We start from the raw sequence: 127763 nt of genomic DNA, 5'->3' as shown, positions 1-127763 counted from the left end.
GTATATTGACTCAGTTCCTTGGGCCCAAATTCTCTCAGATCCTACAGCAATTGGTGTATATAGGTGCTTAGATTTATAAAATTACTGATACTAGGAAAGCTCCAGTTGCCCTGAGTGCAGCATTTACCCAACCACAGCACCAAGTAGCAAATTAGTGAATTAGCTTCTGAGCTAACATTAAGTAGTTTGGACAGTTGTAAGTAAATTGTTTTTGTTGAGCTGATCGTTTTAAAATTAAGCCTGCAAGCACTGGAAGCATCAGCAGCACCCAAGGAGACTCAGAGCCTATCTTCAAAGTTATGACAAGTAAGCCACTTGGCAGCTCTTGTAGTGACCTATATTTTAATATGGGCTATTGGATTATTTCTAAAGAGGCTTCTTAGACATAAAAGAATTATGCTCATTGGCTGGTCTGTGGCAAAAATACAATTGAATTAAGGGTTGAAATAATTTAGGATCCAGCTGGACAAGTTGTCCCTGCGGCTGAGCAGTAACAGATATATTAAGCTTTGGAAATTACACAGGAAAAGGTATAATTGATCCAAGGTAAACTCACTACTTTATATTGAATAAAGTAATGCTGATAAGCTGAAAGGTTGGAAAAAAGGAGCTCAATTGAAAAAAGAAAATGGCAAGTCTGGGTAAAACAAGTTTACTTTTAAATCCTAAATGCATTGGGTGCTGTACACTTTCACAGCCAAAAGCAACAAGAGGTGCTGGGTACCTTATTTTGTGGGTGCCCAACTTGATACTCCTCCAAAGGGGCCAGATTTTCAGAGAGTAGGTGGCTCTGCACGTTGTGAAAGTCAGTCCCCTTGAAGATGTGTCAAGTTGGGCACTTAGAATCATTAGTCACACTGGAACGTCTTGTCCACTCTGACAGTCCATTTCCTACATACCACTTTGTTAATTATTGTTATTATTAAAGCAAGTGAACCCAAATATGAATGTCTAAAACAATTGCTGGCAAATAGTACTCGACTATATTAAAATCCATCCTTCAGACACACACAAATAGAATAGGTAATGAATACTGATACATAGAACAGCATCAGAGTGGGAACCTAAAGAATTGCATCAAGGCAAAAAATATTTTTTTAATGATTTCTGTTCTTTTAAAAATAAAACAGGACCAAAACTTGACTGAGAAATACCAACTTCAGATAATGCATGCAGACATATTTGACCCCCCTTGAATTATACAGGTGTAGATGAGGGTGGTGTTTGGCCATTAGTTCTCACTTTAAACAGTAATTCTTGATTCACTTTTCCAAAGGCAGCTCAAATATTTTTGTGGGCTGTTTCCTTATTTCACAAGGAACCAAAAATGCATCAAGACGATGTTGGTGTTACTGCTATAGAGACAGCGATGGGTGTAGATCTATCAAGTTGAGGGTTATATGTGCTTCACTTCAGACTGAATCAAAGTCTAGGGGGAGTGGGAGAAGAAGGGGAACAACATAACAAATCCTTAGAGGCACAGTGTCCCTTTGTTCCAAATTCTCCTGACAAACAGTGCTCTAGCTATGTATCTAATGGGGAAGATGAAATGGGCTGCCAGGAAGTGTGGCATTTATCTAGATCGTGTGTATCAATTAAGTGTCTGGAGATGTAATAATTGCAGTACTTGAGCTGCAGTTTTCTGAATTGGCCTGCTTTTTCTGGCAGAAGCATTGTCTTCAATGCCTGGAAGCGGATACACAGTAAATGTAACACTTTCAGGTTGATGCAAAGATTTGCAAAACTCTTTTTGGGTTGCCCTAAAGCTCCACCTGCTGGTTACAGTTCAGTTCAGTTTGAGGGATGACGAGGGAAGTTGTAGTGTGAAGATAATAATATGCAGAAGAACTGATGCTACTGACTAAGGGCCCTGCTTGATGGTCGCAAAGGGGAACCTGCTACCTGTGTGTCTGTTCCTGTGTCCAGCCCTCTTATAAAATATTCTGGTCTGCAGTCATCTAAGAGGCTCACTGATTTTCTATGGAACTTGAAACCACCTGCTTTGAAGTACTGTAGGCACAAGCAGCCATAATAATACTAAAACAGTTAATTATTTAAACCATAGAGTTAAATAATTTAGAAGTGTGTTAAAAGAATGTTAAGGTTGCAAAGTTAAGCATTCAAAAGTTAGAAAATATCAGATGTAAGGCTGTCCATTCACCCTTAGTTCAGCCCCATTGGGTGTTGTTATAGTCTTGCCCAGCATCACATTAGAACTCTGTGGCAAAGCCAGGAATAGAATATAAGGGAACATCCTTTTTCTTATTGGAACCTTCTGCCTCATTCACAGTCTGACCTATCCACTGAATGTGACAGTGACCCTATAAAACAAATAGTATATGATCATGGAATTAAAGACCTCAAAATGCACCAGGGGTGTGACTAAAGATAGGGTTATGAGGGCTTCTCCAGTTGAAAAGAACTGTGAATCACACCGACCAATTGACACACATCAGTATAAGAGCTGAGACTAGAACTCTTCCCATTCAGAGCTCTAGTTCTGTGCATGCTCAGTACTGTTGGCCATCTCCCATTGTGTGCAAAGTACCAAATGATCATTCAGAATGAGTCACTTTCAGGAGATTTTCTGATCCCTTTATGCCGTTGATAGAGCATGCTCAATACCCTCAACACAGGGGCAGTTTTTGCCTGGCTCATGGCAATGGTTCTGCATCACTTCTCCTTATCTCTTACAATAGGGGTATCTCAAAGTCAGAGGGAAGGAGTGTGGCCATAGTGCACTGTGCTCTAACTGTTCTCTGATGCCAATGGCCTATGCAGAACCCAACCTGTGTTGCTGTTCTCCAGCTCACAGGACTTCTGTGGAGACTTATATGACCAAGTAGTATGAAAGAAGAACCCACTCCCTCACCCATTTGGCCTCCCTTTCCATTATGGTGGCACTACTAAAATGGAACCCAACCCATACCACTTTTAGTCTTATTTTTACAAAACCAAAAGATGACAAGGTTGACTTTGCAAATCCAGAACCCAAAATGGCCTCCGTGGTCCAACCCTAATTGGTGACATCTTTTAGGGCCATTCCTAATGTAAAGTAGATCCAAACCGTGGAAATACTTGTACTGTAATTTCACCCATTCAGTGCCCATTTCCTAGAAGTACTCTTAAGGAACCCATTTTTAGACAGAACTGACCTCTCAGCCTTCAAATGGAATAATTGGTTTATTGACTCCTGAGAAAAATAAAACACACAATTTTCTAAAACTAGCACCAAACTCTGTCTGACCCCTCTCTGCCATGAGCAAACACACAGCATGTGATCTCAAGGAAATGGGAGTGAAAACAAAAACAAAAAAAACCCCAGTAGGTTTTAAACACAATTTGGATTTAAGAAAAAATTGACTGTCTTTGTTCATTTCAAATGAATCAGTTAAGACTCAGCCAGTAGAGAAACAACCCCCGCCCCCTGACTGTTCACTTTTCATAGGTAATTCTATTCAGGGTGTAGTGATTGCATCCTGGTAAAATATAAACATGTAAACACTGCCAGTAAGCCATGAAAAATCACTCTCTTGTTTCTCAACTAGGGGAGAGAATTTTTGATTGCTGTGCCATTTAGAATGTAGTAACTGTAATAGCCTATAGGTTTTAAACAGCAAATTACTTAATAGAACAGGGAGACTGATGACACTGTATCATCAAAACATAAACTGATTCAGTTTTGATTATTTATTTATGGGATAATGATAGTGGCAGAGGGTTAGTCAAGGCAACAAATTCCTTTTGAAGGATTAAAGTCTGAAGTGAAGCCAGGGCACTGAATAACAGAAACCATACACTGTTTGGATAATTTATGAATGTATATGACAAAGCAGGGCAGGCTCAAGCATACCCAACATTAGAAATATTTTTTCTAGCTCCATGAAGGTTTGCAAGTTGCAAGATTGGCCCCTCGGAGTATCCATTGATCCCACTCGTTTGGCGATGCTTAGGTATATTGTGCTTCAAGGCAGGGGTCAAAAATGAACAGCTGTTGAGAATGTTCCATGAGGAAATAGACTGTGTCAATAAGGAAATAGACTGAGGTGATGCCATGTACCATTGCTAAGGATTTCAGGATCATCTGGGAGGCAATCTCATTGTTTGTATTACAGGAGCTCCTACGTTAAGCAGGGTTCCATTGGGCCAGGCACCATACACACATGGAGGGCCAGCCTTGAAGACTTTACAATTCAAGCGGATAGGTCAGACAAAAGTAGGAGGGGAAACAGGTGCAGTGACTTGCTTATGCTCATGCAGCAGCTTCGTGGCAGAGCCGGCACTAGGACCCTGGTCCTCTGAGTCCCAGGCCAGCACCCTATCCACCAGACTATACTGTCTCTCCAGGGTACCACTCTGTCTTATTTTCCTGAACTGTCATTAGCTAAACTCCTTGCCTTGGAACTGCTTAGAACTGATGGGATTGTTTTTGAATATTTGTGAGGAAGAGCAAACCCTCAGCAATCACAAAATGTTCAGAAAGAAATGCCATAAGGGGGCCCTTTCAGAGACACTTTCCTTCCTGTCGGTTTCACCATTGTGAGGGGGGTGGAAGTGAAGTAAGGGATGTGATCAAGAACTTGTTACAGAAGCTAAAAAAGCCCTCCTTGGTCATGCAGCCAAGGAAACTTACAACAAAAAACGGTCTCACACAGGATTGTATGGACACACCCCACCAAAAAAGCAGAGTGGGAGGAGAAAAATAAGTGGTGGTGGGGTTCAGGCCCAGGCAAGGTATTATGTGCCTTGTGCTATCATGGGAAATCACAGAATGTTAATGCAGGAAACGTAAGCGAATGCTGCTCTGAGTGACTTTTCTATTGGCAAGAACCTGCACCTCAGTGAGACATACTGTAAGTGTTTATATGGATATCTAAGCCTTAAGTAGACATCTGCAAATAGGGAAGGTAGGTGGATTACGTCTCCAACTGCAAGAAGCTGGGAATAATTGGCTGTATGTCTTCATATGCCCCTTCCTACAGAACCTGCCATATTCAGAGTAGCGCAGCACACACCATGTCTGTCCCATCAGTAATTCAGATTCTGAACTCTTCAACAATGACCACACCTACTGCAAGTTACTGGGAGCAAGTTTCTCTCCTAATGAGTTGACAGGATGTGCTGAGTTAGGCTCCGCACCTTAAGATGGGCTGGACTGCCCTTTCATGAGAGAGTCAGGAAGAGAGGGATTTTCTGATTAGAAGCCAGGACTAGGAGTGCTGGCAACCTAAGAACTGGCATGTTTCTTCTGTTTTGGGCTGATGCTATTTGTTTGTAGTTTACACTGGTAAGGTGCTTGCAGCAATGTGGCTAGAGACTCTATCCTTTTTGCTTTCACAAGACCCCTCTAATTAAACTTGAAATTATAGTGATTTTTTTTTGGAGGGGAAGCAGATATGTTTGCTTACTGTGGGCCTCCTGTGTGAGGACTTTCTGCAGCTCCTCATTCCCTGGCTCTGATACATTCATGCCAAAACTATTTCTGAATGGCAAATCACTCAAAAGGAATGTTGCATCCTGACCCACATCAAGATATGTGACCTTCATTTAACAAGTCTAGAAGATTAAAATATGAGGTGAGCCAGATCAGTGCAGTGTACAACTTTTAAAGGAGAGGGAGTGTACTGTTACATGAAAACTCTCTACATTTTGCTGTGAAAGTCTCAAGTCTAGGCAAAATTAATGCTTGGCCTGTAACTTCCAGCTGTAAAATTGCTGTGTTCTCATTCAGCCTCTGAACATGTAGATGGTAGGCCTTGCAGCATCTACTGCTACTAGTCAATGTCTTCATAGGCGCTGATAAAAATGATATTTTAAATTTTTGTAATATCAACTGATAATATCAATGTTTGTTTTTAAGCATTTGTATCTATTTATATTTTCATTTGTGCAAAATTATGAGTCTTAGGCTTTCTTTTTTCAATTTTTATCAGCTTCAAATTTCACAGTTGTGAGAAATTATGCAGGATGGGTCTGACAATTATTTAATGACCCTAGACACTGAGATTCACAAAGTTAGAGCTTTATAAACATAAAACACAAATTGTCAACATCATGTTAAAGTATACAAAGTAATCAGCCTTAAATCAACTCTAATAAATTCTCGCAAAGCATTCTTCTTTCTTTGTCTGCACATTTTGATTATTAGCAATGGAAACATTTTTTCATTGATTTATGTGTGAACGGTGAAATCGATGCTTACTGACATTTACAATAAAAATATCATTCTTCCAAACCTACATAAGAGGCACTTAATAATGTAACAACAAAGCACTATTCCTCTATCCTGTGAACTGATTAATACATATTGATACTTATCACTCTAATTCATTCCTCTTCCCCCTTCTTTGCGTCTTTCCCTCCTCTTTTCCTTTTCTTCCAAATCTTTTACTTTTTCAGATGTGTCTCAGTCAACAGCTAGTTGCTTCAGTTCCTTCTAATCAGTGCTGCAGACACAAACACACACACAAAGAAGTTTGGGTCAAGTGCCTACAGTAGATAGGGTCAGCGAAATAACTTATTGTAATGCATATGAGGGCAGGAGTAGCTGTGGTTGGTAGGGAAACCCAATTCTATGTTTCTCTGGTGTTATAAAAACTCAACCTTAACATCACATGAATGCAGATTTCTAACTATTAGGCACCATTTTCCCTCATGTTAAAACTTCCTCAGTTGATTTCCATACAATGTAATTATCATCTGTTTCCAACAAGTTCACCTTCTCTGGATCTTATTTCTCAGCAAATATACTTGATAACTTAATTTCAAGAGGCTGGGAATTAAAAGGTCAAATTTCTATCCAGGATATTTTTTATTTGTATTGCAGTGGAGACTAGAGGCCCAAATCAGGGGTTGGGACCCTATTGTGATAGGCATGTAAGAGAAAAAGAGGCTATGCCCCAAAGAGGTTATAACCTAAGTAACCAGAGATAATAAGTGATGAGTATTGAACCAAAATCCAAATCTTTAGAGGACTTTGAATCCAGATCTGAAATTGGCAGCTCTGGACTATTTTAAAAATGTCAAATAAAGGCCTGGAAGGAGAGGCTTATAGTGTCAGTGCTGATATTAACTTGCTGCAACTGATGGAGGATTTCTTCTCTCTTGTTTAATACTAGAGTCCTGTTGGAGGAAAGCTATCGGGGGTAAAACTCAGCAAAAGCCAACATTCAGATGCAAACAAATTAACTTCCTTCTTAAAACACTGCTGTACTGAATACATTCAAAGTTCCTCTGGAACTGGTTACTTAATCAGTTTAGTTTGCAGTCCCAGTTAATTAAACAACATTTATTCTGCTCTCCACTACAAGTTATGGGTCTGTTATATCTGTTAAGGCAGATATTCTTTCCTGGTTTCCAGTGAAGAACTGAGCTTGCCCACGTTTGTCATGTTGTTAAATTTGGAGCCCTGTCTTTTCAAATATTGGTTATTTGTTTTCAAAGCAAGGCCCATATTTGCTCACAATGCTCAGAAAACTGCTATTAACCTTGTACTAGTGATTCATCACTTTGTTAATCAAAGTATTGATGTTTGGCATATTTGGCATTTATATCCAACAATTCCGAAGTGTCATGCAATCAGAAGTCACTTTCTACTTTTGCTTAAATGTATATAGGTCTTCTGGAGACCATACGTGGTGATACTAGGCAACACAGACTGTGTTTAATATGTTTGGGAACTGAAGGTCAAAAAAAGAACTATATATTATTGTTTGTGTCAGAGTCTCAGTAAAGAATGTATTCATTGCAATTGATTCTGTTCTATTCTATATAGTTTCTTACCCCATCCCATCTCTGTAATTTCTGAGTGCCTTCCAGTAGTGCATTAAGTAACATGACTACCATCTTTGTCTTTCATATTCTCCCCAAGGGGAGAATTATGTGTGCAGTGTAGTGTTTTTGTTTTGGTACGTTTTTTTTTTTTTTTTTACACGTGCACCCTACTATGTGTGTGCTAAAGAGGAGGCAGGTCAAAGAACTATGCCTTGCAGTTGGTGCAGAAGGTAATGAGGTTAGTACCTGTGCAAATTTGTTCCGTAAATGTACTTGAGTCCTCTGTCCTATCTACCTTGGGCGGTAGTACACCCAGCATGTGGCATGCTAATGTCTGTCATTTAAAACATCTCCAGACATTGAAACCAACAAAAATGTCTCCTGTCTGAAACATTAGCATAAGCACATGTTCTGTATTACATAACTGGAAGAAAAGTTTTTTTTTTCTTTCTCTAACAAAGATTGGATCCAGTTGAGTGGTACTTACCTTTGGCAAAATGTTTTATAATTGATCATTCATTTTTATTAAGGAAAAGCTGAACAAAACAAACAGAGGTGCTGAGCAGATATCTTCAGACTAGGAAATGGCCTGAGGCACAAAAACTGGATTTCCAAAGCTGCGGTGCATTCAGCTTCAGCATTTTGGATCAGACACATCTTCAGTTCCCATATATTGCTAGTTGCTGCAATAACTCCAAACTCCATTCCATCCCAAATTAAACACAAAATAAAATGTCACCAAACAACAAACATACAAATCCTTAAAAGAACATACAGGTAGGATGAGACACGGCAGAATGAACCAACCATCTTCAAGTGGACACATACCACCCAATCTTGTACTGAACTCCACTCACATACACATACCTTCTCTTAATTCACTCTCCAGCGTACATAACAGATTACTACTGCTGAGTCAGGACCCAATCCCCAACTGGGACCTGATCCTGCATGCTTCTGGATTGACTTTGATGAGAATTTTGTGTACGCTAGTAATGAAAAAGCATGCTCCTAAAATAAGACTAAGCAATTATAAACAGTACTATATGTGTAAGCGTGGAGCTAATAAGGCTGAACCAACTTTCTTATGTTTTATTTTAGCAAGGTTTAGCCTATGACCAAATTTCTTATTCAAGCCCTACTCTCCATCTCTGTTTGTCACTGGGACCAGCTGTCTCCTGCAGCGCAAGACAGAGATGCAGGAGGAAAATAGAGATTAGAATAGAGGGATGCAACTTATCCTTAATCATTTGTTGATGGTACTCTCAGTACAGTATTTGCATAACCAGCAAAGAGCTGTGACAAATGATGCATGACATGCCCTTCAAACAGTGATGGAAGTACCCTACAAACATAATCACTGACAGATCATTGTGGCCATAGCAGCAGCAGCTGCTGAATTGTTCCCTGCCAACCAGCCGCAGGTGGGTTCCTCTGGAATGTATCTGCTCCACTACTTGTAATTTATCACAATAACACGCCAATACTGCCACAAACCAAATCTGTGTTTCCTCATCACACTGTCCTTGGGCTAGTTGTGATTGGGTTCCAAGCAGAGCTCTCATAGAGTCCTTGTAAACAAACATGCCTTGTTTTCCCAGGATGGCTTTCATTAGGGCTTGGGATTAGAGCTCTTGGAGAGGGGTACGATCCCCTTTTTCCTACTGTTAGGAGGATGAATGGTTCCCACATCTAAAGGCAATAGACCAGGGCAGGTTCCAATATAGGTGTGCTCTCTTATGTAAGAAGAAAAGGGGGTGGGGGGCGGAGTGTCTGGCTCATGGAGCTAGTAGAGTGGCTATTCAGAAAAGGGTTTGGAGTGGTAAGCCACTTAGCTACTCTATCAGTCAGAGTGGGGGCAAGGAAAGGCCTGCAAGAGGGTCTTATCCTACATCAAAATACTGAATGTGCTGGGGAAAAGGGAGGAGACTGGGGGTCTTATATACTCACCTCACTCCTGTGGAGAAAAGAGGGAAGAGAGCACAGACGAAGATGATGATTGGGTCACTGGTGTGTGGCATTTCGTGATGTTTTAATAATTTTGTTTTTAAAACCTCCAATTTCCTGGCTTTCCTATAATCCTGTGGTGGGCAAGGCCATTTGTCATCCCATTGCTATGGCAGTCAGGCACACCCTGACATGGCTCTATAACCCCAGAAACCAATCTGGAATGAGGCTGTAGTGTATTGGGTAGTGTCTCTTTTAAAAATGTGTGGCCTCCTTTTTTTCTAGTGTAGAGGCCACCAGAATAGCCATGTATATAGCCATCATGTTTGTATATAATTAGTAAACAGTTAGTTGGAATCCAACCCTGTCTGTATATTTCCTCATCATTGTAATGTTGTGTAAAGAGCAAAGACATGACAGAGAAGGTGGAAAGTGAACCCAAATGATCTAAAATATATTTCAATATGGGACCTATGGCAGGGAACCAAACTCTGATTGAGGAGTATTTTTGAGTTTAAAAGTACCAAGTTCAGTGAGCTATGATTTGTGGGGTGCTTGTATATCTTAGTGAAGAGAACTCAGAGATATCATACTTGTTTATGATGCCAAAAGTTTCACTAATTTTAGCAAACGTTATTTGTCTGGAGACTTGTCCCTAAAGTCTGGTGTTTGTAATTCACAACTTGATATTCGTTCTCCTGTTTTAAAAATAACTTCTTCCAATCTGGAAGTGGAAAAAACATCATGTGGTTTAGATAACCAAAAGGAATAGTGAATGGAGAAAAGGTGCAGTGGACAGTTTGTGAGTATCCTATAGGCTGAATGTGTTTAGTTCAAAGTAGTCAGGAAATATTCATGGATAATGAATATATTCAAAGAAAATCAGAACAGGCTCTAACTAAAATGGGGCCAAAATTGTAATTAATAGTTTGACTCGCTGTAGCAGGAGTACATAAGGAAGAAGCTGCCAGGGCAATATATGGCTTTATAGTAAAATAACATTAGCATTCTCCAACCCAAGGTTGAACAAAGAAGGAATTGAATAGAATCTGCATTATTTGAAAGAATGCCTACCTATACTTACATGCCTTGCTAGCATGCAAGCTACAGTGCTGATCGCTAAGTCAACATTACTGTGCTATAAACAAGCTGCATTTCCTCTTGCACAAGTGAGACATTCAGTGCAGGACATGCACACATCTTGTACTGGATGGCAAATCCGCCCCCCACCCCCGCCAGTAGTGATACTGACTGGACACCACTTGGCACTAAGTAAGTGCAAATATCCATAAGTTGGAGATGTCTGTGGCATGTGGGCTCAGCTGCGTGATTACTGGGACATCAGCTTTGCTCTCCACCAATGGTGTGAATGCTGCTTGACTGTCCTTCCTGCTCTGTTGGCTTGGCGAGTCTTGAGAGCAAATTGAAAAGAATGCTTTAGAGCAGTGCTAGGCCAAATCGTTTGTGTGTGATGGGGGGAGAACATATGGCTCTGTCCTCTCTCCTGTGGCACACAGCCTTTATTTGGCACACTTTAATTTTCAATTCCTGTGTCGCTTTTTCTGTGAGGCTCCAAAAATGGGGAGAGGGGGAATTGTGCATGTTTTTTTTCCTGGAGATCTATTCATAACTGATAGGCAAACCCCTCAGGTTTTCCAGAAGGCTTGCTGCTGCTACCAATGGCTGGGCTGGCATGAATTATGTCTCTCTTTCCTCCTGTGTTGCATTGTTTTTGTACAACTCTCCCCACCACGGTGATTACTCTTGAGGAGAATATGGTGGGAGGACCCTGGGTAAAACTGACTTTCAATGGGACCTAAGTGAAAATGGACTTGTATGCCCAAGTAACTTTAGAAAACTTCACCTCCTGTTTCTGTCTTGCCTGGAGCTAAGTTGGCTCTTTCATTTAGTGGCTGCATTACCTAAGCAGCATGCTGGCTTAGCAGCAGGTGGTTGCCCAGGAGAAAGTCCAGAGCAGTTTTTGCTTTGTTGGTGGCTCACCCCCACATGTAAATTGGTCCAGCAAAATTGGGGGACTGCAGGGCGACTGTGGCAGAGACTGTGAATAACTATATTTAAAGGGAAATAACCTGGACAAACATCTAACCTTATGATTTAGCTTTGAAGGTTAGCTTCACCATAAAAGAGCCTAGAAGCTTTTGTCAAATGAAATCTGGAGTCCCTCGGCCATATGTTCTGCAGGCCCAAAGTCTGGATCTGGAGGACTCGACCAACTTACATCATTAAACAACATGTATTATAACTCTATTGCCCTGCCTGTATTATATTTTGGGTAATTACATTCTGATTATCTAAACCAAAATCCCTTTTGTGGTTTCTTTCCTGCCTTTTTATTAAAATCAATCCAACAGCTTTACTTACCACATGCAGCCTGCTTTATACATAATGGAGTGGACCAAGGTCAGGTCAGTCATGCGTTCTTCCCAAATGAGTGGCCAATAAATAGCTCTCAGAGTAAATCAAATTCCTCAGTCTTTCCTCCTGTTTATATACAACTTTCTGGAGAAGAAGTCCTTGAAAATCTTGAGCTGTTGTTGGCCTACACCTAAATAGTTGTTTGATTTTTCTAATTCTGAAAGGTACTTAGCTACCATGGTAAGAATCCAAATAGAAGTAGAATAGCTTCTAATCCAGGAATTAAGTGGCAGTTGCAGTATCCTTAAAAAATGATGTGGGACTGGGCAGCTAAATAGCTCCCTTCAAAGGCTATCTTAGGTGGAGCAGCTAGAGACATAACTGGGCTGGTCCTGATGAATGTGATGTATGTCCACCCTTTAGTCCTGCAAGACCCTTGAGATTTGAAATGAATAAAGCCTTTGCTCCATTTGAGATGCCCTTCAGTGGATTTCTAATGAGCAACACATAATAAAGTAATAGTAGCCTCATTCAATAATTGGGGCCATTTTCCCTCCTGCATAGCAAAATTAAACATTTCCAGGGAAATGGCATATAAATAGTAAGTGGCAGCGTTTGGGCCAGGTGATTTTCAGACCCACAATGTATTATCACATCCAAAATCTCCTCATTTGTGAAAGGGTGGTCAATCTTAGTAGATTATTCCTTGGTCAAGTTATGTAAAAGCATTGACTGAAAAAAGATTTTTTTTCCCTGAATTATTTATAGTTCTTGACATATATAAGGAGATACAGAATTTTTCAAAAGCACAACTAATGATTTTAGACTCATGAGTAACTACTCCCTATTCTGTTTTTGTACCCTGAATGGCTCTGGATATCTACTAGGTCCTAGTCTTGGCTGATGGCTCAGAAACTCTTTGTACGTTCTCAAGTATTACATGATGTATGTATTTCTAAGGTGATCATCATTGTAACATGGTATCTGGCACCAAAAAAATCTGCTGCTAAGTCCTACAAGGAGCTGAGCCCTCTGGGGGCTAGTCAGAAAAGCACTTAAGCATGTGATTATCTTTAAGCACATGACTCAATTTAAGTCAATGGGTCTAGTCCTATGCTTACAATTAAACACATGCTTAAGTGTTTTACTGGATCTAGGCCATAGTATTCAGCACCTTGCAGGATCGAGCTGTTAGCATCTATTAAACTGGATTTGTTGTTAGGATCTTATGTTTGTCAGCAGTTTCTGTTTTATATATGGCTTGGCACATGCTATGTTGCTTTTCTAAACTGATGTCATTCGCTAGGTTTTAAATTTTCTAACCAATATCTTTGTCTGTAGTTAGTTCCATGGCAAATAGCATGCTTCTTCACAGTAAAGTTAAATGCTTCCCTTTTGATGTTGTGTGAAGTCTCCTCTATCACAGAACAATCATTGATTCTGGAGGATAAAAATGTTGGCAGTTTCTCTCATTCAGGAGGGGGAGGGTTGAGTACATCTCGATCATCCCATGGTCAGAAGTGCATTGGCAGGAAAATGCCTCAGCTAGTGAGGAGCAGCTTAAGGAAATAAGTTTCAGAGACATGGAGGAGAACACTGCCTGGAATGGAACCAGAACTGGTTCTGGAATGGGAGGTGTGTCTCAGACCTTTATGGAATGGAGATGAGGCAGTGATTTTTGAGTTTGGTAGTGTATCTTTTGCTTTTTAAAATGTACCAGTTTAACTTTCATTTGAGCCAGGCAGTGAGGAAAAGCTGATGTTCGGTATGGATAAGTTTTGTATGATTTTTAAAGTCCATGTTAAAGGTGTACTTAGAATTTGGGATTGGACCTCTTTTACTCATAAGTATAAAATAAGATAAAAGCTGCTATCCTACCTCTGCCTAGGCAAGAAGATCTGAGGCCTCTTCTGGGACTTACATGAAATGTCAACTTATAGGGCCCTTCAGAGAATGGATGGATGGATTTATTTTTCTCCCCTGAGTTGTCACTTTCTGTATCAGCTGCAGTTTCCAGGTAGATTTAAGTTGTAGGCCCATGCAGAGTACAATACAGTCTAGTTTAAGGAGACAAAGACATAGATTATAGTAGCAAAGTCTGCTTCTGAAAGGAATGGCTACACACTGCAGGGCAGGTGGAAGGGAGGGAGGGGGGCTTTCCTAGAAACTGTGAGGGGGAGGCTTTCATAGAAACTGCTGCCATAAGATCAATCAATCAGCAGCTGGGAATTCCAAACCATCCCTAGATAGTGAATGCTAGCAACAAATGGCAGGAGCACACGCTCAACAGAAAGGAAAGACGTTCTCCTCTGTGTATCTTCCATTTACTACTGTCAGCCAACAAGCATCACCTCAGACTCATCTGCATGGAGCTTCAGCCAGATACCTCAAGCCTCTATTCTTGTCCATAAAATCATAGATCATTAGGGTTGGAAGGGATCTCAAGAGATCATCTAGTCCAACTCCCTGCTCAAAGCAGGACCAATTCCCAAATCCCTAAATGGCCCCCTCAAGGATTGAGCTCACAACGTGGGTTCAGCAGGCCAGTGCTCAAACCACTGAGCTGTTCCTCCCCTCTGTGTCTTGTTCTCACCTGTCCTTTGGGTATGACATTCAATAGCACTGTCTGTATCCAATGAGGTACATGTCATCAGCATAGTAAAAGCATCTCAGCTATTGCTTCCTTATCTCAAACGTTGTTTCCTTGTGCTCCCTGTCTGGCTGTCTGAAGCCAACATCCACCTGTTGTCTTATCCTTGGGTTGTACTAGTCTTGTACTTGGATTGTAAACTGAGTGGGGCAGGGGCTATCTATCTGTTACGTGTTTGTTCAATGTCTGGCATAATGGCCACTTTTGGAGATAGAATACAAGAATAGATGGCCCACTTATCTCATAGGATACAGTAATGTTTGTGCTCACACCATGCCACTCTGAAAGGGTGTGTTTTGGCTGGCTTAATTTCTTAAATCTATTTTAACCATACTACACAAACTAATAGCGTTTCCCCAAGAGGCTGACACACTTTGTAAGAGAGAATGTGTTGTCCAGTTGACAGCAATAGCCCTTTCCCAGGTGCAGTGGTGCACACTTCCATAGGACGTGCTTGTCCCCATGCTGTGGGAGAGATGTGTGCGTAAGAAATGAACCCGCTAGGAATAAACAGTTCCCCCCCCCGCCACCAATATTTGATCTACTGTTTATTTATCCACCCAAACTGGGATGAATGCATGCCAAGTTCTGCTTCTTTGTTTTCCAGCCGAGATATTTCTCTTGGCAGGTTCTTCTGTGATATGGGCAGGAAAATATTAACAAACTTAGAAAACAATGACTTAGAGTCTGAGTCTTTGAAGAAAGGTAGATGGATTCTGTATGGGGAAAATAGCAAGGATACCTGAGGAGAAAAGGCAGAAGGGTTTGACTGACATGAAATATTTGAATTCATAAACCCCACCACAGGTTGAGAAATGAACTAACATGAGACTGATTTCAGTCCAACCCTCCCCATAGAAAGTCCAACACTGACTTCACTGAAAATCAGATTGGACTCTATGGGCATGTGATACATTCCTTAGACACTTGCCTGCCAGAGCACGGATCCTACATGAACTGTGCAGAGACTCTGGGGTGCAATATCTCAGATAGTACAGTCACAGTGGACAGGATCAGTCTCTGGTGAACTGGAAATGCCTCGAGGTGGCAAGCAAAGCAGAGACAGTTGCAGGTGAGAAGGGCAGGCATTTAAAAAGAGAAACACTGATGCTCAAAGTAGCATATAAGGCAAAACCATGCACCCTCTTGGCATAAACAATCTAATCTATTTGATCTGCTCTCTCCTTGCGCATTGTGGTTTTGATCTCATGCTGAACTTACCCCACGTTTAGAGGGGTCAGAGTTCGATTATTTCTTCGAGTTTCAGAGAGACAGCATGGTCTAGTGGGTAGAACCCTGAACCAGGAATCAAGAGATCTGGCTTTTAATCCCAGCTCTGCCAATAACCTGCAGTGTGACCTCAGGCAAATACTTAGCCACTCTGTGACTGTTTCTCTTCTCTCTCTTTGCCTTGTTTGTAAACTCTTCAGGGGAGGGAGAATCTTTCACTGTGTGTTGATACAATGCCAGTCCAGTGGCTTTTCAGTCTCAGGTAGCGTTTCTAGGTCCTGCTGTAATAAAATTAACAGCATTAATTAAAAGTGTATCATGTTAATAGTTCAGTTTCACTTCAGCTCTGTGCCCTGATCATTCCCTTCTCAGGTTTGTCATAAACAGATAGCTAAGGGTTAATGTCTCTTTCACCTGAAGCACCTGACCAGAGAACCAATCAGGAAACCGGATTTTTTCAACTTTGGGTGGAGGGAATTTTGTGTCTGAGGTCTTTTTCTGTCTGCCTGCTTTCTCTGAGCTTTGGAGAAGTAGTTCTGCTTTCTAATCTTCTGTTTCTAAGTGTAAGGACAAAGAGATCAGATAGTAAGTTATATGGTTTCTTTTCTTTGGTATTTGCATGAATATAAGTGCTGGAGTGCTTTGATTTGTATTCTTTTTGAATAAGGCTGTTTATTCAATATTCTTTTAAGCAATCGACCCTGTATTTTGTCACCTTAATACAGAGAGACCATTTGTATGTATTTTTTCTTTCTTTTTATATAAAGCTTTCTTTTTAAAACCTGTTGGAGTTTTCTTTACTGGGAAATTTCAGGGAAATTGAGTCTGTACTCACCAGGGAATTGGTGGGAGGAAGAAATCAGGGGGAGATCTGTGTGTGTTGGATTTGCTAGCCTGATCTTGCATTCCCTCTGGGTGAAGAGGAAAGTGCTTTTTGTTTCCAGGGCTGGGAACGGAGAGGGGGAGTCACTCTGTTTGGATTCACAGAGCTTGTGTCTGTGTATCTCTCCAGGAGCACCTGGAGGGGGGAAGGGAAAAAGGATTATTTCCCTTTGTTGTGAGACTCAAGGGATTTGGGTCTTGGGGGTCCCCAGGGAAGGTTTTTCAGGGGTCCAGAGTGCCCCAAAACACTCTAATTTTTTGGGTGGTGGCAGCAAGTACCAGGTCCAAGCTGGTAACTAAGCTTGGAGGTTTTCATGCTAACCCCCATATTTTGGACGCTAAGGTCCAAATCTGGGACTAAGGTTATGACAAGGTTCATGCCTGGAGAGTCCTTTCAGTTCCACAAGTTAATCTTTCTATTAAGAAATGGTCCACAGTGGAAAAGTTTAAGGATCCCTTTCCTACTTTTAAAGTGGAAAAGGCAAAGATGGGAAAAAACTAAGACTGACACTTACTTCAAAGGGGATTCTAGGATTGGGTTGAGTTTGAGTTGGAACGAGTTCAAACCTATGTTCCAGTTGTATGGAACTACATCATTGCTACATCATTGCTCTACCTGTTGCTATTTATATGTATTAAATATATTCATTTTCCTTTCTCAAATATTTTCTGTTACAAAGGCTTTAACTACCAAGTGGTCTAAGAAATGTAGTTCAAGAAAATCTTTCAAGACTGGCAGGTTTACATTCAAAGAGCAATGTGCATAGCCTCAACACTTATTATGGGGAGTGATTCATCCACTCATTGCCGTTTCTCCTTTGAATAGCTGCTCTATTTCATGGCTAGTTATCTCCAGTTTCAAAAAGGCGTCCTGCATTGAAGAAAACATCTGCCCTAAAAGCTGTCAGCAGTGCTGAGTGATTTCTTTTAGTCTCCTACACTTTTTCCTGTTCACTTTCTTTTTTACACTTTAAGCAAACATTTTGAATTTTCCTAAAATCTTTGATATAGGGAAGTATGAGCAGAAACACAGTCTTACGTGCATTTGGCCTTAACTTAGTCTGCAAGGCTGTTGTTTACCTTTGGAAAGAAAATTGTTCTTCTTGAACAATTATAGTCTCGAAACCCTTGCTTTAATAAGGTCTAATTTGCATCACTTTGCTTGTAGCATAATGTCCGATGCTTAGGAAACATTTGGAGCGGTAATGTCCAGAAACAGCAGGGAAAGTTGTGGGGATTTTTTTTTAAAGAAGGCACTTTAAAAAAAAAAAAAAAAAACAGAGCTGATCTAATGTTAAATATTTAGGACTCTTTTGTGCCACTAGAACACAGCTAATAGTAATAAGCTCTGTGGCTTAAACCAATATCTAATTAAGGGTATGTCTGCACTGCAGAGTTAACCTGGGCTTCTACCCGAGTTTTAGGCTTAACCTCGCTCCCGTCCACGCACAAAAACCTCTGGAGATGCTTTAAACCTAGGCTAGTTGATCCAAGCAGTGTAGGTTAAATCAGAGTCTGAGTGTTGGCTGAAACCTAGTGACTTTGCAGTGAGGATATAGGCCAAATGACCTGAGTGCTGATAGTCCTCCATTGCCTTCCCACAGTTCCCCACAAAGGACAGACACGTTCTGCAATTGATACAATGCTAGGGTTCAGCACAAAGATCCCTGGGATATGCCTCCAAACATACGCAGGTGCATCTAGAAACAGTGCGGACACACTAATAGTGCTATGGCTTTGTTCACATCCAGACTAGACTAGATGCCCAGGCCTGAGTGCGAATCACCTGATTAACTGTGCAATGTAGACCCAGCCTTAGGGTATGTCTCCACTGCACCAGGGAGGTGTGATTCCCAGCGCAAACAGACTCGAGCTAGCTTAGCTTGAGTTCCCATGCTAAAAATAGCAGCTCAGGAGACCCACCTGAGTCAAGCTCAAGCAGCCCTCTGCGTCTGAGCTCAGGTAGCTGGCCCAAGCCACTGCCCACATTGCAATGTCCACATTACTGTGTTTAGTGCACTAGCTAGAGTGGACCTAATGTGAGCCAGTCTATCCACAGGGGGAAATCACACCGCCCAGCTGCAGTGGAGACATGCTCTGAGCCCAGGCTGAGACCTATGTGAAGGGCAGATTATCCCACATCTGCCTGCTGCGAGAGTCTGACATCTTCCTCTGAAGCATCTGGTATCAGCCACTGTTAGAGACAGGACATTAGACTAGATGGACCTTGGATCTGATCCAGTCTGACAATTCCTGACAGTAACATGTTGTTGTGTCACACCAGGGCCAGACACACAAATCCTTCCCTGTTCACCGCCTGTCCCCCATCCCAGAACAGCTAGTAACATGTTGCTGGTCTATACCATGATTACCAACTGCTTTAATGCAAGTCTTCTGAATAGCTAATGTGTGCGTCTTGAAGCTCCAGCTCCTGTGTCCATGGGATTGTGAAAATCCCAGATCTCTTAAATAATTAGGTTTCTAACCTCTAGACTGCAGAGAAGCTAGAAACTGTGAGTGCTAAAGTCACCAAGAACAGTAAGACAAAGACCTCAAACTAACGTAGTTTCATTTTTAAGCCCATCTCATGATGTAGAGTGGTGACACACATGCTGTTTGAATCCTTGGGGTTTAAATACTCTTCTCCCAGGAGCATCCCCACACCAGCCCAGACTCTCCCCCATTCCTGCCAACCTGCCCTGGGAAGGGGAGTTTTACACCCACAAACCAGTTTACTTTTGCACATGGTGAATTGCACTTTGTGTTTAATTCACAGTGAAAGATTCATAGAGTATCAGGGTTGGAAGGGACCTCAGAAGATCATTTAGTCCAACCCCCTGCTCAGAGAAGGACCAATCCCGAACTAAATCCCTAAATGACCCTCAAGGATTGAACTCACAGCCCTGAGTTTAGCAGGCCAATGCTCAAAGCACTGAGCTATCCCATGGTGCACCAGCTGAACAACCCTCAGTAAGCTGTTTGTCTAGATGAACATTTAGTGCCTGGGAAGCTGGGATGATCAAAACCCCAATGAGACAAACCTACTGACCCCCACTTTATGCAAGCATCCTTATTCAGGAAGGTTGCTTAAGTATGTGTTTAAGAGTTTTCCTGAATCGGGGCCTTTAAGAGAACAGTTAACAGCAGATTTGGGATTTAAATAATTTCATTTTCATTTTAGTTCTGTAATTTTTGCATCCTTAAGGACAAATATCACCAACCTAGAAATGGATAATATGGTAATTATAGGAATGTGTTATATGAACATTAGCGTTCAGGATGCCTCTGAAATAACAATAGTAAAATTGCCACATAGTCTTTTCTTCTGAAGCTGAGAAATAGCCTGCCTTGTACTGTAAGGGTAGCAGGATTGGGTCTGATGATGATCAAGGCTAATGATGGCTCAAAACTTGTGTAAATACTAAAATGCCCAGTGCTTGTATATAAAATTCCAGGACTGGAATGAACAGAGCTGCCTTAATAGGATAACATACTCAAGCTCTGGTTACACAATAGGTTGACATGATGATCTACATGTTTGTTCAGCTTAGAACAAAATAGCTCAATAAAAAAGCCCTAAAACCTTTAAAAGATAAACCCTTCATTTTAACCTGATTTTACATTTCAAATAGGGGGCAGAGATAAACATTATACAGATAATCAAATGAATATTAGATTATTTGGCTATCTGAACATTTCACCCTTAATGGAACAATTAGTTGGGATTGTCAAGTTATTTGAATATAGACTTTATGAGCTGAAAGTAATAGTCTGAAAAAGTAAGATACTAGGTATTTGGGGGTTTAATCTACCTTGAACCTTTGGGGAAAAACATCCCTAATACCCATATGAAGTAATTTTTTAGGTGATACATGGGGTTTTTTTATACTTAAGTCTTATCAGGCAGGTTGCAGTGATTTTGAAAGATTTAAAGCTAAATGGATGACATTATAAATCAAGTATCAGAGGGGTAGTCCTGTTAGTCTGGATCTGTAAAAGCAGCAAAGAATCCTGTGGCACTGTATAGACTAACAGACGTTTTTGAAGCATGAGCTTTCGTGGGTGAATACCCACTTCGTCAGATGCATGATAAATCAAAATACCTGTGCTATTCACTCATTTGTATTGATTCTGTTTGTGATACTTTATGATTAGCACTATCAATAATCATCTGCCAGTGCAATTTTTTTCATGCTCTGCATTATTGTCATGGTCAACAAACCACATGGCTGATGGCAATGGGATCAAATACATGCTTAAGTGCTTTGCTGAATCAGGGCCCTAAATGAGCCTTCTACGCTCTCTGCATTGTGGCGCTGAACGTACCACATCTTGAACTTTATCTGCATACTGTATTTGTATCAGATTAATTTTTTTGTTAGCATTTTGGCTTTACAAAAATGTCAGAATCTGTCCTGTACTAATGACCTGGCCAAATTTCAACCAAGCTATGAACATAGCCACCAAGCCTGTAAGATGTTTACCTTCCGCCTCTCTATGTATAGTAATCGTGTCTCTGCTATCTTAAAAGCTACTGACAAACTTCATCTCATTGTTAATCAATCTAATAAATGTTATTTCACTGGAAAGGGTTTGCTTACTCCTGGGATTTAAAATTAATTAATTAAATGTCATTAAAACCAGATACATCCTCTGATTACATGTGACTTCATCTTGTATGCTTGCCTGCACAGTTATGAATGCCAATTCCTACCAAGCCCTAGGATTTTAATTTTGAATCTGGTATGAATTTTCATTTTTACAGTCAAAAGCTAAACTAGTGTGGGGCTTTGGAGGGGAGGGTTTGAATGTGTGCTGGAGGAGAAGGGTTAGTTGCTGCAAGTGCAAAAACTCCACAGTGAAAACAAAACAAAGCACAATCTCAGAAATAGCTGAAGCCAGAAGGCAATAGTGAATCAGGACTTGGTTTGGCATCTGTGGTTCATGCTAGGCAGATGGCTATAGAGAAAGTATTAGATCTAACAGTTGCTTTGTCTGCTAGCCATCAATGTGTTACTGACCTCACTGATCCTGTTCAGTTCTTTCAGGGTGGGGTTCCATCAGAGGTGTGTAATTTCTCATCAGGCTGGAAGCCCTTGTGTATGGACTCCTGTGCTGGTCAGCGTAATCACTATTGCTGTTGAATATCTCTGTGAAGCAGCCTGGTTAAGGCATGCTGGCATTCTTTTCTCTCTGTTTCCATCTAAGCTGGCTTGACATCATCATGTTGCTTGGCTAACGGAGCACAGTGGATGCCTGACAACTGGATGAATCACTCCCCATAAGAAGTGAATAGAGTTCAAAATAATGTCCATTTTACCACAAGATGAGTGTCTTATGTACCAGGGGTCCACTGCTGTTGAATTCTTACTTACTCTGCACTGAAATATAAATGTATTGTCCTTCAATGCTAGATTGAGGACTGTTTCTTTTATTTTAGCATGGCTTTTTATAACTTTCAGCGTCCCTCTGCCACTTAGTTAGATATAGTGCCTGGTTACTCCAAACTGCTTTTAGTTTGTCTTTTGAAAGCTCCCAGAAGCCCTGAGGATGCCTAGAAATTAATTTATTTGCTTCTTGCACAGCAACCAGCTGTGCATATATTGAGTTAGTGTCTCTTGTGCTCAATTAATTCTCTCCAGTGGATGGTGGAACCCCGGCTACATTCTGCAACCATTTGTGGGCCTTTTCTGTTTAATGTATAGGGCTATACCTTTTGAGCTGTGGTAGCTTCCCATTGTGTAACCCAATTGTTACAGTGCTCTACAGTGTGGTGTTTCACTTATTGCAACCCACTAGAAAAAGAAAAGCCAAAGAGGAGTTTGAGGAACAGCTAGCCAAAAACTCAAAAGATAACAACAAAATGTTCTTTAAGTACATCAGAAGCAGGAAGCCTGCTAAACAACCAGTGAGGCCCCTGGATGATCGAGATACAAAAGGAGCGCTTAAAGATGATAAAGTCATTGCGGAGAAACTAAATGGATTCTTTGCTTCAGTCTTCACGGCTGAGGATGTTAGGGAGATTCCCAAACCTGAGCCGGCTTTTGTAGGTGACAAATCTGAGGAACTGTCATAGATTGAAGTGTCCCTAGAGGAGGTTTTGGAATTAATTGATAAACTCAACATTAACAAGTCACTGGGACCAGATGGCATTCACCCAAGAGTTCTGAAAGAACTCAAATGTGAAGTTGCAGAACTATTAAATATGGTTTGTAACCTGCCCTTTAAATCAGCTTCTGTACCCAATGACTGGAAGATAGCTAATGTAACGCCAATGTTTAAAAAGGGGTCTAGAGGTGATCCTGGTAATTACAGACCAGTAAGTCTAATGTCAGTACCAGGCAAATTAGTTGGACCATAGTAAAGAATAAAATTGTCAGACACATAGAAGAACATAAATTGTTGGGCAAAAGTCAACATGATTTCTGTTAAGGGAAATCGTGTTTTACTAATCTGTTAGAGTTCTTTGAAGGGGTCAACAAACATGTGGACAATGGGGATCCAGTGGACACAGTGTACTTAGATTTCCAGAAAGCCTTTGACAAGGTCCCTCACCGAAGGCTCTTACGTAAATTAAGTTGTCATGGGATAAAAGGGAAGGTCCTTTCATGGATTGAGAACTGGCTAAAAGACAGGGAACAAAGGGTGGAAATAAATGATAAATTCTCAGAATGGAGAGGGGTAACTAGTGGTGTTCCCCATGGGTCAGTCCTAGGACCAATCCTATTCAACTTATTCATAAATGATCTGGAGAAAGGGGTAAAATGTGAGGTGGCAAAGTTTGCAGATGATACTAAACTGCTCAAGATAGTTAAGACCAAAGCAGACTGTGAAGAACTTCAAAAAGAGCTCACAAAACTAAGTGATTGGGCAACAAAATGGCAAATGAAATTTAATGTGGATAAATATAAAGTAATGCACATTGAAAAAATAACCCCAACTATACATACAATATGATGGGGGCTAATTTAGCTACAACGAATCAGGAAAAAGATCTTGGAGTCATCCTGGATAGTTCTTTGAAGATGCCCACGCAGTGTGTAGAGGGGATCAGAAAAGCAAACAGGATGTTAGAAATCATTAAAAAGGGGATAGAAAATAAGACGTATAATATATTATTGCCCTTATATAAATCCATGGTACGCCCACATCTTGAATACTGCGTACAGATATGGTCTCATCTCAAAAAAGATATACTGGCACTAGAAAAGGTTCAGAGAAGGGCAACTAAAATGATTAGGGGTTTGGAGAGGGTCCCATATGAGGAGAGATTAAAGAGGAGACTAAGGGGGGATATGATAGAGGTATATAAAATCATGAGTGATGTGGAGAGAGTAGATAAGGAAAAGTTATTTACTTATTCCCATAATACAAGAACTAGGGGCCACCAAATAAAAGGAAGTTCTTCTTCACAAAGCACACAGTCAACTTGTGGAACTCCTTGCTTGAGGAGGTTGTGAAGGCTGGGACTATAACAGCGTTTAAAAGAGAACTGGATAAATTCATGGAGGTTAAGTCCATTAACGGCTATTAGCCAGGATAGGTAAGGAATGGTATCCCTAGCCTGTTTGTCAGAGGATGGAGATGGATGGCAGGAGAGAGATCACTTGATCATTACCTGTTAGGTTCACTCCCTCTGGGGCACTTGCATTGGCCACTGTCAGTAGACAGGATACTGGGCTAGATGGACCTTTGGTCTGACCCAGTAGGGCCATTCTTATGTTCCTAAATTCAAGGAGTGTGCATAAACAACTCTTGCCACATAAAGGTTCTGGAGAAAAAACTGTTTTGTCTATCCACTAACGCCCCCTCTCTTACTTTAGTTACCTGGAACAAAAGCATCCTCATCCTATCCTGACACAAACCATGAACTACACTTACAGTCCCCTTTGATGTGTGTGTAAGGCAAAATCCTCTTTGCTAAGAAATTCATATTCATTTTGCCTCTAAGGGCTTGTTTAAATGAACACTTCCTGCATTGCAAGTGAGGGGGTGAAGCTACCCTCCACTAGCCTCCTGAGCAGTAAGTGTACATGTGGGGCCTGCTGATGCATGTTAAAAGTTTCCTATAGCACACTGATGTACTGATGTTTAAAAAAGCAATACTTCAAAGTGCACTAGGGAACTTTTAGAGTAATCAGCAGGGTCCACACGGACACCTAGAGTGCAGCATGCTAGTACAGGGTAGGTTCACACCCAGTGATTGTCCATTTAGACAAGCCCTCAGCGACTGGGGCACTGTATAGCCACGCCAGGCTGAGGCAAAGGGTGGCCCCAGCTGATAATCACACACACATCAGTAACTCATTTTTGAATACTGGTACTGTAGTTCCTAACTTTGTGGGGAAATCTGTTTGCTTAGCAAGAGGCAGCAAAAAAACAAACAAAAACAAAAAATCCCATAAATTGGCTGAAGAGGCAAGCCAAAAATCTACCACAGGCTGGGATCTGTCTGTACACCTTCATACATAGCTTCTGAAAGTGAGGGATCAACTGACTACATGTACGAAGGTGTCTCAGAACTCATGGTGGTTAGATCCTTCTTCTGGTATTTGCTGTTGTGGGGTCAGAGCGCACATTCCTAGAGTTCAACTTAAACTCAGACATAATTTCTATTTATGAATTATGGTTCGAATCACTGATTCCTTTTGCTTGCCTATGACGTGTCCTCATTTTCAGGCTGCGGACAGACAAGCATCTCAGAGGCTCCACAAAAGGGATAACTGCAAAATTCTTTTTTCCTTTGTGTGCGGTTCCTTTGTGCCAATGTTCCCTTTTACTAGAGGAGTCAGCAGGGAGAGTTCACAGCCATTGTATCTCCAGGAAAGCGGCAACCATATGATACTTCTCTAGCCTTGCAGTAAATGGCAGCACCATCGTTCTCAGGGCTAAGAATGGCAACTTCAACTTACATTGTACCTTATGCCATACAAAGACATTGCATGGAAAACCCCAGCAGCCCATGTAGCCAGTATGTCCTTCCTCCAATACTCACACATGTTCTTAAAAAAAAAATTTATTTATTAAAGCATCGGGAACTGAGAGAGCCACAATATTACAGAAGATCACACATGAAAGCTAGAACATGTAAATATACCTTGAGACAGTAAAATAATTGATCAAAGGTCAGAAGCCACCATTGCAACTGGACCTCAAATAGCAGAACCAGGTCTCCTGCTGATGCTACACAATACATTCCAGGCTTTTGAGGTAATATTCCTGAGCCTCTTGCCCATCTTTCAGCAGGTATTCTCTAATTGAAACTAACCTGCCACTTCTCCCTTTGATGAATAGGGTAATCTATGCGAGTAACTCCTAGGAATGTTGAAAGCTAAGAATATAAATCCCTTACAGGTTAATGAGTGAAAAGATGATGGACCAACATTTCAAAACTCTGGTCCGAAATTGCACAGTAGGGGACTAAGGCAAAAACTATTGCAGTCAACAGGAATCTTTCCACTGACCTCAACTGGCCTTTGGATCACGCTCTCGGGGTGTATTAAGTGCAGATATGGTTTCTGAAAGCCTATTTTACAGTAGATTCTATTAGAACTATGGCTTGACATTATCCAGAACAAGGTCATGATCACTTGATGACTGTTAGATCGAAATTTTCATATGGTATTAAATTAGTAAAAACTGTGTGTGTTTATATGCCTTTTTTTCCATTTAGTGTTCTAACCACTAAGGCCCTGTTTTCTGAGTTTTCCTATTCAAATAATCTGCTATCTTTGAACTCCAATTCATGTTTATTGTTAACAAATACAACCCATTCCATCTTTAGTGGGCCTTTGTCCAAAAGATGTTGCTATTATCAGTGAATCAACATGGCTTTGTCGAGAAATTTTGACTGTAGTTGACAACAGATTAAGGAAAGCCTCAAGACAGCCACGCACTAACTAAAATACCAACTTCCTAACACTTGTTCTCCTATGAATTCTAAATTTTCTATACTTTTGAAATTTCAGAAATGTTGAAGGGTGCCCAGAGACTAAAGAAAACAAAATCTTATATTTAAATGTCCCATAGTGAGGGAAAGCAGCAAATCTTCTCCTCAGTCCCTACTGGGAACATACTTTGCTTTGGTTGGCTACCTTTACAATGTCCGCTACCTTGTAAACACCTTGCTTGGAAGAGAGTAAACAATATTCACAGTCCTGTGAGACTGACACCAAAAAAAATTTGAGGCTATGGTATTCATTTAACTTAGATTCAGAGTGTATTGGGCAATCTGCCTAAGAGGGGACATTTTTACTTACAACGCCGAGTGGCAGAATGAAATAAATTATTTATCCCTCCTCCCCCACAATTTTGAGACACAGAGAAATACAAAAAAAGTCAAAAAAATTCTTAAAATCTTAACTGTTATCAATATTAACAAGCACATTTTGATATAAAATAACCTCAGTGAAATGTGCACAGTGTAAATGCAGAATTATCAGGCTGTTTATACTTAGTCATCCTTTTTGTCTGAAGTACTTGAGATGTCTTCTTCATTGCTTTCAGGACCGACTTTATTTCTTGTGATTGGAGTCTTTTCTGAAACTGATGTCTTACTCTGTGAGTATGTGTCTTCTGGTGTCTGATAATCTTCTTCATCTAATGTCTGTAGCTGGCACCTCTGTAGCTCTAGGTACGTAGTAAATAACTTGGCATATTCTGGATGCTTGAATGCAAAGTCCTTAAACTCATCTGGAATTAAAGACAGTAAAGACAGTGTGTTGAGCAACAATGATGCAAAATACTCTACTGCACAACAATAGTATTACAGCAAAGAAAATTATAGTGACTGAGACCAGTATCCCTTCATTGACAGTGACCAGGACAAGAAGCTTCAGAGGAAGGGGCAACAGACTCCAGTGTGGGCAGTTTGGGAATTACTATTTCTATTGTAGCTGTTCTATATTTAGTCCTATTAAAACATCCAGAAACTGAAATGCCAATTGAATGGTGACCTGAAAAGTTAAAATTTTACACTTGTCAAAACTCTTGCAAAAAGTGAGGCTATTGTGGATTATTTCATTACAAATAATGGCTCATAGCTGCTAAGAAGCTTAAGAAGTGACTGTCGGTCCCAGTGGTGGAATTCACTAGTGTGGGAGACACAGATTTCACAAATAAATCCCAGACTTTGGAATTGCCTAATACAGGATCTTAGAATGACCACAAGTCTCATTGCCTTAAATGGGATGTGCGAAGCTCACAGCTTCAGCACAGCTTTCTCTCTGCCATAATACTACCAGCAATGAAGGAAGAAGAAAGGGGGTGGGGCAGCTGGGAAGACAGAAGATCTACCAATTGTGGCGATTGTGTCAGGGGAAGTATGGAAGAAGTTAATCCATTGGCTGCTTGTGGGAATCTCTTGTAAGGCATACATGGTGATGGAGATGGCATATAAAAACCAACTGAAATGACGTTATAAGATCTCTTACGTTACACCTACACTTAGAGCTGGGGGGAGTGATTCTCAGCATGAGGAGAAATACTTGCACTTGCTCCCATTGAGCTCATGCGCTAAAAATAGAATGTAGCCATGGCAGCGAGAGTGGTGGGACTGGCTAGCAGCCCTGAAAATGTGCCTAGGGTCTCTGGCACGGTAGTGCAAGTATGTCTCTTCGAATGGGAATCATAGAATATCAGGGTTGAAGGGGAGCTCAGGAGATCATCTAGTCCAACCCCCTGCTCAAAGCAGGACCAATCCCCAACTAAATAACATCCCCAGCTCCAAGTGTAGGCATACAATTAAGGAGAAATTAATACATCATCTTGGTCCATGTTTCCCAACCACATATTTTTCTCAACATTAACAACATATGAGTGGTCTAGGCACCTGTTAGACCTTTTTTTGTGGGGAAAAGAGTTCTGAATCTGTAATAATCGGAGACTGAGATCTTAGAGTAGTAATATGAAAGCTCTTTCTTAGTATAAGTGTATTAGTTCTATGAAATATACTTACTATAGGCGATCTTCCCAGAATTATCTGTGTCTATTTCCTTAAAGAGTTGAGAAACATCAAGGTCAGGTACGCCAAGAGATGACCGGAGAATACAAGCAAACTCTTCTTCTGTTATGCTGCCGTCATCATCAACGTCAAAGAGCTGAAGTAGAAAGATTACAAAACTGTAATGTGAACACCCCTGGTATTAGTTTGCCTATGTGGTAGCACAGCAATTTCAATTCAAATTAACCTTTGAAAGCACCCAATAATGGTCTCTGCCATTCAAGATGTCTCAGCAGTTGTCACTGTGATTTGAAGACTCGAGTCCCAACAGCTAATTTTTATTACAAATTTAAAAAAAAAATGTTTTTCCAGAGAATGAGATGGGACATTTTTCAAGGAACTTTTCAAAAGAAAGAAAACACTGAGATCAAAGGATGCATGATGGACAAATACAATAATTGGATGTAAATATGCTGTACTGGAGAATATGCTCAGAAACTAGTCATGGAAAAATACCACTAAATTAGCTTTTTCAAAAACACGGCCCATAGTTTGTTATAAACCATTATATTTATTTAAAAAAAAGTGTCCCATGTATAAGTACTAAAAAGAATACCACCAGGCTTGTGTCTTTTTTTTCTGCAAGTTAACCTTTTATGACATGACTGAACTTGCTCCTTTTTGGCTAGGATGAAAATCCATATTGTAATAACATGCATGATTTGTCGCCCACTACATATTTCATGCCATCCTTTCTAGCATGGCAGTGGCAGTGAGCAGCTGCACTAACCGCTCACTAGTGTCAGAAATAAAGGGAACGATAGCTTCCATCCTGTAAAGAGCTCCCCGGGGTGAACCCCTGCAATCGAGCAGAACCCACTGCAAGTGAAACCATGTTTGATAGCAGATAATGGAAGAAAAGTCATAGCTCCATTTCAGAGTAGAACGCTTCCCATTGAGGAGAGTAATGATGTCCAAATTAATCGGCTTCAAAGTACACCTCTACCCCAATATAACGCAACCCAAAATAACATGAATTTGGATAGAACGCGGTAAAGCAGTGCTCCAGAGGGGCGGGGCTGCGTACTCCGGCGGATCAAAGCAAGTTCCATAGAACGCGGTTTCACGTATAACGCGGTAAGATTTTTTTGGCTCCCTAGGACAGCGTTATATTGGGGTAGAGGTGTAAATGCAACAGTTAATATACCATTGGCGGTTGCTATGGTTTGGAGGCCAGTCTTTCTGAGGATCTTCAGACACAAAACATCTCTGAGAAAGCAGAGCTACCTTTTGAGCAGTGGTTGAACAGGCTGGATTGCCGGAACTATTGCTATATAGAGCTGCAATAGGACACAATAATTTCACATAAAAATATAGGCGACTTCTTGAGTAAGCACTGGTCTCTCTTATGAGAGTCCTATTCAGAGTAACTTTCCCTCACATCTCAAGACACTGCACAAGGAATACACAAAAGCAGAGCAGTGGAGGGAACTCAGAGTCTTAAGTGTCCATGATTCAAAACAAGCTGGTAACTAATTTTTTATTTTACTAGCCTTGACATGTCCACTGATGATTTTTTTAAAAAGAACAACTAGACCAGGGGCCGGCAACCTTTCAGAAGTGATGTGCCGAGTCTTCATTTATTCACTCTAATTTAAGGTTTCATGTGCCGGTAATACATTTTAATGTTTTTAGAAGGTCTCTTTCTATAAGTCTATAATATATAACTAAACTATTGTTGTATGTAAAATAAATAAGGTTTTTAAAATGTTTAAGAAGCTTCATTTAAAATTAAATTAAAATGCAGAGCTCCCCGGACCGGTGGCCAGGACCCAGGCAGTGTGAGTGCCACTGAAAATCAGCTTGTGTGCTGTGTTCAGCACCTGTGTCATAGGTTGCCTACCCCTGAGCTAGACTGAACACTTCAACCCCACCAGACTATTCTGATCTACATATCACTCGCAAAACACCCCCACAAAAGTGTGTAATTATTGCTGAATCATTTTTGGAGTTATCTTGCAAAGTTACATATTCCTTAGTGCCTTCACATGGCTTTTGAAGAACTTATCTATGAAGCTGACATCTGCATTTTCTTCATTACAAATGTCAATTGGTTTAAGAGTATTACTCACATTCACATGACAGATTGAATCTATAAATTTATATGATGATTTGAAAGAGAACAGAATTACAGTCAGCCCAGGTTTGTCAGGTTTAGTGCTGTACTAAACTGAACTTACCTTAAATGCCATCTGAATAGTCTCTTCTGTGTTGGCAGGGTTACAAAGAACAGACAAACCAATCACGTATTCTCGGAAGTCTATGGTGCCATCTCCATTCTGTAACCACAAGGACAGAAGGCAAAAGTTAGAGTTAATAGCTTGGATCACTTGAAAGGCTCATCATATGAGAAATATAATCAAGCCATGCAATCTGTACTAATGCTTAATTTACCATTTTTTAAAAAAATTCTGGGGAAAAAAAAATCAGTACGTTTGTACCATTTAAAAATGACCAGAGAAAGCATTTCTACAGATGAACAATTGACGTCTGGTTGCAGTTTTGTAAGCACCATTTCACAAAAGGATTAAAATCTTTACCTGCATAAGAAGGGAGTTTTGGTTATTAGCTTTTGATCACCCCAAAAAGTACTTTTGGCTACAAGGTATAGAACACAGAGATATGATACAGCATATGCAGTCAAGAAGTTACCATGGGCTTTCTGTGGAGCAAGTACTATGTTCAGAATGCTGTAAAAATACCTGAGACACTTCATGAGTCAAACTACAAGATACTGCACTTTAATCATAATGGCCTGTATTGGAAGTAGGAAAACCAGATTGTATTAAGTAGAAAAATACTACAATAAATTCATTCAGACCTAAACTGCAGTTCCTTTGATGCGACTGGCTATCAGGTTGAGGTGAAATTATTGGCGAGTCCATTTGCAGTGAGGGGAAGTGGCAAATATGCACATGTATTTCAGCAGGTATTTGAGTTGACTGTATTTATGTGATGATCGTAAAAGTTCTTTGTGGACATAGGAGATATTCTGTCATGGGTAAAAAAAAATAACGTTTGAAAGTTAGGTGACCAGACACAGAGCATCTACCTTGAGGTTAAGGTGGCTGGTGATCTCTAGGCTGAAATATTCCCATGAGACATTCGTCAAAAAATTCTGAACAGCAAATAAATTTGTAAAAACTGAATGCTGATGGTGTAGAATTCATGATTTGGGGGGGGGGGGCAAAAAAAGGAGGGCTACATTTCTGAATTAAAGTATTCTTCCAGGAGGCAAAATAGTAGTGTCAAAATCCTCCCAAGTTGATCAATATGAAACATTTTACAGACAAATGAAGGAACAATAGTCTTGTGGGTAAACACACAGAGCAGACGGGAGATCTGCACAGCTTTCTGGCTCTGCTACCAGCTTGTGCTGTCCTCTTGAACACAACACACTTAGCATCTCCGTTCCTCAGTTCCCCCAGTTGTATAATGGAACAGTGCCAAGACTAAACTGTAGAGTGCCTTGAGATCCTTGGGATCTGCATACTGTGGATTTCCATTACTGAATGAGTGCTTCTGTACTTTGGATGGTCCTGGATTCAGATAGGTGGGTGAGAAAGTATTTTTACTCTTAAACAAACAAACAAATGACCAATATACTTGGCAAGTTTTCAAGCAATTGCTACCTAGATCCAAATTTACTCACCCTCTAAAGCCAATACACTGCCAGTTTACAGACACCCATGTTTTGTTTTCTATTGATAGGGTAAAGAATCTTTGTGGAAGCATTTAGAATGTTGAATATCACCTACTGTTTAGAGACTTGGGGGTTTGCCAACAAGTTTCCTTATAAAATTCTTCACTGCTAATAAAATTACTAGCATCTTGTTAGACAAGTAGCATGGTATAATTTGATACTTGTTGGCAATTTTCTAGTCAATCTCTACACTTTAACCTCTGTGATTAACAGTTAGCTGGTACCTCGGTACAATTTTTTTTTTGTCTAATGGTTTCTGATGCCAGACATTTTAACACTATGGATCTTGTGACATCCAAATGTTAGATATACAATGTATCATTGACTTTTTATTGTGTAGTTTTACAATCTGAATGCCCGGATTGTTAATTTATCATCAGAGGTCCAGCAAATGCTTGTATTGTATATAATTAGTTGAAGGTTTTTTGCTGATTCCACTAGAACTGTTTTCAGGAATTTACAATTCCTTCGTACATGTGGTGTGGCATGACGTACAGGTTTTAGCTTGGGTATGACTTAATATGATTTTTAAATGGTTTAAGATTGTCCCAGTGGTGCATAAAAATATGACTGCAAGAGTTGAGGGGGGGGGAAGTAAGCTATGTTAAGTGAATATGGCCTTGGTTTAAAACAAACACACAGAATTTGGAAAGCAGTTGGTTCATAATGGGGACTAATGCTTTCGTTATTAATAAACGGAGCATGACAAAGTTAGTATGGTCAAATTATTTCCATCTAGATGTCAAAACCAAGAATTAAATATAGTGCAATCAGAAGTACTTTCATTCCAGCATTTTGGATATCTGGATGTGATAACTGCATTTCAGGTTCATACTGTGACTTCATCATACTAACGCCTAGGATGCTGGCTACTTGCCAGATGGTTTGACACTCGATGAAAGGAGAGGTGGGAGGGGCAGGAGCAGAAACGGAGATGTTTGCATGGCTCCTGACATGAGAAAGGATAGGAGGGAAAGGATGGACACTGAATTAAAAATGCATCTAGAGAAATACTGACAGTAAGAAGCAATGTCACTGCAGGTAAATTTGGCCTAACATCCTCTCTGTTTTCACAGGAGATTGTGCGTTGCAGCACGATATGCAAGATTTAAACTCTGTAACCAAAGCTATTCAGAGAGGTGACTTGTGAACCAAAAGCCCAATTCCCCAACAGGGCCGGCTTTAGGCCGATTCGCCCAATTCCCAGGAATTGGGCCCAGAGCCTTAGACATTTTTTTTTTAAACTTACCCCGGGTCCCTGGCTGCAATCTGCTCATCTTCCGTGGTCCCACTCCCTTGAGTGAAGCGCAGGCGGGAGCGCGGCAAACCCCGCAGCCCTGGCTGGAGCGCGGCAAGCCCCGCGGTCCCGGCCGGAGCTCGGCAAGCCCCGAGGCACTGCTCTCCTGGCTGGAGCTCCGGGCCTTTAAATAGCCTCCAGAGCCCTGGGGTAGTGAGGGGCTCCGGGGGCTATTTAAAGGGTCAGGGCTCCAGCTGCCTGCCTCTGCCACCCTGCTCCTTTAAATAGCCGCCAGAGCCCCGCCACCACCATGCATTCCCCAGGGCTCCCGCGGCTATTTAAAAGGTCCAGGGCAGGGTAGAAGCTGGGGAGCCCCGGGCCCTTAAAATAGCCCCTAAAGCCCTGGGATAGCAGGGAGCTTGGGGGCTATTTAAAGGGCTGGGGCTCCAGCTGCCTCTGCTGCACCCTCTGCCTTGCCCACACCAGCCCCGCTCCCCCTGCCTGCAGCCAGCTCTGCACTCCGTGCCCACAGCCAGTCCCTGTCAAACCCCTTGCTGTGTCTCCAGTCAACCCCTGCCACACACCTGTAGCCCTGCCCAAAGCCAGCCAGTCCCACACACACTGCTGCTTGCACCAGCCCAGCACACCCTGCCCTGTCTCCAGCCAACCCCTGCAGCACCCCCCTGCCTGAAGCCAGCCAGTCTCTGCCTCTGTCTCCAGCCCTGCCAACCCCTGCTGCATCCCCCCCGCGGCCCTGCCTGAAGCCAGCCCGCCCCACACACCCCCTATCTCCAACCAGCCCCGCACGCCTTGCCCTGCCTCCAGCCAGCCCCATGTCCACTGCTGCCCTGCAGTTCCGGGACAGTAACCCTGCACACTTGCTTCAATGAGGTGGGCAGGGAGCAGCTGGGACCCACACGTGAAACAGCAGTCATTAATAACCAATCAACAGCATATATGATGCAATGTACATAATTTATACTTTTATTATTTATATAGTTATGGAAAGTAAATAATACATGAAAGATATGAGAGCCTTTTTTTTTCCACTTTTTTTTTTTTTAAGTCATCCCTGCCAGGGCCCCACCGAAAATGTTCGAATTGGGCCATGCACTTCCTAAAGCCGGCCCTGTTCCCCAAATAGCAAAAGATAAGGGGTGGAGCATTCCATGCACAGCTACTTTTTGAATTTAGGTCTTTCTGTCACATTAACTCATTGCAACTGTCTGGTGAAATGTCCCCTCTCGATTCTCTCACCACCGACATACACCATGTGGTGATGCAGAAACCACTGCCTCTGGTTATTATATAGCCCAAGTCATACACTAGGATAATAATGGCACTTACCAGGCTTCCATGGGCTATCTACCTGCTGTATGCCCAGCAGAGTTCAGGGTGGCTATGACAGAGCATGGGGTATACGGGCCTGGAAAGCACGAATGAAGCAGTGGCTGGCTAGTGTGACTTTGGGATCTTGCAGTGTGCTGAATGCCTGAATGCTGCTCCTCAGCTATACTTACTATTAATTGGGTATTTGGCATAGCAAATACATGTAGCTCATTTAAATATTTGTATGTTGCTAAAGAAAAGTAAAAGTTAAACATAACAATTTTACTGTGTATTCTGATTTTAAACCAGACTTCAGCATTGCACTGCTGTTTTCAGTACGGGGTACTATAGATTTAAGACGTATTTTCTGTTTATGAGTCAAAAGCATGTGCTCAGTGAAGTACATTTATGGTGGTCTCAGTAACAGTAAAGCTTGCATATTGTAAGAAAAACACCCCTCCCCCCCACCCACAATAAACAGTCTCTTCAGAGCTCCATAGGGAGAAAGATCGGGCATGGACACTGAATTACCTTTTTTCCAACTAGCAAAACCCCTTCCAAGGCCAAATGGATGCGCAGGAATGATGTGGAAAAAGCCTGAGGTGTCATTGCCCAAGGGGCCCAACTTGCATTGTGCCTATAAAAGGTGTCATAACAGGGATAGTTTTCATATAGTTTCTAGTTTGATTTAGAAACCATATTTCCTAGGAGAACTGTTCCTGTATGTCAAAGAAAATCATCATCACAATCACTTCTAGGTCTGCAACAGGGAGAGAGGAATTCCTATTGGACACAGCAGTAGGGATGTGCTTTTACATGTCTCATTTTCATAATAGGGAACATCATGCAGGAGGTTGTTATTTTAATCCTTCCCTGCCAAACAATTACCTGTACCCACAGGTGAGATCTCACTAGCCTGAAAGACAGAGATTCTAAAGCAAACATTAATATAGAAACAATCACAAAGGGTCATTCTCTCTCCTTCACTCAATCTTCTACTGGGATTACCACCAACCTAGCCAAAATGCTTCTGTGATTTATTAATTTGTGGACGATGTGGATGTGGTTCAGAAGTTAGCCTATTTCGTCACAATTTGACTATTCTTTTATTTTTACTAAGTTTCTGTCATTCAGTCTGGTATCGTGCACCATAAGTGATTTAAACAACAGTTCATACATTGTGGAAAGCTGATCAGATTTCAACGACAATGTGCACACAGACTTGGTGAAAGTAGAAATGGAAATGGAAGCCATAATGATTTCAAAATACATCATCCTGTTAATAATCAAATGCTATCGCCCTACTGTTTAGTTAGTTAGCTGCTGATGACACTTTCTTATCAAGGTGGTGTAGGAAGGGCATAGGCGGCTGGATATTTGTAACTAGAGATGACTGCTTGACTCATCTTTTCAAATTCCATTCAGCACGCTCACGCTCTCTCTCTCAAACATACGTGTGTTAATATCAACTAGGCCCATGTAAAATAATTTTGCTTTAAAGCAGCCAAGGACATTCTGAACTGCAGGCACACACCTTCTCCAGTTCCTGCTGCTTCTTGCCTTTTAATGCCACTGCAAGCATCTCTGCCCTGACATGAATGGAACTATTGTAGTTAGAGATTGTGGGTCAAATTCACCCCTGAGGAAACTCCACTTCAATGGAGATAAGCCGAGGCTAAATTTGTCCATCTGTCTGTCTAATAGGTGACCACAGCAGTTCAACGGCCCTCTTGATAGGCAATTCTGTATTTTAGCACTACTCACATTATTGTACTTTACAGTAAAAATATTTGTTAGAAGGCTGCAGGAATAAAAAGAGTATATACCAAGCACCAGGTCCCCAGGAAATATTTCAGCTGAAAACAATGAGACAGCAGAAGTAGGAAAGAGGAGAGATGTAGTTTGTCTCTCAAAATCCACTGATTATTATAATAATTAATACTCCAATTTATTTTCCCCATTACAAATAATTCCTTACAAATTAGAAATCAATACACCTCTATTTACTAGCAATTTCCCTACAGGCAAGCACAGCATCTGCCTCCAGCAAAATAAGCACTGATAGATAAACACATAAAAATCAAAACAGTCATCAAAAACAACCCCAGTCTTAAGAAAAAATCAGAAATGTATTCTGTATTATAGGTATACGTCCACTAGCCGCCAACACACTATATGAGACGAAAGCCTTAACAACTACTCTTCCCATCACCATTCTCTCCTTTTTGAACCCAAATCTAGTTTTCTATTATAGGTACTCATATGCATGTGTGCGCAGACCCAGAGTCTTGCACAGCTCAAGAAATGCTCCATTTGGTAGCCCCTCAGCAATCCAAACAACTGTAAAACGTATGAAGTAGAAAAAAACCAAACATTTCACAATAAACTAAGGGTTTTTTAAGCATTGTGTGTGCTCTTTCATAGCAACAAAGCTTGCTTGACTTGACAAACAGTTGCTCTTGAAGAAGGAGAAAGGCTCCAGTTAGTTAACACCAGCATAAACAAGAGCATACAGTTGGAGTGTATTCCATTCCAGTGTGTTCCCTCAGGAGTACATGGTCAGCTGCAGCCACTCTTGAATGTTCATGTTCACCAGGCCGTCTCCATCTTGGTCCAGGGATTTGAAGGCACGGAACATGCCATCCAGTCGCACCAAACAGCTGATGAAGTTATTGAAATCCATGCTCCCGTTTTCATCGGAGTATCTGCGAATGATCATCTGGTACAGCTGTTCGTTCAGCTGGAACCCTGCAGCCTTGAATGCGTCTGGCAGCTGAGCACTCCCAAGAGTTCCTGACTGGTCGGAGTAGTGTTCTTTGTACACACACTGCCACTTCTTGATGTTGTTCCACAGGTACTTAAACTCCTCAAAGCCCAGCTTGCCGGTTGTGTCACTGTCCATGACTGACACCATGCTCCGGCATGTGTCTAGGCTGAAGCCCTCTGTCTTCAGGTTTTTATGTCTGGCCATCACCTTGTTTAGAATGTCCATCAACTCGGTGGCGCATACTTCCAGGTCATCTCCAGCCAGCTGGACAAACAGTCGGCGGAACTGACTGATCTCCTCACTCTCGCCGGCTTCCACGTTCATGAAGTGGCTGCGAGGAGTTGGGGGTGGCTCTGGGTTGTACTGAGCTGCTACCTCACTGATAATGTTGACGAGTCCTCCAACAAGTCCTCCAAGATTCCCTCCTCCTTGTCCACCTCCTGCTAAAAGACCTCCCAGACCTCTTGCAAGGCCCCCTCCGCTGCTGCTCCCTCCACCAAGCAAGGCTTGAGCAAGGAACATGGTGAATGTTTTACAGAGAATTAACCAGATGAGAGCTGAAAATCCTGCAGCCTCTGAGAGCAGTAATGGAGCCTGAGCTGGGTGTGAGCAAAATACAGATTATCTGTCTGAAGTATTAGTATTCCCCATGCCCAGGCATGTCTGATGCAGCCTTTCGTTGCCTGAATTCCATTAGCTCCCTGCAGCCACCCTCTGCTTTTGACAAGTATTTCTCTCTCCGAACACTTGCTTTTTATTTTACAGATCAGATTTGTATTCTCTGATGTGAAACCCTTGTAAGGTAAAACTGAGGGGTTGAAAACCATACAGCAAAATTTTCAAAATGTCCTTGGTGATCCTTTGAGCAACGTAATGTTAGAAAGGACCACAGCCAAGTTTAGATAACTTCTAACTTAACTTCCCAAGGAGATATGCTCAGTTTATCATGGGTGTATCTGTCCCTGCATTCTTGTCTCCAATGTCTTTACTTTGTTGGAGTTCAGAAATTAAAGTAACTTGTTTGTCCAAATAGGTGTAGCGTGGCTAGCAGCAATACAAGATTGCCTAACTAGCCATGCCAACGGGTCTCAACCTTCCACTTACTGTGATGGCCACAGCCTAATGGTCAGGATAGTTTAGTTTCACTTTTTGTCTGTGGCCTGTCTGCTAAGACTGAACAAGAATCAGGTCTGATGGGGGTTTCTATATCACAGACCCCTGTCCATTCATTTTACTATCTGGGATTTTGATGGCCTTTTGGTGGCTACAAATTTGGGTGAGGCTCAAGTCAGTGACCTGGAGCTGAGAGTTCCCATAACTCATTTCCATTCCTTCCCCAAAGAGCTGTGTTCTTGCATGCAAGTTGAGTATTTTGAAATTAAGTTAAAAAAAAAAAAGCAGGCAGGAAGAACAAGGTGTTGATGAGTCGCTCGAGCCAGACTTACATAACCATCAGCAGTAAGCTTGCTATCCTGAGACAAAGAGCTGGGATTTTAAGCGTCGTTGATTTCGTTTGGGACAAGTGGATAGAATTTTCAGTGAAAATAAAAATCTCAACTACTCTATAGGACCCTGTTACATGGAGCCATACTGCAATCTGGTAATCGGCACCACACTGTAAGCATGGAGAGTGATCCTCAAATGACTACAGTATACTCAGCATACGAGAAGGTCCCAGCTTGGGGAAAAGTAGGGCCTTAGCCAATAGTTTCCTAGAGAGAGAGAGAGAGAGAGACACACTATGGTCATACTGAACAGCTGGGATTAAATATGGTCTGTGGTGATGAAATGTTCACATATGCCTGTAGTTCAGGCACTTTCAATACAGTCAGCGTTTTAAAAAGAAGAAGAAGAAATTGGACCCTTCATTTTATCCTGATGAATTTGTTCAGACCTGGAGAATCTCATTACAAGTTTTGTCAGTGCTATATGGCACAATTCCTTTATAGGGAAGCTTACTAAAAGCAGGACCAGGAAAAACATGCAGAGTTTGTGAAACTCCGAAAATAAAACGTGAACAAAAGATCCTTGAGTGCTTGCAGCCAGGGCCAGCTTTAGGACGTGCAGGGCCCGATTTGAAAGATCCACCGCTGAAATGCTGTTGAAGACAGCAGCAGCAACTGAGCTGCCGCCAAAGACAGCGGCAACAATTCGGCGGTAGCTCAATCGGTTGCCGCTGTTTCCGGCGGCACTTTGGCAGAGAGTCCTTCCTCGGCAGTTGTCTTCCAGGGCCTTACCTTGCGAGGCCCGTCTTTCGGATGCTGTGGGGCCCTCTTAGGTGCAGGGCCCGATTCATGGGAATTGGATGAATCGGCTGAAAGCCAGTCCTGCTTGCAGCATACCATGCTGACTGTACATAGCACACAGTGCATAAACGGCAACCTTTCAAAGTACAGCATGTTTTCACAAGCATGAATGTGCACACGTACTGGGCTCCCTCAGTTACCCGCAGCCTTACAATCGTGTCAATAGGATTTTGGTTGGCAATTTACTCCTTTTATGAGCTGGACTTATGCTTGCAAATATCTTTAGGGAAAATGATTCCTAAGAGAATGTTAATAAGAGACCTTATTTCAGTCAGTGCCATAAATCCTTACCCTATCGAAGAGTAGGAACAGCTCTTTGAGAACATCTGAGACAGGCAGCTTCAAGTACTCGGCAAACTCCTCCATTCCAATTCTTCCCCCTTTGGAGGTATTTGCAATAGCAGCAAATGTATCCAGTTGATCTCGGATAGGATCCCATTTTAGACTATAAAAATCAGAGGAAGACGTAATTAACTTCTGTGCAGCAGGGCTCAAGAGAGATGGAGTTTTAGAAGCAAGAGAGTGATTGCAGTTTCCAGAACAGAAAACTGGATAGTGTGGAGTATGTAGTGCACTGAAAAAGTTGTTCTTTCAATGTGCGATATTTCATACTGAATCAGCATTTAAAACCCCCTGGAAATTATTATTATTATTATTATTATTATTTTTTTACTAAAGCTAATTCTGTGCTTAGGTATCTCAACACTCACTGCACAGAAGATGAGAGTTTTCAGAAGCATAGGCAACATCCGGCAACAGAACTAAAGACAACATTGCACTGTCACAGCATTAGCTCCCACATGGGAGAGGGCACCTTATACCTCTGCAACTAAGCCGCTGGCTGAGTAATGATACTGATGTACCCCAGAACGCATCTCATTGTCAGGAGAAGTGACAGCGCCCTATCCCCAACACAGAGGAAGCGTGGTCCTGTGATTTGGGTTGAAGGCAGCACTTAGGAGATGCAGGTTCAATTTCCTGCGCTGGAACAAATTTCCTGTGTGATTCTGGGGCAGTCACTTGGGCTCTCTGTGCCTCAGCATTCCACCTGTGAAATGGGGATAATAGTACTTCCCTATCTCACAGGGCTGCTGTGACGATAAATACATTAAAGATTGTGAGGTGCTCAGATACTACTGTAGCCGAGGGCTATAGAACTACAATAGGCAGATTCTTACTTCCTCACACAGGCGCATAGTCCAAGCCATAATTTAATCCCTGTGGGCCTTTTCCATCTCTAATTTCTAGAGAGACTATATTACTTTTCAAATCCTAAAATACATTACGCAAGATCAAATAATCAACCAGGCAATTTGTCCTTGTTCATAGAATCATAGGACGGGAAGGGACCTAGAGAGGTCATCTAGTCCAGTCCTCTGCACTCATGGCAGGACTATTATCTAGACCATTCCTGACATGTGTTTGTCTAACCTGCTCTTAAAACTTTCCAATGATGGAGATTCCACAACCTCCCTGGGCAATTTATTCCAGTGCTTAACCACCCTGACAGTTAGGAAGCTTTTCCTAATATCCAAATTTAACTTCCTTTGCTGCAATTTAAGTCCATTGTTTCTTGTTCTATCCTCAGAGGTTAAGAACAATTTTTCTCCTTCCTCCTTGTAACAACCTTTTATGTACTTGAAAACTGTTATCATGTCCCCTCTCAGTCTTCTCCTCTCCAAACTAAACAAACCCAATTTTTTCAATCTTCCCTCATAGGTCATGTTTTCTAGACCTTTAATCATTTTTGTTGCAATTCTCTGGACTTTCTTCAATTTGTCCACATCCTTCCTGAAACGTGGTGCCCAGAACTGGACACAATACTCCAGCTGAGGCTGGATCAGAGCGGAGTAGAGCAGAAGAATTGCTTCTTGTGTCTTGCTTACAACACTCCTGCTTATACATCCCAGAATGATGTTTGCTTTTTTGGCAACAGTGTTACATTTTAGCTTATATTAGCTTATTTAGCTTGGGTCCACCATGACCCCCAGATCCCTTTCCGCAGTACTCCTTCCTAGGCAGTCATTTCTCAATTTGTATGTGTGCAACTGATTGGTCCTTCCTGAGTGGAGTACTTTGCATTTGTCCCTATTGAATTCCATCCTATTTACTTCAGACCAATGTTACTGTTTCTGGAGAACACGACAATGTCTTGTGCAGCTCTAAAGTCATTAAAAAACTTGGAATAGCAAAACCTCTCTCACTTCAGTTTCTTGCTGATTTTGGTAAACTCCACCAGTCCTGCTTCCATGGGCAAGGTCAGCTGTCCTGCTGAAATCATAAGTCTGCAGTCTTCAAAAGTATGGTCTGTAACTGGCACATTCAAAGCCCTGAAATGTAGTAGAAAGACAAACATCTTAACAAAGATTTTTGAATCTGATTTTCCTCCTCCTCCTCCCCCCACTCCCCTCAACCTTCCTCGGTGCTGGTCTCAAAGGTGATATGTAAACAGCCTAGATGAGAATTTATCCTTGCACCACTTAAGTGGTTAGTATAGCTGCTGTTCATAGTTCTATTCATAGTTATGCCAGTACAAATCCATAGTCATTACACTGGAGTCAAGCCAATTGTTTGAGATTTACACTGTTGGAACAGAGCAGAATTAGGCCCATTAACCACAGCAGAGAAAACAATGTGGTGCACTTATGTCTTGTCATGCAAATGATTACTCCAGCTTTACACCAATTAAATGCATTATAGTGGAGCGCAGAACAATTAACTTATTACAAGTCAGTAATAGTTAGCCAATTAGAAACTGTCTAGTTACAGAAGCTTTTACACCTTATACAATTAATTTAGAGATTCAAATATGAATCCTAGGACTTAGGTGAATCATGGCTTTGTCAATCAGTCCCTGAAATATTTCAGATCCCTAAAGCAGTTCAAAATATATTTGAACCAGTGCCCAGGATATATAAGAACAGTTCTTGGTAAGTGCTTGAGAATTTTTTTTATCTGGATACATACATTGCCATGGTACTACGGACTCTGTTGGCAAAAAGAGTAGGATCCTTTTTCTCTTCCTCTGTAGGAACATGGACAGGTAGAAACTGAAAAATATAATTTATTCAGTAAATCTGCCCAGCCATTAATCTACTACTGATAGGGTTTTGCATCATAAGGGGGAAAAAAACATCAGTCAAGCAATTAAGTAATCAGCCACTAGAGGTCTCCATAGCTTTAGAAACAGCTCAGGTTTTGGTTTTGTTTTTTTTTTAAATTTACCCAAACAAAAACACTACACAGCCGATTATTTGTATATTTGTTCCATGGCTGCTACATATTGGTTTGGTCAGATCTGTTGTAGCTGCTTTAATATGAAATCCAAAACTAAAGGGACAAATAGCCTAAATACACCATTCTTCATAAAATTAGGGTTGAGCTCCAGTATTTAGGCCTCATGGACTGTACACAAACTTTTGAAACTCTATGCCCTGAATACCTAGGTACCTAGTACTATATTACAACTTAAATTCAGTCTATACTAATGCAAATCTGTTGAAAAGATATTGTTGCAGCAAAATTGTAGAATTTTGAGGACTGGTATTCTATATCTTGTTGTTGGAAAAGGGCGGATACACAGATAAGATAAGAGGCTGACCAAACACAAATGAATCTTGCAAAGATCTTTTTTTTAAATATTTGTATGAAGAGTTCATATTTGTCAATAATGATAAAATAAAAAGTTAAATTTGTTGGAACATCATTATATAACTATCCATTCTTCTGCTCTTTTTCTGTAAAAACGAGCTCAACAAGAGTTAGATCAAAATTGTATTCTTTCTTAGGGTCAAGTTTTGTCTTCTGATCCACTGCACTCAGAAATAGGTAGTAAAATAATGAGACTGAGACGTAAGTTATTAGACATATTTGGGTGATAAGTTTCCAAAAGATGGTTTCTGGACCCCAGAATAGGCATTAATAGCAAAAAACCTGAAGTCAATTGTATGCTGCTATTTGAAACAGTTGAGTCTTTATCCACTTTGGGGGCATACATCCATTAAATTATATATATGTATTTAACCAATTTGAAGCTGACTGTTTAAAGACTTACAACTAATTCAAAGATCCAAATGCACAATCTGTGTCTTAGGGAAAACAGGTGGTGTGCAGATATGCCTGAAATAGCTTGTGTCCCCAAAATATTGAGTAGATTTATGATGAAATTATAGGAAGGGTTATTACATTCAAGTAATTTACTAGAAAAGAAGCATTTTCAATTAGATTCAACTTTCTCAATCACTGGGGCATCACCAAAAGGTCAGGACTTTGTAACTTAGTTTACAAAAGTACATTTTGAATTATTAGCACATCATAATAAATGTGCATAATTCTACTACCACAATAAAAGTCAGTCTTTATTCTGAGACATCAAATAAAGAGAATGAATTTGCATCAGAGTGAAAATGTCTTTTCTTGTTATTAAAAAAAAAACTGTTTACTGTTAAAGATGTCAATAAATTCAGCGTTAGCATCTGTGATTCTTTGTAACATGTCGACAAAGGAGCACAATGAAAATGGGCTTGGCTTGTGTAAATATAGTTGATTTCTGTATAAAACAAACAGGCAGAAGTTCATTTTCAAAGCAATGTGGTGGGAAAGAGATGCATAACTCCTGTTTAATTCAGTCTGATGTTTGCACACAACCCTGTATATTAATTTAGTAATCTGCCATATAACAGTTTCTGTATCTGTTACTCAGTTGTAATATACTGTATGTACTTTCTGTATAAACACAGCCCTACCAGTCACAGTTTTCTTTTGCAGTTTGGCAAGCCGTCTCCTTCCCGATGCCTGTGTGCAGTAATGCACTGGCTTACTGCCTGTGAGCATGTCTTTTCAAGTGGCTATAACAACCAACCACTTACTCCCAACTAAAAAAGTGCTCTCAAACGGCAGGTGTTCAAGTGGCAGAGGTCTGCGTTTCTGGCACTAAAGGTCCTAGAGCTGATCCCTGAGGATCACTACGCACTCACTTTGTTCTGAGTCCAACACCCCATCCTGCCCATTATTAAGTTAGCTCCTCCTCCTTCACGTGTCCTGAGTGAAACAGTGGTTAACTCTCTTGGGCTAACGAAGCGAAGCAAAGCACTGACATCCTCTGCAGTCACAGTTATCCACTTTATGCATAATCCCTGGCTGCAGGCACTTGGGTAGGATGAAGTCAAAACACATTTGAACAATCCAAAAATGTGAACGATAGACATGATTAATCTACCTAAGCCTGCCCGTTTGTGTCTCAGGTCCTGGTATGAAAGAGCAAGCTAACTCTTCACTAGCTGAGACTACACCTCTACCTCCTCCAAAGGCAATGGTGATGATGTTTGAGACTCATTGCATATGACTTGCCCATAACCACACACACTCTGGAGAAGGATTTGATTTCATTTTTCCCATCCTATGACGGGCTAGCACAACTACTTTCCCGCTGATGATGAATAAGTACTCTCTTCTAGTCAGAAATTCCTGAGCATTGCAGAGGGAAATTCCAGCCCTGCAAGATAAAATCCTTTTAAACTCACTCAAGTAACAAAAATACCTCCCTGACCTATTTTTGGCCTGCTCCCTCCCTCCTATGCTATTTACCATGTATATATTTTGCAATAAGTCTGCCTATCAGATTCTCAGCTTAACTGTTTCACGTCCAATCTATACAATTCATTGGGATATGTTCATGATATGTTCTTAAAATACAAATGGTACATTGCTGTGCATCTCTGTACAGAAATATATAGAAGCTCATGAATTAAAATAAATTGGACATCACCATTTATTAATTCAATTTATTTCTCTTTGCTGAGAGGAGATGCATATTGGTGAAATACTTCATGTCTAATTTTTATAGTTTTAGAATCTGAGGGCAGATTTGTTTTATTACAAGTGTACTAGCATTAAATTCTGAAACAGCAAGAGTCCTTTTTAAAAAAAAATACAGATCAGAGCATTACTAGACATGTAGAGAAATAGTTAAAGACATTTACTCAAATGAGTTACTCTTGTGTAAAACCGCAGTGATTGAGAGGAGAATCAGGCCCACAGTATTTGCATACAAAGATACAACAGGTATGCTGTATTTGCTTTTGCATTACACAGCAATTCATGCATATTAATACCAACAAGGAAACTCACTAACAGACATCAATTACTAGGAGACCCATAGCTAAGTCTTAAATTTTGAACATAAACAGAGAAGTTACTTTGTAATTCAACCTGTTCAGGCTTTACAAGAACAGTGAGTCCAAACATTTGTGAACTATGGTATTTAATAGTGATTTTATAACAAATACCCTTTCGACCACTTCCACATATGGGCTCTTGTCAAGTTAAAAGACATGCCAACACGGGCAGCAGATTAAAAGCTGTATCCACCATGCTTCCCTGTAAGGTGAACTTATCTATTAAGACACGAACTGCACTTATTGACAAAAGACATTTGTTTTCTGTTAGATATTGATAAAAGACACAGGTACAGTATGTTCATCAAAAAAATCCAAGTTTCTCCAATTCTTACCTCAACTTCTACCCTCGTTAACAGCTGGCAAAAAGTCATCACACAAAGTTCTTTGCTAGGGAGGAGGAAAAAGATTTTGTTTTTTAAGTAACAATCTACTTTCAGCTGACTTTCAAATACCATTTGTCAACATTTTTTCAGCCTCTGTTATTTCTGGCAATAATCTCTATACGCCCTGATCTGAACCTTCTTGAGATGCTGCCTTAGGTTGTCTTCATAGGGCTGGTTCCTGCTCCTATGAAAGTTAAAGGCATTTTAGCGGTATTTATGCTGCAAGCTCTTTAGAGCAAAGAACGTGTTACACTTTCTAGTGCCATATGCATTTACAGCACTATATATGTAATTATCACACACACATTCATCGTGCTTTATACAAAGTCAAGAGAGTTCACATCTTGCTAGCAATTGTTATTTTTTAAACAAGGCTGAAGATGCATTGGGGGACACGGTGAATGATGACTGGATGCCTTTCTGGAAGATACTCAAACCCAAGCTGTTTGGCTCATTGCAGGAGTAACTGGTCTGTGTCATGCAGGAAGTTAGATTAGATGCGCTAACAGTTCCTCCTGCACGTAATCTATGAATTTATAAAAGAGGTGAAGTTTAGTGGTTTGGCAAACAGGAAATCCTGAGTTTTAGCTTTGCCTCTGGCTCTTACAACCTGTATGAACTTAATCTCTGTGTGTTTGTTCTCTCATATGAAAAGTGAGGCTAATACCTATTGACCTCCCTCCCAGGAGCAAAGGGAAGATTGGTTAAGCTTTTACAGGTATGTGGATTTTGCACATTCCCAGTACCATCTAAATGCTAACTATTATTATAACAAGAAACCACCAGTGCACTTTGGGTCTTGGATGCTTTAAAAGGCAGTATGAAGTTTTAACATGGGGGAAGTTGGGAAATGAGGTACGGTTAACCACTTCCACATTTGACTGTTAGCACTTTCAAGCTGAGAGAGAGAGGCATTTACTTGTAGCCTTAAATAAAGGCAAATCTTACAGACAACTTTATTCTGTTTGGGAAGAGTTTTCTGAGAAGGCTGGGGATAGAGAAGAGGTGGTAGAGTGGGAGGGCCAGCTGGACTTCTCTTATGAATTTTAAGTTGACTTAAAATTATAAAACAGTTTTAGGCACCTGCCTCACAGGTTAAAAGAGTGACACAAAGGAGTGGGTGAAAACAGAATGGGGGCAGACAGGTTTCAGGGATGGGCCGAGAAGTGTTCTACCAAATGCATGCCAGCACTGCAAGATGCAATCGATTAGCTCTTCTATTAGACCTTCCTGCACTATTTCCAGATTGTAAAACAAGGGAGACATTATTCAGGATACTATGAAATTTCATTCAAGGGCCTACAGAGTCTAAATCACCCCTTCACCTCCGCTCTCATTTCCTGCTACTCTTCCCCGTTCACCCCCACCCCTGCTTTTCCCCAGTCTTCTTCCATTCATCCTTGCCTCTCAAAGTCTGCTTCAGCCCTTCAGCTACGTATCCCCCAAGCTTGATTCACCAGTGCTCATATCTACTCTGGCACATCTTAAGTTCTTAGGTCACATCCTGGTAATCATAAGAGTTTGTGCCAGCAAGAGAAGTGAGAGCAACTAATAGAGGAACCCAGTAGGGGAAGCAGAAGAAAGAGTCTAGCTTACATATAGCTAGACATTCTCCCATACTGTCTGGTTTACTAATTGGCCCGCATGGAGGGAGGGTTTTTTTATGCTATTATCAGTCTAAAGACATTTCCTTTCTAGTTTAAAAACTGATGTCATATTTGAGTAAAGGGTGCAGCTTTAAAACATAAGAACATAAGAATGGCCGTACCGGGTCAGACCAAAGGTCCATCTAGCCCAGTATCTATCTACTGACAGTGGCCAATGCCAGGTGCCCCAGAGGGAGTGAAGCTAACAGGCAATGATCAAGTGATCTCTCTTCTGCCATCCATCTCCATCCTCTGATGAACAGAGGCTAGGGACACCATTCCTTACCCATCCTGGCTAATAGCCATTTATGGACTTAGCCACCATGAATTTATCCAGTTCCCTTTTAAACATTGTTATAGTCCCAGCCTTCACAACCTCCTCAGGTAAGGAGTTCCACAAGTTGACTGTGCGCTGTGTGAAGAACTTCCTTTTGTTTTAAACCTGCTACCTATTAATTTCATTTGGTGACCCCTAGTTCTTGTATTATGGGAATAAGTAAATAACTTTTCATTATCCACTTTCTCCACATCACTCATGATTTTATATACCTCTATCATATCCCCCCTTAGTCTCCTCTTTTCCAAGCTGAAGAGGCCTAGCCTCTTTAATCTTTCCTCGTACGGGACCCTCTCCAAACCCCTAATCATTTTAGTTCCCCTTTTCTGAACCTTTTCTAGTGCTAGTATATCTTTTTTGAAGTGAGGAGACCACATCTGTACACAGTATTCAAGATGTGGGCGTACCATGGATTTATATAAGAGCAATAATATATTCTCAGTCTTATTCTCTATCCCCTTTTTAATGATTCTAACATCCTGTTTGCTTTTTTGACTGCCTCTGCACACTGCGTGGACATCTTCAGAGAACTATCCACAATGACGCCAAGATCTTTTTCCTGACTCGTTGTAGCTAAATTAGCCCCCCATCATATTGTATGTATAGTTGGGGTTATTTTTTCCAATGTGCATTACTTTACATTTATCCACATTAAGGTTTGATTATAGTTTCAGTTATTCAGGTATTAAATCTAGGTTTTCAGTTTTACCTCTGTGCTTACACCCACCTATGCCATTTCACATTGTCCTTTTACACAAGGAAGTGTAATATCCTATTAAAACAGTGAGGAGTTCGGTGGCACCTTAAAGACTAACAGATTTCTTTGGGCATAAGCTTTCGTGGGTAAAAAACCCACTTCTTCAGATGCATGGAGTGAAAATTACAGACACAGGCATAAATATACTGACACATGAAGAGAAGGGAGTTACCCTACAAGTTGAAAACCAGTGTTAACAAGGCCAATTCAGTCAGGGTGGATGTGGTCCATTCCCAATAACTGATGAGGAGGTAACTCCCTTCTCTTCATGTGTCAGTATATAATGCCTGCATCTGTAATTTTCACTCCATGCATCTGAAGAAGTGGGTTTTTTTACCCACGAAAACTTATGCCCAAAGAAATCTGTTAGTCTTTAACGTGCCACTGTACTCCTCGTTGTTTTTGTGGATACAGACTAACACGGGCTACTCCCTGATACTTAATATCCTATTCATTTATAATCATGTTCCTTTTAAAACTCCCTCTCTCTAATATATTTTTACTAACATTTATGCATAATTCATTGTTATTGTTAACTTATTGTTAAATAAGTTCTGAGATCTTCCATGTGTATTGTGTAATTGTGTGCCCAGATATGCAATTCTGGCAGATCCCATTAGCACCCATTTGTTTCTAGCATTTTCTTTTAAATGTATTTAGAAAATTCTTTTCTAGCATCATCCCTTCCTAGGACACATGAAATAATTGGCTTAAGAAATGGCTTGATGGATATGGTCTAATTACAAGGGTCTCGTATAATTTTGTGTAGAACAAATGCTCTGGAACAAAGGAAAAGCACACGATTTATGTCTACATTAGTCAAACTGAATTGAGAATAAGACTTTAAGGATTAAGTTCCTGAAGTCCCTTTGCAGACTGCCTGTTTACAAATATCCCAATCTTCTCACCTATTTCTCTGATTAAAAGTATAGGTCAAATTTATTCATCTTAATATTTCTAGTGTGCCCATGACTGTGATATCCAAGGTGTCAATTTTCAAATGCAACTTCTTTCTTAAGGCAAGAAAAATAGGGCTCAGCCCTAAATCAGGAGCCAGGAAGAGGAAAAGATGTGATTTTTCAGTAGTGACAGTCCAAAAGAAAAAGGAAACAAAAATGTTAAGAATTTCACTGCCATATCTGCTTCATTGTAACATGTGAAAAAAGCAAAAGTCAGGAGACGACTAACCAAATCAACTTTTGACAATATGCACAGTTATTTAACTGCAATATTTGCCTCTTCTATAACAGTTGTTATTCTGGTTTTTCTAGCAACCAGAAAATTCAGAACTGAACTTTTTTACTATCTGTGGGAACCATCCTGATCTAGCTACAAGGAAAAAGTCCGCAAGCAGTCAAGCCTTAGAATATTCCTTGGACACTTTACTGCAGGGGCAGAAGCTTTGCTTTTATAAAATTTAATGCTAGAATAACTGGAAAGAACTATTTGGGAATGTTACGAATGCAATGCACCTGCAGCTCCACATACAATAGGGCTCGGTTTTCTTCCACTTTCACCCTTTGCACACCAGCTTAAAACTCTTGACTTCACTGGAGTTACTCCGGATTGATACCAATATAAGCAAGGGGATCCTCAGGGTGATATAACTGGGAAATGACAGCTCCTTATAGGACAGAAAAATAGAACAAGTACAAAATTTGCTGCCATAATAATACCTAGCTCTTATATAGTGCTTTTTATCAGTGGATCTCAAAGCTCTTTACAAAGGAAGTTAGTATCATTATTCCCTTTTTAATAGATGGGGAGACTGAGGCACAGACATGACGTTATTTGCCCAAGGCCATCCAGCAAACCAGTGTCAGGGTCAGGTGTCTTGAATACCAGTTTAGTGCTCTATCTACTAAGAGATTAAACACTGGAGCATGTCACATAATGTCAGTCTGACCCCCAAATACATTCCATCAGAAGACCAAACCAAGAAATGTGTTCCTATGGACTTAACAGGGCTGGTTTGGTCATTGGCAGTATATTTATTAATGGGAGAAGTTCCTATATATTGTTTTTAATAGGGTTAGAAAACTTACAATGAATAGCCTTGCCATGTCCAGGTCACAGTATCCTAAAGAAAAACAGAAATGTCAGACAAGTCAAACCAGAGGGGAGAACAGATAGACAACAGAAAATTATAAGCATACAATTGAGTGAAACAGAGGATGTTTTACTGTCCTATAAAAAAATGTTAATGTGACTGGAATCCATAGCCTTATAAATATTTTCACCAGTAGCTGCATTGCCATAGTATGAAAAATGAAACAGAGAAAAGATCAAACCCATAGATTAGTTTGCCCATGCAGTTTTGTACTGACTGATGTTTTACATCACCTAGATTCTTACTGAGCGTCCATTAAAATACTTCACTGGGAGTTGACACTAGCCCTATAAAAAGGCACTAATTATAATCTACTCCTTGTCTTCTAGGAAGAACAGCTTTATACAGTGGTCTGGTAGTTATGCTTGAGATCGCAGCACTAGCTGTGCCACAACATTGTTCTACGGTATACATGGCCTTACCTATTTCCTTCTTTAAAAAGTGATGCCTTCTATTTATGCAAAACCAATCTTTTTTTACTGCTTCACTCCAGTGTTTTAAAGTTAACCTACAAAGGATACCAAAAGGGGTGAGGGACGGAGTTGAGGGGCTTGTGCTACTTTAGGGCCTGAAAGGAAAAGTTGGTTGGTTTGGTTTAATTAAGAAACAAATTCTGCTTGTTTTTCCATCATAGAAATGCTAGGAATGTGAAGTCTGATCTTCTGTGGTTTTGTTGGAAGACCTGTAGGAGGCACTAAGCTCTTATCTCCCTGAAGGAAGGGACACGAATGTGGAATCTTCAACAAATGTTTCATTTATTCAGAAATATTAGTCACTGAGGTCAAACAGTTATTTTAACAGTCTGACGAAGATTATCTCCCTCTCTCACTTAACAGTGCTACTTTCACTCCTTTAGCACGTGTGATCTCATCATTTACACGAGGCTCTCCAGTCATCAAAGAGTCTTCCAGCCTAGACTGGAAGTTGAAGCTAAACAAATTCAGACTGAACATAAAGGTATAAATTTTTGACAGAGCGGGTAATTAACCATCAGAACAATTTACCAAGGGCTGTGGTGGACTTTCCATCACTGACATTTTTTAAATCAAGATTGGATGTTTTCTAAAAGATCTACTCTAGGAATTATTTTGGGGAAGTTCTATGGCCTGTGTTATACAGGAGATCACACTAGATAATCAGTATGGTCCCTTCTGGCCTTGGAATCTATGAATCTAGATAGCATCTGAATTTCTAGTGCAGAAAAATTAAAACACAACCGCCCCCTACCCTCCCTCCCCAAAGTATCAGGCCTTCTTTACACAGCATAAAGAAGCTAAAGGAAGGCAAAAGCCCATATTTTTAACTTTTCCCAATCATCTTGTATAGAATCACACGGGGTAATCACAGCTTAGTTGAAATGATTTGTTTAAATAGTTGTTGCAGGCTGTTCCTATCTTCCTACCATCACATCTGTATTGAGCATGATTAGAAAGAAAAGGAGCCCTAAACAGAAACAAAATGTGGTGCACATTTACCCTAGTTCTTATAAACAGAGGATAACTATACTGTAGATTAAAATTTACCAAAACCATGCCCTGAAGTGTCCCTAGCCTCTGTTTGCCAGAAGCTGGGAATGGGCGACAGGGGATGGATCACTTGATGATTACCTGTTCTGTTCATTCTGTTCATTCCCTCTGGGACACCTAGTATTGGCCACTGTTGGAAGACAGGATACTGGGCTATATGGACCATTGGTCTGACCCAGTATGACCATTCTTCTGTACCTCTGTAAACCCAAAAAAGGCCAATGTACCTATAGTATTTCACTTTTTAACTCTGTAAAGCTGCTTAATACATTGTCAAACTTCCCATATAAAAGGACACAGTCCCATATAAAAGGACACATCCTATTAATATTCTATGGACAAGATTGCCAATTTATACCTTATTCTCAACACCCTGAATTTACTGACTGCCTCATTAAACTGCTTTTTATACTTTTAGCTTCCTCCTCCAACTTCCGTACAATGACTGTTGTCTTCAAGGTCATTTCCTCTTTACAAATGAGCTGGTGGTTTTTTTAAGGGAGAGATAGCTCAGTGGTTTGAGCACTGGCTTGCTAAACCCAGGGTTGTGAGTTCAATCCTTGAGGGGGCCGTTTAGGGATCTGGGGCAAAATAAATTTAAAAAAAACCCACTCTGTCAGGGACACAGTACTTGGTCCTGCTACTAAAGGCAGGGGACTAGACTCAATGAGCTTTCAAGGTCCCTTCCAGTTCTATAAGATAGGTATATCTCCATACATATTATATTATTAAATTTTAAAACTCTGTCTAGTATTAATCTTTTGATTAGGTACTTCCATCCATAGATGTCAAAGTGCTTTACAAAAGAGTGTAAACATCATTATCCCCATGTTACAGGTAGGCAGGCTAAGGCAAGGCAAGATGTAGTTACATTCAGCATACCAGTGGCAAAGGCAGGAATAGAATCCAGGTCTCTGACTTGATGGCCGTACCCCAACCACTCCCAGCCCATGCTGCCTCCTTTTATTGACATTAGAACTGTTCTAGCTCCAGCTGTCCATACTGCTGTCTCAAATTATTTAGGAGAAATATCAGTTAATACAATTCTAGTCTGACACTAGTCACCCATCAAGAACCAAGGCAGGTCTCTTTTACCTGGCAGAGGCTTGAAAAGGTTTGCTACAGAAAAGAGGGAAGCTGCAGCAACTCCCTCCCCCCATACCCTCCTCACTGCCTGCCTCCCCCTGCCTATTGCCCTTAGAATAATCAAGCTCAGCCCGAGATGTGAAAAGTCAGGCTGGGTTCTTTTTGCCTCTTCCACCATCATCAATAAATAAAGATTCTACAACTGGAATGCAGCTGAGTTCCACCAGTGCTGCATGAAGATGACTAGACCTGCTCGGTCTCTTACAGCTGTATTGGCTCCACAGAAATAGAAAGGTGTTTGTTGCCGAAACTCACTGTCTCTATATTGTACTAATATTAAGCAAGGGACTAACAAAACTATCACACAAGTAAACAGTCAAAGGGAGCATTTATATCATAGATGGAGGCAACATTTTTACATCACTTGATCAAAGCCACTTATGTATTTTAAAGCATTCTCCAGTAAAATATCTACAACCATCACCTTATGGTATCACAGAGTTTCATGTATTTGAAATAAGACTGTGTCTAGCTCTGTATGCCAGAGAAGTTATTATAGAAAATACGCTTGTAAGAAGGTACATACTGATTCAAAATAACAAGGTCTGACTATATGTTCAATTGGGTTATGGCCTTTTTGCCTGTTTTTTCCCCTTTTGAAACTGTTTGCCGAACCTTGTGATAAAATACTGGAATCTTAACAGAAGAGGGGAACACCAGCAGAATATTTGATGTACTTTGGGGAAATCTGAGATTCAAGAGATAGACGCCCTGGCTTGGCAAGAAACTTCCAACTTCTGCTATAATCAAACTACTTTTGCTTACTGTTTTACTTCAGCTACCTCTAAAACTAAATAGCCCCACTAGCAGGGTTTTTACAGCCAGAGTAGCAGCAGTCCAATTTTGATGCTAAAAAGACCTGGCTTCTTATGTAGCATTTGAGAGCTAATGTAAGTGATTCCCATTCCTGGGTCTCTGAAGGAGGATTCTGCTTTGAAACACTGTGGGAATGAATTGAGTACCTGATCAATTGCGTATGGAATAATACAAGAGGAATCAAGGAACACAAGCATATTTGGACAGCCTTGTGAACAGATATGGCAATTTCCTGCAGTATCCTGGAGAAACATGATAGGATGAAGTTACACCTTACCGAATCAAGTTTAAGAATGAGTATTTCATTGTATTATAAATGCAACACTGATGTAGTATTGTGGGATTGTATGCAACGTCTCTGGGGGGAAGACAGGATTCGTATAAAGCATGGGAAATGTTAGGACTTTAAAGGACTATTTGAAACAATTTGAACTTTTAAAGTTAAGTGAGTTTCCAGGAAATCTCTAGGGGAAAATATACATGCAAATGTGCTCCCTTCAGTTATGCAAGAACTCAGACTTTTGAAGCTTTGCCCTGAGGAGTACACCTGTGGTCTACAAATTACCTATTCCCAGATCAAAAGACCCAAATTGCACACAGCAATGACTTACAGATTCACGGGATGCTTGTTTTGAGCTAACACCAGCTATGAACTTATGACCACAGCGAACCATTTAGTGGGGTCTGAAAGACTGTTTACCTGCCAGAGCCCTTGCTGGAGCTGAGGTGATCGCTGGTAAGCATATTAGCATGGGTGTAGGTTCTTTTATTGTTTTCAAGATACTTTCTCTGTAATACTTTCACCTTAAAGGTGCTTGCTCTGGAAGAGCTGGGTGGTAACTTAACTGTGGGCAATTATGCTTCTTATAGCCTCTGAGGATGGAAGGCAGTGCAGGCCTGCTGAGGCAATCTGCCTTGCTGGGGAATTCACAGTGTAGGCAGGGATCTGTGCAGCCTGGAAATACCCAGGACAGGAATGAGAGAGATGCGTGTCTCTGCCCAAGAGATGATGGTTGTGGAGCTGGAACCCTGAGAATGGGTGCTCTTGCTGGACCATGAAGAAGGAATACAGATGCAGAACTGTGACAAGCCTCACTAAATAGGTAAAGAAAATATAACTTAATATGTCCCAGCTATCAACCCACTCAATGTTGGTCCAACACACTGAGCTGTATTTATAGATGTTTCACACAAAAGCTACTGCAAAGAAAGTTTGGATATTCTGCATGCTACCACAACTGATCAAGATTCTGATGCCTACTGCAATCTATACAGCCTTAAATTCAGAACTAAAACCATGTATTGCACATGCTGCATTATCAAAACTACTGCAAGAATAAGCAGATTTTCAAGATTACTTCTGCTTATCATGAAAACTGATAAAAATGTGTGACAAGACAAAAAAATTCATATGAATAATCAACCATAGTTTTTCTTCATTACTATACCTTTCAACACCTATTTTATCAACCTGTTTTCCAGAGACAGATTCTGGACAAACAAACAAAAGATGTACTCTACAGGTTTTAAACTGTTTAATTATTATGATGATTTGTACTGTGGGCCCCGATCGTAGCCGAGCAGCCAGCTGTGCAAGGCGCTATACAAACACAATGGGAAAAAAAGATAGAGCCTACCCCGAGTTGCTTACAAGCTAGGTAATAACTTACTGCTAACTTGTGAAAGCAAAAACTTGCCAACTGCTTTATACTGTTATTTCACTCTTTACATTCATCTAAGCATCCCCTCTATTAAGTGCAGGAACTTATAGAAGACACTGCTAATAATGAGTTGACATTATCCAAGAAAAAGTTACCAGGTTTTTAAGAAAGACTTTTGTGTGATGTCTTATAAGCATTCAATTGACTTTTTTTTTTTTTTAAGTTTTTAAATTCCACAACAGAAATGTTGGCATGCTACTTTCTCTAGCGGGGAAAACAATTTCTGTAATCTTCCCTGTGCGCTGTAACTTCTGTTTCCCACCTGGAATTTCTGCCCCTTCCGGCTGCAACATTTAATTGTGCACCCTTCCTTTCCTCCAAACAAAGCTACCAAAATGATTTTCCAATCTTATTATTCTTAATAATAAAATATTGTGAACTGAGCCTTTTCCCCAGAACTTAATTTGAACCTATACACTGTGTTGCAATGGGCATGTAATGAAATGTTTGCAACTTCCCTGTGGAAGTCAGCTGATGGCCACCGTTCTAAATCCTGTTGCAGTAGTAAAATTACATTCATGTCTAGCATTGTAATCATATGCTTCACTATTTAATTGCATGGGAAGAAGGATTAGAAAAAGAAAGTGCGAGGAAGACAGTTCACCTCTCTCCCAATGCACGTGTGGTTCCCATTGTGGTAAATGGGAGAAACAGCATCAGAGGAGAGTACTAACATCTAAGGACAAGTCTACGCTGTAGTGCTAAACTGGCACAGCTACACTGCTGTAGCGTGTCTGGTGAAGATGTGCTATGCTGACAGAAGAGCGCTCTCCCTTCAGCATAATTACTCCACCTCGTCAGGAGAACGTCTCCCACCGACAAAGTGCCAGCATATATAGCGCAAAACTTGTCACTTTGGGGATGGGCTTTTTCACGCCCCTGAGCGACGCAAGTTAGATCGACTTAAGCGGTAGTGTAGACCTGCCCTAAAAGACACAGTACACAAGTGCTCCCACTCCCCGGCCCCCACCTCAAAATGTTTGATGCTTGTGGTGGTGAGGGTGGTGGTGGGGACGGGGAAGGGGAGACGCACAGGCAGCAGGAAAACAACAATAAAGTACTAGCCTACACCACTGAAAGTTAGGTCTATTGCAGCAGTCAAAGTAAGCCTCAGGGAAGAAGAGTGCATCACCCACACCATAAATACAAGCACATTGATTGCAGTTTAATTAATTATAATAAAGAGCGTTAAATATCTGCCTTGGGGTCTTTTGAGTTTACTCAAGGAGAAGAATTGCTCTAACAGCTACAAAAACTTGGAAAGATCGAGTGGCGGAGAGTAGAAATAAAACTGAATCAGAAGTCCCCAAATTCCCAAATGCTAAATGCTTGCAGCTGCTTGCTTGTAAGCAATGAAAGTTCCCTTAATTTTCAAATAATTGTGAGAGGTGATAAGAAAAATATATTTCATTATATGTTTATTTAATACTGGGGTGATACCCTGGCCCCACTAAAGTCCATGGCAAAACTTTCATTGATTTTCATAGGGCCAGGATTTTACCTAAGTCCAGTATAGGCCCATTGAAGTCAACGGGAACCTTTCCAGTGATTTCACTAAGCTTTGGATCAGGATCTAATTGTATGCAGGAGGCCAAGACTTCAGTCATCTGACTTCCAATCTGATGTAAAACATTTAGCTTTGTAAATATTAAAGGACGTTGTTCTTCCTTCAGTACTCACTCCTGTTGACTTTTGCCACCTTGCCATTGGGGTCTGATGAACTGCATTGGTGGCATTCTTTTCTATGGGACAATTCAGAGGGGCAGGGATGGGAAATGAAGGAGTGGGGGTTTTTTTTGGTTTTTTTTTTTAATTAAAACACAGACATAGGAGTGAAGAGATCAGAATTCTATTCCCAGCTCTGCTACTCACCTCCTCTGGGACCTTGGACAAATTGTCACAGTTTCTCCATCTGTAAACTAGGGGTAACATTTACCCTACCTTACTCACACGTGTTGTGAAGGGAAATTCATTAATATATGTACGTACTTGAGTTTCTTGGATGCAGTGCAAACTATTATTCTTATGTACACATGAAAGCAATGGCAGTGAGTTTTGCAGAGGAAGTAGTTGTTAATGGGAATTACATGCATGCATCAGGGGTTAAAAGTATTCCTCAAGTTTATCTGCCATGTAAGTATTTCAGCAGGATGGAATCAGATGTGCAATCAAGGACAACTCTTAAAATTCCATGCACTCCTAATAAAAAGTGTTGCTGAGAGGCAGTGCACTATCTTTATCTAGTAATTAAACTATTTCAAAGGTTGTTTCTCTTAATAGATCACATTTGTTTTCTTAAGCGCCCCACAACGTTACTGTGAAAGATACATAACCAGAAGTTGGCATGCAGCTTTACAGAACACCAATAAAACATGGTTTCTGTCTCAAAGCTAATCAAGTTATGACATATTACTATTAATTTAACTAGTGTGAAACAACAAAAAGGAAAGCAGAGTTTATTATTCTAAATAATTTAATTATGCTGGAGGCATAACATAACTATACTGGAAGACACACAAATTTACCATAAGAAATGCTTATTTGATTTCCAATTGCATATACACTAGAATATGGAAAGTGTATTAAAGACAACTGGGTTGTTGTTTTCAATTTTTTTTAAAAGACATTGCAAAACCAAATTCTAATACTGAAGCACTAAACAGGACATTTCCAAAGCATATGCTACACGGGTTGCTTCAAGATTAGGGAGAATGCAGTAAACTCATTTGGATTAGGAAAATGTATGTAGACGTATGGCAAGCCAAGACAAAGCACTCCCCAAACAACAAGAGCAGACTTAGTTTGAGGGAATTGCTTCCATGTTGCTTGCAGTCAAAGGGAACCTGTTGTACATTACTGTTACAAATTTGCTTTCCACCTAGTAAACAAAATATAGCAAGAGTGCTCTTAAAGTAGCATTTAATTTCTTAAGCACTTTCTACTGTATTAAAAGACGGTTACTCACCTTTGTAACTGTTGTTCTTCGAGATGTGTTGCTCACATCCATTCCAGTTAGGTGTGCGCGCCGCGCGTGCACGTTCGTCGGAAACTTTTTACCCTAGCAACTCCAGTGGGCCGGCAGGTCGCCCCCTGGAGTGGCGCCGCCATGGCGCCCAATATATATCCCTGCCGGCCCACCCGCTCCTCAGTTCCTTCTTGCCGGCGACTCCGACAGTGGGGAAGGAGGGCGGGTGTGGAATGGATGTGAGCAACACATCTCGAAGAACAACAGTTACAAAGGTGAGTAACCGTCTTTTCTTCTTCGAGTGATTGCTCACATCCATTCCAGTTAGGTGAATCCCAAGCCATACCTAGGCGGTGGGGTCGGAGCGAGAAGTCGCGGCATGGAGCACTGCAGATCCGAAGGCCGCATCCTCTCTAGACTGCTGGACCAGGGCGTAGTGGGAAGCAAAGGTGTGGACCGATGACCAGGTCGCTGCCCGACAGATTTCCTGGATGGGCACACGGGCGAGGAAAGCCAGCGACGACGCCTGCGCCCTGGTAGAATGCGCAGTCACACGGCCCGTAGGGACGTGGGCCAAGTCATAGCAGGTCCTGATGCAGGACGTTACCCAAGAGGATAACCTCTGGGAGGAGATAGGAAGCCCTTTCATGCGGTCCGCTACTGCCACGAAAAGCTGGGGGGATTTGCGGAAGGGCTTGGTCCTCTCCACGTAGAACGCGAGAGCCCTACGGACATCAAGCGAGTGGAGCTGCTGCTCCCTGCCTGAGGAGTGAGGTTTCGGGAAAAAAACCGGGAGGAATATCTCTTGGTTGACGTGGAAGGCTGAGACCACCTTGGGGAGAAAAGCAGGGTGTGGTCTCAGCTGCACCTTGTCCTTGTGGAAGACCGTGTATGGGGGGTCTACCACAAGAGCCCGGAGTTCCGACACCCGTCTAGCTGAGGTGATAGCTACTAGAAAGGCCGTCTTCCAAGAGAGGTAAAGCAGGGAGCAAGTAGCTAACGGCTCAAAGGGGGGCCCCATGAGTCGGGACAACACCAGGTTAAGATCCCAGGTTGGAGCAGGGGGACGGACGTTAGGGTATAAACGTTCCAGCCCCTTAAGGAATCTAGACACCGTCGGGTGGGAAAAAACAGAGTTACCATCCGCACCCGGGTGAAAGGTGGAGATAGCCGCTAGGTGGACTCGTAACGACGATATGGCCAGACCTTGCCCTTTGAGGGACCAAATGTAGTCTAAGATGTTGGCTACTGAAACTTCCATAGGGCGGAGATTTCTCTCCACGCACCAATAGGAGAATCGCTTCCATTTGGCCAAATATGTCGCTCTTGTGGACGGCTTTCTGCTGCCCAAGAGCACTTCCCTCACCGGCGTGGAACAGCGCAGCTCAGAGCCAGTCAGCCACGCAGGAGCCACGCCGCTAGGTGCAGCGACTGCAGGTCCGGGTGACAGAGGGTCCCGTGCTCCTGGGTAATCAGGTCCGGATGAAGGGGCAGGGGAACTGGGTCGGCTATGGCCAGGTCCAGCAGCATGGGGTACCAGTGCTGTCTGGGCCACGCCGGGGCTACCATGATCACATGAGCCCTGTCCCTGCGCACCTTCAGAAGGACCCTGTGGACCAACGGGAATGGGGGAAATGCATAGTACAGGTGGGTCGACCACTGGATGAGGAAGGCATCCGCTATCGACCCGGGTTCCCTGCCCTGAAAGGAGCAGAACGCTTGGCACTTCCTGTTCCCCTTGGCCGCGAAGAGGTCCACCCGGGGATAACCCCACCTCCGGAAGATGGAGAGGGCGACGTCCGGGCGAAGGGACCACTCGTGTGACAGGAAGGATCTGCTCAATCGATCCGCCAGCGTGTTCCGTACTCCGGGGAGGAAGGAAGCCATGAGGTGAATGGAGTGGGCTACACAAAAGTCCCAGAGTCGTATCGCCTCGTGGCACAGGGAGGAGGATCTGGTGCCGCCCTGCTTGTTGATATAATACATGGTCGTCGTGTTGTCGGTGAACACCGCGACACAACGACCCTGGAGCTGATGACAGAACGTTTGACAAGCAAGACGGACCGCTCTCAACTCCCGCATGTTGATGTGTAGCCGCACCTCCTCCTGGGACCACAGGCCCTGCGTCCTCAGGGTCCCTGCGTGGGCCCCCCAGCCGAGATCTGAGGCATCTGTTGTTAGGGACACCGAGGGCTGAGATGGGTGGAAGGGGAGACCCGCACACAACACTGACTGGTCCAGCCACCAGCCGAGAGAATCTAAGACCCTCTGGGGGATCGTGATTAACATATCTAGTGGCTGTCTTGTCGGCCTGTAATGACTGATGAGCCACAGCTGGAGTGGCCTCATGCGGAGCCGAGCGTAATTGGTCACGAAAGTACAGGCCGCCATGTGGCCTAACAGGGTTAGACACGTCCTCACTGACGTCAGGGGGGCTGTCTGTAGTCGTTGCACGATTGCCGACAAGGCCTGGAACCGCTGCAATGGCAGCAAGGCCCTGCCCACAGTGGCGTCCAGGACGGCCCCGATGAATTCCACCCTTTGTGTGGGGGCCAGGGTGGACTTGTCTGTGTTCACCAAGAGGCCCAGAGTGGCGAACATGTCGGTGATCACACGGACATGGCTGCAGACTTGTTGTTCCGACGTGCCCCGAATCAACCAATCGTCCAGATACGGGAACACGTGGATACGACTGCGCCGAAGCTGCGCCACAACAACTGCCATGCATTTCGTAAACACTCTCGGGGCCGTGGACAAGCCAAATGGGAGGACTGCAAATTGGTAATGCAGAGACCCCACAACGAAGCGAAGGAAACGTCTGTGGGGTGGCCAGATAGCAATGTGGAAATACGCGTCCTGCATGTCGAGGGCGGCGTACCAGTCTCCCGGATCCAGGGATGGGATAATGGTCCCCAAGGAAACCATGCGGAACTTCAACTTCACCAGGTACTTGTTGAGCTCTCGCAGGTCGAGGATGGGCCTGAGGCCTCCCTTGGCCTTGGGGATCAGAAAGTAGCGGGAATAAAACCCCTTGCCTTTCTCGTTCTCCGGCACCGCCTCTATAGCTCCTTTGCGGAGGAGCGTCTGCACCTCCTGCCGAAGGAATTGCTCGTGAGAGGGGTCCCTGAAGAGGGACGAGGAAGGGGGGCGGGGAGGAGGAAATGAAACAAACTGCAGGCGGTATCCCGACTGCACCGTGCGTAAGACCCAGCGGTCTGATGTTATTAGGGACCACGCCGGGAGGAAAAAAGAAAGGCGGTTGGAAAACGGGGGGAAAGGATCCAATGGGGAAACTGTTACTGCGCCCTCGGGCGCACCTTCAAAATGAAGGCTTGGGACCAGGCGGGGGCTTAGAGGAGCCTTGGTTTTGGCCCCCTTGGTTCCCCGAGTGCCTGCGCCTTCCGTTCCTGCCGCCGCGCCTGTTAAGGTCCTGCCGCTGGCGGAACTGGAGATACGGCCTGCGCTGTTGTTGCTGTTGCTGCGGCCGGAAGGGTCTGCGCTGCGTCACTGGAGTGTGCATCCCCAGTGACCTCATGATGACGCGGTTGTCTTTTAGATTCTTTAGTCTAGGGTCTGTCTTATCCGAAAACAGCCCTTGGCCTTCAAAAGGAAGGTCCTGTATTGTGTGCTGGAGCTCCGGCGGAAGGCCGGAAACCTGCAGCCAGGAGAGGCGACGCATTGTTACACCCGACGCGAGGGTACGGGCAGCCGAATCCGCAGCGTCCAGAGAGGCTTGCAAGGACGTGCGTGCGACCTTCTTGCCTTCCTCTAAGATGGCCGCAAACTCCTGACGAGCGTCTTGTGGCAACAGCTCCTTGAATTTGTCTGCTGCCACCCAGGAGTTAAAGGCGTATCTACTTAACAGGGCCTGTTGGTTGGAGACCCTGAGTTGCAGCGCCCCCGCCGAGTACACCTTACGGCCGAGGAGGTCCATCCGCCTAGCCTCCCTGGATTTGGGGGCTGGAGCCTCCTGACCATGACGCTCCTTATCATTGACGGATTGGACCACCAGGGAACACGGAGTCGGGTGTACGTGGAGGTACTCGTAGCCCTTAGAAGGAGCCATGTACTTCCTCTCGACGCCCTTCGCAGTGGGAGGAATGGAGGCCGGGGACTGCCAGATGGTGGTGGCGTTGGCCTGGATGGTCCGTATGAACGGCAGGGCGACCCTGGTGGGAGCGTCTGCGGAGAGGATGGTGACAATAGGGTCCTCTACCTCCGAGACCTCCTCGGCTTGTAGACTCAGGTTTTGGGCTACTCGCCGGAGGAGGTCCTGGTGCGCCCTGAGGTCCAGCGGGGGGGGGCTGTTGGAGGAGGTCCCAGCCACCGCTTCATCAGGGGAAGAAGATGAGGAGACCCCCGGCAAGAAGGTGTCTAAAGGGGGGTCTCCCTCGGCCCTCGCCTCTGCCTCAGGAGCCAAAGTGGAGTCCTGTTGCTTGGATCCTTCCTCCCCATCCGGGGAGGGAGGGGGGCGAGACAACGAGGCCTCAGGTGCCCTGCGCTCTGCAGTCGCCGGCCTAGCAGGGAGCTGTTGGGGGCCCTGGGCCTGATGATACGCCCAGGGTGTCCAGAAACCCCATTGCTGTGGGGCTGCGTCCTGCTGTGGAGGCTCGCTGAACAGCGCCGCCTGCCGGTCGGTGCCCAGCGCGTACCCACTGTCCGCCAGCGAAGACACGGACGGCTGCCTCGAGGGCCATGGCGGAGCGGACCCTGGATGGTAATGGTCCGCGCGGGCCGGCACGGGCGATCTTCTCGGTGCCGGGGACCGGTGCCGGGAGTCGTAACGGTGCCGGGAGCGGGACCGAGTTCTGCCACGGTGCCGGGATCTGGATCGGTACCGGGCGCCGCTTCGGTGCCGGGATCGGGACCTGCCACCGGTTCGGTACCGGGAGGTCGACCGGGACCGGGACCTGCCACCAGCTCGGCGCCGGGAGGTCGACCGGTGCGGCGAACGTCTGGATCGGCTCCTGGACTCGCGGTGCCGGTAACGACGGCTGGACTCTGACCGCGACCGTCTCGGTGTCGACCGGCGCCGCGAGTACGACCGGTACCGCTGAGGGGAGCGGTGCCGGGACTGCGAGCGGCGGCGGGATCTGGAGCGACCTTGACGTCGGGACCTGGAGCGAGAACGAGAGTCCCGGGACGGTGCCGACATCATAGGCTTGCCTCTGGACACAACCCGCACCGGAGGTACCGGGGGTGGTAGCTGAGTGGGCTCGGTCATGGCTATGAGGTCCCGTGCCGAGGCGAAGGTCTCTGGTGTAGATGGCACCACTATCTCGACCCCAGATGTCATGGGGGAGCTTGGCGGCACCGGACTCGACGGACCCGCCGGGCCCGGAGTCGACGGTGCCGGCGGCGCCGCGGCCGATGCTGAGGCCGGGCGCTCCACTCGGGTGTGCCTGGCCGGAGTAGTGGACTTCGACGGCCTAGGCTCTGTCCCCGGTGCCGGAGAAGGTCGGTGCCGGGGAGTCTTCTCGGTGCCGGTGCGATCCGGTGCCGGCGCCGACATCACGGCCTGCGAAGCCGCCGGGTCAAGTGCCGCCTCCAGGAGGAGAGTCCGGAGCCTTTGATCCCTCTCCTTCTTAGTCCTTGGCTTAAAAGCCTTGCAGATGCGGCACTTGTCGGATCTATGCGATTCCCCCAGGCACTTCAGGCACGCGTCGTGGGGGTCGCTCGTGGGCATAGGCTTCTTGCAGGCCGCACACTGCTTGAAGCCCGGCGAACCAGGCATGAGCCCGGTGCCGGGTGCCGGGAAGGGCTAAGCCCCCGGCGAAAAACTATTTACAACTACTTAACACTTAACTACTACTATCTAACTAACAGTCTAATTAACAACTACAATAGAGATAACGATAGAAAAACAAGGAGAGCTAGGGACGTGGAGGACAGCTATGCCGCGCTCCACAGTTCCAACGACCGACACGGCGGTAAGAAGGAACTGAGGAGCGGGTGGGCCGGCAGGGATATATATTGGGCGCCATGGCGGCGCCACTCCAGGGGGCGACCTGCCGGCCCACTGGAGTTGCTAGGGTAAAAAGTTTCCGACGAACGTGCACGCGCGGCGCGCACACCTAACTGGAATGGATGTGAGCAATCACTCGAAGAAGAACCCTTCTTCCCCTGCAATGCTAGGATAGCCCCTCCCAGTCTGGCCACAACAAGAAGCAAGAGGAAAGATGTAGTGGAGCCAGCTACGCTAGCTTTGCATCACTGGAAGATTCCCCTGTGTTAGGGGAATGCTCAGCCAACCCTTTAAGGCAAAGCAGCTGGGGCCTCTAGGAATGCATTTAAACTTGACAATGGACTGCCTAGTACCTGGGTGTCTTTTAAGACGAATGTTTCGATTTCTAGCTTTCTAAGTTGCAAAAAGGAGAACGTTCTACTTACCAGTTTGTTTGGATATCGGAGCAGCACCGGTTGCACGGGAACTCCTGGAATAAAGGCTCCTGCAACCACAAATCACTTTTTAATATACAAACATACCACTTAAGAATTTTAAAGTGATTAAGACAAAGAAGGACTGGAGGACAAATAAAACGTAAAGGAGGAATTAAAAAAAAAATGTTATCCCTTGACAGTTTGTTTTAGAAGCATGACTAGTGATTCCAGATAAAGGAGACCCTCCCTTCTACCTGGCTGAACTCCAGAGCAGAGTTTTAGGTCAGAGAGAAGTGATTCCCTTGGTTTTGTGGATTATTTTAAACTAATTTTCTCCTATCTGAATGAATGTCAGTTCTCAAGGAACGTAGTCAGTGTTGTTGCAGTCATGCTGGTCCCAGAACATGAGAGAGACAAGGTGGGGGAGGTAGTGAAAGATATTACCCCACCCACCCTGTCTCTCCAGTCACCAAGGAAATAATATTGGCTACATGCTCACATGACCATTGGGGAGAATGACAACTAAGATAGTCAGGTAATGCTTATGGTCCTTATTTCGTCACATAGGTGCCTATATGAGCATTTTGTGACTTTGGAATAGGGGGCTGCTTTTTCAACAACATAACGTGGGAAACCATCATAGCTTTGGTGAGCAAGCACTAGCAGAAACCACTTTCTGCTAGACAGTGCCATTATAGAACAGCTATTCTGTGCAGCCAATAATCTGCTCTGCTAATCTTGCTAAATACCAACCAGAGTAGATTTCATAAATCAGCTGCATGACAAAGAATGTTTCTATTTTTTTCATTAGTACCCGAATATACATGGAAGCACAGAGATTACTCCAGTTAGTTGCTCAGCTCTAAATTTTAAAAATTACAAAACTACCAAAATAAATGCAATTATTAATAATCCTGCAGGAACCAATAAAATTCAGAGTTGTTTATGCATCTGTAGCATTAATAAGAATATTAAATATTAGAGGTTAACTAAATAAAAACAAATGCATCTCAAATTACAGGAACATTGTCAGGTCCAATCTCTCAAAAGTAGGTTTTGTGAAAATGGGTTTCCACTGTTTATTTTTAATTTCAATGAAGATGCTTTATATAAAACTAATAGACACTCCTGTAAAGGATTTGAAACACAACTATTGAACCATTGCTATAAAGCATGAAAAGACATAGTAAAATTGTCTAGAAACTGCCCAGAAACTACATGCAACTAACTAATCTATTATCATTTTACAAGCTGCCACAAATTGAAAAAGTAAACTCACAGCAAATGGTATAAAGTAGTAGAGGTTTTAAAAACTACTGCAGTTTTAATAATCTAAAGTGTTACTAGTAGCAAAGGTGAAGAAAAGTGGTTTTTTAGAAGTGCTTGACTTGACAGTACCCTTACAGACTGTAAATAAACAAAAGAAACCCACTGGACCAAATTAATATTTTTACAAACTGACTAAAGTGACTTTGCAAATAATGCCAGTCCATGATTTTCTAACAAAATACATGCAACACAATATCTCTCACCTTGTTTAAAGGTGATCAGACAAGATCGATTTGTACAGGTGCCTTCTGGGAAAATCAGGACCTTGGATTAAAAAAAAAGTATATTTATTTATATACATATACTTTAAACTTTTGCCTTAACAACTTATACATGCCTGAAGGTGTGACTTCTTATTCAAGTTCTCTGAACTGTCCATGAGCCCTGATACTGAATCACAAGTTTATCACTTTATCAGCAAGGAAATGAAAGCACTAGGGAAGGATGCCTGTGATTGACAGCGATTTTATTCATCTGGATTTGAAAATAAAGGCTTTGTAAGAGAGGGAAGTTCGGGGAAGGACTCTGTCAAGTCTGAAGTAGAGCACAAAAGGCCTCCGATGTTTCCGTTGCAGTATCTAGTGCTGGAAATAATGAGCGATTGTTTCTGTCTCTGCCAGGAGCTTCTTACAGACCTGTAAGCTGTATGAACGCTGAGTCTGGGTTGACATCAAGTGCACAGGAGGCACACAAGCACTTACCGCCACAGATGCTATCAACACGAGCTTAGATGCCAACTGTGAGGATATGATCATGGATCAAGGGGCATCAGCAAAACACAGACGTAGAGGTGGGGGCATTTGTGATGTGATGACTTCTGAAAGCATGACGTACTACTGAATGGCTTTGGTGTCTGGAAGAATCAGACACACTGGATACCCAGGAGGTCTTAATCATCTTCTGAAGCAACTGGATTAGAAGGAGATACAGTATGACACAGTGCAGCCAACCCTTCAAGGAACATAGAGCACACCAGCAGCTTTGTCTTTTCGGGGCACTGTAGCAACACCTATTGGAATTCTGAATTCTCTGGGCAAGAACATGAGACTCCTAAACAGTGTCACTGTAGCAAAAATTATAAAGAGATGCTCCTACTTCACTCCCTCCTAGTTCACAGGGCATGGCTGGGCAAAAAGAAGGCATGCCCAAGGAACTGTGCTCCAGTGATCCTCCGCTTAGGGCCATAGGCAGGTAGGTGTAAGTTAGAGCAACCCTGAGGCTGCTCTAATTTATAACAGAGGGGTAGCTCCAAGGATAGAGGAAGCACAGAGGTGGTACACACATGACCATTCCTGTACCAACCATAGTACAACCAGAAAATTGCTACCTAGGTACCTGGGCACGAAAACTGATACTTAAAGGACATGGGGCTGGTGCCCAGAGAGAGGAATTTTCATATTCCTACCTCCAGAATCAAGTAGACAAATGCAGCCAGTTCTCTCTAGACCGAACCACTCTTTGAGAACCTAAAAGAAACATGTGATGGGAGCAGCAGCATGTGCTCTTGGCTAGCACATGCCACCTACCTCAGCAGACATGCTGAGAACTGACAAAGCACCCTAACCAGACCATGCCTCCTTTGTGCTGAGGAGTAAATAAGAAGCAATTGTTGCTAACAGGAGTGTTCCTCTGTTGATGTGCACTGCTGTAAGGGAAGGGGCCCCTGGATCCCTCTGCTTTCTCCTCTACTGCACCCGTGTTACAGGAGCAGCGTTTGGCCCTAGATATTTTAGAATATGTTGTGAAAATATGTTTACGGTCAGGTTCCTCCAAAAAAGAGGAAGGATAACACACAGGACTGGGAGTCAGAAATCACGGGCTACATTCCCAGCTTGGCCGCTGACTCACTCCACAACCTCGGATTGGTCACTTATCTATGCCTCAGCTTCCTCATTGGTAAACTGGGACTCCACAAGTCTACACTACTTTATGCCACAAGCCTAAACAACCCAACACCTCTGGGGATTGGGATAGCGCAAAACTATCGTAAATCCACCTTTGTGTCTGTCCTGTCTTCAGCAAAGCTCTGGTGCACCTGGTCTATATTCCATCCAACCATGCATTTCCACCAGGAAAATGAACTGCACTGGATCAATCACACCTCCGTTTCTAAGCACAGCATTACTCAAAAGCTTTCCTAGATATGACCTAGGTGTCTGATTAAAATACTTGCATGGCAGAGTTCCAGACCTGCGACAAATGGAAAAAACAACAAAGGCGGCTGTAAGAATGCATAGGGCAAATTTGAACATGCACTTGTGAGTCAAATTAAAGAAGCCTAAATCCTAACTAAAGAATTTGGAGCAAGCTGCTTGTGGAATGAAAATGATGCATGGTACATTTAAGTAATCCCATCCCAGGGAGAAAATGACATGTGTTTTGGTTTTTGTTTCCTGGAAATGGGGCTCTATGGCTGCTGTTTGTCCTGACCACCCCCTTATCATTAGGGCTGTGCATTCCGGTTCAACAGAAACACAAATATCTTGCTATTGCCATCTCTGACTTTTCACATGCTTTTTATTTTTGCTTCAGGAAGCCAGTTATGGAACAAAAATAAGCCAGTTTCCTCATGATGTTTCAATCATCCACGAAGGGACCTGCTCTGAGAAAAATCGATCTCATGATATTTCAGCCACTGAACTCGTTCTCTCAGTCACTGAAAACAAAAACAAACACATGCACGAGACCAGGTGCAGATTTCTACCTTGGTTGCTCCTCTGCCTTTCACACACAGTAAAAGAGGTGCCATTCCAATGCATGGGATAGGATAGGTGCAGGATTTGGTCAGACTGTCATGGGGAGTTCAGTTGTGTGGGGCTCTGTGGGCACTGTCAGTCAGGGGGTTTTATGACAGGGCAGCAGTGGGCTGAGGTCAGAACTAGAGGATCAGCTTCTACAGGGATCCTTTAGGCTTTGCTCTTCCAAGAAGAACGGGGTGTGCGAAGGTTCCAGGGCCCATCCCAGCCTTTGGCCTGGCACAGTAACTGTAGAGCTGCTCCCCACAACACTACTCTCTCCACAGAGGTCCCCAGCATCCAGCGACTCCAGCTGGGAAGATGATGTAGTCCTAGAAGCAGAGAAACAGCATGGTGCTGAAAAGTTATCCCAAATGAGTAGGCATGCAGAGCTGATATCCATTACTCTCATGCTGAACTCGAATGCAGATGGTAAAGTGGCTTCCAAAACACAGGTGACGCTAAATGCCTACTACGTTTCAAGTGACCTGGTCAACAGGCTCGAGGCCCCAATCTTCAGGGCAGGGGGAAGCATCCCTGTAAGTGTTCTTGACCCTTTTTTTTTTTTTTTTTTTTTTTTTTTTTACACAAGTTGTTAGTACATTTGGGTTCTGAATTGATTCCTCAGTCACTGAAGAGTAATTATGCTGGAATCTCCTTTCCTTTTTTAAAAAGCCTTTTATAAGTTACAGCTACAGGCCAGTGTCCAACTGAATGGGTTTTTTGAGCCTTAAGTTTCACAATTTAAAAGGAAAGCTGACACTTTACAGCCTATTTTACCTGTGGCCACTGGCCTCCTGATGTTGCTCGTTTAGTTATCTCATTGATTGTATTCCTTCGAGAATCTGGATCTAGACGTGATACCAGTACTGGCTGGAGGGATCTGAGAATTGCTGTGAAAGACAGATTCAAGTTATTATGATTCATGGCACACTAGTATCTAGAAGATCCAACTGAAATCAAGTGCCACTGTCCTAGGTATTGAATAAGCTCATAGTAAGAAACAGACCCTGCCTTGATCAGCTTCCAGTCTAACTAGAAAAGACAGGCCAAGAATGGGAAAAACAAGATATTACTGCCCCTCATACAGAGAAATTACGTGATTTGCACCCAAGTTCATACAATCTGTGGCAGAGTCAGAAACTGAATGCAGATCTCCTAAGTCCCAGTCCTGCCTGGACCACGAGACCATCTTCCCTGCCCTGTGCTCCCAAAAATACATAGCAAATATCAGTAAGTCTTTCATGCTAGTCTAGTGTTTTTAGGTTACTTATCCTAGTTGCCTACTAAGAGTTTGGCTTTGAGTTACAAAATAAAGGGCGTGAGATTAGTAAAAGGGCTACAGCATGTATACGGCCTCAGTAAGAATAAAAGTGTGGGTCTTCTTTTTTCTTGGGTTGATTAGGGGAAGGAGATCAGACAATGGGAAAATCAAGCATATTCTATTCTAATCTTCGGAATGGTTTCCTTTTTGCATAACTACTTCTTCACAGATCAGTGATACACACAAAGGACAAATGCTCAGAGAGCTCAAACACAGAAAGCAGTGTCATGAATATGCCATTTTCTGAATTTCCTTGATATGGGTCTGTTCTGCATTTTCTTTACATAACTCCCCACCCCCAAGACCCCGAGTAATTTGTATGTTCATTTGCAAAGTCAGCACTTTGAGGGTTTGATAAATCCATTCCATCCATCCATGTCAAGTAGAGAAGCCTTTGCACAACTTTCCCATTCCTGGAAATGACTGGCAGATCTGCACAGGGATTGTCAATTCCACTGCTTCCTTCAAGTCTCCTCTGAGCGGAGACATGCAGAGAGCTGCTGTGGAGCTAGTCACTGTCACAGGCCAGAGGGGTATCTAAGCCTTCAGTGTGGGCTCACTAAATCCAGTTCTGCGGCAAGGTCTCCCTGTGGCAAAAGTCACCCCAAAGTCACGTGAACCATGTTCCTTTTGTTTGTGTTACTCCTGAAGCCCCTTTGTCTTCCTGCCTCCTTCCCCCTCAAGAGTCTGAAATTTCTGGGAAGTTCCCAACCTTTCCCCATTTCATCCAGGTTGCCCAAAGCCAAACACTGTCAAACAAGAGAATCTTCTGGCTAATGATTTACAGGATGATTGTCAAGGGTCACTTGAGTCATGTACACAAAGGAAGACAATGGAGATTGAAATTATGGCAGGACAGTGTTAGGGAGGGCAAGACAGTGGAAATATAAGATATTTAGGCACCTAAAAGATTCAGATGGGTGCATGGTGGGATTTTCAGAAGTGCCTAAGCAAGTAAGGAGCCTCTTCCTCACTGAGATCTGAAAATCCCACTAGGTGCCTAGCTGCATTTGTAAGTGCCTAAATATCTTTGAAAATCTGGCCCTCGGTCACTTTTAAAAATAGGACTTTGGTTCCTAAGTCATAATGGTGCTTTCGAAAATTTTACCCCTTATCTGTAACTATCAATACTTACTGCCAAATACTGGGGCCGACAGGTTCTCTAACCTGGATACGAACGATGGCAATCCAGCTATGATACAAACAATTCCATCAAAGAAGCTTGAGTGAGGAGCTGCAACAAGGATTGGGGCTTCCAAGGGACCTGCTACTTTCCCCTTCACTTCAACTTGGAAGCCCATCAAGAAGAACATAACACGACCTAAGCACTGGAGGGCACACTGGGTCACTCTCCTTTAAAAAAGAAAACAAAACAAATAATATGTGTAAGTGAATCAACTCCATTAAATGCCCCAGCCAGCATTTCTTTCCCACTTTAGAATAAAGAGCATGCAAGTTAGGTTTCCATGTCATGCATTGTAATTACTAGACTCATGCACCAGCTATGTGAGAAATCAGACCCTACTGCCCCTTTTTTATGTTAAAAAACAGGGATTTCACTTTGAATCAAAATTAGCCAGTCAAATAACATCAATTCTATTTTTTCAAATGATCAGTTTTAATAAAGAAACCCTGATTAAGACGGAAAGTGATCATGTTCCTTTACAGGGGAACTTTAACTCTCAGCTACTCCTCAGTTTTGCTATAACCCACTTCCTGGTAACTTCGCGCCTGGTATCATATGGCTACAGAGAGGGAAGAATCTGGAATGCACCCAAGATACTGAAAGGCCCAAAGCTGAGTGATCAAAACCCAGAATCCCTGCTTATAACAGATATAACTGTGAAACAGCCCCTTGATGACATCACACCCAGGAGAAGAGACTTGTGAGCTGTCACAGGTGTTTTTGTTGTCATGCATAATAATATTAAGCAATCTGGGCACAAAAGGTGGCCAAATACAAAGTTTGCCCATTATGTAACATCAGCAATATACAGGGGTATATTTTCTTGTTCCCATCATCCTCGGGCAGAATTCCAAAGGTATTTTGCTTCCTTTGTTAATGAGTACCCCACTCCAAGGAATATTCCTTTCCAGAACCACTTCTAAGGAAAGGCCTGGCTTGCAAAGTGTCTGCCTTAATATCTAAACTAGCTCCCAAAGTCTCTGCTGCAATGAGCTCAGCAAACTACATAGCCCACCACATAGAAGATGATTTCCTGATATTTGCATAGGTAGCAGAAATCTTATTTCTGTTTTACAATCACTCAGAGAAAATGCACCAAATGTTGTTGATCCTAAAGCAGACACATTCTCCACAGCATGTATTTGCAATATTTCTTTGATCATGTAAATAATAAGGAAACAATTTATTAAAGTTTGCAGCTTTTAAAATATATCACTAAAATTTACTCGAAGTTTGACAATTGCTTTTTACCTCTTCCATCCCATGAGCGGCACAGACCCTCTTCCAGGATGGCAGAAAGTCACAATTGCTGCAAATAGCCATGCTAGCAGCAAAATTAATGCAATACATATGGCACGAAATGGAAGCAGGATAAGCCCCAACAGGACAGTCTGGGAGAGGAAAAAAAGGAAGAAAATGCATCAACAGAAATCACTGACAACCAATTTGCTCTGGTTACATAATGTGGACTTGAAGGTACTTATGTCACTGCTACATGATTAAATACGAAATGTATTACGTAATTCTAACACAACAGATGTTTATATAAAAAGGAGGGGGAAGTTATTTTTTCTTTCACAAGTGGTGCTTGGGAAAATTCTATAGTTGGAACTGGAATTTCTGAATCTTTAAGTAAAGGATCTTACAAGACTGACTGGCACAGGGGGATTGGAAATTTAGCAGGGGCATAGTCGTCTAGCCAAGGGATGGCATCTTCAGTGGCGTGATGCAGTTCTTTTAGACCACCGCTGAACCTAGTCAGCAGGCATTCCTCAACAATGTGCGTCATCATCTGTGTCACACCGCCACTGCACAAAGGGCTGCCACAAAGGCCCCAGCGATATTGGTTGGCTGCACAGAGACCTTAACCGGTCCAGAACCTGTTCAATAGGGACCGCGGGCAACGGAGGAGGTCAAAACCAGGCAGATATTTGTATAGGTAGCAGAAATTTTATTTCTGTTTTATGATCACTTAGAGCAAATGCACCAAAATGGAGCACCAGTGGCTGGCAGCGCTACAGTTGTACTGCCCAGAGCACCGGATCAGGCCAGGCTCTGCAGCTGCGCTGCCGGGCAAGAGCTCGCAGCCCCGCCGCCCAGAGCGTTGCACCAGCAACGGAGCGAGCAAGTGAGCTAGCTGAGGCTGCGGGGCAAGGGGAACAGCAGGGAAGGGCCTCCCACACTAGGAGCTCAGGGGCTGGGCAGGAGGGGCCCATGGGTCGAATGTGGCCTGCGGGCTGTAATCTTTCCACCTCTGTCATAGACACATCTCAGGAAAATGCAGACTGGCTAATCCAGTTTTTCAGTAAAGGCTATAAAACCACAAATCATGCTAATATGAATGCAAATATTTGACAGAGTATTAAACTTTATCATGATGTAACCATATCTTGCTTTATTCTACAATACTGCTGCTGTATATAACAGGATTCATGCACAAACCATACTCATCCGAAGGCATGACTGGATGTCATGAAGCCTCTCAACATAACTAATCACAATGAAAGAGCTTAATGTGTTGTATTTAATTTGAAATCATGAAATAATTTTGCAATGTTTTTCAAGCTGTTTTGGGAAACCCTGTTTTGAAAGTTATATCTGAAGGATCATTACATCCACAGCCATTTAACAATGGATTTCCAAAACCAGACAGGTACATTGCAGCAAGAAGCATATCGTACAAAAAACAAGCAAGTGGTGTTAAGTATTTTATTGCCATATCAGATGATTGGCTCTTATTAGAAACCATGCAAGTGTTGCCAGTTTTTTTAAACCTGCAACTAAATAGCAGCATTCTTCCCTCAAAGACAGCACTTCTAATCTGATTTTTACAAGTGACTACTTCTTCTTCGGATATTAGGAAAAACTTTTTCACCAGGAGGGTGGTGAAGCACTGGAATGGGTTACCTAGGGAAGTGGTGGAATCTCCTTCCTTAGAGGTTTTCAAGGTCAGGCTTGACAAAGCCCTGGCTGGGATGATTTAGTTGGAAACTGATCCTGCTTTGAGCAGGGGGTTGGACTGGATGACCTCCTGAGGTTGCTTCCAACCCTGATATTCTATGATAAAATATATTCACTGTCTTGATTCTTACATCTCCCCTTTAAATTAACTAATATCTGTAATTCACATTAGAGATTAGAAGCATTTCTAAGTATTATTCATCCTATTCTTCAATATACTCCATTGGCTCCAATGCTCCTTTTGTCTGTTTCTCTCTCATCTCTTTCAGCATTCCTTCAATCTTGTCATGACATCCTACAGTTTCAAAAATAATTGGATCATCTTCATACAAAAGTAAATTTGTCCTTATTTGTCTTCTAAGTATTAATATTACAAACAGTGAATTTTATCTGCCACTTTGTTGCCCCATCACCCCCTTTAGTGAGAGCCCTTTGTAACTCTTCACAATTAGCTTTGAACTTAACTATCTTGAATAATTTTGTAACATCTGCAAATTTTGCCAACTCATAGATCACCCCTTTTTCCAGATTATTTCTGAAGATGCAGAACAGCATTGGTCCCAGTAGCGATTCTGGGAGGATCCAGGGGTACCCTGCTATTTACTGCTCTCCACTGTGAAAACTGACCATTTGTTCTTAGCCTTTGTTTCCTATCTTTTAATCTGTTATTGATCCATGAGAGGACCTTCCCTCTTATCCCATGACTGCCTACTTTGTTTAAGAGACTTTGGTGAGGGACCCTGTCAAAGGCTTTCTGAAAATCTAAGTACAGTATATTCACTGGATCCCTCTTGGGCACATGTTTGTTGGCACCCTTAAAGAATTCTAATAGATTGGTGAGGCATGTTTTCCCTTTACAAAAGCCACATTGACTCTTCCCCAACATGTCACGTTTATCTATGTGTCTGATAGTTTTGTTCTTTACTGTAGTTTCAACCAGTCTGCCTGGTACTAAAGTTAGGCTTACGGGCCTGTAATTGCCAGGATCACCTCTGGGGCCTTTTTAAAAAATAGGCACACATACAACTGGAACTCTTCTATATTTACAAACAGTTTTATTAATACATTTAGCACAGTCACAAACACCCCAACTCAGTAAGGTAGATAGCAATACTACAGAATGTACACCTGCGCATCCACATACTCACATCATCCCTTGTAGAATAACCTGAAATATTAGCTATTATCTTCCTCATTACCATCACCTTGTCCCTCATCATAGTGCCCATTATTTTGGCACATCCCAAGGACTACATCTCCTCCCTACTGCTCCTAGGCTATGATACAACATTTATAATATGTTATGCCATCACCACTGTGTTTGATACATATTTAGTAAGGGGTGATTTCTCTGCTCACAGGGCTTCAAGTACCAGCTTTAAAACAATGACTTACAATTCTCACTTTCCATACCTGCCGGGTCTCCATCCATGCAATCTCATACTTTGGCCTGCCTTTCTGCCACCTCCTGGATGTTGCAATACCAGCTTACCCTTAACAAGATCAAAACTGAACTCTTTAGACTTCCTCCCAAACCGAGCGCTCCACCCCAGCATCTGACACTGTGAACAACGCCCAATCCTCCTTGACACTCTTTCAATCTTGGGATCACCTTTGGCTCCTCCCTCTCCTACATCTAACACATCTAAGCTTTATACCAATGATACCCTTTCCTCTTTTATAAAATTTCCAAAATCCAGCTTTTTTTCTCTCCACACAGATAGGCTCACATCTTCTCTTATCTCCCTCTTCCTCCTCTCTGGCTTCTTTGCCCTCGTCCAGACTAACCCGCGGCATCGGCGGGTTAAAATCGATTGCTCGGGGATCAATATATCGCGTCTAGTCTGGACGCGGTGTATCGATCCCCGAGCGCGCTTACATCGATTCCGGAACTCCATCAATCCGAACGGAGTTCCGGAATCGACACGGAGAGCCGCGGACATCGATGCCGCGCCGTCCAGACTGGTGAGTACCTCGATTTTAGAAATTCGACTTCAGCTACGTTATTCACGTAGCTGAAGTTGCGTATCTAAAATCGATTTTAATTCCTAGTCTGGACGTGGCCTTTGACAAGCACATTGCCCCCATCTCCACTAATCCATTAAGAAATACAGTTGCTAAGATCATGTTCCTTACCCTGTGCTCTGATTATGTCATCCCCTTCTCTGAATCCCTCCACTGGCTCCACTTTTTCAGTGCATCAAATTCAAGCTTCCTGTCCTCATCTTCTAGGCTATTCACAATTCTGTCCCTCTCTAACATATCCACTCTAGTCTCTTATTTTTCCTTCATACCTCTTTTGCTTTGCCAATTATGGCAAACCTCCATTTGTTTATTTCTCCCATGACTGTTTCTGCTTTCTTCCATGATGCCCTTTATGCATATGTAACCCACTAGTCACTATGTCCTCTTCTGTGCCCAGTCCACACAAGATGAGTCTGTTACAGCTCCCAGCTAGAGAGTCTGTTTCTTGAACTCAAGATGCAGACACTCAAGCTTTTAGCCCTAGAGATCTCCAGTTCAATCCCTTGTGTTGGCCAAGATGGTGGCCGTTACACATAAAACATGCATTCTGAATTAATCTATACGGTTACTATCCTCTCCTCGAGACATACTTTTGGTGTTAGGCCCATGAAAATCAGCCAGCCTGTGAATGATAGATAATGCAGCAGTCAGGGATAGCAGATTTATTTATTTTAAAAGACAACCATCCTGATGAACTAACTCCAGACTGGAAATAGCAGGCCACCATCAAGCTTGGGAAATCCATGTAAATTCATGTGATCTTATTTCTAAATACTCTACTCCTTCCTTCACTTTGTTTAATCACACTTGCTTGTTACATCTGTTTCAAACTTGATTGCAAGTTCTCTGAGGCAAAGGCTGCATCTTCCTGTGCAGTTTGTACAGCTCCTAGCACAATCTTTTTAAAATCGTAATTGCAGCCTTTGGTGACAACCACTACATGAATGATAACATGTTTTCTGCTTGCCTTGATGGGCTATTCTGATACAACACCCCTCTATTGTTACTGGCAGTAGAATACACACACATTTTAAATGGAGAGCTATTGAGCTATAAACTCCTAATTAACACAACAAAGATACTGCCATCTTTTTTTCTGATCACCTATAGCACACACATTTAATATTAGATGGACATGTCAAATTGACGTACAGAGATGAATTTAGGTCTGCTAAATCCCACCTTCTTACAGCTCCTGAGCAGGTAAACCTGCCCCTAGCAGGTATAACTGGCTATATTCTGGGATGCAAGGTAAACATCCACTGTTTGCTTCAAAAGATTTGTATTACTTTTTTCAGATGGTTCCAAACCCAAGTAATCCTATGTGATGAGGAAACCATTTCCTCATCTTCTAAAGAGAACCTCTTTCTTCTAAACAGCTGCACTGTGAGGTTAAAAAAACATTTTTGTTTAAAAGTAAGTTGCTATATTGCCGTATATAATGCCAGAGGTCTTTTAAAGTTGACTACACTTTTCACCATGTCTGACATTATTTACCTTTTGCATTGCACTCAGCTTCAACAATGAAAACAGACTAATCAGTTTCACTTTCCTGTTTCCATGTATCAGCACAGCCTTTGGGTTTACAGCAGAATGCAGCTATCCAGACAACGCGTCATGAAAATGTTTATTTTTATATTAAGTTTTGTTAAAGAGTAAAAAAATATTCTAAGCCACATAGGACCCCCCTAGATTTGGAAACTGAACTATTTGACTAAGCCTCTAATGTAGGATGGGGTGATACCACATCTCACTGAAGACTAGAAAGGAATTAAAGAAAAAGCATTTGTTTTTATACAGAAGTTAGAACATGAACATTCGCTGCTGTCCAATGTCCACAAGAAACATTTTGCTAGCAGAATCTGAGTGAAAAGCAGGATCTTCAGTTCCCACTGGCCTCCTGTCTCTCTGTCAAGCCTTGACCTACAAGGTGCACCTCACAGGCAAAACCCAGCACTCAGGGAGAACCCCAATGGCCTTGGGGGGGCTGTGAATGGGTGCCAGGCTCACCACACAGTGCACCTTGCAGCAATGGGGCCTGAAACCGTACCACTGTATAATCTCCCTCCCCTCCTCCTGTAGCTTTACAGGAACATACTTCAACTGCTGAACAAGTGGAGATTATTGTAGAGATCTGGAGTAATGAACCATGGTTTCAAATTGCAGGCTTCTGAAAACAAGTTTCTGTATTCTATAACTGGATCTGCTAGTATGGAAACCTACACCTTTGGGGAATTGCAGTTGCACTAAAGTCAATGGCACAACTGAGAAGTGTGCAGTCCATGCTTGCAGATCCTGGGATGTTTGTATTTAAGAAGCATTTCAGTCCACCATTAAAGCAGAACAGAGTAAATACTGATGGTAAATTGTTATGCAAGCGTCTTACCTTTCCCCCACCTCACCTACCTTCAATGCGAGTTATTTAAAATGTATAGATATATAGAACTATTTAGAATTCCCTTACACACTAATCCCTGATATTTAATGATGTATCAGCAGAAAGTGGAAGATGATTAGGCCACACTGTGTTGTGTTGATTGTCCTTACTGAGACAATGTCGGGTCAAATTTGGCTCAAAGTTTAGATTTTAATAATATAAGATTTTTAAAACCATAAATCATAATTGTGTCTACATATTTTTTAATTGCAAAAGGTTAAAGAGAAAAAAGAAAAGTCTGTAACCCAATCCCCCTCAGCATTTGCATCCACTACCATAGAATCTAGTTCAATTGAGCCTGCAAGTAAAATCTGTTATCTATAATGTGAAACTGAATACCTCTTTGCATTGTCCAAGCTAACAGATAGTCAACATTTAAAAAAAAAGTATGTTTTAAATTATTTAATTTTAAAAGAACAGAAAAGAATTTTTGAAGTGCTTAACATGAGTCCTTTTAAAGTCAATATTATAATAATTCAGCTTTTTATACTTCCATTTAAAAGCGAGGCAAGTATTAGCCACATTGTACAGATTAATAACCCAATGAATGGAGTTTAAAAGTTCCCTTATGAAAAAAATAATGTTTTAAGCTATTTTCTTTCCTACTTTATAAACAACCACCATAGCCGTCAGACTGCAAATATTTATGCAAGGGTGTAACTTTACTCACACGAGTTGTAATTTTGATGTCAGTGGGACTACTCATTTATATACAGATATTTCACCTGCTTGTTTGTAGGACTGGGTCATTAAATTATTAAAATAAGATCTTAAACACTGACTTACTCTTTATGCTGATTTCTTTTACATTTCCCCTAAGCTTTGATAATAAAAAAAGATGTCATTTTCTTTCTATTCAGTTTCACTTTCAAGGTGACATGAACCAGAAGAATGAGGAAGTGATTGGGAAGGAAATGTTTCCACTGGAAAAAATTTCTACTGCTGTTAAATGTTATAAAATGCTCCCCCACCCCAGCCAAATCTAAAATCCCAGTGCTGCATCTGGATCTAATTGTAGTATTAGAGCCAACTCATGGACCAATTTTAACCTGATGCTGCCAGAGTGCTAACATCAAAAGTAATTGCACCTCAGAAGTTCTATTCCTTTAATTCAGTGGTTCACAAACTTTTGTACTTTAACATAGCAAACCTCTGAGTGCAGCGTCCTCCCCTCCCCTTACAAATTAAAACCACTTTTTAACACCATTATAAATGTTGGAGGCAAAGTGGGATTTGGGGTAGAGGCTGACAGCTCACGACCCCCTGAGGGGTCTCGCTCCCCAGTTTGAGAACCCCTGCTCTAATTGGTCAATTGGACCAAACAGCCACAGTAAAGTGAAAGGTTAACTCTTCAAAAAAAGTGTAACATCTCCAGTGCAATGGGAGCTACTTTTAAGGAGGGAAATCAATATTTACCAAGAAACACTATTGGTGATAGTCCCTCTGTTCAAAATGGGAAAGAGCCATGTAGATTCTGACAAGCTAGGGGGGAGGGCGATGGGATTTGTTTGTTGGTATAAACGGCCCCTACTTTAACCACACAGTCGGAGCACCCTGTTCTCTTTCAGCTGCAGTATGTCCACGCACAGAAAGGGAAGTGTGGGGTCCATGCAACTTAGCTGGGTCGTTGCAACCCCCCACGCTGACAGAAGGAAAAAGACAAACACCGTCTAGCTGGTGCACACCCGCAGGGGCCGTCGGGCTGCTTCCCCCGAGATCCCCGAGGGAGGGTGGCTGGAGGGAGACCGGCTGCTCCTGGCGCGGCGGCTGCAGGCTAATCGCCGCCCTGGATTTACGGCAGCTTTGGCGGAAGGGCTGCACGGGAATAAACAGCCTCTTTCCCTTGGCTTTGAGCCAGCCGCAGCCTGGGTGGGAAGCCGAGGCCGGACCCGGACCCGGACCCTTCCCCGCTCCCCGGCACCGTCATGCCCACGCACGTGCCCCGTTTGCACCGGCGAGGATGCAGCTGCCCCGTTAATCCCGCCGGCCTTACCCGCGCTTTGTCGCGGGCGCTCAGGCGCCCTTTGTGCACGAAGGGGTTGCGGACGCTGGGCGGGTAGAGGGACTGCTGCCTGGGCAGGGGGAAGAGCCGCTGCGCCATGGCCCCGCGCCGCTCCTCCGGCCGCCGCTCTGCAGAGTCACCGCCGCGGGGCTCGGCGCCGGGCTGCTCCACCTCCCGCCGCCACCTGCGCATGAGCCGGCCGGGGCCCCCGGGATGAGCGCGCCCGAGGGATTCCCCCGCCGGCAGGGGACGCCCACGGGTCTCTGCTCCCGGCCTGTCAGCCTGTGGGCACGTGTCCCTAGAGGGGACCTGCCGCGCAGCCCCTGCCTGGCTCCAGCCGGAGCCCCCAGCAGGGCTCGGGACGGGAGGGGGATTTAATGGCAGCCTGGGCTGGCCCCTGGGGTGAACAGGGAACAGCCCCCAGAGCGCAGCCAGCCCCAGGCCCTTGTGGCCCTCAGCTTTGGGGGCTGGAAAAGGAACAGTCCCCGGAACAGAAGAGCCCCTGTTCCTCATGCAGGAGCTGTGGCCAAAGCCAAAGCAGGAGGCTGGACCCCTGCACTTCCCCTCTCCTTGGACTCAGGCTAGTGCAGCGATTCTCAAACTTTTGTGCTGGTGATCTCTTTCACACAGCAAACCTCTGAGTGCGACCTCCCCTCTTGTAAATTAAAAACATGTTTCTATTGAACACTATTTTAAATGCTGGAGGCAAAGTGGGGTTTGACCCCCCCCAAGTAATAACCTCATGACCCCCTGAGGGGTCCCAACCCTCAGTTTGAGAACCCCTGGGCTAGTGGGTTTTTGCCAGCACCCCAAACCTTGAACAGCCAGCAGCTTGCAGCCGTCTCAGAGGCAGCACACAGAAAGCCTCACTAACCTTACATCTATTTGTGGTGCCTATCTGGCCTCCATCACTGTAGTATCTACATGCCTCACAATCTTTACTATATCTCTCCTCACAAGGACCCTGGGAGGCAGGAAACTACTATTGTCCCCATTTCACAAATGGTGAACTGAGGCATAGAGAAACTAAGCGACTTGCCCAAGGCATCTGCTTGGAGGTTGCATCCCTTGTTATGATGATGATCATTTGCTTTGTGATAGGGCCTGCTGGGGCCCCCAGTCATGGCCCAGGGTTCCATTGTGCTGGGAGCTCTACAAACACCGACCAAAAGACTGTCTCTGCTCCAAGGAGATTTTCTTTTCCCCTTTTCTTTGTGGTGGTACAAAAACCAAAAATCTCTCAAATGCACAGCCCAATCAATCACAGAGGAGCAAGCCAGGTCTGGGTCAGTTGGCTCTGTCTCTCTCTCTTTAATATGTGTAAAGTTTACTTCAATAATGTCAGTTTCATCCTTTTAATCATGTTGCCACCATTTCTGGTTACTATTTGGCAGGGATTAACAAAGAGACAGCCCCAGGTTTGTATGTAGAAGCAGGGGTAAATGTGGACCTAAAATAGATGGCATATCCTGTAAAGAGATCCTCATCCTAATGCCCTGAAACCTTTATGCTGCAGCGATCTAGCACTAGGCAGAGACAGGACAACTTATTGCCAGAAAGTTAAAGTCAGGGGGGTCAGGTAGCATAATTAGTGAAAAGGAGTTAATTTATGTAGGGAGCCCTATAAGGTTATTCATTCTCCATCTCCCTTTCAGAGGGCTGCTGGAACTTCCTGCGTCTTCAAACCTGAATGAAGCTGGGTCCCTTTCTGAAACTAAGCAAAGTTTCAGCCTAACTTTCTTTGGGGTACTTTGTTTTAGTTCCTCACAGCACACTCATAACAGAGTTGATACGAGTTTATTGTGGCAAAGTACCTGCTTCTCCGCAGCTGGCTCAGTACTTTTTTGCCTTCGAGACACAGGCTTGGGCAAAGCAAAGTCCTTCCCAGTCGCGCAGGGTCTGGCTGATCCTTTTCTCAGTCAGTCCCTTGCTCTGTTTCTCTCCCCTTCTGGGGACAGAGTGCAGTCTTTCTTGCTGCACCTACTCGACCACAGCCCCTTCCCCACTTCCTGGTGGGGTGTGTGTGTGTGTGTGTGTGTGTAAAAAGGTCTCCAGCAATTGGGGCCAGCTGAACCTAATTAGTTCCCTGGTAACCCCTGTTCCAGCTGTCTCAACCTTTCTAATCCAGTTCCTCTGTATGGGGAGAACAGTACTTACCTACTTCACAGCGATGTCATGAGGATTAATACATTAACAGCAGTCAGATGATTTTTAATACTATTTGTGCTTTCAAAGTGCAAAACACCATGTAACAGCTAATTAATAATACAAAGATTCTGTCAAATTCTGGCTTCAGGTATGCACACATCACACTATCTGTCTGCAACTGAACCTCGTCCGGGCTAGGATTTTCCTCATGGCTAGGGTTTCTCACTGTCACCTATCACACACCCTGTCTGGAACAGTTACAACACAATCAAAGAAGTTGCTAACGTGGAATGTTGGGGAACCTTTTGACTTCCATGCTTGAACTATCTGGGCTCTAGAGAGACCGTACAGGTGGAGGGAGAGAGAATCTGAAGGCTGAGAGGGAGGAGAGTCCAGGCTTCCTGAAAGGACCGACCAAAAATCCAAAGGGCTCTCTGAGTGGTGAAGGTATTGGAGGGAGGTGCTGGTTTTGTTTTTGCATTGTTCTCTAACTTGCTGTAGTTTATGAATAACAGTTTGTTCAAAAACCTGACGGCTTGGATAGGCGAGCAGGAACCAATTCCTCTTTCATCGGCAGCCAGTCTTACATAGAGAATACAAACACCCCAACTGGGCTTAAATGAGCTTTGTGTAGCGATCAAGGCTCTGCCTAATTCTCCCTCTGTGACCCCCACCCCACTTATAATGAAGGACACTTAGGTACTAAATCTCTCATTCATGTTCCTCCCATTTGGGATGATGTCAAGACTCGAGCTTCTAGGCCTAGAGCCACAGTGCCGTGAATTCAAAAGTGACCTTCTCTGCCAATCCTCGATCTCCTTTTAAAGCCCTGACTCCATGGGCCATGGCTAGAACTAGTTGGAAACTGGAATTTCCCATAGAATAGTAATGTCAACAAATGTGGTTCAGAAGCATTGAAAGGTTTTGTTTCAGTAATGGATAGCAGGACAAGAGTGAATGTTCATCCTGGATATTCCATTTTATAATTAAATAAACTGAGATGAGGAGAAGAAATCTGAGGTTATAGTTTTAGCAGTAGAGCTAACATAAATTAGGAGCTCCAAGCTTAATGCAGGAGACACAGAATTGCCATCCAGTTTACGGTTAGACCTTGCTTCACACAGCCAACTATTCTGAGCCTCAACTTCTCTACCCTGTGAAGTGTGATCTTCATGGAGGAAGCAGCAAGGTGGAAGCTGAGTAAACATGTTCCTGTTTGCAAAACTCAGGTGTGATCTCTGTTGTTTATTCTCTCTAACCTTTCACCTCTTGACCACAACCAGGTTTTTTAGGTAGTGCTTTGGTGATATGGACATTTTAAATCATTGAGAGTTGCAGCTACTCAGCATCTCCAAAAATCAGGCCCTCTTTTTCCATATCAAATTCATTTTCAATTGCTATTTGAGTTCAGATTTAGGTATATGTAAAGCATGTTGTGGTGGTACTTGTGATAAATGGCACTTATCAAGCATCTTTGACCATCTCATCTGCACTCTGCCCACTAATCCTCACCCACTGAGACTACTTCTAACTCCACAGAGCTTCAGTGGCTTACATGAGCTGGAGATCTGGCCAGGAGCTTTATCCCACTGGATAGAAGAGAATCCTAGCTTTCTAATTCATTCAGTTCTTGTGCTGCTTCAAAGATCCCAAGTTATTGAGTCTTACAGTCATGATGTTCTTATGTATAGAAAATCTATTTTAGGCAATTTCACACAATTCTAAAAGTATTGATTATATTTTTCTCCTTTCCACAATTGGTACAGTTGTATTTATGCCATTGAGGGAGCCTAGCTTTGCAGTGAGAGAGAAGCACATAATACAAATAAAATGTTTTAACATTCTGGAAGAGAGTCTTTCTGTAAAATATGTAGCATACCAGAATACATGATGAAGTGAAAAGATTTTCCCAGCATTCATTTGTAATCCAGCCATTGTTCCGGAATTCATGGCAGTGAGGTATATGGTAACCTTTTTGGGGTAGGGACCATCTGTTTGTTCTGTGTTTGTACAACCCCTAGCACAATAGTCCTGGTCTATGACTGGAGCGCCTATGTGCTACCACAATACAAATGACTACTACTGATAGACATAAAATTCATTGTGGTGATATTATCTACTGAGTTTTTATTGTACATCACCAAAATCCACAGATAAACATACAGCGTTATATATGTACAATTTAAGGGTAGTTTATTCTGATTGATCTAGCACATAAGAGTATTCTAAGCACTTTGCAGGGATGTAGAAAGATAGATTGTAAGCTCTTCTGGGCAAGAATCTAAGTGTAATGTTGCCTTCCTGGCTTCTCCACAAAACTCAGCTGGAGACCTCTTCTGTGCAAATATCAATGCCCTTTTATTTGCAGTGTTTGTTCCTACCACCATCCATATACAGTTCAGTCAATACAGCCAGTTCCCTGGAGGACTGCTAGTCTCTTCAGCTAGCAGGGAACTACAGCCATAGGCTCCTCCCTTTCCAGTTTCCCCCTTCCCTTCTTCTTCCTTCCTGCCAGCTCTATATAGTCTCCCGGCTGATTAGGCCCAGCAGGTGTTTCTCCTTAACCCCTTAGGTGAGCCACGCCCAGCCAGCTCCAATTAATACTCCTTACTTGGAGCTGGGCTAACAGGGGCCTGGCACAGGTCTCCTGGCTAGCCCCAGTTACACACTTCGCCCACTAAGACTGGCAAGGGCCGGCCTACTTTAGCCCTTTTGCCCCTTGGCCCTTTCTATCCAGGAGGGCCCTTTCAGGGAAGGCTCCCCACTCCTGGTTGGACACTTCCCAGCCACCTCTGTTGGTGGATCCTCCATCCCTCCCCCACAGAATGTACACTGCTCCGGGAGGGGTGGCCCCCCTAATTCGCCTCTGCCTGCAGGTCGTCACAGCGTTGCGGGCACCCCATCCCCAGTACCTCCTGTAGCTCGGGTTGGGTTTCTAAATTCATCCCACTCTCGGGTGGGGCCCCCCACACCTCAGTTTCCCCCATACCTCTATTCTGCGGGTCTGGGGCCTCGTCCGCAGGGAGCAGAGATATGGGGTGCTCCCCTTGGTCCGTCCCTTCCTCTGAAGGGCTCAGGCTGGCCAGCTCCCCCATATACCCTTCCCATGGGTCCACCCTCTCTGGGCTCTGTTGTCTAGGAGTTTCTTCGCTACTGACAGGACTAGGCCCATCCTTTCGTCTGGGGACCCTCTGGCTCAGTATTTCTGCCTCTCCTCTCGGGGTACCCCACTGCTTCCTTCTAAGCAGTGGGCCCCAGTCCTTCCCTAACACTACTGTGTATGATAGCCAGTCCAGCATCCCCACCTGCTTCCATCTGAAGCAACCCCTCACTTCCAGGGGTACCTGAGCCACCAGGCAGGACTTCTTGTCCCCATGGATGCACCCAAGGGCCATCCTTGCCCCCGGGAGCTGCCAGTGTGGCTTTACCAACACCCTTTGTACTAGTGTACAGCCTGACACCATGTCTACCAGGCCCGTTTGGGGTTTTCTCCTACCTTCATGGGAATGGTGGACAGGCTCAGCCCCCATTTTTGCCCCACAACTTGAGTCTATCCATAAAATTCTGCCCACCCGCACTCCATATCCGGTCTCCCACACAGCCACACGTCAGACAAGCAGGCTTTTTGGGTGCTCCTCGGGGATCCCCCTTTTTCTCCTGTCCTTTCCCAGGAAACCGCTCTGTCTGCATTCTCCCCTGTCCTTTTGGGGTTGGTCCTCCTTCCGGGGTCCCTCGGCCTCTATGTACTCTTCCATCAATCGGATGGCTGCCTCGATGGTGCTGGGCTGGTGGTGTCTCACTCATACATGTATGGTCTCCAGGAGGCTCTGCAGTAGTTGCTCGAGGACCAGGGTATCCATGATTTCCTCTATGGTCCGCGCCTCATGTCTCAGCCAGCGCGCAGCCCAGTCCCTCAGCCTCTGGGTGTATGCCCGGGACCACACTGTCAACATCCACCGGGACGGCCAGAACTTCTGTCAGTACCGCTTGGCCAACAAGCCTACCCAGTCCAGAATGGCTGCTCTTACCGCCTCATAATTGTGAGCTTGTTCCTTGCTCAGGGCCATGTATGCGGCTTGGGCCTCACCAGTTAAGTAGGGAGCGAGTTGGAGGGCCCAGGTTGTCCTCTCCCACCCGGTGCTACCCGCTCAAAAGTCCCAAGGAAGGCATCCAGATCATCGGCCATGCTCATCTTACACAGTCCCCAACTCAGCAGCCAGATGCCCTCCCCTGTCATAGGACTCACCATGCACTGCAGGAGTTGCCACTGCATGCTGGTCTGCTCCTGGATAAAGTCCTGTAGGCTCTGCTGTTGTTCCGCCTGCCAGACCAGAAAGGCCTGTCTCTCAGCCTGGTGGGACTGCTGGAAGTTTTGCAGGGTCTGCTGTGTCCGTTCCTGCTGCTTTACCAGCCATTGCAGGGTCTCCTCCATGTCCGGGTCACCAACCATGTTCACTGGCTTCAAATCCTGGACAAACCCCTACATGTAACGGTGCACTTCACCGCTCCTCTCAAAAATCAGGCTGGAGACCAGTGCCCTTTTATTTGCAGTGTTTGTTCCCATGATCATTATCTATATACAGTTCAGTCAATACAGCCAGCTCCCTAGAGGACTGCTAGTCTCTTCAGCTAGCAGAGAACTCTAGCCACAGGCTTCTCCCTTTCCAGTCATTCTCCCCCACAACTTACTTCCTGCCAGCTCTGTATAGTGTCCTGGCTGATTAGGCCAGCAGGTGTTTCTCCTTAACCCCTTAGGTGAGCCACACCCAGCCAGCGCCAATTAATACTCCTTACGTGGAGCTGGACTAAGTGGGGCCTGGCACAGGTCTCCTGGCCAGTCTCTGTTACACTAAGATCCTGATCCTGAGATTAAATCTGCTGATGTTAAACCCCTGCATCCAGTACAGCTACAGTCTGTACATACAACCCATGCGAAACATGCTGGCAGACTGTGCCATGTTTTGCAGAATATATCCTGTAGAGGGCAGATTATAATAATGCCATTTTTGCAGACTATATCCTGTAGAGGGCAGATTTTCCTTTGGTGTAAATTGTCAGAACTTCATTGACATCGGTGGTGCTATGACAAATTATATCACATTAACATCTTCCCCTCAGTACTCATTTTGGGAAAAAATAACTCTCCTTGCTTTGCATTAGCTAGAATTTGTTCCTATATATCTTCATACCATAATGATGGGAAATAAAACATCAGAAACTCATTTTAATATTTATTTCCAAAAAGTGTGGAATGGAAGAAAACACATATTCCAAAGTGCGAGACTAAATACATGCACTCGCACATTTTTTAAATCTGCTGTCAGTCATTTCTCCTCTGTACCACAAGCTAACAGATGTTGCTCCTTATAGGTTTTCACTGATTAATTATCCTGATTAGCCCTAGTATGTTATCTTTATAGAACACACTCAGAAGGCACTTGAATAAATTGAAATATAAATTGAAAACCCACTTTATATTTGAAGCAGATTCCCACTTGCTTTTGAAAAACAAGCCCCATCTGGTGGTCACAATGCTCTACCACAACAAAACTCAGCACTTTGTTCAGTAACTGATCCCCACAGCCCTTTCTCAAGGCAGGCTACAATAACCCTGCCCAAATAATGCCAAAGAGATTACTAAATTCGATGGGCCTGACTCTCCTCTTGCTTGCACTAGTGTAAGTTAGAAGCAGTTCAGTTGAAGCCAATACTGTTATACTGATATAAAACTGGTGTGAAAAAAGAATCACACTCTATGTGTAGAAATTACCACTTGTTAGGTAGTCAAAATGCAGACTGAGAAAGGAAAATCAGTAGCACACGCTATGGTCCATAATAATAAAGGATCATTTTGAATGGCAAATCTAGAAAGAGAAAGAGGTCACATTATAGAAGGAAAATAAAACATACTAGGAGTGATCAGTTTCTAGAGGTATCTATTTAACTATGAAACAATCATAAAACACATTTTATATGTAATGTTCAAAGGGCCAGATACTCCGGTGTAACTCAGCATAGCTCAAGTGACTGACTTTAATAGGCTGAAGATGAGGATCTGGTACAAAGTGTATGTATGTGTGTGTATGTACGTATGTATGTATAAAAAAAAATAAAGTACAACATAAGAGTGGCAATACTGGGTCAGACCAAAGGTCCATCTAGCCCAGTATCCTGTCTTCCGACAGTGGCCAATGCCAGGTGTCCCAGAGGGAATGAACAGAACAGGTAATCATCAAGGGATCCATCCCCTTCACCCATTCCCAGCTTCTGGCAAACAGAGGCTAGGGACACCATCCCTGCCCATCCTGGCTAATAGCCATTGATGAAGCTATCCTCCATGAACTTATCTAGTTCTTTTTTGAACCCTATTATAGTCTTGGCCTTCACAAAATCCTCTGGCAAGGAGTTCCACAGTTTGATTGTGTGTTGTGTGAAAAAATAATTACTTTTATTTGTTTTAAGCCTGCTGCCTATTAATTTCATTTGGCGACCTCATGTTCCTGTGTCATGAGAAGGAGTAAGTAACACTTCCTTATATACTTTCTCCACATCAGTCATGATTTTATAGACCTCAATCATATCCCTCCTTAATCATCTCTTTTTCAAGCTAAAAAGTCCCAGTCCTATTAATCTCTCCTTATATGACAGCTGTTCCATACCTCTAATCATTTTTGTTGCCCCTTTCTGAATCTTTTCCAATTCCAATATATCTTTTTTTGAGATGGGGCAACCACATCTGCATGCAGTATTCAAGATGTGGGCATACCATGGATTTATATAGAGGCAATATGATAATTTCTGTCTTATCCTCTATCCCTTTCTTAATGATTCCCAACATTCTGATCACTTTTCTGACTGCCGCTGCACTTTGAGTGGATGTTTTCAAAGAACTATCCACAATGACTCCAAGATCTCTTTCTTGTGTGGTAACAGCTAATTTAGACCCCCATCATTTTATATGTACAGTTGGGATTATGTTTTCCAATGTGCATTACTTTTCATTTATCAACAGTGGATTTCATCTGCCATTTTGTTGCCCAGTCACTCAGTTTTGAGAGATCCTTTTGTGGCTCTTTGCAGTCTGCCTGGGACTTAACTATCTTGAGTAGTTTTGTATCATCCACAAATTTTGCCACCTCACTGTTTACCCCTTTTTCCAGATCATTTATGAATATGTTGAATAGGACTGGTCCCAGTACAGACCCCTTGGGGACACCACTATTTACCTCTCTCCATTCTGAAAACTGACCATTTATTCCTACCCTTTGTTTCCTATCTTTTAACCAGTTACCAATCAATGAGAGCACCTTCCGTCTTATCCCATGACAGCTTACTTTGCTTAAGAGCCTTTGGTGAGGGACTTTGTCAAAGACTTTCTGAAAATCTAAGTACACTATATCCATTGGATCCCGCTTGTCCACATGCTTGTTGACCCCCTCAAAGAATTCTAGTAGATTGGTGAGGCATGTTTTCCATTACAAAAACCATGTTGACTCTTCCTCAACAAATTATGTTCATCTATGTGTCTGACAATTTTGTTCTTTACTATAGTTTCAACTGGTTTGCCTGGTACTGAAGTCAGAGTAGATTTTTGTTTCATCTTTTAAACAAAATCCTCCTGCAGTAAGACCCCCCCCCCCACACACACACATTTTGGCTCTTGTCCAAACTTATCTAATGCCTGGAGATTTCCTTTCTTGTTAAACAACAACACAACAAATCTAAATCTAAGCCTTCTCCAGAGCTTGGTTATTTCTAGAATATTTTCAGATAAATTCCCATTCCTGTCTCCATCCCTTGTTCTTCTGCCTTACTGAGCCTTTCAAAGCTCTTACATCCTGGGTGGAAGTCAACAGGCATCACATTTGCTGGCTGCCAGGATGAGTTAGCAAAATAACTTGAAACTTGTGAACAAAGCTCTAGCAATTGATAAAGGGGTATAAGTAACTTTAAACAACCTCCTGGATTCTGGGCCCACCAGGATCCAGTCCAGTCCATAGCGTAAGCTAGAGTAGCTTAACAGTTGGATTGTCCATTGCTTTAATGGGTCATTCAGGCATCCAAGAATAGCTGGAGTATAATGCCAGTAAAGTGATACCCTGTTCCCATGGGCATGCACCCTATAACAGACTCCCTCTATGCTGAGAGAATTCCCAGGTAGCCATTTAATCTGACTTCCCCTACACTTTGCACCACTTGAGTGGAATAAAGCAGGAAACAACAAGCACCCAGAATCAGGTCCCTTAGGTTTACAAGTCGTGTATCAGAAGTGTAGCACAGGGTCTCCACAAAACACTTAAACATGTGCTTAGCTTGCATGTGATTAGTCCCATGAAGTCAATGGGATTTAAAGAGAAGCATTTGCTTAAATCCTTCACTGGATCAGGGCCTATATGGTTACCTAGATACACTGAACAGTTAGCTAAGTGATGTGGCTTGCTGATTCTACCTGAAGGTAAAGTCAGTATTGATTTAGGGCCTGATTCAGCAGGTGCTGCCCATGTCACACATACTCTCATTTACATCAAGGACCGCCCTGCTAGAGAACTGGACACTTTGATGGGAATTTCTTATATGTGTGTTTCCTTGGTCAGAGGAAGTCCAAACTGGTGATGGAGGATTACGTATCCAACTTCTAGGACTCTTGTACTGTTATCTTCCAAGATCACTAAGTTCACTTTAAAACAAAAGAAAAAAAGTAGATTTACAAGAAAAAGAGAGAATCAGTGAATTGCATGTGTATGAAATATAAAATCTTGCTGTTTTTTTCCCTTTGAACTAAACCCAGGAGGAACAGTAAAGTTTACCCTATTTAAAACATTAATTAGAGAGCTGACAGTACATAGAGATAAAAAAGAAGTCTTAGAGAAGTCTCCAGGGACTCAAAAACCCCAGTTTTGTCCACATGAGGCAAAATAATTTAATTAGAAAAAACTGAATTGAAGTGAACTGATACGAGCAACAAAAAGAGAATTTATCCCACAATGTATTCATGGAGCATAATTGAATGTTCATTAGCTAACAGTTATTTACTGACTGTTAAGGAGCAGAAATGAATATGCATTATTTCTTATTAAACTGGAAATGTATAGAACTAATTGTATTGAAATATAGTAGCTATAAAACTGTGTTTATTAAATTTCACAACTAAGCACAGTAAAGGCATGTAGGTGAATTTGTATTCTTTACTGTAATATAATTTTAAATATTTACTAAGCTAAATGGTAATAATACACTGCTTGTGATAATGAGTGGGTATTACATTATGCTAGCAGGACTTAGCAAAACCTTCATTTGGATAGGATTTATGCTTTGTTTATTCTGAATCAGGGGAGGCAACATAACCCAATGCAGCACAGTAGAAGCGACAGGATTACTGCAGAAAGCTGTTACTTTTTTTTGTTCCTCACAATATAAGTCCTCTGTTATTTATGATCAAGTAATATTTAGGCTCGTATTGCTACCATGACTTTGTGGAAATGTCACAAAGGAGTGTTTAGGTGAGATTTCATTGTAGAACTATTGAAGCATTATGGCGGGCAGGATTATTAATATTATTAATAGTAGAAATAGTAGTACTGATTTGTATTGACATAGGCCGAGATCTTGGAAGGTATCTAGACATTGTTGTGCTCAGAACTGCAAGACCTAAGTCTCATTTTCAAAGGTGGGCCCTTAGGAATAGTAAATGTCTTAGTGAATGTCAATGGAATTTATGCTCCTAAGTGCATAAGACTCTAGACTCCTTAGTCACTTAGGCCTTGCAATGCTGAGCAGAGAAATGCCTAAATACTTTTAACAATCTGGGCCATAGTGCCTAGAAGCCTCAACTGCCATCGGCACTTTATGGTAGGCGATCCCCACGCATAGTTAAGAGACTATTCCTACCCTGAAGAGCTTACAGTTAACATAGAGAAGACGGCAGAAGGTGAAAGAAAGAAGCATTAGTAGTCATTTTATCTTAGGAGGGTGCATGGTGAGGTGGGTAGAAGCTTAACGAAAACAAGCCGGGAGGAAAAGGGGGAGGTGTGGGAAAGTAGCGGGAAGGAGCAATGGAGAAGGAAGATGAGGTAAGGAGTAGCATGGGCCAGGGAAAAAGATGGTGGAGAAGGGACCAGTGGCTAAGTGAGAATGAAGGTGAGAGAATGGAAAATGAGGGAGATGAAAAGGAAGAGGTGAATGGTGAGTGGGTCTGAGTCTGACAGGGACAGTAGAGGGGTGAAGAATGCAACCTGGGAAAAGCAGGAGGTAGAAAATGTAATAAGTCACTGTGCCTAGCCAGGAGTGAAAGTAACTTAAAGGACTTACCAGTATGCTGGAGTCCTGAGTGGGAGTGTGGCCTCAACCGGAAGAGGCGGAGCCTTTAAATCATCCCAGAGCTACCAGCTGCAGAGGCAGCTGGGAGCCCCAGGGCTCAGGGACAAATTAAAGGGCCTGGGGCTTCAGCCGCCACGGAGCTCTGGGCCCTTAAATCACCAAAGGACCCCAGCTGCCGGAACTCCGGTGGGGATTTAAAGGGCCTGGGGCTCCCCGCAGTGACCGGAGCACTGAGCCATTTAAATCCCTGCTCAAGCCCGGCTGCCGGAGCTCCAGCAGTGCTTTAAAGAGCCCGAGGCTCCCTGCAGTGGCAGGAGCATCAGGTTATTTAAATCCCCGCCTGAGCCTGGCTGCCGGAGCTCCGGCGGAGCTTTAAAGGGCCTGGGGCTCCACCGCCGTGGAAGCCAGTCCAGTCCAGAACAGCATACTGGCTCTTGCCAGTATGTCATACCAGACCATACTGGCTTACTTTCACCTCTGTGCCTAGCTCAATAAAGAGTCATGATGGCATCACAGTCTGTACAGAGGGTAGAAAACTCAGAGCTCTCTGTCTTCTGCTAAAGCTGCTAAGGAATGAGAGACCTAGGGCTGCCCATGGAGGAAACCTCGGCACAGAAGTGGGGCAAAATGAGAGGATGATTGTCTAGTGGAGGGCTGGCACACAACGGGGACAGTGAACATGATGTACTGGGACCCCAGATTTCTCCGCATGGGCCTACTTAGGACCAGCTAGTGCCATTAGAGGTCTATATTGTAGGCAGTACTGAGCCACACAACTTGGGGAATGGAGCATTGGGAAGTTTAAGTTGCTTTTTTAACAAAACTCCCAATTGGCTCAGTTCCTTGTGTTTGTAGTTTCCTTTTTTACACTTAGAGTTTGTCTCTTTCACATAAAATTGTTACACTCTGTCAATAAGAACTGTGCCTCTGGTTTCCTTAACCTTACGTTTAGTGAAATTACTATATGGACACAGTATCATCACATTTTCAGTATTATCTGTGAGCAAAAAATCACATGTCCCTTTTCCTAGAAGACTGACATTTTTTTCTCTTTTCACAAGGGGGCGATAAATCTCTACCTATTATTAAGGCACAGCACTACTCCGTCCCACTACTAGTTCAGGAGTATTATATTTACTGGTGCCATGTCCAGGCTAGTTTGAAATGTATCTAACGACATGGCTCCCTTTGGAAGGCTATCCCACAGCCTAACAGTGTTTCAGTTTTTATTTATTTGAAGTAGCACCTATTAAGTGTGTTTCTTACTGTCAGGACATTTCCCTGGTTGTCTGAATTTTCCATTTCTTAATTTCAGCCCTTTGCTTCAAGTTACTATGTCTCTTTCTGTAGACCCTCTCCTTTAAAAGCAATAATACCACATCTACAGACCAGAGCCATAATCTCAGGCTGCCTTACCTTGAACTGCATAATAATGACGGAAAGCAGAAACTGCTGCTATTTGGAAGATTTAGCATCTCTGGTTTCTCTTCCAGTATAATTATTCCCCCCCCCTTGTATTAAGAGGCTTATGATCCTTTTATTTTATTTTATGCTAATGATTGTTGTGATTTCCTTTTTCTTTGCTGTCCATTCTATCTTTGTGAGGTCTGATTTTCTTTCTGCTATATTAAGAACAGTGAATTATTTGCTGTGAAGAATTTCACCAGCTTTAGCCAGAGCATCCTAAAGGAAAAGAGGAAAAGAAGAACCACTCCTGATTTAGAAAATTCAATACTTTTGTGTCTCTGTTAATGCTACACGAGCTCATTCCAGGTGCTGGATTTGAAGGACCTGGGCCTATTTTAGCTTGTAATGGCAATCACTGTTAAAGTAAATGCTTAATAAAATTTATGGCATGATATGGCCCCTGAAGAATGGTTTTTCTGGGTCTCCTAAATGAAAATATTTATTATTAGATATAAAATACTTCTGTATATTTTTTCTAATGCATAAAAAATCTGCATGCAGAACCAAAGACCCCATTCAGCTAAGCACAAAGCATGTGCTTAGGTTTAATGCAGAGGGCTGGGTCAAGAGGTGCCTCAAATCACCTTTGCATCTTCTCTTTCAAGAACTTGCAGCTTTCTGCTTCCAAGGCTCTTCTTGCCCCAACCATAAGCTAGGGCAGACTTCATTGTCAAAGTGCCCTGGTGCCTGGAGCAGCAGAGACTTGCTAGGCTGCAGGACTATTCCGGCCACATCTCTAGCGGCCAATAATCCACCCGCTCCCTGCTCTCCCCCGTTCCCAACAAATGATTCCCTCTGTACTAAGGGTTTTTGCAGGGGCAACACAGAGCTGACAGGGCTGTCCCCACCCTTGGCATATAGATGGCCCTGCACTGGCACTATTTATTGGGGGAACAGTAAAGCTACATGGAATCTGATCCTTTGCCGAGTGGTGCTTGTGAGGAACACAGGATTGAACCTCCTGGTCCAAACCCCGATCTTGGTTGCATGGATGTAACTGAGATCAGAATCTGCCCATCCTTTCCATAATTGCTGGACGGAAGGTACGGTTATTTAGCTTTGCTGTGTCTTACAGGCTCAAACACCAAGAGAAGTTTTAATGTCTGTATCTTTAGCTAAAATCTTCAGAGCCCCTTTCCTGCCATAGTCACTGATTTCTGAGACAAGAATTCAAGTCTTAACACCCAGTATGCCCTAGTTATTTCTCCCTGGAGATTCAGGCATTTGTGCCTGGTTTTGTTACGTTCAAAATAGTATCACAAAAATGTGTGGCATCACTTATGTGGGTTTAATATCAGCTTCACGCCAGAAAACCTCAGAGTTTTCTGTGTTCCATTAACTTGTTATACCCTCCTTGGCACAAGTAGCCACAGTTCTGCTATGCACCCATGAGTATTCAACAGTAAATAGGGTAAAGTCAACTGTAAATGGGATGTGCCTCACTTTAATCCATAACTCATGCGTATTCAGTTAAGGAAAACAAACCCTTCTTACCACAACTATGTGCCCTCCAAAACTCCATCCATATGTAAAACGATCCTCAAAAGTCACATTTTGTCTTATTACTTAAAATTGCAAGCACACTGTAATATCAGCAGAGCTTATATGTAGAAGATGAACCAGAGTTGTTGGGTTTTTTTACAACGGACCAGGACATCCATTAAAAGCCAAGAGAAAATGTTGACTATAAAAAGAAATAATAAATCCTACATTCCTGTACCCCCAGAACTCCCAGGTAAGGCTGTCTGAAAATTTTCAGTCAAAACTATTTTTTGATGGAAAATTGGGCTTTTGAAAAAACAACTTTTTTTCTTGAAGTGTATGATTTCCTGAAAAATTTTGACTTTTTTTTTGTTGAAAAACCAAACACCTGAGAACCAAAATAGTTCAGTTTGGATATGTTGTCATGGTGTCTCATGGGAGTTGTAGTTCACCTGCCTCACATCTCCATTCTCCTTTGTGTGCTTCCTGGCTGGACTACATTCTCAAGATGCACCATGTCCAGGAACTCCCATCATTCCCTGCCTCTGCTCTCCAAGAGAGGATACTGTGGAGAATCATAGAAGACACAGTCCAACCATAGGACCCAGCCATTAGAGCAGAATGGAAGCATGAGACACCCAAACTTCAATTCACATGAGGCACCACTGCAGCATTTATGAACTGAAATATCTCTGGTTTTGGTCAAAAATTTTTGGTGTTTGAATTTTCCTTGAAAAATCAACATGGAAAATGTAAATGAAAATGGATTTCCACCCATTTTTGTTTAAATTTTTCACATGGAAAATAAAAACATAACCTTTTTCAGACCAGCTCTTCCTTGAGTTTGAGTTGACTTAGTTTGGGATGTATAAAGAAAGCAGGAGTAGGGTCCTCAAATATCATATCTTTAAGTAGAAAAAAATGATGGAAGAAATACAATAAAACACTTAAATCTTAAGACCCCCAATCTTGTAGCTGTGTGAAGGACTCTTCCATCCACATGCACTTCAGTGGAGCTCTGCACAATTTATAAGATGTGAAAAAAGCAAAGGAACTGTCTTTGGGATAAAGAGCCAGTGATATTTCATGAATCAGAAAATGGGGCCAGGCCTATGACAGTGTGGTTTCTGTATCAAATTTTAATTCCAGTTTGTAGTGTATTGAACACAAGCCTGGACATGGCCAAAGACAACCTATTGGACTACATTACAAATAGTTGCCCTCCCCAGGAAATATGCTTTGACACCTTGCTGAAAGACTAATACTAAGAATCCTCACGACCTTGATCTGGAGCCATTGACTTTGAATGACTCTCAACTAATGGCCTGCCCCATAGGATTGCCAGATGGGGACAGGTAGATGGGGCCAGCATGACAGGGAAAGGGGGTTGGGGCTTCCCTGTGGAGCACACGGCAGAGAGGTGGAGACCTACTTGAAAACAGGGTGCTGTTCTGTGCAGAGTGACCAGCCCTCACCATATCTCAGAAGGGCTTCTAGGAGAAAGAGAACAAAAGAAACTCAACCCAGCCTGAAACATTGCCAAACCTGAGACTCACAAGGAGACTTGAGCTCAGACTCAGGGAGGATATGTCTCAGGACTTTTTTTTCAAAGTCCTGTACCTCTCAATTGCTTTTAGAGTAAAGTGTCTGTGATTAAGAAATTCATTTGCTAAGCCTGTATACCTCACTATCCTGACACATTGTCCCTGAAGGGGTTACACTAGTGGGGAGCTGGCTCAGGCTGTAACAAGGTCCAATAAAACATGATAAATGATTCTGTCAAATCACAGATCACAAATGTTATGATAAATAGGTAAATATGTTGCACCTCAGTTGCCAAAGAGAAAGTGTTACATCAGTGAAGTGATTAGTTAAGAAAGACATTTGAGTCAACAGCAGCAGTGGGAGTGTAGACTAGTAGTAAGAACAGGGAATGAAGTCTGAAATTCCGCCAGTGATTCACAATACAACCTGGAGCAACTCACTTCCCTGCCTGTTTCCCACTATGTAATATGTGGTGGTTATTTTACTGGGGTTTGGAAAAGGATTAATATATTGTTTGTAAAGTGGATTGAAAAAGAAGGTGCAAAGTGTAAATATCTTTTATCAATCACTGCAGGCCCAGAAGTTAATTTGGAGACCAATTCCTTAACTCCAGCTATTTGTTGGGAAATTATCAGAAATATCAGAGCTCTATATTATTGAGGGAAGAATCCTGCTCCTATTGAGGTCAGTAGCAAATCTTTCATTGGTTCCACTGGGGACAGGACCAGGTCCTTAATCTGGCAAAAAGTTGTGACTCTTACCTACAGGGAAGTATTAAGCAAAGGCAGGAGCTTCAACCAGATTTCTTATGCTGATGGACTTAATTACTCTCAGTCTCTGCTCCTTGCTGGGACAGAGCAAAGACAGAAGAGTAGATGCAGTATTGCTCAGTAAGTCAATTAATTAGCAATTTATTAATTTGTGATTTTATGGAAACTGCTTATTTCAGTATTTCTGAAATATAAGCTGGTAAGGATGAAAAGCACTTGAATAGCCTGAGGATTTGGGCAGAAAAGGAACACAAGCAAAAGTATGTTAATTGAATACTAGAGTGTAATTAGAAAGGGTGTGTTCCATTAAAAGCCAGGCATCATGTGATTCCTGACACAGGTTATAAATAACTAGTTCCCTAAGTGATTTTCTGTTGGAGCTAACATGAGAGAGGGGAGGTTTGGGAGAAGCCCAATATTTATCCCTAGCCTTGTAGTCTATGATCTTCAGTAAATGTCTGACTAAACTGAGTCATTTGAGAAACAAAACTGCTGTTTAGAGTTTCAGCCTATATAGATGCAAGTAAGAGCAATCACCAAAGCAGCCCAGTAAGAGAGCAACAAAACACTTTTGCAATCAGCCACTATCCATCTAGAATCTACTTAAGAGTAACTAGTGATATGGTTAAATCTCAGTGGATTACTGTAAGGGAGAATATGGATCTAGCTTAAAATTCTAAATTCTGATTTTTATTTGTATGTTTTGGCTGCTTCTGTGGCTTTTAAAGGGAATTAAAGTAGGATTAGGCTTTCAGACTCCCTGGAATTGTGCTTGGAGAGATGGGCTTTCCAACCTTTCAGCTGAAGCCTGTAGAATTCTAGGCATATACCACATAAATAGAAATCTGGAAAGTTGTTTCCTACCTATACGTGGTCTCACCTGCCTTTTATCTCAAGTCTTGCTGGAGCATTACCTCAGAACCACAGAAGAACTGCATAAAGGGAAATGCTAACACACACCAACCTGCTGAGAGAATTTCCTTCATATTATTAGAAATTAGACCACATCTCTCTTTGAGGCTTCATGCTTCTGTTTTGCAAGTACACATAAGGCACTTTGCCTTTCATCTATTATTTGGGAAAGGAGCGTCTTTTTTAATAATGCTTAGCATGAGAGAAAACCCAGCAATTTGTGCTTCTCTGGAAAAAGCATTCCTCTGAGAAAACTCATAACATGCTGTATGAAATGTCAAGAACAATAAGGCAAAACAAAGAAACTCTCAAAGAAAAAAAATTCTATGATAAATATTGGAAACCTACTGAACCCCATCTTATACTTAAATTTCAATAAACACTTTCCTCAGGAGCATATATTTCACCTGGGTGGGAATGTGTGTCCTTTGTAAATTGCAGCTTTTTTTCTAAAAACAATTTTGTGGTAAATCCTGAAAACAGACCAAAACACAGTTGAGGCCATATGAAATGAAATAAAATCTACCAAACCTCTCTACGCACCATATATTCCTATGCTGTTGGATTGTGGCTCTTGACAGTGAAGCTAAAATGGATAAGAGAATTGATCCCCAGGACGCTTTAAAATACCCTCAAGTTTTAAAAGCAAGATAGGTGGGAGAAAGACACAACCTTTGAAAATGGCCTAATAGGCTGGGTTTTCTTTTACTAGTTTTATATCTCTGTCCAGATTTTATAGCTTCACCCTTAGCAGATAGCGATCTGCACAAGATTTATTTGAGTGCTTATCACACCTTAGTATAAAGTGTTCAAGTATTTCCGTAAGAATGCTCTCTGCTCACCTTTTCTTGATGGCATTTTTATCCACTCACTTTACCCTGAAATATCACTCAAGACTCTTTTCAGAGGTTGGCAAGGGTTAGCCTAACCATTAATACATGAAAGTTGAACACTGGAGGTGTTAATGCTTTGACGCCAGTTGCATTTCACTACTTGCTATCTTCAGTATCAAAGGACTTCCTGCCATAAACCCAAGGCCAACACTGTTCTTCTCTAAAATATTTCTGAGTGACTCCACTCAAATCTTTCAATTCCTGCATTCAGTTTCTTGGGAGTGTTATAATGTTGATGGTGTTCACAGTTTTGACAGGCTAGTTGCAATTACGTTAAACGGCGGAAAGAAAAGAAGCAAATATATTCATTCTTTAAAACATTTTCATTACATTTATTTAAACTGATTAATTTGAGGACCAAAATAATAGAGTATTGTTAGTGAAGAGAGTGAGAGGGTGAATAGAAGAGGGAATGGCATATGCCACTAGAACTCAACCTCATTAATGGTAGCTTCAGAATGGCTAGCCACATTTCTTCTTTTCTTTTGAATTCTATTCAGGTTCTTGTACCACCCTCATTACCATAGTATCTGATGGCCTTCCAGTAGTGCAGTGAGTGATGTGACTGACATCTGTTATGTGTAGTGCTCTCTTTCTCCCTTTTTCTCTCCAAAGGGGAAAAATATGTGAGATTTTTCAATTCAATGTAATTGTTTATTATTATAGTGTTTGATATCTGCTGTGTGTTTATAACTGAACTGTGCCTTTCCCTAGGAATAGAAAGCAGAAAGGTTTGTGGTGGCTCTTAGATCCTGGAGGAGTTGGTTCCAGAGCCTTGGGCCAGCCCCTGAGAAATTTCCATCTCCAGTACAGACAAGCTGTGCCCTTGTGATAAACATCACCATTGTGCCTGAGAAGCAGAATTGTCAACCACAGTCCTATCCTGCAGCCTGAAGGTGATCTTTTAGGAATCCAGGGCCCAGCCCTGTTGAGCTGGAGACCGACAAGTAAGAACAGCCCCACTTAAGAAAGTTAGTTTAATGCTGGTGTGGTGGTGAATTTGGAGAGCACTCTGAATTTTGGAGAAAGATTGACCAAGTACATGCTACCTAGGCACCACAATGACCGCTGAATTACAGATGCATATATAGAGAATGGAACAGGATGTACATTGCTTAAAACACTGAGAGCCTAGAATTTGGCCTATTCTGGAAGTTCTGAAATAAAGGAACTCAGGCTCTACTGTGGAAACATTTGGGTGCAAACATTCTTCAGGTGAAGGATATCTTACAGGATAACTCCACCTAAGGAGCTTTGGGACAAGAGGACCATTAATCTTAACTTGCACATATATATTTGTAGTAACTTTAAATTGATATTCTCTAGGATAGTCTTATGAGCTACATATAGCAATGTGGTAATATTCTTGCATGGGGTCAGCAGTCATGGAATCATACTCCAGCATCCTGTGCTCCAGTAGGAGACAGCACTGAGCAGATGGCACTTCCTGTGTAACCAGTGTAGGGAAATCCAAGTGGCGTCAGATAAATGGCTAATTAGAATGTGATGTTTCAGACTACATTGTCTGTTGGAGTTGCTTTGTTAGCACTAGTGGGAATGAGTTGTATTTTATAATATCTCAAAACATGTTACCAAGTATTGGATTAGTGTGACACTTCATTTGAGGACAGAAAGAAGTCCACTAAACATTCACACAAATAATATACCAGAATAGTGTCTGCTTATCCTGATCACTATGAGTGCCAGGATCACAAACCATTACATCTTTATTAGCAGAATACCAAGATCTGTTCTTCTCGGATGGATGCTATGCTGTGAGGAGGGGTTGCAAAGGTAGCTGGATTCCTGGGTGCTGCTGGGACAGAAATAGCCCTAAGTGCTGAGGCAGCTCTAATTTATGGCAGTTTTCCCATGGCTGCTTAAAGCTGTGCCACAGATAAGAATCCCTATAATTTTGAGCACTACAGGTACACCCTTTCCCACATCCTCCTGCCCCTAGTCCCACCACCTACACAAACTTCTGCAATGAGGGGACTATTGTTTCTCCTTTTTAGCCCCTATATACTCTTCAGAGAGCATGAGGTCTAATCCATGAAGTTCTTCTGTATTCTCAACAAAGCACTTGACTCTCTGCCTCAGCTTCCTCACTTCTGTATTATGGATAATAAACTCCACAGTTTACAAAGGGGCTATGAGGATTATTTAGTTTATATTTATAAAGTGCTTTCAAGCTGAAAATATGGTTATTATTACTCAAAGTTCTTGAAGTTTTTCTTGCTATAGAGATGTCGGACTAATAGGTTTTAATTACCTTAAAAAAAAAAAAAAAGCATGGTGAGAAACAGAATCCCGCTGTCAGAATTCCATATGCAGAAAGTTTTTCCTGGTGGTTTCTGACTGTAATCCAATTGTCTCTTGAGAGCATGTGATTTACTGGATAGATACCTTCTGATGTTAAAATATTTAGATTTATTTTTTTAATTTCAAGCGGAGCTGCTTTGATTGGAAATACTTAGGCTGCCAAACACATAGCTGTAGACTTTATTTGTGCTCAGCATTTCAGGAAATTAGTTGTCTGTCTCTGTTGCTTAGCTGTAGTGTGGTTAATGAAAACAACTTTCTCTTTGGAGAAAATCCAAATCTCTTTGGTAAGAAAATGCTACTGTATTCCAAAAAAGCTGTATAAATCAATTTGCGTGTAAGCTACATTGTTTTGTAGGCTCAACATAGCCTGACAAAGTTCACTGCAGTTCATTGGATCGCTCTTCATCACAAAGCTAGAGTAAGTTGGAAGTAGCTTCGATGCTTCCAAAATACTGTAGCTGATTATTAATATGTGCTTTCCGGTTTAATAGGAAACTCTTCCTTGCATTTCCCCTTTGAAGTTGCTCAGGCCACCGCCAATCCATCACATACAGCTATTGCAAATGATGAAAGTGAAAGCCTCCTCTTAGGTCTCCCTTTAATGAGATTTCCCCTACCCCATTTCTTCTAGTTCAGACTCTTTAATTGTTACAAACTCAAGTCTCAAGTAAATTTGGCACAAAAAGGTGGCATGGTGAATATTTTGCATGCACCAAAATTCCAAAAAAGAGTAATATTTTTAATTCTAATTTAATGTGAGTAATAGTGAATATAACTTCAATTACTATACTTATCTGTGTTGTATAATATATGAGAGTGTATGTGTATATCTATATCTATACACACATGAATATATATCACCTTGTATCTCTAAGGACCCCAAAGTGCTTTACAGACTGAGTAGGCAGCATCACTGAAAACTGTAGCCACCTCCAGCGTTAAAAGGCCCTAATGAACAGAATGACAGAGGGGAGGAGAGGACATTTTGACTTTAGACACTAGATAAGCATCTGTTCTTATGAAGAATGGGCTCTTTGGTGTGGACACAGAACTGGCAGGATCTCAGTTTATAAAGTCTCACCTGAAGTTCACCACACAGTAATCTGTCTGGAGATTGGTTTATTTTTCTTGCAGAGATGAGGGGCTAAGTCTACCCTGCTGAGTTCAATGGTTCCGGGAAGACTAAGTTAGATCACAATGTAAATACAAGTTAATTAATATTACAGCACAAGGCTATTCTGAACCATCTATAGTGGTGCAAAATTTGGAAAACCACAGAGTCAATAATCCTGAATGGGGAATGGGCAGTATGGTCAAAGCCATTGGAAGCAAATTCTATATCGACCTGAAATTCTTGTACTCAATTATGAAGAACATAATTGCTCTCATGTTCTTACTCTCTTGGGGTGTGATCCAAAGCTCAATGGGAGCCTTTCTATTGACTTCAGTGGGCTTTGGCTCAGAATTTTGAAGTATATATTTTTGGACTACGTCCACGATGCTTGTTCCTTTTGTTCTCTGAGGAGGGGGAAATCCTGTTTTCTCAGGGTGAAAGGTGACTCTGTGTCCCAATTTTTGTGAGAGAAATTTAAGTGCCTAAATTGCAGTTTTTTTTAAAAGGCTGATCTTGATCAATTGAACTGAGTTAGTGAAAAATTTTTAAACTCAAGTGTGTAATTAATTGGGGGAATTTACCAGAATTATATTCCCTCCCAATGTTCATGAGAAAATCCAAACTCAACAGGGAGCAAGGAAAATATGTAGTTACACAATAATTATAGATTGCTTCTGTAGTGTGTAGGTATTGGGTAGTATTCCTTTAAATAATTTGTGAGTCCTCTTGTTGGCCTTCCTGTCTTCTTTTGCACAAGCCACCGGAAGCTATCGGAGGAGCCTTGTTTGTTTGTACACAAGTAGTAAACACGGTACTTGGAACCCAGCTATGTCCGTGTGGTTTCACCAGGTCCTTAAAGTTGGATAAAGAGTGAAGACACTACAGTTCTGAAACAATCATTTATAACAGTGAAGATATGCAACCACTGGAACACATTACTATGGATGTGATTAAATTCTCTATCACTTGGAATTGCCGTGAGCTGCCCTACTAGACAGTAAGGAAGAATAGGACCTCCCTTCTTTCTCCATAATGCAAGGCTGCTGTATTTAATTCTAGGTCAGCAGTTTTTCCATAATAAACAGGAGGCTCTTGCAGTTCAGTACAAGTATGCTGGGGAATAGCCACCAGGACTGCAATACAGATAGAACCTGTTCATGTTGATATTAATTGAATTTACCCTTCCCATCAGGGAAATGGAGAGGTCTTGCCAATAAAGATTAGATCTTGTTGTATATTAGATGGTAATGGAGAATAGATTAATCTGTATAAATCTGAAATATTTAGTGGTGTTTTTCAGCCTCAGATAATGAAACATCAGAGAGATCCAGTTAAATTTCTGTTTATTGACAAACATCTGCTGCTATAAAGAGACTGCTAGTAATATGGCTTCTGTTTTGAACTCATTTTATATCCTGATTGCTCTCCATAGTCATGGGAAACATCCCCTCATGCTGGAATGGAATTCAGCAGATCTGCATAGAATAATCAATTATTTATTGCATTGCCTATAAGAATTCCTCTTATTACTAAACCTATGGCAAAGGGCTCCTGTTAGGGCACACAGCAGCAGAGAAAAACTCCCATGCTTTGTTCTTCTTTTCAATGGTAAAAGAAAAAAATCTGAATTCGAACCACTCAGCTCATCTAGTATATTTGGGTTTGTGAGAAGTTTGTTTGATCCAGTCAATGACTGGTTGATTTTGGAATTTCCATTATGCTTGGGAGATATAAATCATCTAAGTGAACCAAAAGCATCAAGCTTCAAATGCCATTTATTGGGGAGATGGAACTATTGTTGATGTCCGTGTTCTCTCTCCTCCACCAAGCCAGGGCCCCGTGAATTTCCTGGAAGCTAGTTAAATATGTTAGAAGTCACGCTGCATTGATGACGGGGAGAAATTTTAAAAATCGAGGGACAGAAAATAACAGTGACTTTTTCATAAGAGACAAACTGACCCAGAGAATATAGACACTAAGGAGATGCACATGTGGATGCTTACCTTGAATGTCCATATTTTTGGGGCTGCTTCTGCATTTGCCTTCTTCTCCCTTTTCATTCTCTTCTCTTTTAGTTCCTCTAACTTGGACACAACTTTTAGGTATTCCTGATGAGGTACATGGGCTGCAAACCTATGTTTCCATTATTAAGCCACTGTAAAGACCAATTGCAAGTGTTCTGAATTTGGATTTGCTCTTCTTATTTCATTTTATAGGCTAGTGAGAGGATGACATTGTGATATTTTAATGGTTGCTTTCCCACAATTACTGGATTAGCAATAAATTTTACTCTCATTCATTCTTCAAACGTGGAAATGATTGTGTTCAATGATCATTGCTCTTAATTATTATGATTTCTCACTGCGCTAAGTAGCCAGTTATAGCAAGAAACTGCAGAGTAACTTTTCACTGTGATACACAATAATTAGTTGTGCAATACCTTTTATTAGCAGTGACATTGCTCTGTGCTGAAAGGTTGTGGAAATAAAAGCGTGCAATAAAATCTGCTGTTGGGTATGTCGAATTGTGATAGAGAATGGAAGCAAAGTGGCTGATGAAAGCTGTGCTTGGGATTTAATATACTTCTCTTAAAATTACATAAAGATATGGACAGATACTACTTACCTGCACTGGCGCAATGGATTTAGGGCCTGATCCAAAGCCTTTTGAAGTCAGTTGGACCTCTTTATGTTGACTACAATGGGCTTTGGATCAGGTTCTTATTGAGCTGTTTGGATGAATAGAACAGAAAATAACACATAGTCTCCTAAAAAGACCTTGGAATTATGTTGACCTTGTGTTCTTCAAGAATGCAAAAGTAAAGGGTTAGATTAGCTTGGTTTTGAAAGTGCCTCCTTCATATGCTGTTTTTATTGCACGATGTTTCCCATGTAAATTCTTGCTGGTTTCACCCAGTGGACTGATAGGATGTACTATGAGGTTTTCCATCAAGAATCCATCATGGCCAGTCAGGTCAAAAGTCCATTTTTTTTGCTAAATAGGCTTTAGTAAAGATGTCTTTGACAGGCAGTGACGACCCTTTTGGAAATTTAAAAAATTGTGTCCAGTAATGTGCATTTACAAAATAAATGCTGCTAGCAGCCGTGAAAAATAGCTGAAATACTGCTGAAATGTGGGTCAGGCCAGTGGCTTAGTGGCAGCATGTTCTGCTCCTACAGAGAAAATCATTGCTTCACAGACTGCCAGGAGTGACTGTGAGTCAAGACAGAAACCTCAAGCTCTTAGCAGGAGGAAATGCCTTGAATCGGCCTCAAACACCCCTTTCTGGCTGACATGCTCAGTGATTCTGGAGGGAATTAGTTCCTTGGCTGAAGGAATGATCACCAAAATGCAGGGCCTGAGGAGAATGGGAAAGTGGGTATATATAAGTAGTCATGAGAACTGATAAGGCAATGTTCTTGCTGCTTAACTATTTTTGCCTGGAAATATATTCTCACACATGTCCAACAAATATGCCTTCCTTTTATGTTGACCATTGTTTTAATCAATGGCGTCTGTTTGCATAGCACGATACTAGTCCCAAATAGCACACTGGGAGTAGGAAACACTTACAAGTCCCCTGCTTGGCATTGCCCTGATGTTGGGGGAATACCCAAGGCTGAACTATGGTTCCTGTGCCTCTCTTCCTAAAGCCACTAGTGCAGAAGGCCATGTGGGGGCAGGAAGTGGACAGAGCATAATCCCCCAGCCACTCTAACCTATGCCAGGCTGAAAATCAGAGCACTGTAACCAACTCAGAGATAGCGGAAGCTGTGCGCAGCTGAGAATCTGGCTCTGGATTTGATATGGAGGATTAGTGGTGGGCATCTGATTAATATAGGCATGTGTCAGGACATTATATAATGTACTTCAGTGCCACACACTCATACCATGCCTTATCATGTCCATATCCTCAATGCCCACACCTTCATTTTTGTACTATGTGCTAAGTTCTAAACACAAATTTCATATCTAATCCTCAAATGTATGTCTTGTTGTAAGTATTAGAAAGGGGGTCATAATAGCTTAAGTCACACCCCAAGCTGCTGTAATGGAAAGACAGTTTTTAACCTGGATATCGTTGAGCTCCGTCACTCTCAAATTGTGGGAATTATTGTTTGGTTAGTGTTAAGGTACTGAGCAGAGGAGACATTAGGGGAAGCAGTGACTGAGGCGATACTGCACCTTTTATTCTTGCTTTCACCAGAAGTCATTTTTGTGCCTGTGCTTTGAAAAACTGTCCAGGGTAAATAGCTGTAACTGTCTTGTGGGAAAGTGGAGTTCATGTTTTTTTGGCAGTTTCCACATCCTGGGTTGGCCATGGTCAAGCATAACTCAGAGAGTGAATTCAGAGAGTATCTTAGGTGAAACTTCTCTTATGCCATGACTGACAAGTCGAGGGGGTGGTGTGGATTGGGGCTTAATGAAGTCCAGCTAGGTTTTCCATCCCTTTTAACTTTAAAAATTCCACAGGTTTGAAACACATTGGTGCAGCGATTCAGTTTGGCCTGTGAGTGGTGCTGTTTGTCCAGTTACTGAACTATGTCACAGTTGATCCCAAAACCATATGTAGGCTGGACTACTTCAGAATCTTTCATGCTTTCCAAATATCAGTATATGACAGTCTGTTTGTTGACTCTGAAAATAAAAACAAACTAGAAACAATGCTGAGGCAACTGCAACAGCTCTCACTTGCTGTTCTCTGAACGTATCAATTATTGCAAAGCCAGTCTTACAGCCACAGTCTTCCTTGCCTCAGTCTTCATGAACGCCTTCATTTTAACTTTCTCATTTCATAGATGTTCTTATTTCTCAATTCTACTGAATGAGCTGAGTATGTGGGACAATACATGGGTGTGCAGTGGGGATCCAAACCTGTTTGCAAAGTTAAGAGAATGTGGGCCTGCTGAAATCACATGAACTAACTTGGTGCAGTTATCATTATTTCCTTTATAATTCCCACACAAGTTACCATGTAATTTTCACAGCTTGGTCAGAAGGTATTTATGGTATCTGGTATCATTGCACAATTCTTTAAGACATATTTCCTTTTTAAAACATCATCATAAAAATCCCTTCAAAACCTAATAGAAAAGGCTCCATTTTCTATCAAAAAGATTGTTCATTTAAAAAGTGCATTTATGTTCAGCAGTTATTGTTTTCCCTGTTCCAATCAATTAATTTCCCTTTCACCAGATTATACAGGGAAATATGCAAAGAAGTCCAGAATAGTTTGCTAGTAATTTAACATGTCGTTCTGGAGATGGGTGGAAAATTGCATAGAGTAACATTTTTCGTACGGCTACATCAACACTGCAAACATTTTTTCACCACTTCGTTTTGCATCCCTAAAATTTTGGGAGGCCAAAAATGTGTTTCAGCGAAGAGTGAAAAAACGTAGAGGCCCCTTTTCCTAATCAAAACTTTTGGAGCAGAGGGGAGGTGATATTGCAGCCTTAGAGGTCACACTTTGCAGAGGAATAAGCACAGAGCTAGAATCTGGGATCCTTTCATCGCCTCTATGATAAACATTAGTACCCCGTTGTAGTTATATAGTGCTTGACAAACATCTAGTTAGACCTGACAACATGCCTGTGAAGTAGGTTATGTATCATTATCCTCAATTTTAGGGATAGGGAAACTAAATTCGATTCTGTGCATGCCAAAAGGCTGAGGCTAATCTCCAAAATCAGGCACGTAATAATATGTTTGTAATTTATGCTGGTCTTAAGCAGTTCAAATTCCACAGTGCACAGCTTTTGGCAGCTGAGATAAAGATGCTCACTGGAAGGAATGGAACAGTCTGAAAAGAAGCAAATTATTCTTGCTGTTTACATATAAGGTTCAAAATGGTCAGAAGGAATTTGTCGTCGTGTCTAACTTATGCTGACCTGTTTCTTTATGTGAACGTAGTATTTAGATGTCTGAATGTGGCAACCCTTGAATCTGAAGTCCTCTATCCAAAGGGCTGGAATAAAAGTATTGGCAGACCCAGCTGCCCTAAGATGCCCTTCCAACACACTGCATCTTAGCAATATTTGCTGTTATGATAGTCTTATTTTTCAGAGGCAAAGGTTGAGTTGGGAGTGGTTAGCTTTTGTACAGCTAAGCTACAGAGCTATGCTTTCCAAAGATCAGAACTGTTTAATAAGAAATACTTTCAACTTCCACACTATGCAAGCCCTGCAATGCTGCAAAACCCACATAAATCTCATTTTGGGGGACTTCTTTGCTGTCCTTGCAGACTTCCACAGGCCAAAAGCCAAGTGATGCTTTTAAAAAAAATTGAATCCAAGTTTAACGCTGGAGAGTCATATGTCATGCCAATATGTATTACTGAAAATAAACATGTATTCAAAACCATTTTATGGGTGCAGATAACCCACTTAGTTCCTTTTCTAGGACACTTGTCTGCAGTGTGTTGAGCAGCTCTCACCTACCTCAGTGGGCACTGTGACATTTATGCTCACATAAAAGGGACTCTGTGCAGGCAAGGCATCTCAAACGGTGTCAGCTGGAAGCTATGCTCAGCTGAAATTCCAAATGCGTTCCTAGCGTGTGTTTGCGCTGGGGATGTCCAGCACTTGTCTCCCCACTGGGCTGCTAAGAGTGTAGCTCCATTAGTGGTAGCAGAGGAGGAAACTAGGGCTGGACTAAGATAATTTGGGACCCTAGGCAAACCATGACACAGGTCCCAGTATGATTCTGCCTCCACTTGGAGTGGTGGTGGCAGCAGGATCCACTCTTTTGCCCTGGGAGAGAGTCATGGGTAAAAACGTGAGTCCCCTTCTCTCCAGTTTAGGAATGGCAAGGTTCGCTCCTCATGAGAGCAACAGAGGTGGCAATCGATGTTCCCCACCTGCTTCAGAGAAGCAGTGGTAGCATCTGGATGAGCCCTCCTCTGCTTATCTGAGCTGCCAGGATGTATCCACCACAGTGGGAAGGCTGGGCTCTCTCTACTTATCTGTTCTTGCCCCACATTGAAACCTCTGTTGGGGTGGCATTGGCAGGGCCCCAGAGCAGTAGGTCTTAGGGTTATCACTTCATTGAGATACATACTGCTGCTTACACTTCTAAGAACTATTGTTTCAGGCTCTCTTCAGACTCAGGTGCTGCATTGGTTATTCTTGGTCCACATTCTGAAGGTTTTCTTTGCAACTGTTGGAGCCAGAAACTGTAATTTTTCTAAAAATGAAAACAGCAATTATGATGTAATCATAAAATTTGAGGATCTGGGGCCAACAGCCTATAGTACCTTAATCCTGTCTTGGAAGGAGCACTAATGTAGATGAGTATGATTGAACCTTCATATTGTACACGGTTAACATGACATGATAGTAAAAATGCCTGTGCCCTGCCTGTAGCAGCTCTTCTACCATGATACCACCAGTGGAATTGTACTGACACTGAATCAGGAGTGGGAAAAGTGCTAACGTAGACAGGACCCTAGAGATATGTTAAATTGGCCAGAAAAGATGGCAGTGATCCTGATCAAGAGTTTATCTGCACAGTCTTGGGCTACATGGCTAGTCTGGCTTCTTGTAGCAACCTCTAGCAAAACCTAGTGAAACGCTTTAGTGAAGTTTGCCGTATTAACCTTGGTGTGCTGTAAGGCTTTCAGTAGGTTAAAATTCACCACAATGCTTATTTCACATGAGAAAAAAAGATCTCCTAGTATTAAAGCAATCCATATTTAATAGCTTTCTGGATGTGCTGGTGAGTGTGGGCTTCAATAATTTAATGTGAGGAATTGCTAACACAGTGGAAAAATCAATTGCATTTATTGTACTGAAGGTAATCTGATAAGAATATCTTATGTGAGTGTCTTTCAGATTGTCTTGGTCTAGAAGGGCAGTGGTATGTGCGTTATGGAGAGTTACCAAATAAAAGGGTTATGATTAAATGCTTGCACTGCTTTAACTTTGGAGCTCGTTTACTGGTACAGACGCTCCATTCTTGGCAATGCTGACAGAATCTGTGTGCCACAAAGGGTCAGAGTAGCTAAAGCCCCCTGCCACCTTCCATTGAGGAGCGTGCACATCTCTTCAAATCCGTAGAATAAGGGATGCAGAATCTGGCCCTTGAGTAGTACACACTTCGACAGATAGACCCACAGAAGTCAGAGGGGACTGCTGGGGTCAGCAATGGTTACAGAATCAGGCCCTAAACAGGGAATGTGCGGTTCTGAACCTACCATGTCTTCTGAGACTTTCTAACGTCACTGGAAAGTTATATAGATTTGGTCATTTTTTTAGCTTTACTGGGGCGTCTTAAACCCTTGGATATTTTTCTGAAAGATAGGTTTGTGTGCATAAAATGGCATGTGTGTGTTAATGTTACAGATTGCATAACGAGAGTCCATCCTCACTGTGATTTGCAGCACCATACCGTACAGATAAAAAATATGAAAGAAAATGGTGTAAAGTAGCCTGGCTTTTGAATCTCTAATGACACATAACAGTGTAAATACTTAGCGAGTAAGGGCTGCTTTGCAAAGGTATTTAGGCACCTGTCTGCATCTTAGGTGCCCAAATACCTTTGCAAATATTGCTTTGAATCCCGATGTCCTACTCAATTCCTGTCTCTTCCACAGACTTTCCGTGTGACCTAAGACAAATTTCTTAGCCTTTCCAGGCCTCAGTTCTCCAATTTTAAAGTGAAGGTATTTTAGCTCTCTCACCTTCTGTTTGTCTTGTCTTGTCTGTTTAGACTGTAAACTGTTCAGGGGAGGGACTCTCTCTCACTATTTGGATTGCCAGGGCTGAGAGCACTAGGGTCTGATCTTGGTTGGGAGCCCCTGGTTACTAATGTAATACAATCGGTAAATAGTAATAGTTACCTTAATAGTGCTTATTTGGCTCATCAAGCTGGTATAAAGGTTAGACCAGGCCCTTTCCTGATCTAAACATTTACCTTGTTAAAAGTCAAAGGTCTTCTGAAAAGAACAATGTGTTCCAGTTTGGTACCATTAGCAGTCTCTGCCCATGGGAGACTGGGACTGGAACTGCAACAGCAAGGGGATTTAGGTCAGAAGTGAATGGCATTAGCAGAGCCATGTGGGGAAGCTTGCATAGCACTTGTATTAAAATTGGCTCTAGCACAATGTTAGTTCATAAGCACAAAAGTCTCCCACAAAATATTAAATTTAGCCACACTTTTAAAATAAATTGAATTTGGTGCTGACAAAGAGCTTTTGATTTTCTAATGGAGATTTGAACACATGATTTTAGGTGTGAAAGGTAAGTCCTCCCCTAACTACACTCTTCATGGAAATTTTTTACTCCCAGTGTCCAACCGTGAGTAGACAGGAAGTAGATCTGGAAGTACAAGTATCTGAATAAATCTCATTGACTAAGTGCAGTGAAGCCAAAATGATATTGGCAAATGCCAGGTATAACTTGATATATTATAAATTCATTCAAAGACATGCATGACACCAGTTAAGTAAAAACTAATAACTAAAGGCATATGTGTCCCCATTGTGTGAATGGATTGGGAATGTATTTCATTTAGCTTTAGGATTTCCTTACTTTCAAAGATACTGGACTAAAGGTATAAAGATCTGTGATGGTTTTCACCAATTCAAATCAAAACCAGGTCAGAATTATGCTTATTAAAGATAATTGATTATATAATAAATATAAAGGTCAGAGGACTTTGTTTCATTGGTACTGATCTTGCTTAGACGCTGAATTATCCTCATATGGGTAAGATGTATAACACTTAAAATTAAAGACAGATATGAGGGCATAATTCATAGTGCAAGCAGTGGGAAAGGAAGGTACACAGCAAGAGTAAAAATTTTTAAAAAAGTACATAAATGACATAGAACTTGGATTACATTGAAAACAACAGGATAGTAGACAGATTTTTCAAATGAGGTAGATGCACAGTTACACTGGCAAGATGCATACAGTCACCCTGGCTGTGCATGGCTAATTGGGAATTGTTCATGCAAATAGATTAATCCAAAGCTTTCCATTAAATTCAGTAGAAATGCTTTAGATAAGACCTACAGTTACCTACTTTGTGCTTATAACTATAGAAGCTGTGCATGTAAATTAGGCATGTATATGTGTGGACAATTGCAGATGCATTTTGTGCATTTATTTGGAACCCGAGCATTTGCTGGTAGGAAGCTTTGTTAGCGCTAAAATCACAACCATTTTCCAAAAGCTTTCTTCTCATTTTTCATTTGTAATTTTCACACTAGCTCTAGTAATTATATATTACATGTACTAACTGTATGTAACCAAGTCAGCACTGTTACAAACATTACATCCATTTTTCTTTGCATAAATTCGCTATTACAGTTATTCACAGAGGGATGGAATAAATTATTTCCAAAACTATGCTCAGAAAAGGTCCTAACTGGTGCAAATGATGTAAGGCATGAAATTGCAAACTACATAAAATTCAACCTTAAATGAGTTTCAGATTCTTCCAAATTGCCTGAGTGAAAACATCTAGTAGAAACACTGCAGATGTAAACTGAAGCTGATGCTTTCAAAAGAGCCTAAGGGAGTTAGGCACCTCCCCCTATTGAATATCAATGGAAACGATGCACCTAACTTCTTTAGATGCCTTTGAAACTTTCAAGTATTACATGTCCAGGAAGCATAGATTTGTTTTTCTTTTTGTCACGACTCAACTCAAGTCAAAGTCAGCCAATAACAATGAAGTCCAGGGGCCATATCCCCTTGCTTCTCGTATAAACAGCATGACCCATTACACTACACATCACACAGTCCTTCCATGCCATTTAGTCAGATAGTGACATTTGGGAAACATCCTGCATAGCATAAATGAATATCCTAGCCCGATTCTAGCAACGTATTCCCTTCCAAATAATGCACACATGTTAAAAATACAGCATTAGGGCCATGTGGAGTCTCTGCTATCTCCTTTCATCCTAGTTGCAAACCACAGCTACAGATATCCATTTCCCTGTCTCTGCCACTCCCTCTCAGTCAGATTCTCTCTTCTACCCTTGCTATCAGAGGGCTAAAATAACTGAAGAAGAGTCCAGGGCCTACTTACTGTGGGCGTCATTTGAAAGGAGTTGCACATATGCCAGGGTGAAATTAGACTCATTTCACTCTCAAAATGGTATGAAATGAGGTGTAGATTTTGTGCTGGAAGCAGGGGCATCATTTGAGAGAAATTTGGGGTGGGCAAATTGTGTCAGCATATAGAACATTCTCTGTCCTGAATAGCATCATGAATGAGAAAAACTAGACAATGATTGCTTTCCTAATGACTGCGTCCAAGGTCTGGGTGGGGTAAAAAGTGGAAGACATAATGAAGCACATAGACCTATCAAAAATTTTTTTAGTGAGGGCAACTGCCTCCTTGTCCCATAGCAAATGATGCCACTGACTGGAAGGTGTGTCAATGTTTAATATACAAGCAGTTTTGTGAATAATTTTTTCTCAAAGAACCAGGACAACTTCATTATTAAGGTTCTGTAGCCACACGGTAATGCCCTGGTGATGGAAGCTTCCATCGTGAAGTAGACCTCAAATTACCTAGTGCCTAAATTGAACAAATCAATGGTATAAAAACAAATTTACTGTAAGAGTCTGAGCACCTGCAACTCCTGTTGACTTCATAGGGACTTGTGGCTGTTCAGTACCTCTCAGAATCAGACCCCTAAATGATTACATAAGGTGAAGTTTGCAATATAGTTTCCCATATGGCAGTTTATACTTCGCAATACTACAGCACCACCTCATCATCGTCTTTCATCTGTACAAAACAGAGTATTGCAAGCCCATTACAACAGGCCTTAAAATCAGCCACTGTGCAGTCATAGAATTCACAGGCTAAGTGGTAACATGCTTTCTTAGAGAGTAATAGATTTTTAAGGCTAAAAGGAACCATTATGAACATCTAGTCTGACTTGCTGAATAACACAAACCACAGAATTTCACCCAACATATGGAACTAAGTGATTTGCCCAGGTCATGCAGAAAGTCTGTGGCAGAGCAGGGGATTGACTCCAGAGCTCCTGAGTCTGTCCAGTGCTTTAACCACCATTCTTCAGCTATTAAGGTAGGGTAGGATTGAGTCCTCTATATGTCTATGTAGACTTATGAATTCTGATTGATTTTTAGGAACTCCATGTATAACTCTAATCCTCAGTGTGCATTGAATCAGCCATTTGCTGAAAGGGAGCATGTCACATATCCAGTGGAGTGCTGTTCCATGACAGTTTTAGTAAGGTATGCAACAACTCCCTTGGCCCAAAATGGCATCCTCCAGGCAGCGTGATGTTGCACGTACCGTGAATGCGAGGTAATGCAGTGTGGAGGATGCCTCAGTCTACAAAATGGTGTCTAAAAGATGAAATCATCCAATGGGCTGGATATGGCCTGCAGCTGCCAGTTGGACAATGCACATCCAGTCGGGCATGCAATGCATGCTCTGTATATATACACAGACAGCATGCCACTGCACATATTATGCACACTGTCTAGAAGCAGCTTGTAGGATAATCAAAGAAGTCATTACTATCGAATGTCTTTGCCCTGGTGAAAAAAAAAAAAAAAAGAATATGCTAAAGACACTGGCCAAGCTGAAAGAAATTGGTTATCCCAAACTGTCTGCCGATAATAGGGTTGGAGCAGTGAAAATTCCACAGCAGAAAGGGAGAACAAAGAAGAAGTATTAGAAGCTTAGAAGAAGAGATGTTATGGGGATCCCCTGTATCCACTGGGGTTGCGTTCTTATAAAGGGTTATGGATACTGAAATGACATTGTAACGGACGCTTCGCTGCTTTTCCCAAAAATCAGTCGGAGACCGCTTATTATGCCAGCACCAGTGGCCTTTTATTCCTTGTGTCAGTTCCCACCACCGTTTATGTACAGTCCATTCCAGCCAGCTCCCTGGGAGACAGCTAGCTTCTTCAGGCAGCTGGGAATGACAGCCACAGGCTCCTCCCTTTCCTGTTCCCCACCTCTGTTTCCTTCCTGCCAGCTCTATATAGCCTCCTGGCTAACAAGGCCCGCAGGTGTTTTTCCTTAAGCCCTTTGGTGAGCCACACCCAGCCAATACCAATTAATATCCCTTAATTGGGCTGGGCTAACAGGGGCCTGGCCAGAACCTTTTTGGCCAGCACCCTGTTACAGATGTATACCAGGGAATTTTTCCCCATAAGAAATAATGGTATAAGTGAGGGTTCACATCTTGACCACACTCACCTATGATAATGCTCTTTTCGCCTAAACAGTGTATCTTTTTACAATGACAGGTTATACAGTACACATTGTACACATAAAATATTGAATAAAATAATGTAGAACCCTACTAACATCATTCAAACACATAGAACATTTTACTACAGTCAATACAGTACAGTAATACAGTATAAAATAGTGTCACTTATGCTAAACTTAGGTAGGGTGGCAGCTGGGTATTCTTGGACTGCCATTTCCGTGGTTGCTTTTTGGTTGCAGAAGTCTTAAAAAAGGATTTTATTGACATATGCTCTTCTGCATGAATCTTTGAAGGAAAGATCTCTCTGTAGTAAGAGCAAACCTGAAGGCTGATCAAGAATGGGTATTAGATAGGGTGTCTGCACCTTGGGAGTGAGCCTGAGAGCCCAGAACCAGTGCTTGGACACTGCTCAGATCCAGAGGGTAGAAACATATAGGATCCAGTGTTTGGATCTGAATTCATCAGCCTGGTGAGTCCAGCAGAGGGAGCTTTATCTGGTCAATGATGGTTACCCATCTAGAAGTACGTTAGGAAGGGAAGATGACCTCTAGCTTCTCAATCAATCAAATGCTTCAATGGGACAGAAGGGAGAAAAAATAATATTTAATTGAGAACAGAATAAATACCATACAAGTATGCTGATGGTGATGACTTGCAGCTTTCGCCTGCTCTATGGCGGGGTGCTGTTGAGGGAACAGAAGGCTGCCTCCTTCTAATGTTGTCACCTTGATGTGAGACAGGCACCAGTAACTTCAACATGTTCTCTGGCTGAGCCTCTTCTCAGCATATTGTTTAGGCTGTTGAATAGAAGTAACACAAATCCCTTGCATTTGGCACATGGACTTCCCAAGTTGCTGAAAGGCAAGTCACATGGCAGGGTGTGTGTGTGTGTGTGAAACACCCATATTCCTACCAAGTAGCAAGATGTCCTCCCTTTTCATTTCTGGCACTGCCAAAAAGAGTGTTGACAGAGGCCTCAGAAAAGGGTAAATGTATTACTGGGGAAACAATGGATCAAAATCCTAGGAGAGGAATATATAATGAACCTTCTCTCCAACTCTGTAGAGAAGATGGACTGAGGCGCAGCAGCTGGTGCACTGACTATTGAAAGAAAAATTGTCTGACTTTTTCCTATCACATGCAAGACTTGCATTTAAATAAATTGCCTCAACTTGGTCTACTGATTACAACAGTCATTCGCCCTGTTTAGGCATTATACTCCAGTGCACCAATGTTCAACATGAATGGGAGTAAAGGAGTTGAAAAGGAGGACAATGAAGAGAAAGGCAGTAGTCAGTATGATCTTTCATGGGGGTAACCACAGAGTATTTAATAATATCTCCAACGCTTAATTGGCTGGCTGATGTAGCACTGGGTAGGAGGCCTATGCTTAGATTTAATCTTGAGTGTCTTCATTCTTAGGCTGGTAGAGATTTGAAGGCTTGTACAAGGGAGGGTGTAGGATTTTCATCTTTGTATAGCACCTGACTGTAGATGGCTTAACTGCTTTACAGATTCAGAAAACGTCAGCCCTCTTAGCATCAGGACTGCAGCTGTGATGGCATATGGAAGGCAGGATATGTCTGTGAAGCTCCACAGCAGCCCAAGATCAAAGGAGTGGATGAAAACCTAAAGACAAACTCACTCCCATAATATTCTGAATTCCTGTCATGTAGAGAAGGAAACCATCTCTGAATAACCCTTGGGATCAGTTTGACAAACTTCAGGCTAATTATTACTGACCTTGGCACAAAGAGCGGGAATGTGCTAATAAAGTTTGCGGATGACACGAAGCTGGGGGGTATTGCTAACACGGAGAAGGACAGGGATACTATTCAGGAAGATCTGAACCACCTTGTAAACTGGAGTAATAGAAATAGGATGAAATACAATAGTGAAAAGTGCAAGGTCATGCATTTAGGAATTAATAATAAGAATTTTGGATATACGTTGGGGGCGCATCAGTTGGAAGCGACGGAGGAGGAGAAGGACCTTGGGGTACTGGTTGATAGCAGGATGACTATGAGTCGCCAATGTGATACGGCTGTTAAAAAAGCAAATGCGATTTTGGGATGCATCAGGCGGGGTATTTCCTGCAAGGATAAGGATGTGTTAGTACCGTTATATAAGGCGTTGGTGAGACCCCATCTGGAATACTGTGTGCAGTTCTGGTGTCCCATGTTCAAGAAGGATGAATTCAAACTGGAACAGGTTCAGAGACGGGCTACAAGGATGATCCGAGGAATGGAAAAACTGCCCTATGAAAGGAGACTCAAAGAGCTTGGCTTGTTTAGCCTGGCCAAAAGAAGGCTGAGGGGGGATATGCTCGCTCTATATAAATATATCAAGGGGGTTAACGTTAGGGAGGGAGAGGAATTATTTAAGTTTAGTACTAATGTAGGCACGAGGACGAATGGGTATAAACTGGATATTAGGAAGTTTAGACTTGAAATTAGACGAAGGTTTCTGACCATTAGGGGAGTGAAGTTCTGGAATAGCCTTCCGAGGGAAGTAGTAGGGGCAAAAGACTTTCCTGGCTTTAAGACAAAGCTTGATAAGTATATGGAGGGGATGTTATGATAGGATCGTTAATTTGGGCAATTGATCTTGAATTACCACCAGACAGGTCTGCTCAATGGTCTGCAGGGAGATGTTGGATGCGATGGGTACTGAGTTGCTGCAGAGAATTCCTTCTTGGGTGCTAGCTGGTGACTCTTGCCCACATGCTCAGGGTTTAGCTGATCGCCATATTTGGGGTCGGGAAGGAATTTTCCTCCAGGGCGGATTGGCAGGTGCCCTGGAGGTTTTTCGCCTTCCCCTGCAGCGTGGGGCACGGGTCGCTTGCTGGTGGTTTCTCTGCAGCTTGAGGTCTTCAAACCATTTTTGAGGATTTCAATAACTCGGTCCTGGGATGGGGGTTGTTATAAAATTGGATGGGTGGGGTTCTGTGGCCTGCCTTGTGCAGGAGGTCAGACTAGATGATCAGATTGGTCCCTTCTGACCTATGAGTCTATGTAAATTTAAACTATAAGGGAGAGGGATAACTCAGTGGATTGAGCATTGGCCTGCTAAACCCAGGGTTGTGAGTTCAATCCTTGAGGGGGCAATTTGGGGATTGGTCCTGCTTTGAGCAGGGGGTTGGACTAGATGATCTCCTGAGGTCCCTTCCAACCCTAATAATCTATGTTTCCATCCTTTTAATACTGAGTTTATTTTGGCAACACTGGCAAACTCTTCATCACAAAGCGAGTTCGAGTCACTTGGGAGTGGCTCTGTTCCTTTCCTTCGGAAGTGCCAAATGGTATCACTGGGCAGTTACAGGCAGTTTTAGGTTCCAAAGGTTTCTGTTCTGCTACCCTCCATTTCCATGGGATCTTTAGGAAAATACAAGCTGTGGTGTCTTCAGTACTGTATGTGGAAGACACACAGCTTTATATTCCAATCTTTGTTGACTTGCAAGTGCAAGTGAGCAGCTGGTCCATCATCTAATAGAGACTGGGTCTGGGTGCAGCCTACCTGAAGTAGGAGGTAATGCTTAAAGAGTTGAGGAAGCAACCAGAAAAACTGGGCATAGATTAAATCAGCACCCTCAGTAGATGGGAAGGCTCACCCTTTGGTAAGCAGCCAAGCAAGTTGCAAAGGTGGTGTCTATTGATGAGTGCTTTTCATCATCTAGGCACTGCAAGAATGTGGAAGCCTGTATTCTGGGGGTGGACCTCTCCATGGGCATCATGAGTGATTCCCAAAAGCTGCCTCTGCACTGAGGTTGTTCTGAAATTCTCCCACCATTGCTGCGCTACTGTTAACAACCATTGGGAAAACTTGAGTGTAGACTTGTTGCTGGTTTTTGTCACTATGCTATTTATCCCTACTGAGAACATGGCCCATCTGTTTTTGAGGCAGAGGGCATTGTGAGGTTTTGGAGCTGATGTCTGGATGTTAATATTAAACTTGGTTAGTTAGCAATGAGCTATTTGTATGTGTTATTGACATAATCACTGGTTTAAATGTTGTATGTGTACTTAATAAACACCTACACTATTTAAAAAAATAAATTTGTTTAATTTCTGAACAGTTATTTTTAGAATATATTGCTATGCAAAGCTGTCTTATACATTAAAATATAAAGGATTTTTCAGAATTTTTATACAAAAAAGCTTAGATTTGCATACACTCAATATATGTGCAAAATGTGTGCATAGCCATCACAGATGCACATATAACTGTACTGATTGTGTATGTAAAAGGCCAAGTATACATTACCTGGCTGGTTGTGCATGAAATCATAGTAATTGTGTGTGCAATTGTAAATATCAGAGCCACACAGTTTAATCTTCCTAGGATGTCATTTTTGCTGTTCTTTTTGCTTTCCCTTCCTTTTTGGATTGCAATTCCAGAAGGTAATATGTTTCAAATAGCAGCATGCAGCTCTTTGACAGACTCTGGTATGCAGGAAGCTAAGCTGACAGCTTTGGAGATACCTCCAGGTCTGTCTTTCTGACTGCATTATTCTTCTCTTGCGGGTTTCTGGGTCCATGCCCCGCTCCCCTCTCCCCCTCCAGTTCTCAACAGATATCCCTACCTTTAAATTTATAAGATTTTCACTGCTATTTCTTATGAGCTTGCTGTGTAGCCAATAATGAGCAGAATGTTTCCCCTTTGTATATGTAGGCAGTTAGATGTAAATGTACATATTTGGCTTCAGAGATCCCACAGAGCCCAGTGCATGATCATGTGTTAGAGTGAATCTCTTCCTAAAGCAGAGGAAAGCGTAGGCTCCTGTTTTTTACTGTTAAAAGCAAGCCCATGTGGAGAAGTCATTTGCCTAAGATGGGCTCAGAGGACTTATTTGCTATTGATGTTAAAGAACAGTCTAGTTAATGATAATTGCTTAAATTCACAGGAAACTGTTGCTTTGTCAAATCATAACAAAATGGCAAGAAGAAAATTAATAACAAATGTTCATTAACCAGTTACTAGTTAGTATAGTTTCTATTTTAGCCTGCTGTGTTTACTGCTTATGTAAACCGTATGCGTTTTTGTAGTAGCAGTGTCTGTTCCAGGAGGTTAGAGAGACAAGGTGGATGAGGTAATATCTTTTACTGGACCTTCTGTTGGTGAGAGACACCAGCTTTTAAGCAACACAGAGCTCTTCAGGTCTGGGAAATATGTTCAGAGTCTCACAGCTAAATACAAGGTGGAACAAATCGTTTAGCATAAGATGTTTAATGTATATTTCAGGGAGCCATTGAGGGTGAAGTGGACTGTTAACACCTCTCCAGTCATATGGGGGAAAGAAAGGGGAGGGGAAGGCAGCTGAGGGAGGGGGTTTAGTGGGTTTTAAATTGTTGTAATGAGCCACAAATCCAGTGTCTCTGTTCAGTCCATGATTTTCAGTGTGTAGCAAAATTATGAATTTAAGCACCCGGGCTCGTCTTTTGAAGGTGTTGTACATATTTCCTTTGAGGATGAGGATTGATAGGTCAGATACAGAGTTTATGTTTTGTGAAAAGTATTCACCCAGAGGTGATAGGATATTTTAGTCTTTTTTCATTTTCCTGTGTGAGTTCATTCGAGAGTGTAGTGAGTGTCTGGTTTCACCCACTTAGTTGTTGGTTGGGGCATTTAGTGCACTGGATGAGGTACAGCACGTACAGTGATAGGTATGTGTAGGAGCCACGGATCTTGAAAGGTACTTATCTCTTCCACCGTGTATTTAACTGTGACGCTCTGAATACATTTCCCAAACCTGAAGAAGAACATTGTGTGAGCTCGAAAGCTTATCTAGCTCATCAACAGGAATTGGTCCAGTAAAAGATGTTACCTCATCCACCTTGTCTATGTAAACTGTGGCATTGTATGATAACCACTGCTATGTTCTATGTTGTATGTATTATAATAGACTGGCTAGTGAATGTACACCACTGCCCTTGACTGGCTAGAACTGGAACTGCCCCACTGTGTGTCAAAGACCCTGTACTGCTAACAACTAGTGGAAATTCTCCTTCAGATCAAGGGTTAAGCTTTGGAAAAGGACTACCTAGTTCGACCTCCACGGTTGCCGAGATCCCTGTAGTTTGGTTTATAGCACAATGACCTAAGTGGACTTGAATTTATCCCAACATTATAGAGGAAGGGAGAGAAAGTGGTGAAGCAGTTAAGACACCAGACTGGGAGAGCTGGAGGTCTCCTCCTGGCTCTGCCATTTCCTCACTCTGTGGTCTTGAAGATGTCGCTTAAACTCACGGGCTCTATGTTCCTTGTGTGAAAGGGTGACAATAATGGTTACTTATTTTTGTAGAGGGTCTTAGTACCTGTGCAGGAAAAGCACTATATGGTCTTGTCTGTAGTCACCATTTCCCCCTAATATTTCCCACCATTGATACTGCTGGTGCTGCTCCAGCAGTGGTAGCTAAGTAAGAATGTTAATGGAGACAAGACACTGGCATTGAGCCTAGACTTGCTCTGAGCAGTATTAGACAACAGGGATTGAGACTCCAGTGGCTGCCTAGTGCTCTCTCTATGCTAGGCCAGTCATTGCTGCTGCAATGTGTAGATTGCCACTGGCTGGAGTAACAGCAGGAAAGGGGTAGTTCAGACTCAGCTTCTCAGGGGAGGAGTGCTTTTGAGTGACAGCCCAGTCCCACACTCATAACAAAAGATTTAGGGTTTGTCTTTACTGTGGAGTTAACTTGAGTGCTGCTCCTCACTTGAGACCTGTCAACATAGAGAAATTCTTAACTCAAGCATCGTGATGCTTTTGACTTGAATTGCCTGAACCAAGAGGGGGTACACGCTAACGCTCGAGTGAGCACAACTCGCTGGCTGCTAATTCAACTATTCTGGGAATGTGGACACAGGCTAGTTCCACTTGAGTGCCATTGGTCCTCCACTGCCTTCTGTGAGCCCAGAAAAGGCAGACAAGTTTAGGCAGATAAGTTTTCCCACACTTCACTGGGAAAGAATTTATAGAGCAGCTCATCTTACTGCAGCACAAAGAACCGTGGGATGCACCCTCAACCTCAAGTCTTAAGTGTCTCACATGAGTGAGTGCAGCACACCAGTGTGGACACAGGAGATCAAGTGTTATTTCATAGTAGGGCTGCACTAACCTTAGCTAGCATAATGAGAGAGTAATAACTTGGGTGTAGATGTTGCACAGTTAACATGTACTGAAGACATACCCTTAATGTGCTTGTGGAGGTATTTAAACCCACAGGGCCTTATCTAACTTTTACACTGGTGTAAATCAGGAGTAACTCCATTTAAGTCAATGGAGTTGCATTGGTGTGAAACCCCAGTGAGAGGAGAATAAATCTCACTGGGTCTGAGAGCACAACACTGTAGGTAAGGGCTTGAAAATAGCTGTTCTGGGGAGTTCTGGAAAAGGCGTGCTACATGTGTGACTGATAGAAGATGCCCTTTGCTTTTCACATGTAATAACTCTGTTAAAATATATATATCAACTGTTGGTAAATTAGACTAGGATCCTTTGTCTGAGTCAACAAATTTCTGTCCCATAAGAAAACAAGATACTATGGAGTTCAGACCTTGGTTGCGTCAGTGCTGTGACAGTATAATTGATTCCACTTCCAAACTGATCACAGTCAGAGTCTGTTAGAGATCTGTTAGCTGTTTCAGAAATATAAGATCAAAAATGCTTTGCATGAAAAGTCAATACCAGGTATCCGTATAATTAAATATAAATCATTCAACAAAAATGTGAAGAGTGGCTTTTTCTGGTCTAAAAAGAGGTTTTATTGGAAACCCACAAAATCAAGTAATGTCATGTAGGATGCCACAAAGTGAACCTCAGGAGTCCACAACTTTTTTAGCTGACATCACTCTAAATACCACTTTCACCATAATTTTAAGGTTAATAGCCATCACCTTGATCATCAATATAACTGAAAGTTTATTTGCCTGTTTGCATATTCAGAACATTTAAAAACTTCTTTCTATTCCTTATGCAAGAACGTAGACCATCAAGATACTGTGCACCTAGCCATACTGGATGAATTTTAAGTTGGTATTTATGGTGTGCTGGACAATCAACGGTGAAGTGATTAACAATGATGGTATTTAAGTGACCACAGTTGGACTTTATGGTTAATTGAGATATTCTATTTTGAAGAGGTTTATACCATGCTCATCACTGTGGTATCTGAGAGAAATAATTTCTTTTACTACAATTGTTTTATTCTGTCTTATTAAGGAGACACAACTAGTCAACATTGTCTTTGAAATCAGAAAGTCTTTTTGTTTTAATTTTATAATGAAAGCTTAGCTTTTGGAGAACCCACAGGAAGACCTGAATTCCTCCTCAGGATTTATAAGATTTTCTGTATGTGGAGATTTCTCCTAGATACTCTGGTTAAGTAGGTGATAGGGATGAAAATAATAATGGTGCATCCTCAAGTTACAGCTTGTCACTGAAGTTGATATCCTGGAGAGTTATAATAAGAGAGAATCAATGGAGCATGGAAACTTTTAACTTTATTTCATTTTTCACTGTGGACCCAGTATTGAAATGGGCACCTGTACATGCTGGTCAAATTCTGTAGCTGAGCATTTAAAATGGGCATTCACAAGACATGTGATTTGACTGGCCAAAGTCAGGGTAATTTAGGCATCCATGTTTGAAAACCTAACTCCCTCATTTGCTCACTATTCAGCTTCCTGCCCCTTTCAGTTACTTAGGCACAGGAAATGTCAGCAGAGTTTAAAAGCTGGAGGATAGAGATTTGCAATATAAACTTTCTTTTGAGTTGTGTTTCAGAAATCTCTCAACCATTGCATTTTACAGCTTTGTGCATACGAAGAGTGTGCTAGCAAAGAGTTTAGCAATGTAACTAAGTATTCCATATCCTACTGCTGTACTAATTCAATTTTAATGCTCTATTTAACTTTGGATTATACAAATCAGATGTGTAGTTTGGACTAAATTTAGATCCAATTGAATGCCTAGATCTATTCATGGGTGATTATCTGAACCAAACCACACCAATCTTCCATGTCTTTTGTGGTTTGCCCACCAGCGCTTGTAACCAAGTCTGTACTGTGCTGTATATACGTGAATTTCAGTCTGAATCTCCATTTTAATTCTTCAAAATGTTCTTGCAGGTTTTTCAGTAGAACAGGCTTTATTCTGATGGCTCAAACTAACATTCATTTATGGCAGCCTGTCATTGAGTATCTCTTTGAATATATTCTTTGCCACTCCATCTGCAATGCAGCCTGATATATTCTTTGCAACTCCATCTGCTCTAATTTCATCTGCAATATAACCTTACTTTCACTTTGTTTTATTCTCTGTAAGCCATTCTCGATAAAATCTCTCGTAGATTCATTGTGCATATGGCTTATTTAGAAAATATGGAGTCCTCAGACATGGAACAATGTAT

General features: G+C 42.4%; 2 protein-coding genes across 6 annotated transcripts; both read right to left on the bottom strand.

The window, feature by feature from the left end:
• Positions 1-6161: 6161 nt before the first annotated feature.
• On the bottom strand, positions 6162-82359 carry LPCAT2 (lysophosphatidylcholine acyltransferase 2). Of its 5 annotated transcripts, none has more exons than XR_007769315.1 (18): positions 82159-82359; positions 73994-74133; positions 72692-72909; positions 71013-71125; positions 67701-67761; positions 66178-66236; positions 51549-51583; positions 46713-46767; positions 43169-43251; positions 42406-42531; positions 40493-40646; positions 31040-31138; positions 28815-28956; positions 27312-27550; positions 15120-16257; positions 13975-14153; positions 8261-8472; positions 6162-6446 (listed from the first exon to the last, which is right to left on the bottom strand). XR_007769315.1 is itself a non-coding variant. In XM_050922703.1 (15 exons), exons 1-14 carry the CDS (start codon positions 82357-82359, stop codon positions 27312-27314), a joined length of 1725 nt encoding a protein of 574 aa, XP_050778660.1. In that variant the 3' UTR covers positions 14591-16257. The 5 variants fall into 5 exon arrangements, 3 of the variants coding, with proteins under 3 accessions (XP_050778660.1, XP_050778661.1, XP_050778658.1); XR_007769316.1 differs by having other exon boundaries at positions 15968-16257; XM_050922703.1 differs by lacking the exons at positions 6162-6446; positions 8261-8472; positions 13975-14153 and having other exon boundaries at positions 14591-16257.
• Positions 37052-39003, bottom strand: CAPNS2 (calpain small subunit 2). Its single transcript, XM_050922742.1, has one exon. The coding sequence runs from the start codon at positions 38415-38417 to the stop codon at positions 37674-37676; it is 744 nt and encodes a 247-aa protein (XP_050778699.1). The 5' UTR covers positions 38418-39003; the 3' UTR covers positions 37052-37673.
• Positions 82360-127763: the final 45404 nt, after the last annotated feature.

The sequence above is a fragment of the Gopherus flavomarginatus genome, chromosome 14 (assembly GCF_025201925.1).
Source record: "Gopherus flavomarginatus isolate rGopFla2 chromosome 14, rGopFla2.mat.asm, whole genome shotgun sequence".
Classification (NCBI taxonomy): Eukaryota; Metazoa; Chordata; order Testudines; family Testudinidae; genus Gopherus; species Gopherus flavomarginatus.
The sequence above is the reverse complement of the archived record's forward strand: the minus strand, read 5'-3'. Positions and strand labels throughout refer to the sequence as shown.

What these genes read in the sequence shown, in the direction of transcription:
- CAPNS2 (XM_050922742.1), bottom strand. Translation starts at nt 38,417, where the DNA reads ATGTTCCTTGCTCAAGCCTTGCTTGGTGGAGGGAGCAGCAGCGGAGGG.
- LPCAT2 (XM_050922703.1), bottom strand. Translation starts at nt 82,359, where the DNA reads ATGCGCAGGTGGCGGCGGGAGGTGGAGCAGCCCGGCGCCGAGCCCCGC. An exon ending in AAAATCAGCAAGAAACTGAA is followed by an intron (nt 40,647 to 42,405) that starts GTGAGAGAGGTT and finishes TGATTTTTATAG; the next exon opens with TCTAAAATGGGATCCTATCC. An exon ending in TGTTCCTACTCTTCGATAGG is followed by an intron (nt 31,139 to 40,492) that starts GTAAGGATTTAT and finishes TTGTGGTTACAG; the next exon opens with AATGGAGATGGCACCATAGA.